The 144,179-nt window shown below is 38.9% G+C and overlaps 4 protein-coding genes across 9 annotated transcripts; 2 read left to right on the top strand and 2 right to left on the bottom strand.

The window, feature by feature from the left end:
* Positions 1–27,120: 27,120 nt before the first annotated feature.
* zgc:101858 (uncharacterized protein LOC449555 homolog) lies at positions 27,121–48,291 on the top strand. Its single transcript, XM_036526666.1, has 8 exons — positions 27,121–27,212; positions 37,129–37,299; positions 37,569–37,747; positions 38,007–38,100; positions 45,813–45,882; positions 47,443–47,479; positions 47,812–47,875; positions 48,132–48,291. Exons 1-8 carry the CDS (start codon positions 27,189–27,191, stop codon positions 48,288–48,290), a joined length of 798 nt encoding a protein of 265 aa, XP_036382559.1. The 5' UTR covers positions 27,121–27,188; the 3' UTR covers position 48,291.
* On the bottom strand, positions 48,284–55,295 carry ppil3 (peptidylprolyl isomerase (cyclophilin)-like 3). 3 transcript variants are annotated; one of them, XM_036526669.1, is made up of 7 exons: positions 55,231–55,295; positions 54,855–54,929; positions 54,662–54,755; positions 53,036–53,103; positions 52,749–52,867; positions 52,310–52,476; positions 48,284–48,299 (listed from the first exon to the last, which is right to left on the bottom strand). In XM_036526669.1, the coding sequence occupies exons 1-6, from the start codon at positions 55,231–55,233 to the stop codon at positions 52,350–52,352; spliced, it is 486 nt and encodes a 161-aa protein (XP_036382562.1). In that variant the 5' UTR covers positions 55,234–55,295; the 3' UTR covers positions 48,284–48,299; positions 52,310–52,349. The 3 variants fall into 3 exon arrangements, with proteins under 3 accessions (XP_036382562.1, XP_036382561.1, XP_036382560.1); XM_036526668.1 differs by lacking the exon at positions 48,284–48,299 and adding an exon at positions 50,817–51,708; XM_036526667.1 differs by lacking the exon at positions 48,284–48,299 and having other exon boundaries at positions 50,817–52,476.
* Positions 55,296–58,376: 3,081 nt separating this feature from the next.
* Positions 58,377–80,051, bottom strand: entr1 (endosome associated trafficking regulator 1). Of its 2 annotated transcripts, none has more exons than XM_036528008.1 (8): positions 79,942–80,051; positions 71,058–71,179; positions 70,323–70,727; positions 68,880–68,953; positions 68,433–68,544; positions 65,711–65,773; positions 63,174–63,313; positions 58,377–59,176 (listed from the first exon to the last, which is right to left on the bottom strand). In XM_036528008.1, exons 1-8 carry the CDS (start codon positions 79,985–79,987, stop codon positions 59,083–59,085), a joined length of 1,056 nt encoding a protein of 351 aa, XP_036383901.1. In that variant the 5' UTR covers positions 79,988–80,051; the 3' UTR covers positions 58,377–59,082. The 2 variants fall into 2 exon arrangements, with proteins under 2 accessions (XP_036383901.1, XP_036383902.1); XM_036528009.1 differs by having other exon boundaries at positions 70,323–70,724.
* A 3,511-nt stretch (positions 80,052–83,562) lies between these two features.
* On the top strand, positions 83,563–136,314 carry snapc4 (small nuclear RNA activating complex, polypeptide 4). 3 transcript variants are annotated; one of them, XM_036527729.1, is made up of 25 exons: positions 83,563–83,704; positions 84,498–84,652; positions 84,847–84,887; positions 88,797–88,902; positions 89,683–89,717; positions 98,225–98,365; positions 99,696–99,821; positions 102,905–102,983; positions 103,701–103,782; positions 104,095–104,196; positions 104,689–104,761; positions 105,816–105,980; positions 110,574–110,724; positions 112,183–112,289; positions 112,487–112,581; positions 121,074–121,168; positions 125,151–125,236; positions 125,363–125,818; positions 127,299–127,382; positions 128,179–128,362; positions 128,671–128,741; positions 129,192–129,248; positions 129,847–129,871; positions 132,890–134,523; positions 135,916–136,314. In XM_036527729.1, the coding sequence occupies exons 2-25, from the start codon at positions 84,508–84,510 to the stop codon at positions 135,985–135,987; spliced, it is 4,212 nt and encodes a 1,403-aa protein (XP_036383622.1). In that variant the 5' UTR covers positions 83,563–83,704; positions 84,498–84,507; the 3' UTR covers positions 135,988–136,314. The 3 variants fall into 3 exon arrangements, with proteins under 3 accessions (XP_036383622.1, XP_036383623.1, XP_036383621.1); XM_036527730.1 differs by having other exon boundaries at positions 98,222–98,365; positions 129,847–129,862; XM_036527728.1 differs by having other exon boundaries at positions 98,222–98,365.
* Positions 136,315–144,179: the final 7,865 nt, after the last annotated feature.

Below are 144,179 nucleotides of genomic sequence, written 5' to 3'. Positions count from 1 at the left end.
TATGTGGTAGAATGAGATTCCTGTAGTGGTCAAAACAGTGGAGTTCCTAGTCAGCTTTAGTCACAGGCTGAAGACCCACCTCTTCAGACTACATCTCAAAGCCACTAACTAGGTGTGACTTATTCTTGCCTTATGTGTAATCCTATATGTGGACATTTTACTACTAGGTATGGGGTAGCTTTCTGTTTGGAATGGTGTAGTCTTACGGTCTCATATATTGCCAATTTATTTGATGCACTTAGACCTTGTACCTTGCTGTGGAAAAGAGAATATGCTATATGATGACAATGTAACAGAGCCGGCCCTGACCAATTTGGTGCCCTAGGCAAGATTTTAGCTGGTGCCCCTTGCATCGCAGCCAATTCCACCACCATGGTTAATTGTGGTTTTAAACTATTCTTTATGGTCAGAACATGACAAACACTTGCCAAACAGCAAGACATTTCACAAATCTGAGGTAGAACATTCAAAACAATTATAATGATAAAATCTTTTTTCAACATCAAAATATGCATGAGTAAAATTAAGTAAAATCCTTTTTCAGTCTTTTTTCCTCAACAAAATAAATATCTTAATAGAAAAATTAAGTGCTGCACTGTGATACAGCACACATGTAAGATGGCTCAGACTGCAAAGTTTAAAAGTGTTTTAAAGGGTAATGTCAATAAATGAAACAATAAATAGACAGAGAAATCTTATTTCTGGTCAGCATGCCAAACCCTTTGTACAGACAGGTTGAAACAAGTGTTTTATCTGATAATGTAAACAAAACAAATAGACAAAAGAAAAATCTCAACTGTGGTCAGTATCTTCTGTACAAGTTTTAAACAAGCAAAGCCATTACCCTACAAGTTACGGGCAAGAAAGACAAATCTGTCTATAGTCTCAGGTTTTAAAGATGCCCTGTGACAGCTGATAAGCTTCTTGAATCCCTCATTTTCGACAGTGCTAATGGGAAGCATGTCTTTTGCGATGCAATATGCAATTGCATTTGTCACAAGGCACAGTGCTGGAAAATGCTGATACGATTGTTTGCTGCTAGGTAGTGGCACTGGGTACTGGCCTGGTGCTTGTCAAGGGTCTGCTAACAACACTCATTTGGGACTGTAATTTCTTACTTTCTGCATGTTCTAACGGGTGATAGTGTTTCAAATGACGAAACAGGTTTGTGGTGTTGCCTGTCTTTGATGGCACGTGCACGTTTGCAGTGCAGGCTGCTGTTTTTTGTCAGATTGTAAATAGCCAAAATATCTCAAAACTACTGAAGTTGAGTGACCTTTCTTGTCGACGATGTCCTTCAAGCTGGTCATGGGCACTGCTTTTTCTTCGGTGTCACCCATTTAGCTTATTTTGCTTGTTCCGCTCTAACTACAAGCCTGTCAGCCACTGTGTCTGTAAACAATACCACGTGCTGGCATGAATTTATACCTCTCACTGTGCAACCTAACTGCGCAATGCATACTTCTATTCCTACGACATGATTGTCAGTTCGTGATTCATTTCTGTGCCTGCTATATAAGAATTGAAATTAATTATATCGAACATTTGTTATATTTCTATCGAGGAAAATTATATCACGATAATTATTGTTATCGTTTTAATGCCCAGCCCTACTTACAACTATTAATTACAAAAGGGGATGGAAAAGGAAAAGCATTTTAATTGACTATTACAAGAAGGGCTAACATTGGCTAACTACACTAAAATGTCAATAAAAATGTATGCCTGGTTTCTTGAGGCAGACAGTGGATGGTTCGTGCAGCACACAAAGTAAAAAGTGTATTTCTCAAAATTATGTTGTAGGTTATTCCCCAAACACCTGAATAGTCTTTCCAACTTTCCCTAATGAATTTAAGGTGGGAGTAACTGACGTTAACTGTAGCTATTTATTAAATTAGCGAATGTTACTATTGTCCAAATGTTACTATCGCACTGTGCTCCAATGATAACTACTATGCAATAGATAAACTATTCAGTCATCACATTACCTCTGTCTGCTTCCCTTTTTTCCTCCTTTTCTGCTCTTCTTTTTCTTCCCTGGGCACCAGAGGGCTTTGGTCTTTTTGACATGATATTTTTTTAATTAGGCTACTGATGTTAATCATATCACGTTTCACGGCCAGTGTCACTGTAGTTAATAAACTGTATCTATTAATCTGCGCGAGCGCATATGCCCTCCAGCGCTCGCCAAGCAGAAACTGCCTCGGGCGTGGTGGCTGCTCTCTGTGCGAGAATGTTTTATGCGCTCACGCAAATGTTTTCTGTGCTCGCGACTTTTGACATAAATCTGACGCCATAAGCACCCCCAAAAGCCATGGCTCGTGATTCCATTCCCACGACCTCTTTCAAATGCACAGCTCAGGCACAACTTTTTTTTTCACACTGCCGTGGTAATATGCTGTCCATTGTGTTTTGTGATGGGTATCCATCTAAGTACAACAATGGGGGTATTTCAGTGGTGTGCCTAAATGATTTCCTTCCATAATTAGACTTAAGAATCAGTCATAAACATCTTGCCAATAATGACTGCCTTCAATTTGTATTTTTTGCATTGTGCCTATCAGCTGCTGGCCTTGAGACAGATATCACAGACTAAAAGAATGTCAATGCTCTGAATACACTCTTGGCTCAATGTCAAACAATGGATTTTTTCCCACATTTATGTAGCGGTAAAATTAGATTTAAGTGTAATAAGAAACTTTTCTCTATCTGCTTGTTGCAGGTGGAAGCTATGGTAGCCATGTTGGAGTCATGTGACCTCGTAGAACAGCTGGCTCTGAGGAATACCGGCCTAACAGATGACCTGCTGAACAGTCTTGTCGTTGCACTCAAAAATAGCCCTTCAAATGTGACAGTGATAAACCTGAACCTGAATAACATTGGACCTCCTGGGGCCCATATTCTACTCAATCTGATGAAGCTCAAACCACAGCTCAAGAGCCTTCTGTGAGTTGTCATATTCCTATTCAGTTCCATCATTTTGCAAGAAGCTACTTTAAATATGTCTTTATAACCTTTATTTCCATTTTTTAAAATTAGAAAGATTTCACATGCCCTGAATTATTATTATTATTAGTAGTAGTAGTAGTAGTAGTAGTAGCATTTTCTTTCTGTATTTAGTATAGTAGTATTTGTAATACATCTATAGAACTGGGTCTGAACAATGGTACTTGGGTGCTATAGGATAGATTGTCTTTCATGTAATGGAGAGCACCCTCTGCAAAATGTGCACTGTTCCTAGGAGGGTGTATGTCTTGGATGTGGATGTTGCTTGGAATCTATTTGATTTAGTCACAGTATTGGGATGGTGTTGGTACCACTTGTCTATTGCTTCAATATTGTATTCCTTACAGATCTTCCAGTGCAGATACTTTGCTATTTTGTTGTGTCTGCAAATATATTCTGTTTTTGCAAGTTCTGGACAGCCTGAGATAATATGGTCGATGGTTTCCTCAAATATACCACAGATACTGCAGACCGGATCTGTTCCATCTTTTATTATTCGATGGTAGTAGCATCTGGTGACAAGGCTCTGGTCTTGGGCAGCAATGATCAGTCCTTCTGTTTCTGCTTTCAGTCCAATTTTCAGTCCAGTTTTATCTAATAATAGGTCTTTTGCCTGTCCATGTCTGCTTCTTTTATTCTTTTTGGGTATTTCCCATGCATTGCTTTCTCTTCCCAGTTTTCTTGTAGCTGTTGCTGTCCAGGTAGCTTTGCTTACTTTCTGACTCCTCAGGCATAGTTGTTAGCTGCCTCATTGATGGTTAGTATAGTATCCAAGATACCAAATTCAATTTTGTACTTGGTAGCTTCTTTTTTACAGAATTTAACTTCTTCTTACTTCTTATGTTGTTTCACTATTTGGAGAGGCACATCATTGCAAGTTGATAGATATGTGTCCAAGCCAATGGTTGTAGTTTTATAAGTCAGCTCCAATTGGGTTAAGCCACGTCCTCCTTCTGATCTTGGTATTTAGAGTCTGTCTCTTTAATTGTGGTGTTGATGTCAAAGTTGATGTCACAGCTATTGGTGAGCCTTTCCATTTTAAAAGTGGCTTTAGCACACTTATCAAGCCCAAACTCCATTTTAATGTCATCACTGATGGTCTTTACAATGTTAAGTAGGTCATCATTTATGGCAAATGTCTTTAGGTCGTCCATATAAAAAGATGGTTTCATTTCCCATGATGCATTTCAAAACCATAGTCACTGTTGTTAAGTAAAGTGCTAAGGATAAAGATAAAGATAAAGGATAAAAGGATAAAGATTAAGAATAATGGTGACAATGAGTCTCCTTGGAAGATTCCACTTTTGATATTGATTAGTCTAGGTGGCATACATATTTTTTTGTTGATTTTTTCAATTGTCCATAAAACACAAAGAGTGCATCAAAAAGTCATCATTTGTTAGGATGGTAGAAGGCCATTGAATCTCCAGTTCTCTACAATATGACACCCATAGGTCACAGATTTCATAGGTCCCATTCCCTTTTTGCCCACAATAAGTCCACCAAGGATAAATGGCACAGGTCACATGATTTGGCAGCCATCTTGGACTAAATGTGCCATTTTCAAAAGAACACCATCCTTGACTCGCTTGACAAAAAGTCATTAAATTTGCTCCTTGTAAGAAGAGGAACCTATGTGCCAACTTTGCCTCCAGAACCTATTTAGGTACAAATTTGAAAGCAATCCATTTAAAACCATGGACTGTACAAGACTTTGAAAATACATATTTTTAAGCAAAATTTTATAGTGCCAAAAAACAGACTTACAAATCTGCTCATGAACCATGACATTGAAATTTCATACATGGGGCCTTTCAGGTATCCACTAAATTGCAAAGCAAAAGTTGCTATGTGAAAACACTAGAGCTACATGCCATTCAGTTTTCAAAGGTAGGTGTAAATGGATATAAATCCTACACCGTTGCTCAAAAAAATCTTTGCATTCATATATGACCCTATAGGATGTCTCTTCTGCATTAAAACTTTCTACAATGGTTACACGGTTTGGCTGAAGTGCTGGATTTTATGTCACATTTAGTGTGTTCTTCTTCTAATACAAAAAAATTGGGAAGACATGAAACTTCATAGCCCACCAATGAGTCCACCAAGGATGAATGGCACAGATTTGGGGGCCATGTTGAATAAGCTGTAAAACCCTTTATTATGCACCAGTTTAAATTGTCGGTGTCTCTCAACACAAGCTACACCTCTGGTATGACCTGTGTCTTCCCGGTACGCCATTAAACAATATCTGTGAGAGCAACTCATGAATGTTTAATGTACTTGAGATGAGATGCATTTGGACAAGTTTTTGAATAACATGCAAAAACTATGACACAAGAATATGAATGTTTGTTACCTATTTAATTATTTTAATGATGAACTGAATGATGCTCAAACCACCCCAAATATTTTACAGTGGATCTAGAATGTCTACAAACCATTTTCAAATTTCTTGTTTTTATTGAGACCTGACATGAAAACCCATTAAATCAGATTTCAACATCAAAGTAAAAAGAAAAGGCAACATACCTCTGAATGTTAATTTAAAATATAAAAACTAAAACACCCTAGTTGAATACGTTTACACTTACAGAGCCAGAATGGGCAAGTGAGAGGTTTTCTGGGATGAAATGTATACTGTGGACATGTGATTGACAAAAATGGCTTACAGAAGTCACAGAAGATTGATGCCATACATAGCATACCAAAGTCTGAAAATGTGTCTCAGCTAGGTCCTATATGGTCTTGTGAACTATTATCATTAATTTTTTCCAAACCCATCTACGGGGCTATACTCACTACTCTAGACAGGGGCACAATGGAATTTGCCCTGAAATTTGTCTGAAATTTGTGAGCATGCTTTTCAAGAGAGTACATTTTTGTGTTATAACTTTAGAATGCCCCATGTTTTTCCCCCATTTTACATTTTACCTAATTTGGAATGCCTAATTGTTTAGTACATGTTCTGCAGCTATAATCTCCACTGTCGGGGGGTGGGACTAACACGCTCTCCTCACACATACTCATGAGACTGTGCCATCTTACACTACCATCTGTGCTGACCAGTAGGGGATCACTATTTAGCTACAGAATAACCCCATGCCAACCTACCCTTCCCTGTACCCCTGGTGCAACAAGTCAGTTTGTGCTGTGGGCTCTCAGTCATTGTCAGCTGATGACACTGCTGGGATCAAACCCAGGCCGCAGTGCTCAACGATGTACAGCAGGTGCCTTTACCAGTTGACCTACTAAGGAGCCCAAGACTGATAACTTTTGATGAAGTGCTCATACACTTATCCCAGTATTACCCATCAGTACCCATCATGTGATGTACACCTTACGACATTGTCCCACAAGCTAAAAGAAGAATCTGAGAGACCTATTGCATTTGCCTCTATATAACTTACAAGCTGAACACAATTATGTTCAAAAGCAATTATGTTCAGACTGTGATGTCCAAGCCTTGCATGGGGAATCAAGAAACTCAACCTACCTCTATGGCCAAAAGTCTACTCTGGTGACCAATCACCAACTCTCATTGTCAATATTCAACCCAACCAAAGCAGCATGGCAACACTGATGGCTTTCTCAAACTGCTGCTATCTACAACACAGTATCCCAAGTCACCTGAACCACTGGAAGTGTTTCACAGCACTCTAGCTGAAAAGCTACCAGTGACAAACTTGCTTATTCAGAAAGAAACCAGAAACTACCTAACATTTTCCAAAGTGTGTGACATTACTGTGAAAGTGTGAGCTCATGTTGAGTCACTGTTTCCTGGTTTCTGAGCCAGACAACATGGTTATTCCTTCTAAAGTCCACAGCAGAGTCCAAGAGGCTTTACATGAAGGACACTTACGTACAGTGAAAATAAAGAGCCTTGCTCACAATTATGTCTGGTGGCCAGGCATAGTCAGATTGAGGACATGTCAAAGAGCAGCTCTTGATGCTAAAACATTGAGAGTGCACCACCACAAGCACTGCTACACCCATGGGAGTGGCCATCATCACCTTGGCAAAGAGTGTACATCGATTTTGCAGGAGCTTTCATGGACTCAATGTTCCTGATTTCAGTTGATGCACTCAAAATGCCCTGAAGTGGTATGTATCAACTCCATTACATCTGTGAAAACGATCTCTGTTCTGAGAACCCTGTTCACCTCAAATGGAATTGTAGATTAAAGCATCTCTGACAATGGGCTTCCCTTCACATGGGACAAATTCAGAAAATTTATGGAGTAAAATGACAAACATTTCACATGTGCACCCCATCATCCTAGCACAAACAGTTTGGCTGAGGAAATAGTTGGCAATTTCAAAAGGTCAATCAAGACTATGGACAAAGAGATCATATTGCTGTAGCACAAAATTGACTATTTCATTTTTGTCCACAGAAATCAGCAGATCAAACCTGATGTGTAGAAGGAGGTCCAGAACAAACAGTTCGAACAAGCAGTGACAAATGACAAACATACTAGAAGTTTCAGTGTAGGACAGGATGTTTTCACATGAGACTACAGAGCTGATAAGTGGCAACTAACCGAACAGCACCGCTAACGTACACTGTTGACATTGGAGAAAACACATCATGGCATCATGGTTCACCAGCTCAGTTAAAAAGGAAACCAATACTTACCTCAGACATGGAAGGAATTACTCCAGAAGTCTATTTATTGGATCCAAACAGAGCAGAGCAGTCTGTCATGAGCAACAACTTACCTGACTTACCTGTACAGGCAATTCCACCAAGTCCAAAAATTTTCAAGGATCCTGTGAGACAGAGAAATCTACCTGAGACTTCAGTCATAACAACAAAGAGTGGTCAAAAATTTTAAAAAGACTGAAAAAGTTGCACTGTTGGAATGTAAAAAAAAAAAAAAAAAGTTGTGACATTGTTATATGGGAAAATGTTGCATTGTCTTGCATTGTTATAGTGCCAGTGTTATGCTTGTGAGTTTCAATTATGAAAACATGAAGGTACTGGGGGTAGTTGTATGTATGTTTAGTCGTGTTAAGTGTGATTTACAGAAATTGTTTTTGTTCCACAGCATTAATCTGTTAGGGGAGAGTGTTATGTTTTCACTGTAGTTAAACGAACTACTTTATTATTACTTGCTCACAAACTGGTACCCCCTATGTTGTACCTAAGGATATTGATCCATTATTGAAATGAGTACCACTGACTACAACATGGCTCTGACATGGCAGTTTGCTTTATTTTGACAGTTACCTGCATGCCTTTAACATATAGGTCACATTGTTGGATAGAAGCAGATAATTCTGTAGAAGGTCATTAGCTGATGGAATTGCCCTGCGGTTTATTGCATACAAAAATGCATACAGTTTGGAATTACCCATTTTAAGGAGGAATCTACGGAGCCCCTTAGAGGATGTAATAAAAAAAATTCCCTCTAGTAAATCCCTCTAGTACCATCAATTTATCAACCTGTACCAACGGTTTAGTAATTCATGCCCTTGAGTAGGGGTGTGCAAAAATATCGTTTTTTCAATTAATCGTTATTTAAAATTCGTCCGATTCGATATCGATCTGTAAAATTTATGGATCGATCTTTTAGGCTAATATGCATTTTTTCCGGTTTTCTAGGTTAATTTCCGAAATGGTTAAACATAGCCAGAGAATTAAATAGACAATTATAAGTCCGCCCTCATTAGATGTCGCTCTCTCGTTTAACGACCTGCGAACGCATAGAGGAAAAACTGTTACAACATTTCTTTTTTAACTGTGATGCGACCTCTCAGTGTTCACCATGGCTAACCCTACGGACACACGGACGACACGGGAGAGAGACAAAGCGACCCGCTGCCATTTATTTTCAATGAGAGTTGGCGATTTACAGCGACAAGACACAAATGGCCTTTTGGCTTTGCAACTAGGTGGGGCTAAAATAGAGTAGACTCGAGGTCTCTATACTGAGCGATGCGACACAGCGAAGGCAGCATGATACGTGTTGCTGAAACGAATGATCCAACATTTTGGTTCCAGTCAAACATGGAGATGAAGCTTATCGTGGCATTGTCGGGTTTCCCCATACTCTACAATTTGTCTCTTGATACGCACAAATCGTGGAGATGCTTGGTATACATATTCATATACATTTGCACTGCAGTCACAGCTTTTTAGCTTAAACTTTAATACAGTGCACAACCACTATCTAGCTACCTAGCTAGCTAAACTGAACAGCAACACTTGCTCACGAATGCAATGTAATTTATTTTACCATTTTATCATATTAGGCTAGCAAGAAAACGTTCACAATTGCACAGTTGCTACTGGCGGTCAGCTACGTTTTGTCTGTCATTGTAGCTACCTTACACCAGCTTTCCCTGCGCTAACTATTGCAAACGCATTGCTGCTTCGTGTCATTTATATAAACAATGATACACATTGGTTTGATTTTTAAGGAACTATACCCATGTGTTCCTCAAATAAAAAGATTTTGGTATACAGCCATGCGTCGCTTAACGTCCACGATACGTTCTGTGAAGTAGGATGTTATGTGATTTGGATGTTGTGCGAACACCATACTATATAGTCAGCAAACCTATATGGAATAGGCACGAGACTGGATGCTGATGCTTACAAGTCGAAGCATACACTGTTATACAGTAAACGTTTTAATTGTAAATATGCAAAGTTCACATTAAAACAACGATAGAAAGTACAGTACAGTACATAGGCTACATACAACATTAGCTTAGGTGTTTATTATAACTATCAAGACATATGTATTATACGGTATAGCTTACTCTGTAGGCTACCATTGTATGCCTGGCAGCGCAATCGCTTTATTTTTGTGACACCTGAGATTCAATTCAATTCATTTTTATTTGTGTAGCGCTTTTTACAACACAAGTTGTCACAAAGCAGCTTTACATTGTTCCCAGGCCTGAGACCCCCTGAGAGCAAGCCTAAGGCAACAGTGGCAAGGAAAAACTCCTTATCAGGAAGAAACCTTGAGCAGGCTTCTGGCCGGCACTGGGCAGATAGAGTTAAAGACAAGTTATACAATGTACTTTAAGACATTTACGATTGATAGACAATAGTAGTTTAATAGAGCGATTATAAGAATGTCTCCTAGGATGTCCGGTTCTTGGAACGCAGTTGGCTTTGATGGGCAGGGCAGCAAGGTCTGGAAAACGGGATGAGACACTTGGGCTAGAGGACAGGAGCCCGGAGCAGGGATAGGAAGCAAACAGAAAACAGAGATTTGTGGATGATAAGAATGGCAGGAATGTAGAACAGAGAGGCAGAAGAGGAGGGGCAGTGAAAAAGGTGCCAGTGTGCAACAAGGAAAAAAACCCCGGCAGGCTAACATTATGGCAGCATACCTAGGGGACGGGAGGCAAGGGACCGGCATAGTCATGAGGGCGACCCTAAGACAGTCAACACCAGATAGACGTGTTGCGTGCGGGAAGCATTGCCTTCACTACATCCGGTTATGTTGGCTACGTCCCGTTCTGCGATTTGCATTTTTAAACTTTATTGTAACCTTATGCCGCTACGGACATATATGCCAACGGACATTGTCCGAATGGACGTTAAGCGGCGCATGACTGTACAAGCCTTTAGTGATTTTCACAATTTCCAGTGACTCTGAATTTGTAAATTTGTGTTCCCTTTAGAGCTTTTTAAACATCTCTCCAAATATGGAAAGCTGCTATAGTAGGCTATTTCATATCTCATTCCTATCAAATCGATATCGAATCGGATCAAATCGAATCCTTACCTTGTGAATCGGAATCGAATCGAATCAGGGCATCTGTGCCAATACCCAGCCCTACCCTTGAGTTACCAATCTATACCTATTATTTAGTTATTCATACCCTCACATTAACAGGAAATCTTGGTAAACTCAGTGCAAACTAGCTGGGAACATTGTTGCTAGCAACACAAATTCTTCCAGAGCCATAATTCTAATATTCACTATTTCAAATTAAGCAGAAGAACTTGTCTTAGACCAGCATTTTCAGTCAACTTCTGCCTCTCAACACAGTCCATTTAATTATAATAGCTAGCTAACTAGAATTAGAAAACTAGAACTAGTACTCAATTTGAAAAAGACTTGGGTTTTATAGTTGACCCAAGCTTAACAGGATCTAGGCAGTATGCTGTAGCAGTAAAAAAGGCCAACAGGATGCTGGGATATATAGCTGGGATATATAGCCAAAATTATTGATTATAAATCTAAGGAGGTTATACTGAAATTATAGAATGCTTTAGTCAGACCTAACTTGGAATATTGTGTGCAGTTCTGGGCACCGCACTACAAGAAAGATATTGAGGCTCTTGAAAAAATTCAAAGAAGGGCAACTAAATTTGTTCCTGGCATGAAATATAAAAGCTACGAGGAAAGACTAAAGTTTAGGGTGACTGGGGAAATCTGCGAAGCAACACAAAATTAATTGCATTATAAAATTTCTAAATGTTTGCAGCAGTCCTCACTTCCTTTGGTAAGGTGCACATATCAGAGAAGAAACTAGCATAAGTATGTTTAATTGTATGATATTATCCAAATATTTACAACTCACAGAACATACAAATCCATATATATCAGACATGGCTCTTTGTCATTAGTGCACTTATTTTGAAAGTTGTGGCAATGTTTAGATCAGGACGATTTCTACTTGTCATGTCCCAGAAAATATTTGGACATTTAACAGTTTCATGGTTGTCCCTTAGTTTTTTATGAAATCAAAATACACTATATGGCCAAAAGTATGTGGACACCTGACCATCACACCTATATGAGCTTATTGGACATCTCATTCCAAAACCATGGACATTAATATGTAAACCATGTCGTCAAACCATGTCTTTATGGATGTTGCTTTGTGCACGGGGCACAGTCATGCTGGAACAGGAAAGGGCCTTCCCCAAACTGTTGCCACAAAGTTGGAAGCATACAATTGTCTAAAATGTCTTTGTATGCTGTAGCATAAATGTTTCTCTTCACTGGAACTAAGGGGCCTAGCCCAAACCCTGAGAAACAGCCCCAGACCATTATCCCTCCTCCACCAAACTTTACAGTAGGCAATGTGCCTTCCAGAAGGTAGCGCTCTCCTGGCATCTGCCAAACCCAGATTCATCCATCAGACTGCCAGATAGTGAAGCGTGATTCATCACTCCAGAGAAAGCGTTTACACTGGTCCATTGGTGGCGTGCTTTGCACCACTCCAGCCGGGTCAGATCTAGCAGAGCAGAAATTTTGTGAACTGACTTGTGGCAAAGATGGCATCCTATGACAGTACCACGTTTAAAGTCACTGAGCTCTCCAGTACGACCCATTCTACTTCCAAGGTTTGTCTATGGAGATTACATGGCTATGTGCTTGATTTTATGCACCTGTTAACAATCAGTGTGGCTGAAACACCTGAAATCAATAATTAGGAGGGGTGTCCACATACTTTTGGCCATATAGTGTACATTGTGTTCCATTAAATGGACCCACATTTTTGGGGGAAATAGATATTCATCTAAAATAATTGTTGAGTTAATTTTAAGATGAAGAAAAGGTCCCCTATGGCTATGATGTGGTACTGTCACACGTGTTCTGGAAGATTGTTTTACATTATTGTCATATGAGAGGGAGAGGGAGTCAGGTGACATAACTGAGAAAGATTCTATACATTGGAATGATGAGGTAGCCACAGCAGAGAGGGCAGATGTATGATATACTGTTGAAGTTAAGGTGACTTAAAGGGAAGGTTCAGGCTGCAAGGGTTTTACAGAAAGGGGAATAATAAAGGACAGGACATAGTGATCGGAATGATGAAGTGGAGTGACCTTGTTTCTGGGGGTAGTGCAGCTACCGAGAAACATAAATTTGAGCTGGTTTCCTGCTGGTTTCCTGCTTTGTGAATGAAAGATGAGGGACAAATGACCAAAGAGGAGGCCAGAAGTTGGGGAGTTCTCAGGTTGGAAGTTGAAGTCTTCCAGAAGAGTAAGCAGGATCCTGTTTATAGCAAAGGAGCTGAACATGACATCCAGCTCATCCAGAAAGCATCTGAAAGGTGGACAGTAAAGGACAAGGATGGATAATGCAGTTGGACGGGTGACAGAAATAGCATGAAACTCAAAAGAGGAAACAGAGAGGTGGGGGAGGAGGAATACAACAAAGTTCCAAATAGACATGATGAGTAGACCCAAACCACCACCACATCAAGAAGGACAGGGTGTTTAGGGTGAATATGTACAGGAGAGGCCATGGGTGTGTCTCTGTGAGAGCCAAGAATTGGAGGCCAAGGAAGAAGGCATAGGTGGAGATGAAATCCAACTTTCTAATGGCCGAATGACAGTTCCAGAGGCTACCTGCAGTAGTGATGTGTGCAGTTGGGGATTGTTGTGGGTAGATGAGATTTGTAAGATCTCTGTATAGTAGGGAGTGATAGCAATGGTGATGGTTGGACGAACAAACTGGGATGATGGAAGTGTACATGATTAACTTGTCCCAATTGACCTGTCTCGATGGACTCTCGCAGATTCGTGTGTATCCGAGTGTTCATATGATCAGGCTGAGAGATGAGGCTGCCACTTCAGCAACTTAGTCATATAGGAAATGCCCAGTTAAATGAGCAGCTGAGGAACCTGCTGGGGGGGGGGGGGGGGGCTGAAACTACTTACTGATTAGTGTGGTTGTGACTATTATTCCATTGGGGTTTAAGAATATGTTATTACGAAATGATTTGAACTGATATATTTTATTTGTACTTCTTAACGAGCATAAGAGAACTATGTGCTTATGTTCAGTTGTTGTATTACTACAATTTCCATAATGCTTTGCTCCAGCGTGGGTACTGTGAAGATTGAGTAGACACAGAAAAACAAAGTTAGGCAAGCGACGTATATTTTATTTCATTTATTTTCTGTACACAACCAATGAATGTAACGTCCTTATTTCATCAGTAAAGATTAACAGTTGACACCCAGTCGAATTAAGGTCTCGTCAATTTTGAAGGCAGTTAATCTACAAGTACTTACAAGCACCATCAAACTAAGGCAAAGGCAAAAAACACTAACACTCATGTGATCACTACACAAAAATACTAGACTCTCTGCAGTGGAAAGCAACACACAGTTAAAACAACACGGTTTAACGCAAAAACAACACGCTCAAAGAGATGGTACTTAGCCTAGTCATGAAGAGACAATGAAGTTCATGCTATTCAAACTAGATACATACTAGATCTAGTTCATCCATACTTCAGCAATATACTTAGGACTAAATGCATGTTTCTGGCTTAATTTTCCAACTTTTAAGACCAAAATAATTGAAATGTACTTTCCAATTTTCAAATGTAGAAGGAGATTGGGGGTATGTAAAGCTTGTCCATCATGGCAAATGTGTCGCCAGTCTTCGCAAACTGATAATTAAAAAGGAATAGTTATAATTCACGAATGAAAACCTGAAAACTCAGTGGTCCAATTTCCCTGACAAAACTGGCTTAGTATGTTTCTGTGTAGTCACTGAAGCAGTTGCTTACTAGAATGTAACAATACATATAATTGATCAATTATGGTTGTTTCCTTTAATCCTCTGTGGCCTTTATATTCTGCTGTTTTAGATAAAGTTGGAGTCTTAAGCAATCTGCTCAGTGGTGGATCCATGCTGTGTGAATTACCCCAATGTAGCTGAAGTATTGTAGCATATATCAAATCATTGTGCTGACTGTGCATAGGCCTAGTTTAATGCAGAGGTAATTTCATGAAATTCCCATCTTTTGTGGCTTTTGCCAACATTGAACTGGAAACTTAAAGTATAACTGAATGAATGCTATTTTAGCTTAGTTTTTATTTTTTGTCTATTTTTATCATTTTTTATAATTTGTCTATATTTTCCCATCCCTTTTTGATTGTGTGGTAACTTCTCCTTTGAAAAAGGACCACTCGACAACTTAATGCCCAAAGATCAACTTTATCACGGACTGCAAATCCAATTTTTACATACAGGCGCTAACACTGCACCATGCGGGAATAGCGGAGTAGTACACACACACCTATGCCCCCTGAAACACCCTGGAACTAAAACCCCATGACCAGGGAATGAAAACAGCCTCTCCTTACAACCAGCTTCCCCTAGCGGGAGTGTGGCTTTTTTACCCTTACGTTAACAATGCTCACATTACAACAGATTGGTTGTATCTTTGTTGTTAAATCCCCTTCCACATTTAATGTACCTAAGATCTCCTGTAACATTCTTTTTTTCTAATATTTTTTTTAAAAAACACACACTCATACACTTTATGTATCTTCAGTAATTTATTTCTCAATGCAAGCCTTATTTTTTAATATGGGCTCACATTTGAAATATGCCATTTTCCTAAATTTGGAACTTTTTCATGTAATCATGTAGTCTTCTGTTTTATGCTCTGCTATAATGCGACTTCTTTGTGTTAATTAGGGGGTTTCTCTGTTTCCTGTCAAAATTAAAAATAAAAGGGGGGAGAAAACAAAATCATAGAAATATAAATGAACAGGTGAATACATGACTGGGTACCTATTAATTTTTTTTTCCATTTAAACTTGGTCTACATTAGGATGTTCTGAATGATAATGAATTCCATTATGTTAACCCCCTGTGTAGAGACAGCTGTCTAGCCAAGAAAAGCTTTACAATAGGGTACTTCCCAATTCTGTAGAGATTTCACCCTGTCTAGGTAGGCATTTAAAAATGATGTTGGCATTAAAAAATCTAACAAAATTATCAAAACTTAGTATCTTACATTTTTATGACATACCAATGGTGACATTGTATCACACAGTGGCTGAACATTTATAATGGAGGACTTGCATGAGAATGAGAATGAATGAAGTAACCCTTCTTTGTTGTGTCACATAGTAAACAGTTTCTAATCTGAGGATATTTTGGTTTTGGTTGTCTTCTTCAGCTTTTTAACATGCTCTTTAACTTTAGCTTTTTAACATTCTCTCCAAAGTTTGTTTGGAAATCAGCTGGGGGACATGGGAGTTTTTACACTGCTGAGTGGTTTGGCTGAGCTGCAAGATGAGACAATGGAACGGAAAACACTGAAACCATGGACTAGAGCTACACCACAACTCATTATGGAAATGCCCAGAGAAGCCACACCACCAGTGCACACCCCTGTCAGTCAGGGTTTTGTCCTCTTGGAGCTGGACCTTGGGGGAAATGGGATTGGTAGTGAAGGGCTAAGGGTGTTGTCATTGTATATGAGATGCCATTCTCACCTGCAGTACCTAGGCCTAGCCCAAACCAGTGGAGCTAATATTGCAGCATGGGCAGACCTATTTGACAGTCTGAAGACCAATGCTACACTCATCCACATCAACCTTGATGAATGCTGCTTGGGTGACCGAGGAGTGGAGCTGTTTGCAAAAATGCTAAGTGCTAATCAGTGCTTGAGCAAAGTAGATTTGGACTATAACAATATTGGGGAATGTGGAGGAAATGTAATCATCGAAGCCTTGCGCAGTAGAGCACACCCTGCCCTGAAGCATCTCAGCCTGGAAGGGAACTGTGTCAGCATGGATCTGATGACAAAAATACACCAGGAAATGAAACTCAAGTTACCTGCTCATCCTTAATTCAGATCTTTTTTTATTTCATTTTAATTTAATTTAATTTAATTTCTGTGGATGTCTTTGGATTCATTTGGATGTCTATTTGGACATCAAGCTTAGAAACCACTGTATGTTTGATTTTAAAAGTTTTGACTTAAAAGTTTTAAAGCTGATGCAAAAAACCCCAGATAAACTATATTATGTAGCATCACTACATCCATTTAAACATACACAAAGATGGAGTAAAGACAGCAAAATAAAAGCAAAAACAAACATAGATCAAAATGCAAATATGAAACCAAGATAAAAACGAGTAACAAAATTAATTACAGTTACAGAAATAAACATATTTTAACATTACATTAATCACAAATTACAAAAACATTACATTAAATTGAAGGCGAGTCTAAAAAGTGTGACTATGTATTTCTAATGTTTTCAGGCAGGGTGTTTCACAGTTCCACAGAAGGAGAGACTTCACCTGTCCCCAATACTAAGGATTACTTGTATGAATTTAACTGTATTAATTATTAAATGTTTTTGTAAATGGGATCCCTACTTGCCAATAAGAGATCTGCATCCATCAGCTTCATTTCAATTTTCTAGTAATCATCACTGTGTGAGTCTAAACACATATGTCTCATCAGAGATGTCACCTTTTTCGCCTATTTGCTGTGGCTGGGTGCAGGCTGGTTTCCATTGTCTTCTGTTGATTTTTAAAATAAATTACCTGGTTTGTGAAAGTTTTTACTCCTTCTGTCTTTTTTAATATGAAAAGCAACAACCAGCTTCCTCACAGATATCTGAGCAGAGAAGGTGTTATCCCTTTTCATTTTGAGCTGGGTAGATGGGATATTGTGAAGGAATCTTATCAACTCATCTGAGTGCTTGGCCTCGTTTCTAGGGGATTTAAAATTCAGTCTAATCTAATGCTGTGCTTTAAAGGTAATTGATTAAAAACAAAATAAAACCAAAATAATGAAATATATCCTGAAAGTTACATTCTCCCAGTGTAAAGTTGCCAAGACTGGACTAATGTGGTAGACCCCCTACTAGTTTTATTCATAATCCCAGCATCATACTTTTGTATAGAATGTGTATACAGCCATAATCTACAAGTGATGACCTAGACTCCTCTCTAAATCAAAGTGGGGAATACTGTACCTTAGAAAATCTAAAGTCTATCAATATTGACAACACAATATAGTTGTGAGATAATGTCTATTAAATTCCCAGAAGTAGCAAAAAATACATTTCACTGGGTAATCCCAGCACACCTTGGGTTTGCTTAAATTTCCCTTAATGCCCTCCTGGCAAGCAGAGCTGGCCCTTGGCGTGGGCGGTATAGGTGAATGCTAGGGTTGCCGTCCATCCATAGGGGTGCCCCAAATGAGGGCAAAAATTTTTAACTTTTACTATTTTTTACTAATACTATTTTAATACTGTTATTTCAAAGTATTTCAAAAAAGCCCACAACAACGTAACTACATAGCCTATTTTCTGAGTTGCCCGCAGCATCACAATGCCCCCCCCCCCCCCCGTTACACTTTACCTGATTGTGAGGGATGGGCAAGTTATCTGAACTAGTGAGTGACACTGACCGTGAAACATGATACAATTAACATCAGTAGCCTAATTCAAATATATATATATATCATGTCAAAAAGACCAAAGCCCTCTGGTGCCCAGGGAAGAAAAAGAAGAGCAGAAGAGGAGAAAAAACAGGAAGCAGACAGAGGTAATGTGATGAATGAATAGTGTGAATAGTTTATCTATTGCATAGTAGTTATCGTTGGAGTACAGTGTTACTAGCTTACTTTGGACGATAGTGACGTTCGCTAATTTAATAAATAGCTACAGTTAACGTCAGTTACTCCCACCTTAAATTCATTAGGGAAGGTTGGAAAGACTATTCAGGTGTTTGGGGAATAACCTAACAACATAATTTTGAGAAATACACATTTTCTTTTAAGTGTGCTGCACGAACCATCCACTGTCTGCCTCATGAAACAAAGCATAGGCTACATTTTTATTGACATCTTAGTCTAGTTGGCCAACGTTAGTCCTGCTTGTAATAGTCAATAAAAATGCTTTTCCTTTTCCATCCCCTTTTGTAATTAATAGTTGTAACGTAGGGCTGGACGATAAAATGTTAACAATAATTATCGCGATATAATTTTCCTCGATAGGAATATAATAAATGTTCGATATAATTAATTTCAATTCTTATATAGCAGGCACAGAAATGAATCACGAACTGCCAATCATGTCGCAGGAACAGAGGTATGCATTGCGCAGTTAGGTTGCACAGTGAGAGGTATAAATTCAGGCCAGCACGTGGTATTGTTTACAGACACAGTGGCTTACAGCGACACCGAAGAAAAAGCAGTGCCCATGACCAGCTCAAAGGACAAAGACATCGTCGACAAGCAAGGTCACTCAACTTCAGTAGTTTGGAGATATTTTGGCTATTTACAATCTGACAAAAAACAGCAACCTGCACTGCAAACTGTGCCAAAGACACTGGCCATCAAAGACAGGCAACACCACAAACCTGTTTTGTGATTTGAAACAATATCACCCGTTAGAACATGCAGAAAGTAAGAAATTACAATCCCAAACGAGTGTTGTTAGCGGACCCTCGACAAGCACCAGGCCAATACCCAGTGCGACTACCTAGCAGCAAACAATCAGCATTTTCCAGCACTGTGCCTTACAACAAAGAAGACTAAAAGACACAAAGGCATCACAAATGTAATTACATTACAAAAAGCTTATCAGCTGTCACAGGGCAGCTTTAAAACCTGAGACTGTAGACAGACTTGTCTTTCTTGCCCGTAACTTGTAGGGTAATGGCTTTGCTTGTTTAAAATTTGTACAGAAGATACTGACCACAGTTGAGATTTTTCTTTTGTCTATTTATTTTGTTTACATTATCAGCTAAAACACTTGTTTCAACCCATCTGTACAAAGGGTTTGGCATGCTGACCAGAATTAAGATTTCTCTGTCTATTTATTGTTTTATTTATTGACATTATCCTTTAAAACACTTTTAAACTTTGCAGTCTGAGCCATCTTACATGTGTGCTGTATCACAGTGCAGCACTTAATTTTTCTATTAAGATATTTATTTTGTTGAGGAAAAAAGACTGAAAAAGGATTTTACTTAATTTTACTCATGCATATTTTGATGTTGAAAAAAAGATTTTATCATTATAATTGTTTTGAATGTTCTACCTCAGATTTGTGAATGCTGTTTGGCAAGTGTTTGTCATGTTCTGACCATAAAGAATACAACCACAATTAACCATGGTGGTGGAATTGGCTGCAATGCAAAGGGCACCAGCTAAAATCTTGCCTAGGGCGCGAAATTGGTCAAGGCCAGCTCTGCTGGTAAGAGAAAAGTAAAATAGTGTTTCTGGTCAAGCATGGATTCTCTAATGTCCTCAGTATCTTTTGCATGTATGACTCCATAGTACCATTCATATTAACTGTAAATCAGTTAATAAGAATGGCAATAAATGCCAATCATATATGGAAATAAGTTTCAGTCATATAAAGCCTGTGTCACATTGTATTATGCAGGAAATCTGTTGAATGCTGAATGCTCTGGAGCTTTGGTAGTAATCAACAGCGAATATGTGAATATCTGAAAATACCACAAGAAAATCTGGACGTTTCTAAACTCGCAATGATTTCGAGTGCCAATGTAACATGTAAATGTAATTATTAATGGTCGCATACTGGGTACTACACTGTAAAAAAGCATGCATTACACAGTATGCAGTAGGTGGTTTTGAATACAGCCACTGCGATTTCTGCAGTGTACTTTTTGCGTCATGTCCTGCCTCCTGCATGCTCTACCCAGGTGCCGCCCCTCACCTAAACCAGACCGGAGTATTTCCAGTAGGTGAGAACGCGTCTGTCACGGACAGTCATGTTGGAATAGAAAAGGGCCTTCCCCAAACTTGCCACAAAGTTGGAAGCATAGCATTGTCCAAAATGTCTTGGTATGCTGAAGCATTAAGATTGGCCTTCACTGGAGAGAAGGGGCCTAGCCCAAACCCTGAAAAACAGTCCCATACCATTATCCCTCTTCCACCAAACTTCACAGTTGGCACAATGCAGTCAGGCAGGTAACGTTCTCCCGGCATCCGCCAAACCCAGACTCTCCCATCTGACCACCAAACAGAAAAGCGTGATTCGTCACTCCACAGAACACGTTTCCACTGCTCCACAGTCCAGTGTCAGTGTGCTTTACACCACTCCATCCGATGCTTGGCATTGGACTTGGTGATGTGAGGCTTGCATGCAGCTGCTCGGCGATGGAAACCCATTCCATAAAGCTCCCGCCGCACAGTTTTTGTGCTTACATTAATGCCAGTGGAAGTTCGGAACTCTTCAGCTATGGAATCAGCAGAGCGTTGACTTTTACGCACCATGCGCCTTAGCAGTCGTTGACCCCGCTCTGTGATTTTACGTGGTCTTCCGCTTCGTGGCTGAGTTGCTGTTGTTCCTAAATGCTTTCACTTTCTAATGATATCACTTACAGTTGACCATGGAATATCCAGCAGGGATGAAATTTCACAAACCATCTTATTGCAAAGGTGGCATCCTATCACAGCACCACGCTTGAAGTCACTGAGAACGACCCATTTTGTATCACAAATGTTTGCAAATGGAGACTGCATGGCTAGGTGCTTGATTTTATATACCTGTGGCAACAGGTCTGATTGAAACACCTGAATTCAATAATTAACAGGTGTGGCCAAATACTTTTCTCCATATATTGTACTGTATGTAGCTAGGAGAAGCACCGTCCCACCTGATGATGTCAGTTAATGTTCACTATGAATAAATTATGAATTCATGCACCCGTCTCAGCCATCCACTAATAAAATATGCTTATTGCTAAATGCTAATTTTACAGGCCAGACAAATCAAATGAGCATTTCCCTCTAACAGGATGTTATCTGTCACTACCCACTTGGCACTGCTCTTCTGCCTTTTGTCAAAAACATGAGAAATACAGAGAAATAGATTCATAAATAAATAAAAGAATGACTAAATAATGAATTAATAAAATCATCCAAATCAGCTTTTTTTAGTACATCAATGCTGATACAAATTCATTCATTTATCTGTTTATTGATTCTTGATTTATTTCCATATTTATTTCAATATTCATTTATTAATTACCCAAGCACATTGGGTCAGTCTCTATGTCTCTATGTCAGGCTATACTAAAAAACAATTTGTCTGTATTAGTATTAATTGTAGTCCACATTCAAACTTAGAGACGAATGTAGAAAGAGTCATACAGTACCACAAACATTCCTTCCTGTCACTCCCCCCCACACCCCTCCACCATAGATGGAACTCCTTAAATGAGTTCAGTTTTTTTATCATGGGGTGAGCTTACACCACTCAGTTTCATATCCAGGATGTCCCTCATCATAAAGGTATTTGAGCTGTAATTATATAACAATTTCCTCAAGCATCACTCCCTCAATAGCTTAAGTATTAACTAGCAAACCTTGCTAAAGGCCACTTTGCTAGCTAGCTAATGATTCCTATGTATCGATATCTAATTACCAGTTATGGTTTCCAAAAATTAAAATCTTAGAATCTCACTTGAAAGACTTCTGTGCTACTTCTACACCCATGTAGGTGGGTCTGGAAGTAGAAGTAGCATACAAATTTTTCATGTCAGGTAAAACAATAGTTATGATTGCTTTGCCAGCCTGCAAACCCCAGTATGTCAGGTAGCATGCAACTCCATAATGACTGTAATGAATAATGTTTCTGTTATCTCTTGAATGTAGTATTAACCCCCATTCAACAGTCCACTACTTTTAATGATTAAAATGACTGAAAGCAGATATTGACATTACTTCCTTGCCCCTACTAGCCCAGAAAATCATTTCATTATTTGTACAGAAAACACTATCGTGTTTTCTGGCCTCATGGCAATAACCACTCCACACTGTCGTTCACCCTCTCCATCCATAACCTTTATGTATCATCTGTAATTTTGATCACTGTCTTTACCTATAATGCCTGACAAAATCAATCTTTCCCTGCAGCTAACGTTAACAGACAGTAGCATTAACGTTAAACACCATGGCGAGTGATAGCATGCAATTGCATGATGGGCCATTGTATGTGTTGTGCTCATGGACCGGAGCAGTATCGGAGCAAGACAGATGGCCTAACTTTATGAAAACTTATCCTCACTCCTGAAATTGGTCTCCTTCACTCCCCACTTGCACTCTGTTCCACTCATATGTTTTAGTTCCAACAGGGCAAAAAAATGCATGTGACCAGGAAGTCTCTGCAAATTTGAAAGCCCCTTTTATTCAAACTCTTTTCATTCCCATTCTCAGGGGTAACTGCAGATGTGGACACTGTGTCTAATGTCGCAACAATATGAAGACCTTAGTGTTTAATCATCCAAAAACAGTTAAATAACATTCTATGAAGGATGTGGTTAAATGTCCATCTACACGTTATTTACATGATAATGTGTCCGTGTAATTTGGACTGTATTTAGCCTGAAACCCTAAAGCAATGCATCAGTGATTACATAAGTTCTGTAAGACAGAGAGGAACTACCCAGGTGTGGGTTTCTTAAAGAGTCAAAAAGCAATGGTGAACGTATTGGAGCATTCTGAGGTAATGTTCTGACATGCACCAGTTTGGCGTAGTTTGCAGTTCAGTGTCCCTCTGCCCCCCTGCAGCGAGGATGCCAATAAGGACTGGGAGTTATGGGGTTTCTTTTTTTAAAAGGGTGTGTGGTCACTAGGACTGTCCCGAATACCATTTTTGGGCTCCGGAGCTTCGGTAGTAATCAACAGCGTATTCGAAGCTTCGGCCGGGGGGTGCTGAGCATAATACGGGAGGGACTCAGCCAGACATTTCTCCGTTGTCGGCTGAGATGACTGTACATTCGGACAACATCCGTTCGCATATACTGTAACGACTCAGGTAAGGACTCAGTCGCAGACCACGGGAGCTTCAGGTTCCAAGCGGGTTTATTGAGAGCGCAAAAACACAGGCGAAACCAAAAACGGGCAGGGTCGATACCAGGAAGGCAGTCCGAGGGCAGAATCAGGGGCAGAGAACAGGAACAGGCAGGATCAGGAGCCAGGTAGTCAGGCGATCAGGCAACAGGACAAGGCGGCAGGTAGAAACGAAGTCGATATGCAGGCAGAGTCGAAAACGGTAATAAGCAGAATAGAAAACCGGCGGGGCCGAAACAGTCAAAGTTACACTGAAACGAACTGGCAAACAAAACAGGAACAAGCAGGGTAGAAATAGGGCTGGGCTGATGAGAGAACTGGAAACAGGTGTGTGGGCAGGCAGGTGGAACTGATCAGGAGGGTGGAGAGCGGGGCGGGGCTGGAACACAAGGAGAAACAAACAAAAGCACATGGACAGGGGAAAAAACAAAAACATCACAGCTAGGGAGGACTGACATACACGTCCATAGTCCCACAAGGTTATAATAAAGTTTAAAAACCCGATCGCAGAACGGGACGTAGCCGACGTAACCAGACGTAATGAAGGCAATGCTTCCCGCACGCAACACGTGTATCTCATGTCTCATGGAAATAAAGCGGATTTTTATAATGGTACAGTACATAGTATAGGCCTACAATATACTGTATATAGTATGATGTTCGCACAACGTCCAAATCACATAACGTCCTATTTCACAGAACGTATCGTGGACGTTAAGCGACGCATGGCTGTATTGTTATTTGTTAATAAAAAACATTTTCCAAAAGCTTTGATGTGTGTTATGCATGTTTGTAATCCCGAGGGGGTTGGCTGAACGAGGTCCTATCTATGCACTTTTTGTGACATAATAACAGCTTGTGACAATTTTTCTTATCATGGATAAATTATAGACCTACATAAATGCTCATAATAATATGCTCCGAATCCGAGACAACGCCTGACAAAGCGCTGTGAAACAGAAGCGCAGAAACAGCATACTAGCTCCAACAAATTTAAGATCTGAGATTTATATTTATAAGATTTGTATTTATTTATAATTTCTTTATTGTCATTTCTCAGTACTGGCATACACTGAAACGAAAATTTTCCTCTGCATTTAACCCATCCTAGTATGTATACACTCATCGCCGTCACTGCCTACGGAGCCCTGGTATTTAAAAATGGTCTCACACCCCACTGGAAGCAGAGAGAAGCATGGCATCGCTGCAGCTAACATCCTCCCAGGGTGACAAACTTAGCTAGGGGTTGGTCGAAACCATTATGCCCTCTGTTCGAGTCCCAAAGTAGGAACTAGGCGATCACCGTCTCTGCTGACAGAGCCGCGATATTTAAAATGGTCTCACGCCCCCCTGGAAGCAGAGAGAAGCATGGCATCGCTGCAGCTAGCATCCTTCCAGGGTGACAAACTTAGCTAGGGGTTGGTCGAAACAATTAGACGTTCACTGCTGTGAGTGAGAGGGATGTCAGGCGCCCAAGCTGAGATGGTATACATTTCCACATTTTAACTGTGCAATTAAAAAGTATAAATATAGTACAAGAATGTGCTGACAAAATGTATATTGCAGTTCGCCTTTATTGATAGCCTACATTTAGCAAAAAAAAAAAAAAAAAAACAAAAACAAATATCCGAATCCCAAAATTGAAAAAACGTAATACCTACCTAACGAACGAATATCTGAATAATCGAATATTCGGGTCCAGCCCTACTTCCATGTCTGTAAATTTTAGAAATGTTATTTTGCAATAATAGTGGTGTCAACATTAAAACAGCATAGTGTTTACAGGCATGTCCTGAGCAACTGCCAGTCCTACTGAGCCATGTCAAACACAGGGGGAGGGGGATGGCCCATAAGACAAACAGATCCAAAAGCTTTGGACACGTGCTCATGCACACACATGTGAATGTGCGCACACATATGCACACTTAGGGAGCCAACAATTAATTAACCCTTTTGCACATAAGTAAAATATTTCCAACTGCCTCCAGCGTGACTTAGTTCAGTTAGTGCACACCTGCTGTTCTACAATTCGGTTATGACTTCATAAGTTATTCAAGTGTTATAATTACAATTGCAATAATTCTGCTAGCAACCCAATTAGTTATGCTAACTAACAAGGCATGGTAGTTGGTTACTATCTGAACTAATATCATTTACTAAAACTGGTTTGGTACATATATCATTGCAGCAGACGTATACCCAAAACCTGGTATTGTGTATATACACACTGCTCTTTGTAGGGAATGTTTCATGGTACTCAGAAATATAGATAAATAAATGTGAACTGGCTTATTTTGAAGCAACGCTGCAAGAATAAGGGTTAATGGCTGCCACCAGAGACAATAATTGGAATGGAAAATGGCAAGGGATGAGCAGGCTGACCACTGGGGAGGTTACCTTTGCTGGGAGAGGGGAGAGACCGATATACCATGTGTGCCCTTGTTCCTGGTGCCTGCACACACACGCACAGCAAATAGTGACCACAGTAAATGGTGAGGTGCACTTTAGCACTACGAACACTGCATGTGCGTGAAGGAGGGGACCCAGATCCAGCAACCCACCTCGCAGACCAGCTGCTACACTCCCTGATAACTCTATGGAGGGAGGAAAAGGGAGGAGAATAATTAGAGCCCCAACCAGCTGGTTAAGGACTAAATACAAACTTCACATAGAAATACTGGGCAAAACATAGTAAAAACAATGGAATAAAGGAAGAAAAACACTGGGGCAGCCAGTACCATGCCCGAAGTCTGTCCACAGATAAAAATCACACACAACAGGTGGCCAAACACACCAATTCATGCCACTTGTATTTAAAACAAAAACCAGCAAGGCAAAAGCTAAGCTAAATCTATAGGAGGCAAAGCAGCAGTGACAAATCTTCCTAAAGAGGTAAAAACAATATTCATCATGGTTGTACATTCACATATCATGTGAATCATCTCACTTGTTACCATATCTGAATTTAGAAAGATATAACATTTGTGTTACTTGGGTCAGCGTTAAAAGCCAGCAACATTCTGTAGAGCATAAAGTTGATATCAGTTTAACTACTGTTACTAAAACTAGAGGGTCTTGGCATTCAGTTTGCCCCCCCCCCCTTTCATTGAGTGACTACGTATTGCTTTTTTGGACAATTATAATTTGGACGAGATTTTACATACACACTCATATATTGCAGAATTTTTGGAAATCATTTCTGCTTTAAAGGGTTTTGTATATTAACCTCTTATATTGTTTTAATATGTCTTTTAGTTGAAACCAACATATCGCTACTTTTAATTTGAAAAACAGGAACCGGAAGCTGTTAACTGGCGCTCCTTGACGGAGCCACTCAGCATCACAGGCCAATACTTACTTCCTCCTACGTCACTGAATATATTCGACTTGATTTGGCAAGTCTCTGACTCAGAAAAAAACGTAATAAACAAGACTGACTAATAAAAAAGCATTGTACAAAACGGACCTCTCCCTCTGGCCAATGAAAAGGCGGAAACTCATGGCAGACCCGCCCATTCTACATGCCACTGATCCAACTTTCATGCTGTCTGAATTCTTGCTAACTAAAAAGACGGGTAGTTCCTTTTAAATATCAAGTGATGGCGACCAACGACGCCTTTAAAGTAGGTAACTGTCTTGAGTTTTAAAATTACATTTACATTGATGTGTTTGCCTGCTGGTCACTGAGCGTTATGCTTTGTAAGCGCATTGCTATCTGGCTAATATGTAGCTTGCTAGCTTGTGAGATCGGTAGTGGAGTCGGCAAAACAGTACAGTCTGCCCAATTTAATGATCACACCCATCACTGCTATAATGGTCGTATTCAACAGCAATGAATAAAATCGCCCTGGTCATAGCAGGTTAACGTTTCTAATGGATGCTACCGCAGGCGGAGACAGTGTTTTAGACGGACACGGACCACGACGAGCTAATATATTTTATGAAATTACGTCAAATGCCATTTCGTTCTGCGGAATAAGGCTCCATTGAAATGTTAATGTTAGGTTAGAAAGATGCTGTACTTGTTTGACTGTAAAACGAAGCTGGTTGTCACAAACTAGATTGTAAACCTACCCTAATCCAATCATAACCTAAAAAGTAGTCTAACCTGTTACTCTTTGTGTTAATTTATAAATGTCATTCGCGTCCGATGCCGTTCGCCGATCCACTACTGATTAATATAGTTCTTACAGTTAGTTCCGTTCTTTCACAACGTAACTACAGACGTGGAGAAATTTGTTGGTACCCTTACAGCTCATTGAAACAATGCTTCATTCCTCCTGAAAAGTGCTTAAATTAAAAGCAATTGTCTCATGTATACCTGCATGCCTTTGGTATGTCAGCAAAGAAAGTGTGAAAAGAGACAAATTATTGCTTATTCTACAAAGGTATTCTAAAATGGCCTGGACTGATTTGTTGGTACCCCTAGAAAAGATTATAAATAATTGGATTATAGGGATACTTCAAACTATTTTCTTTAATTAGTATCACCGGTCTTCAATCTTGTAATCAGTCATACAGCCTATTTAAATGGAGAGAAGTAGTCACTCTGCTGTTTGATTGAACATGGACCAGAGAAAGCAAAGTAGAGAGTTGTCTGAGGAGATCAGAAAGAAAATAATAGACAAGCATGTTAAAGGTAAAGGCTATAAGGCCATCTCCAAGCAGCTTGATGTTCCTTTGACTACAATTGCAAATATTATTAAGAAGTTTAAGGTCCATGGGACTGTAGCCAACCTCCCTGGATGTGGTCGCAAGAGGAAAATTGACCCCAGATTGAACAGCAGGACAGTGCAAATAGTAGACAAAGATCCAAGGAAAACTTCCAAAGAGATACAAGCTGAACTCCAAGGTCAAGGTACATCAGCGTCTGATCTCACCACCCGTCTCTAAAGGTTGTGCAACAAATTATTAGGTTAAGGGTCCGATCATTTTTGTCCATGCCATTTTCATTTGCTTTATAAGTTAAAATATTCTGTTGAATCAAAAGCAAAGTCTGATTAAATATGGAATAAATGCTTGATGCAAATTACTTTTGTCAGTTTCAAGTTATTTCAGAGAAAATTGTGGGTTCTTTTTTTGTGGAAGGGTACCAACAAATTTGTCCAAGTCTGTATGTGGAACAGTTGGTTGAGTGTACTTCCCTGTCTAATCACAGGGTGGCTCCTCTCGTGGTGATATTGTGCTCTGTTCTAATACTCTTATTAGTGTTGAAGTCCAGTGATAAATCCAAATTAAGATTACATGACTATATTTCAGTTACAGTGCTATTTATGATTTATTTTTTGTACAGTCCATGTGTGACTTTTGCACCGAATCCTGCTAAAGTCCGCCCCAGTGTGTTTTTATACGGGAAAGAAAAGAAAACTCAGCCCTTTGTAGCTGTGAAGTGGGAATGTGTACGTGCCAGTATCTCTAGCTGCTGCAATATAAATGGTCATTGCCATTATATGTTGAGCAGGTACATTTAAATATTTTAATTGTCATTTACCTATTATGTTTCAGAAGTAAATGGAAGCAGTTTATTTAGTTATGTGACATCCAATGATGAGAATTGAGGTTTTCACAAAAATGCCTTTTTTTTTTTTTTTTTTTTCCCCCCAATGTTTAACAGCAGACAGTTGTAGCCTTCAACCATTGAGCAATAAATTTATTTATCTTTTGTTAATAACTACCATAATTCAGGGTCATTGGTGTTGGAAATATTTGGTGGAAGTAAGAAAGGAATGACAGTCTGGCATTGTTTTGGTTGCATTTTTAATTACAGTTGTATATTCAGTTTAATTCAAACTTCATGTCACATGCTCCAAGTACTAATGGAACTTTTTGTCATTTAGGTTTGTTTGTTAATCTTAAACAGGACAACAGAGTTTTGTCAAGTCTGAAACCTAAGGTCTGAGAGGGGACCATAGCAACTGAAGGAACTACACGAACTGGATGATACATTTATTCATTTGGCAGACACTTTTATCCAAAGCGACTTGCATAGGTTACAGTTCTTTACAATGTTATCCATTTATACAGCTGGATATTTACTGAGGCAACTGTGGGTTAAGTACCTTGCCCAAGGGTACAGCAGCAGTGTCCCAGTGGGGATCGAACCGGCAACCTTTCGGTTACGAGTCCTGCAGATAAACATAGTTTTGAAAGAACTGGAGGAACTGAACAAATCAGTGAACTGGGTCTTCAGTGAGACCAGGGGAATTGCATCTGGGTAATAGTGTGCAATGAATATTGATTGACAGTATGAATGATTTCATATTTTACAGAATTGAATTTACTACACAGGTCTACAAGGCTACGAGTTTAGGAATGGACAGCAAACATGTCACTGTCAGTACCATCAATCACTGTCTTGCTTTGTCACCTGTTTTGTTCAAGCATTATTTTCAGAGTACAGACACAGAATACAGAGAACATTTTTATTTTAATCTGTTATGGGGAGATTTCCACCAAATTTCTTAAAAGCACTTATCTCCATTTATGCTAAATAAGACCTATGTTGTTGTAGGCCTACTTTCATAGACAGCAGAATATAGGTATACTGCTCATAACTGTATCACTTAGAGATTTGTCAAATTTAACAATTATGTGTATTTTTACTTTTGATGTTAAAATATGCACTTTTTTGTTTGTGGCACATTTTGATACACTCTATGAACAATAGCACTAGGGCTGGGCCTGACTATTTGGATATTCGTTCGTTGGGTAGGTATTCGGTTTTCAATTTTTGGATTTGGATATTTGTTTTTTTTTTTGTTTTCCTAAATTCAAAAAAGGGTTACTTACGTGCAAAAGGGTTAATATCACTATTGGCGGTGCCGTCTGTCTTATCTCCCTAAATGTGCATATGTGTGCGCACATTCACATGTGTGTGCATGAGCACGTGTCCAAAGCTTTTGGATCTGTTTGTCTTATGGGCCATCCCCCTCCCCCTGTGTTTGACATGGCTCAGTAGGACTGGCAGTTGCTCAGGACATGCCTGTAAACACTATGCTGTTTTAATGTTGACACCACTATTATTGCAAAATAACATTTCTAAAATTTACAGACATGGAAGTAGGGCTGGACCCGAATATTCGATTATTCAGATATTCGTTCGTTAGGTAGGTATTACGTTTTTTCAATTTTGGGATTCGGATATTTGTTTTTGTTTTTTTTTTTTTTTTTTTGCTAAATGTAGGCTATCAATAAAGGCGAACTGCAATATACATTTTGTCAGCACATTCTTGTACTATATTTATACTTTTTAATTGCACAGTTAAAATGTGGAAATGTATACCATCTCAGCTTGGGCGCCTGACATCCCTCTCACTCACAGCAGTGAACGTCTAATTGTTTCGACCAACCCCTAGCTAAGTTTGTCACCCTGGAAGGATGCTAGCTGCAGCGATGCCATGCTTCTCTCTGCTTCCAGGGGGGCGTGAGACCATTTTAAATATCGCGGCTCTGTCAGCAGAGACGGTGATCGCCTAGTTCCTACTTTGGGACTCGAACAGAGGGCATAATGGTTTCGACCAACCCCTAGCTAAGTTTGTCACCCTGGGAGGATGTTAGCTGCAGCGATGCCATGCTTCTCTCTGCTTCCAGTGGGGTGTGAGACCATTTTTAAATACCAGGGCTCCGTAGGCAGTGACGGCGATGAGTGTATACATACTAGGATGGGTTAAATGCAGAGGAAAATTTTCGTTTCAGTGTATGCCAGTACTGAGAAATGACAATAAAGAAATTATAAATAAATATAAATCTCAAATCTTAAATTTGTTGAAGTTAGTATGCTGCTTCTGCGCTTCTGTTTCACAGCGCTTTGTCAGGCGTTGTCTCGGATTCGGAGCCCATTATTATGAGCATTTATGTAGGTCTATAATTTATCCATGATAAGAAAAATTGTCACAAGCTGTTATGTCACAAAAAGTGCATAGATAGGATAGCTCAGCATCCCCCCCGCCCCCGGCCAAAGCTTCTGTAAGGAAAAACAAGGCGCAATTCCGATCTTCGTGGAAAAGACTTCTTTATTTACAGGAACGGAAGGTGTCAGAAATACGTGAAAACGCACTCTGGGTTCAGCGGAGTCAATCTGAACCCAGAGCACTCGGTGAAAGCATTCTTTATACTGATACAGAGCTTTGATCAGGATCGACAATTGGCGTACAGGTGGTGAAATACAGGAGGTCTGGTAATTACATTATCCTCCCTAGCAAGAACAGTTGTCAATCACCCGCCATCACCGGTTTCTTTAGAAGTACCAGTTGCCGCAATGGCACAGCTGCGGCCAAAGTGACAATTGAAGTCTGTGAGCAGAACTGTGGTTACAATAAGGCCATCTAGACAAATGAATACAAGTATTTGCATACCTTAAGTGAGAGGATCTGTGCTATCTTATGCTGCATTGAGTGAGCTGGTTTAGGGATCTGGACCAAATTCTTACACTTCGAATATTCGCTGTTGATTACTACCGAAGCTTCAGAGCTCAAAAAATGGTATTCAGGACAGCCCTAAATAGCACTTAACGCGGCCTCAGACAGATGATAGACAGATAATTAGCATAAAGTATCCCCTCATTCTTGGTTCACTTCCTGAACAATAAATCTTTATTTGCTTGATTCTAAAATTTCAACAGAATTTTGGCATAAACTAGGGCTGCCCCTGACCAAAGATTTTCCTAGTCGACTAGTAGTTGTTAGTTCAAGCCATTAGTCGACTAGTCGTTGCACATTTATGACAGTAATTTAATTATTTAAATATATATTTTTTGGGGCATCAGAAAATGGCTTGAGTTCCAGAGCTGAGGAAGAATGTTAAAAGTAACATTGTTAATACTGTGCTACATTACAGAGAAATACAAAACTGTAATAATGAGCCTTTAAAATATAAATTTCACAAGTGCACGCATGAAGCCAGCTGCCTGTTAATGATAATGCTAACAGCAAAAGCAGTAATGATTCTGAATGTGTTGGAACAACCAGCAAGGAGACTGAACATTTTGTTGATTTATTTCAACATAGTATAACATAATACAATTTATGAACTTACAACACCAACACAAAAACTTAATGATAAATAAAAAACAGAACATGAAGTTAAACATGCAGTAAGCGAGGTAATTTAGCTTCCCCAGTCCCCACGAACACTTGGATAAGCCTAATAGCGCATATGACAATATATTTAATGTTTAGGCTATTAATTATTTAGCATAATGGAATAACCCTTTCACGCGTACCGTAACACCGGTGTGATTAGCCGTTTAGTGCCTATGCTAAAACCAGTGCAATTAGAACACTAGATTGGAAAAATTCTAGCTAATTTTAGCTTTGAGGAAACAGTGATTTAACGTTAAAAAATACAGCAAATGCTAACTGAAAACTATGAGAAGTTACAATCGTTACAATCGTCCCGACAATGACTCCTTCAAACTTCAGGATGTGTTAAAGTACTAATTAATCTGTCAAATGATCTGTCAAACGAGACGCAGGCGACCCAGACTCCACACGCCCAGTGCGCCGCACGTAACCGGCACTAACAAAGATCGTGAGTGATATGGAGGGGCTAGCAGAAATATGTTGTGCTACCACATCGGTAGAGGCCAAACTCTCCACTTTGATTAAAAGAATAGACGACATGGAGAAGCAAGTAGAATCTTTAGAGGAGGCCAGGAAAGAGTTGCAGGCTAATCCGCCGGCTACAAAAGCAGATATTGACTTGGTGTGGGATAAACTGGAGGATTTGGAGAATTGAAACAGATGTAACAATTTTCATTTTGTTTGAATCCCTGAGGGAAAGGAGGGCCAAGATATGATTAAGTTCTTGGATATGCTAATTCTGAATCTCATTGACACAGGGGATAGAAAGCTGGAGATAGAACATGTGCATAGAGCACTCGGCCAGCAGCCCAAATCAGGCAACAGACCCAGACCAATACAGGTGAGATTTTTGAGATTGACAGTGTAGCAAAGGGCGAGAGCAGTCACCCCACCTGGCCTTGAACCCAGGTCTACGGGGTGCCAACCCTGCAGCTTGGCCGCAACGTCAAAGAGCCAGGCTCGTTGGTATGGCAGTCAGAGCGTATACTCAACTGTAGTGACAGCACTCTGTCACAGGCAGACAGAGACTGTGCTGCGAGCGGCAAGGAATAAAGGCTGGCTGTGCTGGGAAAACAATAATGACTTTTCCAGATTTCTCCATAGCCACACAACTGAAATGGGATAAATTTAAGGAGTGCAAGAAACTACTGTATGAAAGGTGATTCTTCCTTTTTTTCACCCTTTCTCTTTTTTTCAAGTTTGTGATTTATCTACTTTTTGTTTAATTTTATCAGGTACCTGTTTTTGTTTATTTGCTATTCACTTAAGCCTATTTTAATTTCTTATTCTAACAACCCACTGGAGCATTATAGTTTACAGTGATCTATATAAAGACACCGGACAGGAATATTTGGTGGCAGTTGTGATGCGGGGAAAACCTCGTAGGTGAGTCATGAACTGTTGGATTTCCATGGAAAGGGCATTGCTTGACTGTTGTGTGTAAAGTTCAGGTTCAAGCACACTTTTTTCGTTTTGTTGTGATTTTCTGTCTTGTAGGGTCACATCAACACTGCAGTGTGGTTTGTATAATCATGGCTTGGGTCTCCTTTATCTTCATATGTCAAATGTATGTCATGCTTTAGAGTTGGTACAAATGCATCTCTCCATGTGGAATGTTAATGGGCTAGGGAACCCTATAAAGAGGAGGAAGGTTATGTCTAGCTTAAAGCAAAAGATGTATGATATAGTGTTGCTTCAAGAAGTACACCTTTCTCCAGAAGAATCTGACAAACTCTGCAGGGGATGGGTTGGTCATATATTTTATAGTTGTTGGCCTTAGTAAGAGTAGGGGAGTTGTAACATTGATGAGCAAGTATCTACAATTTAAATGTCTCAAACAAATCAAATATACCTTAGGCAGAATTGTGATTGTTTTAGTGGAAGTACAGGGGCAAAATCTAATTCTGGCTAATATTTATGCGCCTAATAGTGATGACCAGAGATTTTTTGCAGACCTTGAAGGGAAGTTACAAGCAGCAGGGAGCTATAGCATTGTTCTGGAGGGGAGATTGCAATTTGTTAATGGACCCAGTCTTTGATCACAGTGGTGCAACAGTATGTAGAACACCTAAAGGCACTCTGACACTACAGAGAGAGTGAAGGACTCTTGGGCTTATGGATATTTCGATACTCTTGAATCCATGTGGGAGGGATTATACTTTTTTTCATCCATGCATAAGATTTACTCTGGAATATATTTTTCCCCATATCTAATTCGCTCATTCACTTAGCCATTCAGTGTTCCATTGGGAACATTGTGGTATGAGATCATGCTTGGGTGTGTTTAGAACTCCTGCCTTGTAGTAAGGGGAGTAAAGTATATAGATGGCGTCTTAATTCATCCCTTTCACAGGATCTGATATTTAGGGAGATGTTAAAGACAGAAATCAATGAGTATGTAGAGACCAACTGGTCCTCTGTATCCTCTGCAGGAATGGCATGGGAGGCCCTTAAGGCTGTTCTTAGGGGCCGAATTATTCAATATGCATAACATATTAAGAAGCTTAAAGCACAAGAGCTCCTGGACTTAGAAAGTAAAGTTAAAAGTATGGAAACAAAGTTGAAGCACCAAATGTCAGATAATGGTCTGAGAGAGCTGTCTCAGTTAAAATATTGTTACAACACTATTATGTCCCAGAAGTTAGAATTTTCTCAGGGCAAGACAGACATACAGTATCTCATTATCTTGAAAGTGGATGACTCTTGAGAGGCATTTAAACCTTTTTACTGACATCACATCAGTGATTTTGGGAAAACGTGAGGCGTCTGCCCAATAATCATCCATAGATGGCATTCCTACCACCCCCATGATTATCTTAATGCCAACATATGACTTGATCTCATCTACAGTGGTGTTAATGCTGCATCCAGTCTGTTGACAACTGTAGAGATTTGTCTGTTCAGCAATAAGATGGAAGAGATCATCATCAAAAAATCTGGCAAAGTAGCTACATGGAGAAGACAACTCATCAGGTGCTCTGAATTCACTGGCAGCAGTTGTTGACTGGTGCTCAAACCTTTTCTTTTGCCAACTGTAAAAAAAAAAAAAAAACACAGGTAGTACACACACACAAAGTCATGAAATGAGTTAACTTGGTAATTTGTCAATATTTGTAACTACATTAATTTGATTCTTATGTTCTACATACCAAAATACCAACAAAATACAGTATGTACTTACCCTGACTGTGGTATGCTGTGTGTATATGACAAGGAGCTATTTGTCATATAAGCTATATTTGTCATATAAGCTATATTTTTCTTCATCAGCATATTTAGACAATAATCAGTTATAATCAGTTGTATGGGTTAACATGATTGTTTTATTGAAAATAAGTACGATTTATATGTATTTACTTACCTCATGGTCAGCATGTGCTCCACTGCTGGTAGCCATTTTGATTTCTGACCAGGCTGACTAAATGATGGCAGATAACCTGAACAGTCATGTGACCTAGATACTAATATCAGACGGTAGGCAAGCAAGCCACCTTTAATCATAGCCCACTACAGGCTAGCGAGCTACTTTTTAGCATACATGGATGGGCTAGATATACGGTAGGCTTGCTAGCTAGCTATTGTTTATCATACCCAACTGCAGGCTGGCTAGGTTCTTTTTTATCATACACGGAAACATGTCCCATTTGTGCTGTAGGTAAATGCGCATTAAGTTCGCATTGGTGTAACCAACGATCGCATCAGAACATCTGTAAAGCGAAGTGATACATAATAGTAAAATGTCCCAGTGCTGTTATACTCTATATCAGCACTCTTTGGAAAATTAATCATTTAGATTAATCGATAGAAAAAGTCGTTAGTGGCAGCCCTAGTGCACTTGTTTGTGAACTACGGTATTGGATTTATTAACAGTGTGAGGTGACCTGGGTGATCACCATACCAGGCAGTGACTGGGCAGGTTCTAGGATGTGAATTTATCCAGTGGCTGTTTAATCCCCCATTGTGTGACAAGACAAATCACAAACAGTGTGGTTTGGATAGCAAACAAAATATCCAAAACAAGACCAACACAATGGGGGTGAAGGGTGCCACTCAAAAGCACCCATCAGTCAAGTACCTTATGTACTGTCACACTAAACCCCAGCATTACAGCCCCCTGTTATTCCAACAACACTATCCCCAGCAACACCCGGGTCTGAACAGGAGGTCTCTCATCCAGTGCCAGTTCTTCTTAACTTGGCATGAGAACGTGACAGTATGGTATGGTGGCTGGCTAATGCTAGAACATGCTTGCAAAATGTGTCTTAAAATTATTACAACAAGTTAATGTTTAATATTTAAAGTTTAATATTCTTGATAAATTTTCCACATTTTTTATCCATTTCACTCTTGATGCTTGACTGTGGTTATATCAATGTAATTATTAACATAATTATGACCAGGGAATAGAGAAAGTTCTGAATGTGCTTTTTAACCTTGACTACATTATTATATATTTTAGGTTACCTCTCTGAAAGGAAAAGTAACACTCATCACTGGAGCCAGCTCGGGTATTGGTGCTGCTGCAAGTGTTATGTTTGCCAAACTAGGGGCTAAACTGGCCTTGAATGGACGTAATGTTGAAAATCTTAAGAAAATAGCAGAACAGTGCACAGATCTTGGTGCAGCTGAGGTAATTATTGTTTGTGTCTGAAATTCATGCTGCAACTCCTTGACACACCTGAGTGTGTTTTACATTTTTGATCATATCGTTAACACATAAACTCACAAACCTCATGGTGTGTTGGTGGCATGAAAAAAAAATTCTTCATTTAGATGTGATCATGATTTATGGTTACTTATATTTGTTTATAATGACAGACTACTGTGAAGTGCTGTGGAAACCTGCATAAAATATCCTTCCCTAATGAAAGTGAAAGTGCTGATCTGTCATTATTGCAGCCTCTGTTGGTGCCAGGAGACCTGTCTGATGAGGACACCGTGAAGAGAACTGTGGAACAAACTCTTTCTCACTTTGGGAGGCTTGATGTCCTCATAAACAGTGCTGGAATCCTGGCAATGGGCACAATTGAGTCAACAGACCTTGCACAGTATGATAAAATCATGAATGTTAATGTGAGGTGAGACCCCATAGGATGTTGAAAGTAGCATTCAGTCAAGGTTTCATTCTTAGAAACTGAGTCTGCTCTTGGAAGTCACGATCATAGCTTGTCTTCATTAGATTAAAGGATTGCATGGCTAGGTGGGGAATATTACTGTGTTGTTTATTAGTTAGACGTTTGGTAAAAATATACAGTCTTTGCGTGTACCATTTTTATTTTTAGGAAAGATATACATCAAATAGCATTCATAAATGTATTTCTGTATTTTGTCTTCTAGGTCAGTGTACTATCTGACTCACCTTTGTGTTCCTCATCTTATCAATACAAAGGGTTCCATTGTGAACGTATCCAGTGTTAATGGCCAAAGATCCGTGAGTATCACAGGATGTCATAAGCATAAAATACCTATGTACCATTGAGAGCTACGGCAGTTTGTGGAGGATTCATTATTACTTGATTTTTGCTATAATTACACTACACTCACCTTTATTACAGTGCACTCAGATTAAAAATTCTCTTTAGAACACTGCTAGGCTATGTTGAATATCTTTGGCTGTGGTAGATGTGAGCAGGTGAACAGAAAAAGTTGGTAGGAGTTGTAAGACAGATCATTTTGTTATAAATTTAATAATTCAGACATCAGCAAAATAATGTCTAGTAACATTATATCTTCCTCTCCTCTGTCACTCTAATCCCAGAATGACCTATATCACGTTGTAACATTATTGTGATTAAACAAAGAAAACATGTAGCATGTGCAGCCTCCAAGCTTAGCTTCAGCCTGGACAAGGAACAAGGAGTCAGAGACATCAGCAAACATTTATTATTATTATTTATGATGTTACAGTCTAACTGTTTGGTTGTGGGGGTTGACAAAAACAATAAAGTGGTCTATGGTTTCCTAAGGATGATAGCAACTCATAGAGCAAAAGTAAAATTGCGCTGCTCATACAATGGGATAGGGTACCAGCTCTCAGATGACACAAAATATCAAATATCAAATATATCAAATATCAAAATATTACAATGGTTTAAAATCCTTAACTGTCACCTGGTGCACTCAAAAAAATGAAACATTGAATTGACAAGGAATCAATCGTTTTGAGTCAAGAAGACAAAAATGCTAAAATTCTCTGCTTTCTCTAGTCCTCTATGACAGTAAACTGAATATCTTTGGGTTGTGGATTGTTGGTTGGGACAAAATAAGACACTTTAGGTTGCACCTTGGTGTATAAAATGTCAGAAAATGGTCAAAAGTTTCCCAAAGCCCAAAAGACTAATAGATTAATAGAAAAAAAATTGACAGACTAATCAATAATGAAAACAATCGTTAGTTGCAGCCCTACATATAATAAACCTTACTTTCAGTTGGCAACATTATGGTGCAGCATGATACAACACTAACAGTTGTACACTGCCTTGATGCAGCATAAAAATCCAACAAAACATCAGGCTTGCAGTTTTCAAATTTTTTGTAACAACAACACACTTGCTGCTGTCAACATTTATTTTAGCATAAATTATATAATAATTTAATGAAAATAGCATGATACTTCAAACAGTGCTATGTGTATAAAAATAACAAGATGAAGTAGTGCTGGGTGATTTTATCAAACTTTAGAGGTATAATTTTATATTATTTAATATATTGTATATATTAGACCAGCGTTTCTCAAACCTCTCCTGGAGTACCCCCTGCCCTGCATGTTTTACATCTCTCCCTGCTCCAACACAGCTGATTCAAATGATCCACTCGTTATGAACTCCTGAAGCTGCTTAATAACAAACTGATCATTTGAATCAGCTGTGTTGGAGCAGGGAGAGATCTAAAACCTGCAGGGCAGGGGGTACTCCAGGAGAGGTTTGAGAAACGCTGTATTAGACTTCCAAAAAAGTTTAAACAAACTGATCCCATGCAAATTATAACAAAGTAACAAGATAAGTTATTCAAGATTTGGTTTAATACAGGTAGAAACTAAACTATTAAAATTACCAACCAGGTATTCTTTGAAGAGCATGTTCGGGTCTTCATTCAGGTAGATACAAAGTGCCCTGGGGATGCACTCCCTCCTCTTTTCAACAGTTTCATTCTAAAGACATATAAAAATACAGAAATACTTTAGGACAGCACATACACACATACTACAACTCACATTTCTATAAACATGTGAAATGGATGACATCTCAACTGTAGAGATAGACATGTACACAATGACCAATTAATCATAACATGGATATTAATGGTTACCTTGTCAAACAAGGTTACCACCACTTTATAGATGTCCACATTGAGCAGGGAAGGGAAAGAAAAACCAGTAAAGCATCTTCCTTCTTTGTTTTAACATCTCTTTCACATCCAAAAACTGAACTTTTCAATCCTAGTTTTTCACAACACTCACTAATGGATAAACCTGAAAAAAGATGCCTCATGTTTTAGTGTGGATCAGGGAAATGTAGTTGTGCTGTATTTTGAGAAGCAAACTTTCTGTTGCTCATTCCAAATGTCAATACATCTGATCCCTAAACACAGCTACAGTCACTGATCTGTGTTTAAATTGTGAGGTCATTGCAAATAAAAAAAAAAGCAATTTGTTTGAAAGAAGCACAGGAATTGCTGTTCAGGCTTTGTGAGCAACAATCAAATCACAATTTTATACTCATTAGGGCGCATTCACAGATGTGATTGGTTTCTGACTGTTTACTAGTCCCTATACCTGTTAGAACAGACTAGTCAACATCAACTTATAATTCCATAATGTTTTCTACCAATAGCAAAACATGACTCTGCAATTGGGACCAAAATTATTGTAATTCTCCTCCCTGCAGGAGCCATCAACTAATGAAATTCATTACTTGCTTTTAAGAGAACTAGAGATCTAAAAATAAATAAGCTATTCAGAACGAGAGCAAGAGAATGAAGCTGTCATCTAATACTGTAAATGTTTCTAAAAAAAATACTGACAACCCGATTTGCAGTAATTAAGTAGAGTAATTAAGTAAATTTATAAAGATGTTAACAGATTAAGTATTGGTGCACTTTTTACAGGGTCCTTTAGAGCTACAATAGATACATTTCCTTTAAGCCTGCTTTTATATCTTTCCTTACCATGACTTCCATGCACTCAACCTCAACCAACCAAAAAAAAAAAAAAAAATTAAAATAAAAACTGTACTGATTGGTCTGGGGGGCACCCCAAAATATTTCATAGTCTACTGCTTTGAAATAGAAGATGAGTGCCATGCAGTGTCACAGCTAACCATGCCTCAGGTCCATAAATGGGTACCTTTCCCAGTGTTTATTTGTGTTGAATACAGACAGATGGCTTCAATTAGTTTATTCTACCTTCAAAGAAAATATGATATGAACAACTTTCTTTTTGGCTAAAGATACATTGACTTTTTCCATATAGAGCAAGTATAGTAAATATCACAGCAAGTCCGATACAGTGTATCATAGCCAGGCCCCTAAACACATTCTTTTGAACTGCAAATTATAAATTCACGACAAATTCAACTCAGCGATGTGGGAAACTTCACTTACTGGCTAAATGAACTGTAGATTTTTTTTGTTGTGGTCACTTAATTGCCCAACATTTATTTAGGCACTTGATTTCTGGTGAACTGTGGCAATACCTATTACCTATACCTATACCAATACCAACATTGCAGGACCACAATACATAGCTTCTCATTAGGCCTATGGCATTAACTGTCTGTGTCACACTTGAAAAATAAGCCTAAAGCCCCTTTAGCTAATCATTGTAAAATCATTGTAAAAAAACTGTGTGCTGCACCTTTAAGGAAATATAATCTAAAAACAAAACGGTTAGTTTACAGTATAACGTTGCAGCCAGTCATTTGCTCAAAAATGAATACAAAGTTGAGGAGCAGCCTTAAGTTCTCTCCTCACCTGCAAGGGGGGGGTGGTGCGAATTACTTTTGGAAATTCAGAGATGGAAAAAGAGGCACACTAAATTTCGTAATTTGTAGCATTACAATTACCTAAAACCCATGTCTGCTCTGTGATGCGGCACTCTTTTTTCCATTTATGTTAGCATATAGCTTACACAACTTTAGACTAATAGCGGTTCATTCAAGTTCATAAACACTCCAAACGTAACATATTGGTGGAATAGAAGACAACCCTAATTATAAGACGTGAGCAGAATGTGAGGTGGTAACATTACCTCAAGCCACATCCACTTACTGGAGCTTTATTTCAGTAAGTTACGTGTAACGTTACACTGACTATTTGTCCGCTAACCGAATAGCCCAAAATATTAGATTGTTTAAAACTACCAGTTTTTACTCGCATGCAAACACGTAGCATTTCCTGTACCTGCTTCACAATAAAAGCACATGTGTTTCATGGATTGGCGTGGCTTGTCGGGATAAAAGCAGACCCACCTGGGTCATGCAGCTAAGTTAGCTAGCTAACATGTCCAAGACCCACCTGCTCTCTAAAACTACACAAGCATGCCAAAAATACAAACATAGCTATTGTACTTTTGGGTAGCCTATAAAAAAATCACACATAGCCATCCAAATGGTGCTACCAGTACACATAATTTATTATTAATTATACATTTATTATAACAGGAAGGTAAGTTTTTGTTGTTCGCTATGTAATGTTAGGTCACCAGTTCACCTATCTCACTATGCTTATCACTATTACTTAGCTACAGCGTTATTAATCATCATAAGAGACAAGTTTTGGCAGTATAGCTATAGCAATGTCAACGAAACAGTGGAAAGCAATTTACAGGCACGCAGAAAAGAGTATGAGGCAGATGTTTGTATTCTTCCGGTTTTGCGCCAATCGCATGATAGAAAGATAGAAACGTCATCAACACGCCCACTCGCCTGCAGTGAATTCTCCGGAACGTGACCTGCTGTATTCACACATGGGCTCACTCCGACATGAGCCGGACTTTGTACTAGGGAGCTGGCAGAATGAAGTCCGTCACATGTTCGGTCCGACTGATTCGGACATTTTTGTTCTCACATACAGCTCCTCCGGGTAAGGGCCAGATACGTTTCGGCTTTCAGTGCATGTCTGAAAGGGGCTTCACTGAACTGAAAACATGTTGATGACTGATCTGACTTCACTGATTTGCCTGACCTGCATGCATTGCAATAAATCAGTGCTGACGTCAGCTTCAGCTCTGCAGTTCTATATTTACAACAAGACATGAAGTCATTAACAATATGAGTGTCTGAAGCAATAATTCTCAAGCTAGCAAATGTAACCTTCATCTATAATGTTAGCTACATGGCTATGTTACCTCCGAAACTAATTCTCCTTTGGTCATTGTCTTTTGTAAGGGGTAAAAATCTGAAAATCTGAGCTCGGTCCTCAGGGTGAGCAACCCACTAGCTCAGACTGTTGGACACTATCTGACAAACTGAGATATCCATGTTAAAATTGATTGATATAAGATGCCGCCTAAAAAGTCTATTTAAATAAAGAGTAGCTTATGCTTACAGGTAGAAATAACCAATCAGAATTAGCCACCACTTAAACATTATTTAAAACGAAGGGTAGCTCATCCTGTCGGGTACAAATAACCATTTAGTATGAAATGCCACCTACAGTACATATCAGTATTTAAACTAGTGGTAACTTATCCTTAAACATAGAAGTAACCTGTCATGTTATTTACAGTAGTCTACAATATTATCTATGATGCTGCCTAATATGTTACTCTTAGTTATAAGTAAAAAATAATGTTATAATAACTTGACCCACTTTGCTCCAACTGTGCTAACTCTAAGGGTAGCTGACATTTACTGGTGTGCCTCCTAGAAAGGGTGGTGCGGGGAATATTAACACATTTGCAACCAAAATCAAGTTAATTACAATGCTTACTCTCAGTATCTTCACAATGTATATGACCCTGGCCGTCTGGTAAGGAGACGATTATCCTCTGCATGACTCCTCATCCTTATCAGGCCATGAATCAACATTTTGCCATTTGAAAACGGACTTTCTGACACTACTCATGATTTAAGACAAACACAAACATCCTGGCACAGCCCTGCATATGTGGGAGGTAACCCCGCTGAGGCGCCTGGCACTTCAAAGAACAGTTTTAATGTGTATCACCCATAGTTTACTGGAGATTCTCAGGTCTTTGCCACACAGTGTCTGATGGGCTCCCATTGTCCAGTCAGATTGTGCGGCATATGGAGGCATGATTTTTCCACCAGTAACCAAGCCATGTGACCACATGGAGTAAACTTTTGAAGTGGCCCTATATAAGAGCGGCCAGAACAATGTCTGTGGTTCCCTCTTTGCTCCATTCCATGGCCTTACTTGTCAGCTGTCTCTGCTAGGGGACCCCTCCTTTCTCTTGGAGGGGGGATTCTTTCTCCCCAAAACAGATGCACAAACGTTTTTTTTTACTCAGCTGGCCCTACCAGGGGAAAACTCCTTGATCAGTGATGCATCCTGAACTCATATCGAGTTCTGGATGGCCGTGTTCTTTCCAATATACTCTGTTATGAATTCACAACAGGCTCTGGAAGCAAGTTCCTCGACAATAAAAGATGCAGCTTTGGAGACCGAAATGCCCCCAATGTGAAGTTGGAGGCTGTCAGTCATGACAGTTATCTCATTGAGTGCGAAGATGGCTGTGTCTGTTCATCATTCCCGTGTGTCAACTACATTTCTACATGGCAAGGACGCCATAAGACCTAGCTGTGGGTAATATGTAGTGCTTTCCCTAATGCATAAGCGCAACCCAACACAAATTTGGAGGCTGAAAACAGCTATTATGCATGCAAAGACAACCGGATCTCTTTGACAGCACCTCCTTGCCTGGCAAGGAAGCCAGAAGAAGTGGACCTCCAGTGACAGATATGGACGCTACGTTTGTTTCCCCAAAAACAGTCAGGTGACAGATCTCCCCCCTGTGTATCTCTCTGTCTCCTGTGACAAGTCCAGAAGCCTCTGGCAGAAAACCCATTAGGCCTACAACAAATCAGCTGCCATCCCCTCAGATCTAATGGATTAGCCCTTCTCAATAACTTGATGAGTATTATCGTTTAATAGTGGCATCATGAGTAGCTTAGCTGATGTCAACTTGTACGAGATATGTTTAGACACATCCGTGATTGATACAATTATAAATTTTGTTAGTTACCTTATGAGACTGATTAGATTAACTTACCAATAGTTAACTTGTACAGATAGACACGTCTAATTAATGTTTTGCCAGTGCAGATAAAAGTCCAGTTATCACTTCATGATCTCCTGTAGTTTGACTCAGCTTCTGAAATCCCAATCCAGTGCTTATATTACGCTCCCCGTTTTGTGCTGTTTTGTTCTGCTGTAACCTTTCTTATCCATTCATGAATTAATTTCTTGGTTGTCATTGTCTGTTTTTTTAGCTATTCTAGTTTTAGTTCATTTCATGTTTGTGTTTGTCTGTGTTGTGTTAATATACTTGTTTTATTAGTTACATTGTTGCCTCGTCTGTATTTTGTATCAACAAACCGGACTGTAACAGGCTTAAAAGACCTCATTTTTTAGTTTATATATTTGCTAGGGAATGTTTGGTATCCTTGTCAAATGACTGGTGCTTCTATAGAGATAGCAATGTTAATGACATAATTGGTGCCCTCTCTGAAGATAGGCACATCCCCTACAGCTGAGACAACAAAAACACACAGCACATCCGCACATTGTGTTAGCAGCCCATCCTGAGGGATAGCTCAGTTGGTAGAGGGGGATTCCATCTCACTGGATTGTCCAGTCATTGACGTTAGTGGCTGCTGCCTCCATTAGCCACTTTAACAGCTTTGTTTTCAGTTCAGTATGACTGCTAGTGTATGACAGAGGACAGTAACCAAAAATACAGTGTGTAGAATAGAAGGAGGGGAAGTGAGGCGTAAACATGCCTGAAGTGCATTCAGTTGGACGTGTCTTGTAACATATTTATGGGGCAGGCTAATAAGTTAAGACACCCTGTTAACATCCTCAATGAATATTAACTAAATTTTCACTATTTTCATTCAATTAATCAACAGGCTGTTGAACAGTCATGTGATGTTTGTCATCATAACTACCTTTGTGTTTCAGTTTCCTGGAGTCCTAGCCTACTGTATGTCAAAGTCGGCTATTGACCAGTTCACACGCTGCACAGCACTTGGTAAGAAAACCACTAACCTTGTCTGCTGACAGTTGGAGCATGAAACATGATATTGACATTATCACAGTATTCTTTTCATTTTAAGGTAAGTGAATGCAAATACAAGTCTAAAACATGTATATTGGAACCAGCCTTACCGTATATGTTCACAAAGCCTAAAAGATTACTGAAGCATTTTCCAGGAAGTCACTAAGGCATTTCTCTTGATTTATACATTTTATATATACATATAAAATATATATATACATTTTAAATGTGGAAGATGCATGCACATGATTGTATATGTCATAGCCATTTTCATGGGAACGCAAAAATAATGGAAGAAGAAAATGCTAATGGATGATTGTGTGAAAAAGAAAGCTGTTTTCCAAGGCTAAAAACAAGTGTGGGAACAGTAATTGCGCATGTATATTAATATGTAGGGAGCACGTGGCACTTATTTAGGCAAAAAAAAAAGCTATTGCAATAGCTAGATAGTAATAGCTGCTGTCACTGTAACAAGGAGAACACAGGCATAATGGAAGACTACTAAATATAGGGGAAAAGGTATTCTCTTCTTCCAGTTGTTTGTTTGAGAAGTCTAAAGGAAACATAATATAGATCTATCGTCTGTCTATTCAGGCAATCTTAGACCTGCTGGGAAAAATCAGAGATGAACCTAATGCCATTCATTCAAATGAGCTATTGTATTCCTGTAGTGCTAAAAGTCCTTGCCATATTGCAAGTGGCCTCAGGGTAATTTCAATGCACTGGGGCATGTGCTGCAGGAACCTCACAATAATCCTTCTCCAGTGAGCTATTCCTGATTCTGAATACCATGTTTCTGAGGAAGGCCAGTAAATCAAGTTTCCCAGCAGTGTTCTAGGTTATTGACTGTACCCATGTTCCCTTGCTTTCTGCCTCACACAGAGCATGTGTTCAAGAATGGCAAGCACACACTCATTGTACATGCTGGTTGGGTGTGCACCAGTGTTTTGACAAATTGTCCCAAGTCAGTTCACTACTGAAACAGGGATTTTTTTATTTTTGTGTAGATGAGAAAACAGGAGAATGGGGATGGCTGGATTTAATTTAGCCACCTGAATGGAGAGCACAGCAACTATTCCTTTCATTTGTATGTTGCACAACATGGTTTTAAACCAGTGAATATTCTGCAGTATTTATAGATAGAATGTTTATAACATTAAAATAAAGTTAAGTATTTGTTAAGTGATATTACATGATCATTATACTACTCCAGAGGAGAACCAAAATCTTGGGGTTATACTTTGTTTAGTGCCTCAAATCTTCATTCTGTTTCTCCCACACTGTATTGCATTTCTTGCCAAGTGATAGCCTATACAACTTAAACCTAGGGCCTGCCCTGCTTTTAGCAGATCACCTGCACCTGTGGTAAAGAAATGGTCTTGTCTCAAGGTTCACTATATGGAGTTGTTGCTTTTATCACTATTTCTTATAACTGCACTGTAATTTTAATGAAAGGAGCTCATTGTTTTATAAAATCGGGTTCAGTAAGTTACTCTCAAAGTTTGACATCACATAACATTACCTGTCTTTTAGAACTGGCATCGAAGCAAGTGAGGGTAAACTCAGTCTGGTAAGTGTAAATAATTTATAAAATATTTATTTTGTTACAATACAACATGTCTTAAGTTAGAGTGACAAACTTGACCTCTGTAATTTAAATAGTATGTAGTAAGTAGTAAATGGTAAATTAAATAGTTTTCAATGAATTCTCATGTAGAGTTATGAAAATACTGAAATGAATAAGTAAAATGTAAATGTACTGAAAATATATACATTTTGAGACAAAGCCAAAGATCCAGATGTTAAAAATGGGACATACAGTATAGTATAGTTCAGACACAGCACAAGAACAGAGGTGTTATGACAGAATGTGAAAGATGACAGGCTGTCATTCTCCCTCAGTCCTGGTGTGATCATAACAGAAGTGCACCGACGGGCAGGGCTGGATGAGGAACAGTATGCTAAGGTATTATGGCCTCAGTCAAGTTTCTTTTCACCCATCGACAATTTCTGCTGCCATGAAAACATCCCTGCAGAAATCCACAGTCCAGTATAGTGTCATTAAATCTTAACAACCAAACGCAGCTACTCTGACTGTGACCATGATGGCTCCGTAACTGTCTTCTTTTGATAAGAGTGTACAAGACAGAAAAATTTCTTTCTTTTTTTCCATGGAAAATACAAACAGCCATGTGGTAAGCCTGTTCTTCCTCTTGCTTCAGTTCCTGGAGAAGTGTAAGGAGACTCACGCCCTGGGCAGACCGGGAGATGTGGAGGAAGTGGCTCACGCCATCGCCTTCCTGGCATCAGATGCTGCTTCCTTCATTACTGGTGTCAATTTGCCTGTGGATGGAGGCCGCCATGCCATGTGTCCACGCTAACCAGTGCCACTGTATTACAGGAATAGTTGCTTTTTCAGCCAGTTTTGAAATTACTTTTAGGTGTCCCTAAAATTATTTAGAATATACTAAAGCCATTAAGAGTGTGTGGAAGTTTAAAAATTGCAGTGTTCATTTAAACATATGTGGTTCACAATTTGAAAGGCATTTTTTGCTGTAACTAATTCTTGTGCCCCATATGGCTTGATGACTTCTTTGCCTGTAAAGTGAAATAAAATTTCCCAGGGGACTAACAAAGTAGTAGAAATTAACAGTTCTGTCAAATTTTTTTTCTGTATGTGAAAGGCTGAAACAATCCAGCTAAACAGTATTCAACATTACAGAAGTTAACTTTAGCAACATATCAACATAATTGGGTCCTTTAGACTAACACAGAGTAGAATCCACCAGTACTGAACCACAATCCACATTTTAGTCATATGTTAATTAGCTAATGAATGACAGATGAGGCTGGATGATTGCTAAATACTCATTCACCTTCCTACCATAGGCTGAGACACTGTACACTGCCATCTTTTCCATCTCATGTTGATAAACCTTTTATGCAATGAAATACTTGATAATATTGAAGAGTGGTGTGTAAGATCATCAGAAGGAAACAAATACACCTAGCTAGTGGTGTGCAGTTCACGAATGAACATCTTTTTGGATGAATCATTTCAGTTTACTGTATATACTGGTTCACTGTTCAATAAGGTAAGTTCATTTGGCTCACCAGTTAGGCAATGTCTCCAGTATGTTTTGACCAACAACTACATTAGCTTACAGAAATCTACAACATCAAAAACCATGAGTGAAGGAACATCTACATTGTGGCAGGCTACTCTCCAGGCACCATACCCAGGAATAGTAGAGTCATTGAACATAAAAGCCCTCAACCAAAGAAAATCAGTACACAGAAGGCATAAACTAATTTGTTCACTGCCTACCGTTCATTTGTTTTTCTGGTTCTGTTCAATTCATGACAATACAGTCTGCTGCATTTCACTGATTTTCTATTATTTATTTCATTCTGTTCTAGTTTGTTGAGTTCTTTCAGTGAATCATATTCAGTGCATTTCCTTCTGTGACCACAGGGTGACACCATCTGTGGTGATACTGTGCTCTATTTTCACATTGCCACAAGTTATATTTTGTAAAATCTAATAATTAACCAAGCACATAAAACAGATTCCAATATTCTATTGCTGCCACATTTATACCTTGAACCATTTTGTTTATGGACCTGTATCTTTGTACTGAACTGAACAATAAGACTCAATTCAGTAAAAAGCCGAAATGCCCATCACTACAGGGCATCACTGCCGCTACCTTTTACAAGAAAGACAGGTCTAACAAGAGAAAAAGCTAAAGAAAATAATTTATTCTAGACCAGTTTTTCCCAAATCTCTCCTGGAGTACCCCTTGTCCTGCATGTTTTAGATCTCTCCCTACTCCAACACAGCTGATTTAAATGATCAGTTTGTTATTAAGCAGCTTCAGGAATTCATAAGTTGATCATTTGAATCAGCTGTGTTGGAGCAGGGAGAGATGTAAAACATGCAGGACAAGGGGTCCTCCAGGAGCGGTTTGAGAAACACTGTTCTAGACAACGAGGATCTGAGGTGGGACAGAGTCTAAATGACTTTAAAATAATAATACGGGCCAGGCTGGCACATATAGTATCTACAACAATCTATGACTCTGAAAAAGGGGTGTCCTAGACAGAATGGCCTGCTCCATACTTGATGTCGCACCACTTACATTTTCGGCACAAATATGAAACTAAAAGGGTTTTAAAAGTATACCCCCTTCTGCAATTAGTGAAGCCAATTTGGCATAGACGGCAATCAGCATTATTTTGCATACCTTTGGCAAACGACAGAAGACAAAAAAGCATTCCGTGCATCATTTTGTGTTTTCCGCTCATGTACGCTAATAGCAAAGGCATAGCCTAAATATACAGAATCCCCTTTTTAATGTTATTGGTAATTGTCACCTTGTGACCATGATTTGGACTTGAGAGAAAATACACGCTTCAATATTCTTCCCTTGAAGCAATATCGACATAATTAGAAGGTATAAAATAATAATATCCATAGTGTTACTCCCCAAAAGAGAAGAACACAAAGTTTGGATGCACTTATACTGCAATAAAAGGGATACTAAAAAAATTACAGCTAGTTAACTCTCGCTGAAAGACAGTCAGGTCCGTGTTCTGTCCATTGACATTGTCCATTTGGGCAACCGGAAACTGATGACTGTCCAGCTGTGTAACTACATTTCAAAGTAAGCCTTGAGCCCTGGAATGCCTTACAGCTGTAGAAAATTATTTTGATACACGGTTTTTAAAATAATTGCAAAGGAAGGAAATTGCTAATATTGTTTAATTTTTATAACAGTATTGACAGTAGTGACAGTTCCATTAATGTACAAATTAATGAAACACATTTAGAAAACTGACACATTTCCCAAAGTTTGTCACTGGAATGATGATTTGATTAATAAAGGTAATCAAGAAGGCTACAGTTTACTAACTGGCTGCATAACTGGGTATAACAGATGTTAAGTTGGAGATTGATTTCATAGAGGCTGGAGCTTGCTAATACCCTGTTTTGAGGCAATTAACCACTTCTATCCCTTTGTTTCACATTTCACATTTAAATTTTGTTGCTTATCAGTCGCCCTTATCCTAAGTGATGTACAGGAAGAGTACATTTAACACATGCGTTAAAGATCTCAGGCCCCACGCCGGCAATCCGGCATGCAGAGATTTTAGATCAGGCAATGAATTACTAGCGTATACAGGCTCTGATATTACCAGACCGGAACGCAATTCTATTAAAAACAATCACTGGCGTGGTGTTTATTTCGGAGTTTTAATCAATAGTAGCCTGTTCAGGCGACGTACTGGCACAAGAGGACTTTTCTTATCCAATCAGCAACTAGTTTCAACTTTCTGCGAGCCGGCGCCAGGAAGTATTAGCGGGGACTGTATCACTTGATTACTGCACTATAAGATGGAGCATGGAAGCGAAAATTGTGAAGATTGGCACAGACAGAAGCACAATAGAACGGGAGGTAAAATAAATAAATAAATAAATGACGATGGGCTTGGTTAGATAAAAATGGTAATGACGGACAAACGTTCAGCTCATGGTGCGAACCAGAGACCTGCTTTTGCACCGTGTGTTCAAAAAAGAAAGCCACAAGCGGAAAAAGGCATTATCCTGGCATGATACAGATCCCTCACACAAAGCAGATGTTCGGGTTCTTCGTTATACGTCAACGTTGCCGGGAGCTGTGGCCACTGTAGTTGCTGCCGCTTCATCCATCCAAGACCGCATGTGCAATCATAAAGTCCTCGTACATTTATAGTGGAACTTGACCTGTTTTCAAGATGGCGCCAGCGCTAGATGACCTGTGCAAAACATTATTACAGGACAGAACTGCAATCTCCAAATTTAGCGTGTCAAAGACACAGGCCAGCTATCTATCCACTCACGGCATTGCTTGTCATTTTAGGCAATGCAAGGAAACACTTTTAATTTGAGCACTGTAATACAAAATTGCATTAATAATTATGTTTTTTTTGTTTTGGGTTTACAACTTTGAATTTAAGCTGTTGTGGTAATGCTAAATGTACTTGCGTCCTATTTTGTTACCAGGGGCGCAGGAGAGATTTTTGAAGTAGTTTGTAGACCACATGCATATATGGGGTTTACTGCTCACAATACACACCGAAAGCCTCATCTTAGGTTTTTTCATAGCTTCATTCTTTGTCCCATTTTAACTACATTCCAAAGTGCAGCTTTCAGGTATTTCTTTTCCTGTGTTGCAAGACCACTGTTAGAATATTTACAAGGGTTGGTTTTTCCATATTACTGGAATAGGATCAGGTCACATAGCTTTGAAAGACATCACCATGGGCATAACATATTTCAAGGTAAAGCACAACATATAATTGTCATCCTTTATTATGTTTTCACTTGTTCTCTCAGTTTTCTTGTTCCCTGCCTTACCCAGTGTTTTCTCCTCCCAATACAAGCATTGGTCGCTCCTCTAGCCAGCAAATGGATTAGCATGGAGGGTGACATCCTTAATGTGGACATCATTCAAAGGGCGAAATGTCTTCTCATTTACCGGGAGCTTCTCCAGTTCATCAAGTGTCTCCAAGCCATCTATTATCCTAAAAGGCCATGCAATTCATTTAGCATACTTGAAACAATGCTCAGAAGTTTAAAAACTTTGCCAAACTGTAAACAGATTTTGCACAACTACCACCAAGGAATAGATCTGCTCATGTAAACAACAACTTGTGACTTTAGCTTGTCAATCATGTTAGCTGAAGCAACACTACACAGAAAGTGTTCAACTGTACACCTAATTTTCCATGATCAATTGGAATTGTACCCAAAAATATGCCAAATTAAAATATAAGTCATAAGTCAAAACACACACTTTCCAAACACTGTGTACTTCATGTCCAGGTGGGGCTGCTTTCCATAGGTGATGAAGAACTGGGATGCATTGGTGTTGGGGCCATTGTTTGCCATAGAAACAACACCTCGAACATTATGCTGTGGGAACACATGACATGACTCAACTGAAGCAATGACAACACTGACATTACAACAGAAACTCACAAAGTTAAATGACTACTTGTGGTTGCTGGTTAACTATTTCTAAAACCACATGAGTATCAAGGGAGGTATTTAACATCTTGTCTGTCCCAACTGAGTACTTGCCTTAAGATGTTCGTTGAATTCGTCCTCAAATTTTCTGCCCCAGATACTTGTTCCTCCTTTCCCTGTACCTAGGTGTTGAAAGAAGTATGTCCTGTTAGATACCAGAAGCCTTTCATGTCAATGTAAAGAGAGGCAACAGCAGACTACAAAGGGCTTTTGACACTTCTGTGACAAGCAAAATTTCTTCAGAAAGTCTCTTCAGAGATAAGATAAAAAAAAGATTTTAAAAAATGCAGGACTTATTTACACAAAAGGCATTAAGAATAAAAAAACTGGGTGCACTGCTTTGAATCACACTTCCTTCATTTGGGCTAATGCTTCCATACTGGTGACTGTAACTTGATCTCAATTTGACGTCAATAATTTTAAAAAGCAAACCTATTTTTTGTAAATGTAACTTTTGTACACTGAAAACATCTTTTGGAAAATACTTAGTATTGATCTGAGTTCTTGAGAACAGACAAAGGTCATTGCAACACCTGGTACACTTGAGTAAGTCCAAAGCAAAGATTGGAAAAAAATGGACTTGCTGTGATAGCCCGATTTGTTTCAAACTTCTAATTTTCAAGCGCACTGGGGTCATTAACTTATCTACAGACGATAAGACAGAAAAAGCCATGGGGAGTCTCTTGCATGTTGTTCTAATCACCTTCTATCTAGTATCTTATCTTCTATCTAATCGATCAAAACACACTGTGTTCTGCTGGGAGGGATTATCAGTCATAAATTTGTCACCTGGTTTTATTATGGACACTGGTTATACAGGCACACAAAGAATGTCAGAACAAAGCAAACTATTCATCTAAGGAAAAAAGGTTTGTAAACCTGTATTTTGAGCTTAGTGGAAACTTGTTTTTAACATCTATACATTAGCACATGTACAGAACATACACATATCTAACTTTACAGAACACATATCATTAACACAAAGTAAAATGGCCACTATGATTTCTGTTTAGTGGTTTTCAAACATTAGGGGTAATTTTGTAGATTTATACACGGGACCAGCACAACATACCCCTTACCGCACTTACATCACTGACACACAACTTGGTCAAAACAAAAAGTGTGAAACAAAACAAACACCAAACAGAAGAATAACAAAAATAACCACCTAATTAGCACTTCTTTAGATAACGCTAGTATCGTAAAGCAGGTTGTAAAAAGTATTCTTCTCTCAGTTTTCTGATTTTACCTTATGGCCTGACATTCTTTATTTGTGTGCCCATGTACCCAGTGAGCAGCAATAAAACCTTGACTGAGAATTCCTACAAGTCTAACAAAAGGCAGACGCAAATGGATTGGCTACACACGCAAACGCGTCATTAGCTTCAGGACGGAAGTTACTGCTTTTCAGTCAGTATCTTGGATCGGGACCCCGGTCGGCGCGCTTGAAATGAAATGAATCATCACACGAATTCGTGTAAATAACTGCAAACCAAATCATCTTCGAACTTCAGAAAGGGTACCATGTGTGCCAAGGGTACCAAAACAATCTTTTTACAACTATTGCTAATTTGTGCGGGAACATTGCATTTTATCCCAGCGTGAGATTCTCTCTTCACAGTCCCACACCCCAAAAATATTGAACGCAATTCAGAAAAAAATGACATTAACGGCCCTTACCTGTGGGGTCTCCAGTTTGTATCATGAAGCCTTTAATATTTCTGTGGAAAATACATCCGTTGTAGAACCCGCTGGCACACAAGGCGAGGAAATTCTATAAGACATCAACATTTGTTTTTCAAAGAACGATTACAACGATACCCCAAAAAACCAATTCTATGGTTATACACAAGGCTATATTTGTTACCCACACCTCACACGTCTTTGGAGCTTTTTCGCAGAAAAGCTCGATTTTCACATCGCCGAGGTCTGTATGCAGAGTCACCGCCTACAAAAACGAGAGATCTCAGGTTTGGTGAAATGAGCGAGCTACCTGTTCTTTAAACTTTCATATATTCCATATATCATTTAGATGTATATGCGATTCGAAGTCCGGGAGCTGGCGAGGCTAGTGGACTATTCTACACCCCCTTGAGCAAAAAATTTTGCAGGTTTCCTGTAGCTTGCAAACTAATGCGATTAGCTAGGTAGTCGAAGGCGCCATTTCTTAGTCCGAAACGTGATTCGCCGGAAATGGAATAAAAATACTAAATAAATTAGTAAATATCGTTTTCAATGTCCATTTTTACCATTCTGTATCGCACATTGGGCGACCACCGACGTCACCTCACCAGTGTCAAGCTAGCGATAAAAATGAATACTTCCGGGTTACGCGTTTTCGAAATACGGGGAAGTATTATGATCTTGCTTTCAATTAATTCCACTTTTATTATTTTACACCATTTTCATTATTTCATATTTCTTTTATATTTCTTATACTTGTTTTATATTTCTTGTACTTGTCTTATGCTCTTTATATGTTAGGATTATTTTATCATTATCAATTTATTACTATTATTGTCTTATTTATTTTTTTTAATCTTTTGAGGATTTTATTGTTTTACTGTTTGTTTTATTTCTTTATTTTTTTTCTTTGTAGATTGTGATTTTTATTGTTTCTCTTGTAAAGCACTTTGAGCTGCATTCCATGATATGAAAGGTGCTACATAAATAAAGTTTATTATTATCATCATCATCATCATCATCATTATTATTATTATTATTATTATTATTATTATTATTATTATTATTACTATTTAGAAATATAAACACCACTGAAGTAATAGAACAACAACAACAGAAAAACAATTGAAAAGGACAAGAAAACAGAACAGGTTTGAGGGATGAAAGGGAGTCAGTTATTGTTCAAGGCCTCCATCGTCTAAATAGCAGTCCCAACTGCAGTATCCAGGGTGGTCATCTGAAGAGTAAAACCCCCAAAGGACTCCCCACTTACCATTTCCCGGTAGCCAGCCCCACAGTCTTTGTAAAGCCTGCTACATTGTAGACGACTGCACCTGGAAATGGTGTAGGGCTTCCTGTAGGTCTCTTTGTGCTTCACTGAAAGAGTGTTCCACTTCACTACACCTGTTCAGTTCAGTGTCAAAACACAATTATGACAGAGCATGGTCAGTTGATGTTGACATAACACCAAATGCCTTTCCATGTCCACTCTGCGTATTACTGTCCGTGAACAGTAGGGGCAGTAGTAATGCCCTATAGCCCGGCATGGTTGTCTGCACCTTTGTAAAATTTTATCTGAAACTAAAAAAAAAAAACTCAAACTATTCTATAAAATAGAAAAAAATACATATTTACCTCTCAATGTGCACAAGTAAAAAGACTCTTCTTTAAAAAAAGACCTTTAGGTTGACATTCCTTTGAAATGTAAAGTGCGCTGCATTGTGCGTGCCAGTCCTAGCCCTGGAAATAAGTGAGTGAATTATCAAATGTGAAAACGACCTCCTGACACAACTTTTTAACGTTATGCAACGTGTTTTGCTAATTCCAGTGTTCTGCATCAGCGTCAGGTTAATAGGCCTACTATAGGCTAGCGGCGCTAACGTTGGCGAGATATCAATATTTCTCCCCAGAAGCAGACAGAAAAGTTTATTCAACGAAATGACATGAAAATTAATCATTTTAATTTTAATTTTAATAATGAACATATATTATAATGAACATATAAATCCATCGTGTTTATTCATCATTTCATGTGTAATTTCACCCCAAGCCCTATGCGTATCGGTAAAATTACCTGATTAACACAACGCGGCAGTACCTAATGTTGTAATTAAAAGACCTACTGCATACCACTTCTACATTTACTGGGAAGTGCACTTCCTGTTCGAGAGTGGAGCTCCACTCGCCCCATGGTCTGCAGCCAGACCCTTGTGTTTAAAAGGGAAATGTGGACGGGCTGACCTATGAAACTATATAGTTAAATGGATGACTACCAAACCCTACATGTCATATTAAAGGCAGTGGTTCTATGACTATGGCAGGGACAAATATATCTGGCGATGTAAAAATAAATGCATAAAAAACAGTAAAAAAAAAAAGTACAAAACCAAGAAATAGACATTCCTAGGGTATTATTTTACATTTTTACATTAACTAAAACAGAGGAGCAGCCCATGCCTCAATGTATTGTGTGTTGGAAAGTTTCAGGAAAACAATGTTTTAAAACCTGGAAACTGCATAACTTTAAAAAGCTGCTGGGCTTTTTTTCAGGGGGAAGTAAGGACTTACAGAGACAGATATCTGCTTTAAACTACAACACTAACAAAACAGGACCACAGGCTTGATTTGTTGTGGCTCACTGGATCGTACATATCAGATTGGGTTGCACTAATAAGAATTGGTGAAGGTTAGATGATCCCTTTAGGGACAATAAAATAAATAAAATAGACAAAAGCTCGCATGGGAGAGCATGACAATGTGCTGAATGCTATAGAGAACTAAATATAACAGGGGAACCATGCAATACTGATAAGCCTCAGACTGTTGGAGAATGTGTTTCTTGCCTTGTGCCACAAAGGTCATTTTGGTTCTTTTAGCACAGGACACCACTGATCAGCTCAGTACAATTTTGCTGTCAAATGACATTGCCAGATGATTTCATATTCCAAGCCATTCTCTCTTAAAATTGATGAAAGGACTGACTTTTTGGAAGATGGTCATCAGTATACATGTCATAGCGAGAGTGACAGCCAACTTCACAAGGACTTTGTTTTGCCAACCTTTAATGGATTGTGGAGCAGGGGAGCAGTTTTTTTTTCTACACTGGATTTGTGGACACTCAATAGCCATGTTTCTTTGATGCCAAAACTATAACAGGCAAAAATAGTGCATTACTAACAAGGCTCCAGGCTGTTTCCCTACATGCAGTCAGGACGCACTGCATCATTCATCGACAATGCCTTGTTTCAAAGAAAATGACAGAGCCTCGTAAACAGGTCTTTGACGATTTGTCTTGTCCTCTGAATGCGGTCAAGACTGGTTTAACTAACTAGCAGCACAGAGGAGATGCTAAATATCACTTGCCTCGTCTAGGCAGTCCCTTGCCACCTTTTGCTTGATGATCTTTGTATTCATCAATGCCCAGTGAACCTGAGTTTTCAAATGTGCCAATGAAAATTTTTCCCCCACATCTGTACCAACTTACCTTTGTGAATCTGGCTTCTCAGCCTTGACATTATTTAAAAGTTAACAGAAATCCTGTCTCAAGAGTTGAAGACAATCTTCAACTTATTCTCAGCCAATATTTCACTGTAAAGCCATCAATAAAGAAATCAAATTTAATTTTAATTTTCATGTTTTATTTCCACCTTTAATTGAAATATTACATTTATTTCTCAATTCCAATATTTTTAATCATCAGACATTGTTTTTTCAAAATGAAGCAAAAGACCTACAGAGACTGAAAACTGGGTTTAAAACTATGTCTCTCGCCCACCTTTTCACAGGGTCAGGAAATAATATCCCAGTAATATCCCAACAGTATCTCATTTTTGCCAATGGCCCTGGATTTACAGTTTTTAATTCCTGTAATTTTAAAATATGCTATGCTATATGTGGAGCACTTTGTGACAACGTCAATTGTAAATATGCATTGCATCAAATAAAAACTATGATTGCTTTGATTGATTGTAAATGACCACAATGTCCAATTATTGACATACAGAGGTCCTCAACTCTTCAATAGCAGGTAATCAAACAGTGTATACAATGTTATTGTACTTTGATTGCAAATGTAGAAAACAGTAAACAGACCACTACCCTTGACACAGAGTTTTGGTCATGCTGTGTGTTAATAAAAAGGCAAGAGACACAAAGAACATAAGTTAACTCTAGCTTAGAACTTAGTAATTAAACATCTTAATACAAAGAAGTGGATAGACAACTACTGTTTCATTCCAAATGGTTAAAACATTTATTCTCTCCTTTCTATTGGAAATCATAATTTCTATTTACAACCATTTGTAAGTGCCAACTGAACATGATGCTCATCCCACTGTGACAACCTCTGCATCCAAGAGGGAGCAAAGGACAAGCACCATTATCTGACTCCATTACCATACCATTAGATTTTGCTGAAATCACCGATGCTCAGTGTGCACCTCGGAGATCTTATCAATGGAAAACAGCATCTGAGAGATTAGACAGAGTGTCTCCGTTTCTGTCAACAATTGTCTGTGGAAGGAAATAACAAGCAGTTACCATAGTAACTCACCTCAAAGAGTGTTTTGATTTCCCAACTTTATAAAAGTAGAAGCATACATCACATATTTTAAACTGTTCTAATTATAAATTATAAAATTTCTGAATGATCAAATAATTTATTGCAGTCTTTTGCTGAAATACTGTATATTCAGGCTTGTTTGGTTGTTAATGTCCATCATATGACAGTTTTACAACCCAAAAGTCACTAACTGTGTGGGTAAAATGTCAATAAAATATAAGTCAGTCAATGGATGCCAAAAACAGCACTGAGGAATTTAGACTTTTTTTCCTTTTGGCTGTTCTAAGGAGCATTTGAAGAAATTTTGCAAGAAAAATCCACACACATTAAAATATGAAACAGAGAGTTAAATCCAAACATTTTTCTAAGTGGTTGCAAGCTAAACAGACATTTCCTCAATTTATATAACATATAACATATAACAGTGAATTCATAACAATTTAAGTCCTATACAGATTACAATAAAATAAATAGTTACAATAAAATACAAGGTTTTTCAAGATTTCTGTAGGTAACGCATCCTCAAGATATAAGCCAAAACACCCTCCAGTTTTCAAACAACTGTGCATTAAAGAAAGACAAGACAGTATACTGAATGCATTTAAGTGCCTTGACCATGCCCAAGCCTTATATATGGGTTGCCCCCTCATTCAGACATGGTGACCTTTGATTGGCTGGTCAGTTGGGAACAGTCTAGAAGTCAGTCAGTCAAATGTCAGATGATGACTGCAAGACTGAAGCCTGTAAGAAACCACATGCATGAAGTAAAACTTTACCTTCATTGTTCTTTACTAGATGTTCTACTAGATGTACTAGATTGTTCTTTACTCACCTTTCTTATTTAGAAGCTTACTTTATGATAAGTACACCACATTGTGATGAGGATGGGATGACTATGTATGAAAAAGCTTGAAATTAAATTTGCTGAGACAGAGAGATAGGACTGCCAAGAACAAAAAGGATGGCATAGTCCAGGAAGGATGATTATTTACACTTTGAGAAAAGTTTCTCAGGTCTTTGAAGCAAATATGCTTAAGAACAACATTAGACAAGAAGCAGTTTTCCCCAACAGTGGCAAGCAAAAAGAAATCTATTAAAGGATTCGCATATGCCACCAAAACCAAGTGAAATGTCCAAAAAAGTCATCACGTGCCCAGGACAAACTTTATAGAAAAAGTACAAGTTTCATGTAAGGAAAGTTATACAATAAGTAAGAACATGGCTAGCTTAACAAAACTGTGTACCTTGTGCAAGTTTGGAAAGTTTCAGTGATCACTTTGTGTGTGGTGTTAAAAGTGCAGACCTTAGAGAATATAGCTCACAAAAAGGAATTAAAATTAAAGTTTGTATTGAATATGGGATGGACTGAGTGATCTGTGATCAAATATACAACATTACCAAAGACATATAAAGAGAATGTAGTGAAGTGAAATGATTCAAAGCCCAGAGCTTCAACGCAACTATGCTATCAATGCCATGTACCAATGGAATGGGATATCAAAAATGTGGGAAATGTGGACACATTACCAGAGCCTTCCACTTCAATACAGATAGAATGACGTACAAGAAGCCTGCAAAACGGACCCAACATTTGCATGCTACAGAGACAAAAGTAGTTGAAAGATGTGACCACAACTGTTCTGGGTCCAGTCAAATATATGGTTGACACAAGTACAAATTCTGTAAAATGACATGAAAATCAGATCCTAAAAGTGTCAGGTCAAAGATCAGAGGTGGTGATACGGACATAGGCCCTGTTCACACCTGGCGTTAACATACGTCTTGGGTGATCCAATCACAAGTGGACAGCTCCAAATATGTCAGTTCACACCTGGCATTAGAATACATCTCCAAATGCGTCTCGAGTGACCACTTGTGATCGGATCTCACTTCCCCGCTCTATACGCAAATAAACACGTACATCATTTCCATTTGCAAATGTAAGTTTACGCATCATTTAAAGGTCTGTTTGAATGAATCTTGTTATGACTGTCACTATGAAATAATGCGTGTTGTATCTGTAAATGAAAACCTACTAGCAAGCTAGATTCCGTTCATCACTGAAATTAAATAGGACTACCCTTAACTCAGCGGCAGCTGATCTTTTGTTAAATTCTGTTTATTGTTCGAAAAAGCAGAAATGCTAGATTAGAACATTTTGAACTTCACCATATTTGTCTGGCACCTTGCGAGTATGGTTGAATTAAATAGGCTAAGCAAAATATTATGTTTCCAAAGTTTCTTACGTTATTCACTTCGATGAAAATGTTTCATAATGTAGTTTAATATCAAAGGGTGTTTTCTGGTTTGCTAGTATTGGGAAAACATTTATGAATTACTTTTCTAAAACCGAAGCGTGCTTGTTATGGAATAACGTCTTTGAAGAAAGAAATGCATGCATTACCTAAGGAGCGACCTGTTCAGAGTCAAGAGTCTACGTAACCTGATATTCATGATATCGTAAATCTCGTCATGACTCCACAATAGTCTACTAACATTTATTTGTAGAACTACAACACTTCACATATTACTCATAATACCATTTTACATGTAATATATTGCATTACACCTTTGGGGCTTGGAAGCATTTGATGTAGCTTGCAAACTCTAGTTGTTGTTGTTGCCTGTTGTCGCACTTTAATCCTTTCCACATAATCCACGTAACTTATTTTTCATGCTATGTACCGCGGGTGTTACGTTACGTGGTTAGTTATTTTTACATTAGCGTTATTAAGCTTCTCATAGTTTTCAGTCAGCATTTGCTATACTTTTAAATGTTAAATCACTGTTTCCTCAAAGCTAAAATTAGCTAGAATTTCCCCAGTCTCGTGTTCTAATCACACTGGTTTTAGCATACGCGTTAAACAGCTAATTGCACCGGTGTGACCGTACGCACGAAAGGATTTAATATGACACCATTGGCACGTGAATGAGTACAGGCTTCCGCTTATGCAGAGAACGTCAGTTGAGTAGGCGGTCCTTCAATGTGGCCCAGGACACATAGGCATACACACTGCTGAAAGAATGTGGCCATATGCGGCCCAGACCACCTCCGAATGTGGTCTGTGCGATCAGATCTCAATGTGTCTTGGGTACATTCAAACCTGTACTTACAGCTGTCCACTTGTGATTGGATCATCCAAGATGCATGTTAATGCCAGGTGTGAACAGGGCCATACTAGTAACTCACTGGAAACTATTTTTGAATATACAGGAGGTTTTTTATAAGACCTGGACAGTGTACATGATGTGGAATCTCAGAGTCAGACTTAATGTGACAGGTATTGAAGGTGCTTACGTGAGAGTTTAATGATCTCAGTCTGAGAATACAGCCCATTAGAAACACTCACACTCCACAGAGGATGGAGTTATGTGGAGTACAACTGAAAACACCAGTTTATAGGATGCAACTTTAAATTGTAAACTGTGAACTACAAATTAAATTTAAGAAGTTGTCAAAATCAGCTTGAGTTTTACGGGGGGGAAACTGTTGTACGTTTTTAAAAAAAGTATTTTGATGTCTGCATGTACATTGGGCATATCCAAGCCTGTTACATGGGATTTTTCCCTTGTGCAGACAAGATGCTTAACATTTTTTCCCAACTGACCAGCTAATCTAAGTCAGAAGAGTTAGATGCCACATGAGGGATGGCAAGGTTGATGCCTATAAGAAACTACATGTCAGAAAAAATAATTCTTCATTTCTCTTTAACAAGTATCTCTCCCATCATCTTTCTTACGTAAAGTCTTATACTTACATGCTGTTGATTACACAACACAGAGAACAGGGATTTTTACTGACATTAAGCAAAAATATCATCATCTACCCAAGTATGACCATATACAAAAAAAACTATGGATCTGATCAGGTGTCAGACAAAGAGTCTTTAGAACACATTTTCAGTATCAACATCAAACCTTCAATATAAATAGCCAGCGATGTCTCACCTGACAGAAGACTTTGCACTGTTGGCAACTCTGTTTAGATACTCTGAAGCAACCTGTGCATTTTGTTTCACTGCATTCAAAGTAGCTGTCTCTGCAGCACGAAGTCTCTCATTTTCACTTCTGCACTCTTCCAGCTGGTCCTGAAAGTCAATGTTGACCTCATTCAATTACTGAATAATCAGACAAGCAGTACAGCAAAGCAGATTTATTCACTTTTTGCACAGGTTTACTCACTTTTTCCCCAAATGGTCTCCAGTTCTGTCCCACACTTACCACCAGGAGGCAGTTGAATGTACAAAGCTTGTACACCACTCATATGCTTAGCTTGAAGGATGCCCCCCAGTCCTTACCATGTGTTTGAGAAATTTTGACCAGAAACACAGTGCACAACACATAAAGTGAATATAACTATTCATTACTGCATCATCTATCAGTATATCGACAGTAGACATACTGGTCTACTCCTAGTTCGCTGGAAACTGTATAAACCATATTTCTGGGCCCTCAGTTCCTGGTTCCATTGTCCATTCCCAGGCTGTAGTTTGCTGCACACCTTCTCTTACATGCTATACTTTTATGGCATTAACTACATATAATATAATGTACAGGTATATTCAGTAAAGAAACCTTTGACAAAGAAGTATGATTACAAGTTACTTTTATAAAGATTATATGATTGAAATGATACACTTGAAAACATCTCTCAAAATCAGGGCAAGTAATTCAAAATGACATACTGTAAATGCCTTTGCTAAAAATACATTGGGAAACTAACAATGTTTACCATATTTAACAGATTTAGACCACTTTTGTCAACTAGATTAGACGTAGGGTTTGGGAAATCTGAAAGTGATCTTGTTCATTGTTTTCACGCATTTCTAAATGAGTTGTGCATTATTGTGTGAAAGTGGTGATAAGAACACAGGCAGTGATCTACTGAATGGTAGAAAGGTGTCATATAGTCAGATAAGTCATCATTCATCCTGTTCTCAACAAGCAGACAAGTGCGTGCATGGTGTATGCCAAAAGAAACCTACAAGGTCTGCTTAATTTCCACGCTGAAAGGATCTAAAACCACACGATCATTGATAGTTTACACATTTTCTGCCTGGAATTACAATATCTTCCCACACAGAGCAAACACTAAGATTTCTGTGAATTACCAATTTGGTAATTCAGTAGGACATGTAACCCTATGTTCACACCGGGAGCGGCAAGACCGTCAAAGTGATTGGAAGTCATTCATTTTGTATGTGAGCCAGCATCTCTCGGGGGTGAGCAGTGGCATGACCGTTGGCGGCGTGTCTTGGGCGGGTGTGGGCGTCAGAATAAAGTTGAAGTCTGGGCAACTTTATGGTAATGAGATATGACGCGGTTCAGCAACAACCAATTGGAATAGAAGTGCTCCGCTCTAGAGAATTCTAGAGAACACAACCATGTAAACTTTTGTTCCCACCAAACATTAGTTCCCAAGCACAACAGAGGAGAGGTTGATAATTAATGTAGGCTGCACAGAAATTAATGTTAATGTTAATTAAAGACCAAGGCTAGTAAACGTGTCCTATAAACTGCATGTTGAAATTTGACTTCGCACTTAGCATCAATACAAAAGTCACACCACACAAAGGGCTTTTGATTAGTTTATTTCCTAAGTTTATTTTGTTACCAAACATGTAATTATAATTGTTCATAATATAATTGTTCTTTCCTTCATCGATCGATTTCTTACCTTCACATTCAAAAGATTGCATGAGGTTAACGTCTACCCTTCTTGTGGTCAGTCGGCACAAAGATACCGACTGACACGTTTGTTCGCTTTGCGGCCCCTTTAAATAATTCTTGCAAGACCAAGCATTCCAAATGAACTTGTAGCCACCTATTTCACCTACGTCAGAACGTCCACTTCTTCAACAGCGCTGTTGGCAGGGCAGCCAGAGTGAATCCTGACGCTCTCGCCGCTCCCGGTGTGAACGTACAGTAAGGCATTCTTTGCAAAGTGCCAGTTTTTGAAGCACGAATTTATTAACTCATTTGTACTTTACAATTAGGTTCCCTTACAGAAAGTTAGGGCCCATAACTCCAAAGTATTGGCTTTTCTGATACCAAATGCAACTTTATTGTGGGCCACATTTACCCTATGAGTTGCCCTTTAGTAATACCTCCCATAGCCTGTTACCTTGGAGCTTTTTTCTTTAAAATGTATTCAATATTTTAGCAACAGTGGTGCACTGCCACTTACTAAGGTTTTGGAGTTTGTTATGACCATGCCTTACATAGACAAGGATAAAAATGGCTGTGAAAGGCATAGCTAGGGTAACCTAAGTATGGGTTGTGGGTATGCAGAAAATTTCTCTATACCACTCTAATAACTCTATAAATGTATACATAATTATAATATTTTAATATAATTCTATAACACAAGCAATAAACATTGATCTTCCATTCTGATTTTCTACAATACAAATTTTGCAAATTTAGTTGGTCAATTACAAATTATCTCCATACTTAATACCCTCCAAAATATACTTCAAACATACCTGTAGCTGATGAGCCTCCTGTTTAAGTTTTGAAACAATGTTTTCAGCCTTAACTGCTCGCTTCTACAGAGGAATAAAAAGAAAGACAATGAAAGAACGGCATTATAAAGGGAACTTACAATGATGAGTTTGACAGAATTGTTCAAAGTGTTTATAAAAATACACAACACTGAGGAAGTACTCAATTATATGCTTATCGTCTGTGGCGTATTGTCTGCAACTGTCCCGATAGCAAACCTTATATAGATAAACCAGTTTAATTTCTTACATTTCCAGCCGATGCCACCATGGTGGCATGTATTCATTGACACTGCAGTTCTCTTCAAAGGATTTAAGGATTTTTTTACAGTTATAAGACACTTCTTCACAGTAACCAACAGTATTAACAGAGTTGTGTGCTCAAAATGGGTTTGATGCTTGCACTAGCTACACAAGTCTTGCCTATGAGTTTAAAAGCAAAACTCAGTCACAGCATGCGATTCACAAAATGAATTCACTTGGTTTTGGGAGACGTAAACTATTGGTGCAAACAATAGTGAAAGAATCCAGCCCAGTTGTTTTCTTGCATTATCTTCATGATCTTTCGTATCTCTGTGCATGCTATCTAATGCCTGCAATGCACCAACACTTGAGTTTCTTTCTATCCATTTATTAATTTTGCAGTTTAGCAAATGTGTATTTGTGTCTTTTAGATATGTTTGTTTCTTCATCTAAACTACAAGGGCCATGTGACAGTAGTCTGTGTTAGGGCTGGGTGGTATAAATAGTATAGAAAGTACACCAGTATGAATTTGCCCTACGGTATGGATTTTGACTATACAGTGCTAACCGGTAAAGCCCTCACAGATCTAGGTGTAACTTAATCGGAAAGACACGATAGTAAGCTTTATCTACACACACAAATCTTTGCTGACCTGACAGAGATTAATCTTTTCTGAAACATTAAAATATTGTTGTTCGGGACACCGTGAGTCCAGTAGCTGTATAGCCTACGGCAGTGTTTCTCAACCCTCTCCTGGAGTACTCCCTGCCCTGCATGTTTTAAGATCTCTCCCTGCTCCAACACAGCTGATTCAAATGATCAGTTTGTTATTAAGCATCTTCAGGAGTTCATAACGAGTGGATCATTTGAATCAGCTGTGCTGGAGGAGGGAGAGATCTAAAACATGCAGGGCAGGGGGTACTCCATGAGAGGGTTGAGAAACACTGGCCTACGGGACACCGTGAGTTTGCGCTACTGTCAGACGCGCACCCATTCTGTCTTGCTCACACACACAAAGCAGTAGCCTAACCTCACAAAATGTAGCCTACATACAACGACGTGACAAATCCCTTCAAAACCCCTATGCCCACTATAATGGCTACCCACTAAAAGTCTATCTGCATGTTATTTTCTTTTAATAATAACATGTTATTCTCTCAGTGCTATCAGTGGATTATATTGTATAATGAAGACGGATAGGAGGGAAATTAGGGGAAATTAGTGTGCGCATGCAGGTGAACACGGCGTTTGGGCTCACGATTCTAACCTGCTGGAATACACTTTCCTTGTGGATTATTCTCAGTCGGAAGACATGGGTGGTTGCAAAAGGATTGCTTTTTTCTCATTCGTCGGAGTGGTGAGATTGCAGGTTGCTCCTTTTTGAACTGCCGCTTCTCGCTCCTTCTTCGTCACAAACTTTGACTTTGATTGCAGTCTTTAACTTTATTCGCATTTGAACTATTTCTATTGCTTGCTGGGCATTAAGACTCTCGCAGTTTGGAGGTTTTGGGGTATTTTGTCACATTTATAAATGTATATTTTGGTGTTAATCTAACGTCGGCTTGTGTGTAGACTAAAGTTGAATGTGCGTGCGTCCGCCGAGACGTAATTAATTGATTAGCCTACTTCAATACACCGTGGGGCTATATTATCGTCTCCAATTGTTTCGATAGGCTAATATAAAACCGACATCCAAGTAGATTGTATGCCTATACAAATCAGCTACCTGTTAGAGCAATTCCTAAGTCCCGTAACACCCCCCCTCCCCTCGCCTTTTTTTCCCCCTTCGGATCTACACTGATCTCATACATGGCCTCTCTGGAATCCAATTCAGGAAATCCGCCGTAGCGACGGAGAACTTTAATCCCTGAGTCACTTTTTATTTTCACTTTGTGCATCTTGATTTTATTGTATTTCATGGAAAAGTGTTTTTGCAGAGATGGAAGTTACTTGAGAAAAGGTTTTGTATTTTTTTCTATTTATTATTGCAGCTTTGCACAATAAACGTTTTTAAAATACCTCTGTACTATGTGAAATATGTCCTAGTAATACAGTTAAGAGTACAGTAATAGCTGCCATGCAGTTGCCATACCAGTGCTTTACCCCTTCAGAAGCATTTATATTGAAATTTTAAGAAAAACAAATATACCTTGATATATAACGTTACCGTCCGTGCTTCAAATTATACCATGATATAAATTTTAGGCCATACCACCCAGCCCTAGTCTGTGTGTTTACAGATGCCAATTAGCAGTCAGTTTTCACACTGACAGCACTTCCTGAGGAAAACCCTTTACCATATCATTCCCATTGATCCAAATTTTAATGCCGCTGCAGTGCAATGGTGCCACTACCACGAGAAACACTGATTAAACTGGTGAGTCTGTATGTGAGACCAGCCTTCGTGTCTGTAGCCGCACAAAGAAGCACTTGTATGAAGTGAGAGGGAGGAGTGCTTACCGTCATCAGCTGTAGGTTCTGCTCCACAGACTGCACCATAGTCTCCAATGTCTGCACCTCTTTTACCTCCTGCATGCTTCGCTTGTGCAACTCTTCTTTCAGATGTCTGATCCTGTTGGACATAAACATCCTTGATCGCTTTAATTACAAATATAGTACTCTCAGCATACATTTAGCTTCATTTAATATTTTACACATCTATACCTATGTGGTACAAGACACAGATTTCTTGTGAATGCAGGAATTGGTTGTTATTGATGGCTGATTATTAGTCCAGGGACATAAACACTTCTCCAGACATTCCTTATCCATGTAACATTCCCGCCAGATGGCCATATATAGTAATCACACATTCCATTCACGCTCCAGTAACACCAGCATTTTTGTGGCTCAGGAGTTTCCACAATGTGATAACAATACGCAAACCTATGCAATTTTTTTACTTATCTTTGATCATCACTCTCAGACTTCTTCAGAAGCTCAATAATGTGATTCCTGAGCTGTGCATTTTCTTCTATGAGCTGAAAATATGGGAAAAAAAAGTAACTATTCCAGTTACAGGTAGGTCCCACTTTAGGATATGGTTTCAGACATGCATAAAAACCCTGCTATTAATCATTTGCAGTACAAAGTCTGCTTAGATGTATGACTAGAAGGGCTACGAAATGAGATTGTAAGCAGGGTAGCGGCAAAGTTGCTGCAAAAATACAACATGTGCCCCTATCCTGAATCTTTATGCTGTATTTTATATGAGTATGTATGTGTACACATGTACATTACCTGCTTTATTGCTACTTCATTACTATAATTTTCAGCTTTCTGGCTGGAACAATTAACAATGGACTGATGCAGTCTTGGTTAGAATTAAACTCATAAAGAACCAATTTGTGATCATTGCAGCTAGATATCATCCAATCTACGCACACTAAAATATCAATAGGCTAACATTACATGAGGTCAGACTAGCAAACTACTGTAAACTACCAAGCTGCTGGTTATCAAGAAAATATGATTCTAACTAGCTAACATAATTTACTCATAATGTGTGTGTCTACTCATAGTAGTAATTAGAGTACACAGGCTTAAGAAAAGTCTCACAATTTATACTAGCCAGCTAGTAAATATTTATGGTAGCTACTGACACTTCACCAGGTCTGATAGCTACCTCATATTAGCATTGGTTGCATTCAGAGCCGACCGAACATTTGTCAGGATGTTTCTAGCCAAACAATATGTTAAAACCATCCATTCACCCAAAGGCTGTACACCTACGTGCACCTATGAGTAATTAAGCTATAATTACTCACACTCTGACAAATGCATCCCTACATTTAACATGCTTTTAACATCCAATATAAAAATATTATTGGAGCAAAACACTGTGGTGCCATTACCTTTGTAAGACACTTGCTGTTATTAATTGGGTTAACTATTCCCATACTGTAAAGCTGGTGGTCTCAGCTTTTTTCATAATCATATTTTATGCCAAGGGGTCAGGGTTAATAAACACTTTGTAAGGAAATGAGAGTTTTTAGGTGCAGGGTAAGAACATGTTTAGGTCAGACATCTTCTACACACTTTCAACAAAATGGCGTGCAGGACATTTGTTACAGACTAGAAGTTTGCTTAAATGCTTTTTAACTGAAAATCACCAGACTATCCTTATGCCTATTTGGATTTCATATTCTATTATTGAGCTCTAAATTATCACAAACCTAATACTTCATATCTGCTTCCCTTATTTTTTGAAGTCTGAATGATTACAGTTCTGTCTGTTACAATGTCCACTTCGAAAAGAGGCTCCAATGTAATGGAAAGAATAAGGTCACTCATATTTTTGGTGTTTTTTTTTTCTGTAGAAGACTTAAAATGGACAGCAAAATCTATTACCTTTCGTTGGTCCCTGCTCTCATTTTTAAAGCTGCATTGGGTGGTCTGGTACAATACGTCTGTGCTTGAGGTCTCCCAGTCTTCATCATTGCTCCTTGCATTTCTCTTGGGCTGACAGACTTTCTCTCTATCCAGCTGCCACAAAGCACCTGTTAACTTCTCTTCCTTAGTGGATACAGATGATAGATTAGTGAGTTCACTGTTGTCCAATGTCCCATATAATTCAAACTCATGTGCTTTCTCTACGGCTGAGGGCTGATAGCTCCCACTCCATTTCTCTTCTGTGTCATTGTCCAGGGATTGGGGGAATAGTGCAGGATCCATTATAAATGGCTTCTGGAAGTCAAGGTCAAAGCTCATAGGAGAGGAGCAGTCCTCTGCCACAAATGTACTATCACAAGTCTTCTGAAAGGAAAATAGACAGCATCTTATTTACAACTGTAATTGACATAATTACTTTTTATTCTATAGAGGTGTGCAGTTCAGGGCACACAGCACATATTGAGGACACAGCCAATTAACCTTTCAGTACTGTACACCATTAGTTTTTACTGTTTAGTTGTGTCAGTAAAATGAACAAATCATATATACCAGAAACTTGCACAGGAAATTACTTCTTATTGTACTGATGCCATGTATTCAAGTGCTCTTCATCTTTGTGCATACAAGCTATGACTTGAAAATATTACAATAACAGAGACATCTGTATGATATGTGCAATGCTACATTCAGAACCTTCAGTGTGACGTAGCTCTTTTCCCCTTCTCCATCGTTATGAGGGATGGAGGACTGGTTCTTGCTTCGCATGAATTCCTTGAAGGAAAAAGGATTCAGCTCATCCACATCTTGATGCTTCCCTGAATCAAGCAGACCAGTGATCATCAGCTATGCTAGACCTGCAATTCACATGCTGATTACATTCCAGACTGCTTTAATACAGTCCATGGTCACTCTGCTACAACATATATACTTTTACTACATATAACATATCTACAACATATAACATTTTTAGTCAAAGTGTGTAAAGCCAGATAAAAATGCATGTTGCACTTGTTACAATTACCAACACCAGTTTTTTTTCTGCTGCCTGTTTTATGTGATAATCTTGGCAAGTAATTTTGGGAGCTGCGCCGTGGTGGCAGTGTAGCATAGTGGTGAAAGAGCAGGACTCGTAACCAAAAAAAAAAGGTTGCCGGTTCGATCCCCGCTGGGACACTGCTGCTGTACCCTTGGGCAAGGTACTTAACCCGCAGTTGCCTCAGTAAATATCCGGCTGTATAAATGGATAACATTGTAAAGAACTATAACCTATGCAAGTCGCTTTGGATAAAAGCGTCTGCCAAATGAATAAATGTAAATGTAAATGTCGTTAAAAAGTTATTAGACTCTGTCGGGCAGGAAATCATCCAAAGTGTGGGATCATTTCCAGCGTGTAAAGGATGACCCCAAGAAGGTGAAATGCAAACTCTGCATGCAAAGATTCGCCTACCGTTTGTCGACCTCAAACATGATTTATCATCTGAAACATGTAGGGGAGAGCCGGTACGAAAGTAACACGCCGATTTTCTCCGAGCACAAGTCTGATATGCTTGACTGCATCAGCATTTACAGCATGCAACACTTACCAGAACCCCAAAAATCGCGTGGATACATCATACTTTCGCGATATACCCGATTATACCCGAGAAGCTGTTTTCGATCACGGAAAGTAAATTCACTCAAGCGGTATTTTTTTTAATGACAAGTTATGTCTATTGTTTCATGTGTCATAGTCATGACCATTTGACAGATTAATTCGTACTTTAACACATCCTGAAGTTTTCCATGTCAGAGATTCTCAGTTTAGAAGCAAGTCAGGTTTAACTGTCAGAAGTCATTGTTGGGAAGATTGTAACTTCACATAGTTTTCAGTTATCATTTGCTATATTTTTAACGTTAAATCACCGTTTATTAGCTAGAATTTATCCAGTCTATTGTTCTAATCGCACAGGTTTTAGCATAGGCGCTAAATAGCTAATCACACCGATGTTACGGTACGCGCGAAAGGGTTATTCCATTATGCTAATTAATGGCCTAATTAACATTAACGAATTGCAAAGTTAAGGCTATATGCAGCTAAATAAATATATTGTCATATGCACTATTAGGCTTATCCAAGTGTTCGTGGGGACCGAGGAAGCTAAGTTGCCTCGCTTACTGCATGTTTAACTTCATGTTCTGTTTTTTATTTATCCTTTGTTTTATAAGTTATTGTGTTGGTGTTACAAGTTCATAAGTTGTATTATGTTATACTGTGTTGAAATAAATCAACAAAATGTTCCGACACATTCAGAATCATTACCGCTTTTGCCGTTAGCATTGTCATTAACAGGCGGATAACTTTGTGCGTGCGCTTGTAAAATTTATATTTTAAAGGCTCATTATTACGGTTTTGTATTTCTCTGTAGCACGATGTTAACAATCTTACTTATAACATTCTTCCTCAGCCCCCAACCATTTTGTTTTGCCCCCCAAAATATATATACATAATTAAATTAATGTTATAAATGTGTGAAGACTACTGGCTGGAACTAACAACTACTAATCGACTAGGAAAATCTTTGGTCGTGGCCTGCCCTAATATTAACCAAAGACAAATTATGAAGACTCGACACTGGGGCTGGAGACTTGCTTTTGTTTTCTGTTTCATGTTTGTATTTCATTGTGTTTGATCTCAGTATCATATGAACAGCGTTATATGAACAAACACTGAAATACTGACTCAGTAGCAGCTATCATCCACCACCAGAATAAGTACAAGGTCATGTCAAACTGAGTTCTGTGCTCTGGGTAATTGTGGGTGAAAATAAAAAACGTGATCGATAATTTTTTTTTTTTTTTTTTGGGGGGGGGGGGGGGGGGGGGGGGTTTATAGAGAAAGGTAAAAGAGCGTGTTTTGCCATATATTTGACTTTTGATATCAAAAAGCACTATTGAGAAATAATTTATGCATTTTCATGACATTCTGGACTTTGCCCTGAGTCATTAGTCAAATAGTCAAATCATTACATCGATTTTTGGTATATAAACTTTGGTGTAGTATTTTCAAATATACAATGTCAAATAGCAAAAAACAGATGTAGCATTTTCATTGTGTTCATTTCAGAACACACTGGTAAAACAAAGTAGTAGGTACTAATTTCCCCCAAATGTACACGAGCTAAAAGCCATGCAAGTTGAATGTGCACATTGCTCTCCTTGTGGTAAGAAAAAGTCACTATGTTGTTGAAGTGTTAAAAGCCTACTCACACCACCCATTAAATGCCTATATGAATATGGATATTAAAAAAAAACAACATTCCCAACCCTGGCCTATATACATTAATTAACCCCCTCTGAGAAGAGAAATTCTGCATTTTTTCCAAGTTAAGTATAAAATAAGAAAAATGAGGATGTTCTAAAAGCCCAAACTAAAGTTCTTTGAATAGATAGCAAAATAGCTGTACAAAATCAAGAACAAAACATCTGGTACCTACCAATTCTGTATTTTTGATAGATGGTTAAGGTTGCAATTGTATTTATTCAAAGGACTGGTGATGGCTGCTTTGGTTAGGTTTAAGAACTACACAGTGCTCAACAAACTGATTTTTGAAATCTTCAGTTTTGAAAGGTGTGGAGATTTATCTCTAAAAAGCGAGTGAACTGAAATGTTCAGGGAAAAGTCAGGCATTTGAGGAATTTTTTTAGCCAAAGAATCCTAAAAGTAAAGACAAAAGTGCAAGGGAGATAGTCAGCCACAATTCCATTGCTGATACAAGACAATGCCAATAATTAAAATGAGTCATACAAAATAGCTACACTGTTTTACAGAGATCAAGTGTTGTCAGGACTTTATCACTGAGTGCAAAGCGACACAGAGATTAGGAAGAGAAGTTCAATGTATCAGACATGTCCTCCACAGATGTACTTCTGGCATATGTTCTGCAAATGCCCAGCTGGAAGCAGGTCACTTGCTTATATTTTAAAGTATCTCACTAAATTTTGAAAGCTTGCCTTTCAAGATGTACATGGACTAAATATTGAGTCTTGTCTGTGTCATTAAGTGACAGGGACTGGGAGGAGAATATGAGCAGCTCCTTTATTATGAGCTGATCAGATGGCAAGGTAACTTTGCAAGGAGGGTCTTACACTTCATATTACAAAAAAAAGGTGCAGTATATTTACTAAAGAAGGTAAGCCAGCAAAAGAAATATTGAATGCAATCAAGTTTAACTGATTTTGCTGTACTATTGGTTGCATTCTCAACTGCAAGCTTTAGCATGGTCAGGGAATGAGCAACAAATGAGGGGAACAAGTGTGTGGTTAAGAGTGTAGCACTAAGCAACAACACTTTAGAGACTGTGGTGAATCTAAATGTTCTATTATCAACATAAATTATAAACTTGCAGATGGAGAGGTATGCTTGTGTGCCCATGCCACAGATGCCCTACTGATGACATAAAAACCTTTGTATTCATATTTATTTTATACATTTTTTATTCAGCTACACTGTTAGCCAAGTAGCTAAATTAATTTAAGTGTTTTACTGGATGGTGCATGCTACAATACAGTTACAATTAATAATGATCAATTAACCAGCCACTACACAGCACCTGTCTGTTTTCCATATTTATTTATCAATTTGTTTTAAGATGCACAGCTAAATATGTAGTTGCATCTAGTACCAGGCATAAAGATAAAAAAGTGTTAACTAAGGGTCGACCGCTTATCTGGTCGTTAGATAATCAAAAATTTGCAACTATCGGCCTCAATTATCTGTCATCGTTATATTTTTTATCAGAATTCCCGATTTAAAAGAAAAAAACTTTTAAAAGCAATGCGTGTACTATCCCGACGCATCTCCTGTCAGAAAAATAATGCTATTCGCTAACATTCTTTCCACAAAATTCCCTCATTGGCTGAGACAGGCAACGTTATCTGACCTTGAAAATCAAATGTTTTCAACTGCTGGAAGCAAGGATGGAAGGTAAGTATCCAGTGAAATGGTCGTTGTGCTCAAACCATGCCGTTAACCAAATTGCGCTAGGCTAATTGGACCTTTTTGAATCAGTGTAAGTATTCTACGCTTAAGCTAAACAAAAAAAAAAAAAAAAAAAAACAAGCTTGGAATATAATGTAATTAAGGACTTGTAATAAGGACTAATTGGTGTACTTATGCTATAAATTGCAACAGTTTGACACTGCACATTTAACAAATAGTAATGTATATTTATTCTTTCAAATGATACATTCAAACAAATTTACCCTAAAGCAAAGCCCTTCTGAATTACAGTCGTCATTTCCGCAACCGTTCACGAAATTAAACTTCAGCTCGCTTGCGGTTGCACTGTATGTCGGAACCTCGCGGCAAAGCTAAAAAATACCCGTTTGCCGCTTTGATGTTTCTTCATTTGGCCTCATCATCATGGAAGTCGAGTTATTAAAATAAAAAAATTGCAGCGCACAGTCTGCACTTGACAGTATTTTCGCTAACTTTATCACAGTTCTTCCACACGGTACCCTACTTTTGTATGAGCTGTCCATTTTTCACATAAATGACTTATGAGCAAATGGGCTCCTAGAATCTCCCCGCAGCTTCAGAAAAAGCGTGGACGCACAGGCTAGTTTTAAGATTTGATCTTTCATACTTTATGATGAAAATGCAGCCGAAATGATATATCAATTCGCTTTATTTCTTACATAATGATTTCCATCGTTCATCCGATAACTGAATGCTTTTGAAATAGAGACAGGCATCTGTTGCATAGTCAAAATAAGATAACCATAGAGAAATTTACCCACAACGTCAATATTACATTGCACATTTTAGTTATTGCAATTTTTAGATTATTTTCATCTTCGAGAAATAATTTTCATATGATTTTTTTGCTCTTTATTTAACTTTTATAGTGGTGATGTATGCCTGAAAACATGACTAAGAAGAGGGTTTGTAATTAAGTCCATGTTGTCACAGCCTATTTCTTTTCACTTTGATGGTCACTACTGCCCTCACCTTAGTTGCTGTTGACCTTGGGGTTACAACTGACCCAGACCTCTCTCTTCAACACCATACAAGAAAAAAAAAAAAAAAACTTTCAAAAGTGGCATTTTTCTGGTATGAATTATTGCCAAAATTAGACCTTTCTTTCCTTGAGATGCAGAAAAGCTAATCCACACATTTATTACAGAATGCTGTTGCAAGAATCTTGATGAGAACAAAAAGAGTGACCATATTACACCTGTTATAGCATCGCATAGAACAGCTTACTTAATTATGTTATGGACAATCCTAACTCTTAAGTCTAGACTGAACACTTATTACAGTAGTTCTTGCAGTCACATTTGGTGCTGAGGACAGTAGCCAGTGGCTACAGAAAATTTCTGCCGTCTTTCTGCCATAGTTTATTCCTACTGAGGCTACCTAATGTTCCACTGCCACATAACTTGCACCCTTGCACACTGCACCCAGATTCCCAGGTCTTCCCTTTCTCACCTCTACATTCTCTCTCTCTTCTGTCTCTCCTCCCATATGAGCAACAAGTGCTTCTGTGGGACCACCACCTGCTGTATTAACTGGCCATAACAAACACAATGCCTGAACCAGGAAGGATGGTCCCAACTTATACCCTCCCTGAGGCCCCATGACCTGCCCATTTCTTTTTCCCCCAAAAATATGGGTCCATTTCATAGAAAGCAATGTATTTTCATTTCATCGGAAACTAAGAGAAAACCATGAAATTTGTCACGTGTCCAATAGTCTTTTGGGACAGTATCAGCAGAAACCTTCCTGATCTAAAACAGTGCCACAACTTTCAAGTCTGCATGAAAGTCTGTTAAGTCTGCTGAGCACTTCAGATTTGATGTGTATGGGTGTCTATGTACGTATGTAGTTGTAAATCTTTGGAAAAAAAACCATCTGTTTAGACAACAGATTTCTGCTAATTTCTCCCCTAATTTATGCACTTTTTAAGGAATCTCACAATGTAATTACATCATTCTTACATTTCCCAGAGCCAGATTAAGCCTATTGCTGGTCTTTATAATCCTGAATGGAGAATTTATGTCTGAATCTGGGTATGTTTTTGTGAGTGGTAAGCACTTGTGTGAGATAACCGTACAGCTAAAGTATCACAGCATGGATCAACTCAGTGTGCTAAAAATCCTTAGCATCGCAGAGGCTGAGTTTAATTAACAGAATTAATTGCATGAATTTCCCGTTTTGTGGCTTTTGCCAACATTAAATTTCAATGTATAAGTAGGATTTTTGTTTATGAATGAATTCTACACTGAGACATATCTCTTACCGCCGATTTGGTTTTGTATTGCATTATTATGTTAGAATTGCCCCCACAGCTCCTATGGACTATGGCCACCAGTATGGTGTCAGATTTATGTCAAAAGTCGCAAGCGCATAAAACATGTTCGCGCACAAAGCAACCACCAATTTCTGCTTACGCGCTCGCGTGGGTTAACTCTGCTCTTGAAGTTGAGTTCTGCTCTTACCTGAGTTTTCACAATTTGGGGGCGGAAACCAAGGGAGGCACTGGCCCTCTTATGATTGGTCACTTTCAACGCAATCACACCCACACGACCTCCTTGCACCTTGATTGACAGCTTCCGTTTGGCAGACAGTGTTTGGCCACAGACTTTTAATTTTACATTTATTCATTAAGCAGACACTTTTATCCAAAGTGACATACAAAAGTGCAAATAGTGGGCAAACAACAGGCACAAGGGAAAGATGTGTACAGGTCATACAATGCAGATAGTGCTGAAGCTGAGCGCAAGGTCAGTGTAGTGAGACAGAACTAATTTGATCTGAGGCTACATATATCAAATACAGTCACTGGGTCAATAAAGTGCTGCTATACTAGCTAGGGAAAACGTGCTACAAATACAACGTAAGAGATAGTGCTACAAGTAGGCTACGAGCCAAGAATCTTAAATTTACAAGGTCAAACGGCAAGGGTGCCAGTCCAGGTAGAGTCTGAAGAGGTGCGTCTTCAGCCCATGTCTGAAATTTCAAACACCTGAGTCCTGACAACAAGTTCAGAGTTTAAGATACAGTGGACCGAACATTGGCGGCGAAAACTGAAAATTTATATGTAAGTGATACTTAGATGGCTTCATCTCACAACCCAGCAGTTTACTTACTTAGCTATGCTAATTAACGTTAGCTATGCTTCCCCTATCATTCAGCCGATTGCATGCAATAGACCAGCGTTTCCCAAACCTCTCCTGGAGGACCCCTTGTCCTGCATGTTTTAGATCTCTCCCTGCTTCAACATAGCTGATTTAAATGACCAGTTTGTATTAAGCAGCTTCAGGAGTTCATAACGAGTTGATCCTTTGAATCAGCTGTGTTGGAGCAGGCCATCTATCAGTATCACTTACATGTAAATCTTAAGGTGTCACCGCCATTGTTCCGTCCACTGTGTCTTCAACTCCGACCTTGTTGTCAGGACTCAATTGTTTGAAATAAAAAGCCTGTGGCTAAACTGTCAACCTGCTGTTCAGTTAACGGAAGCTGTCAATCAAGGTTCAAGGAGGACGTGTGGGTGTGATTGCGTTGAAAGTGACCAATCATAAGAGGGCCAGTGCCTCCCTTGGTTTCCGCCCCCAAATTGTGAAAACCCAGGTCGATTCGCGCGAGCAGAACTCAATTTCGAGAGCAGAGTTAACGTGCGTGAGCGTGTATGCCCTCCAGCGCTCGCCAAGCAGAAATTCTCTCGCGTGTGGTGGCTTTGTGCGCGAGCATGTTTTCTACACTCGCGACTTTTGACATAAATCTGACGCCATACACCTGCCTGTGGACCTCTTATCTGACATTCATAGCACGTTAACGGAGGGTTTAGCCCGAAACGTCCGTTCAACAAACATTTTACATAAGTTACGGTGTGCAGACTATTTCTTTCTATTGGTATCATTCTTCCCCATAAACATTAACCTGTACAGTATAAATAGAAATAAAGAACTACATCTTCACAGAAAAAAACACGTTCGGAGTACAAAAGTAAGTCTCAACCATACCTAAAAAATTCTAGGGGGAAAAAAGCAAATTACAGAATATCAAGCCGAGACACATGCGAGGAGTGCACTGGGCTGCACTGCTTTGAATCATTTGCTCAGCTTGTGTGTAGTGTCTAGTGAAAGTCCCAACAAAGTGTCCGTGGGGTTTGTCTACAATATTTTTATTACTATATAAACTACACGTTATCCCTCACTTTCTCCGTCTTAATTTATTTACTCATCGAAGTCCTGCAGGCCTATTTCTTTTCTAATACTGATGCGCATATGTCACTCTTTTCTATCGGTTTCCTTCAGTATTCGACTTTTTCGTGAGCTACTTTAGCTAATTACATAACGTGGAGACAACCTCAACTTACTTTCCGCGTTTGCAAACAGAGAAAACATGTGCATGCAAAGACACAAACATTTTGACCATAACCTTACAACAGGCATAATTTCCTAACTTTTCGTGTCCATGCGGATGTGAACCGGACGTAAAACGTGGCTAGTGATGTTTATACGCCCAACTACCAGATCGCCGCCACGCTTCACCAAGATCCACAACTTTAACAATTCTTAAGAGCGGACTTACCATCTTCATTTATGAGTATTTTCCCGGAACTTGTTTGTTTCGACATGATATGACTTTTCAACTCTTGTAGCTGACCACTGCTCAACCGGTCGACCTATTGAGCTCCAAACTAAAAATGGTGAACGTATAGTACACACCCGGAAGTAGCGTGCCCCTAGTGGCTGACCTCAGATGAACGTTCACATTTACAATTTTGATATATTCGGATTGCAAGTGCCAACAAAGTAGTTATAGGTTGGAGGGCCAGTTATTGTACGTTCAGTCCATTTGTTTTTCGTTTCTGGAAGCACAGGGCACAGGGCAGATAGAATTACAGAGAATACTTAGAGTTTTATAATGTACTTAAGACATTGAATTAGATAAAATTACACAACAGAGTAATTGTAAAATGTAATCCTGGAATGTCTGGTTTGTGGCACACAGTTTGCTTAATAGGCAGGGCAGCGAGGTAGCTGGAATCTGGAGCCGGGACAGGAAACAAAAAGAAAACAGTGATTAGAGGAAGTTAATTGTAGGAATAATAAAAAAAAATAATGAAGGTTGGGGGGAGGGGGGGCATGTGTGTAATAAGGAAAAAATCATCATTTCATTTAATGAGTCAATTGGTCCGATGTGTACTCGGCGTGGTAGACTTTCAGCCAAGAAGTACAAAGCCATTGTCGGTGGCCTGGTGTCCCATATCATGGAAACATCGTTTCCTCAAGTTGTGCCCAAATTCCAAGATGATGCCCCTTACACACTGCTAATGTAACGGGTCAGGCAAGGACTGTCGCAGACCAAAAGAGCTCCAGGTTCCAGGCGGGTTTATTAATGACGACAGGCAAGTTGCAAAACGAAAGCAGGCAGGGTCAAAAACCGGAAGGCAGTCCGCGGACAAAAACGGGGTCGGTAACAGGAGCAGGCAGGGTCAGGAACCAGGCAGGCAAAATGATCAGGCAACAGGACAAGGCAGCAGGCAGAAAAAGACAAAGGGCAGGCAGAGTCAAAACACAGAGAAATCGGAAATCCAGGAAAAAAAACTGCAAGGAACAAAACAGGTACAACGAACTGGCAAACAAGACAGGAACAAGCAGGGTAGAAATAGGGCTGGGCTGATGAGGAGATGGGATGCAGGTGGGCAGGCAGGCAGGTGAAGGTAATGGGGCAATCAGGTGGGCGGGGACCAGGTGCGGAGTGGGGCGGGGCTGGAACACAAGGAAAACAAAAAGCACATGGACAGGGAAAAACAAAAACACCACAGCTAGGGGGGCGGAGTCCTGACAGCTAAACTGATCCTAGAGGGATTTCATGAGTACTAGAATAAGGTCTGACACCTTCCATGGTCTCTCCAGTCAATTGATCTAAACATCATTGCATTTTATGGGAAATTCTGGAATGTAGAGTGCAGAGTAGATTTCCTCTTCCTTCATCTCTCAGAGAATGGGCGTATGTAATTCATATCTTTATTCAAAGGTGCTTAGGTAAATCAATGCAAGTCTGAATTTTAACCCTGTCCTCTGGATCAATCTGCCATAATGAATTTTCTGCCATTTGAATTTTTCGAAAAACATACTTTTGCAAACTAGTCCTAGATCGTTGATCCTATCACCACCAAATTTGGTACGTATCATCTACAGAGGGTTCTGACCAAAAATTATTCAAAGAATTTTGCTAGGGCAAACGATGTGGCTGCTGTCATCCAATGAAATTCCACGGTGAAGACACCAAAACAGGAAGTGAGCCATATCTCAGCAGTGCTTTGTTGGAGTGATGCCAAACTTGGTACACTTTGTTGGTATTAGGAATACTGGATATGCACCAGGTTTCATGAAATTTGGCCACTTGGGGGGTGCTATACCATTAAAAAAACATTTAAATTCCCATTACTCTGGCATGAAAGCAGATATTTCAACTACATTTCTTGTGCTTCATCAAAGTTAAGGATCCTAACTGGGAATTTATGAAACCTCCGCTTCAGCCATTTTGTGTTTCATCCATCTTTGATTTTGTCAAAAACACATTTAACCATCTCCTCCTAGAGTTATGGCACAATGAGGTTTTGTGTATTAACTCTTTGGACCATTGTCTTTAGGAGTTGTTAAAGGACAGCTGCCAGGTTGAACAATATGGCCGCAGTGTACCCACAAATTCGCCGTGAAGGCACCATAAAGGAAGAGTGGCCATATCTCTGCAATGCTTTTGTTCATTGGCATAAAACTCGGTACACATGCTTACCATGAGGCCTGGGTGGCACACACCAAGTTTAGTGAAGCTTGGCCACTTTGGGGTGCCATACTGAAAAACAGGTTTAAACACCCATGTGTCCATGTGCTTAGATTTTAATGACATTTTGTTCCAATGGACATCACAAAGCACAGACCACACAAAGAAAAGCAAATATTGCAACCAATTTTTGTAGATCATTAAATCATTACATGTCAGGTCCTAACTGGGAAATGAACACATAGTTCAATGTCCAAATGGCATGGCTGCTAAGATGCAATCAGTTTGTAGCACATAAAAGAGGCACATCTCCTGCACCTTTTGACCTACTGTCACAACTAATACACTAAATAGTGTTGAAGAAACACTTGGACTTTCCATATTGACCTGAATGTAAGACAGGGTTTTTTTCTACTTCAGAAATTACATCTGAAAAGTGGAATTGTCTTACATGGGAAGACTAGACTTTTTAAAGTCATTATACATTAATAACAGCAGATGTTCTGAGATTGTATGTATGTATCTGAGATTGTTCAGTGGTATTAGAACCCCAGTAGACTAGTTTTTTATTTTTATTTAAAACAATGTGTCTGTTCACCCTGTGATGGACTGGTGTCTTGTTCAGGGGTTGTGCTGATTAGTTGTCTACCTGGTAGCCCTGTGGTGCTTGGCTCAGGGGGACAATTTCTTTTGCATGCCAGCCAATGCTCAAAACACCCCAGATAAGAATCAAAATCTCCTTTTACAGGTGGAAATTCTGGTGCATATCCAATAGCTGTCATTTTGCCTATTCATTTCTTCAATTCCTGCACTTCACATACTTATCAGTGTCCCTTTTTCTGTCCGAAAAGTCGGAAGCCATAAGTATTTCTGTTGCTTATTGTCGCTGCCTTAATGGAGCTCAACGATACCAGCCAAAGCGCAACATCGCATCACATCAAATTCAACCTGGTCGCCTAGTTATGATGTATGGCAAGCCGTTCCCTGTTTGGAGAATGATGAAATAATTTTCATGATTAGGTTACATGACATACGATGAAATAATTTTCTCTTTGAATGTCCATATTTTCTCTTTGAGTGTATCACATTGTTTCCTGTAATACTGTAGGCCTATGTAACGAGTAAAATAACACAGGCGTAATATAAACAGTTTATTTTACATCTAAAGAGAACAAATCTAATATCTAATATCTCCTCTAATATTTCATGAATCTTTCTTCTTGAATACAAGCAGTTTTTGACCAGTCAAGGTCGACTCCGCATGAACGGTTGTTATTTTAATTGGCCGTAGTTCGGGCGAGTAGTTATTCGAACCTCCGGGATAGATGGCGCCAGAGAACCCAATGGGACTGATGTAGTTGTTGAAGACCCTCGCTGTCAGTTGTAGGCTCTTTGTTCATTTTTAGGCGTGAGTCCGTGAAAGCTGGCGGTAGATAAGACGGTTCTGCTGTGCTCTTCTAGCTAGCTAGAAAGTAGTAGCAGCGTTATTGTCAATTCCGGATGTTCAGGTCTATCAATGCACGAAGAAGAGCCTCATTGCCATAACGCAGAATAACAGCAGGTGATACTCGTTAGCTAAGTGCATTAACTTCGTCCATACAAGTGCCTAGCTAAGCTAGTATCATATTGAACACACGGTTGAAATTGGACAGCTAATAAGATGGTTTATAACAATGTGAAAGCTGGCTAGCCAGTTGTAGCTGTATTCATAAAGAGAAAATAGAAAACTAAATTTCTGACAACTATTTTGTGTCCGATCGCCTTTAACGTAGCAATCTAACGTTAACTAGCTAGCTAATATGGTGAAAGCATTTGGCAATGTAGGTATGACTAATATGTAAGAGTGTTGACTGACTTGCCTGCTTTGCTTGTTGTATGTTGCCGTGTGTTATTTTTAATGTGCATAATCTTTGAATAGTTAATTTACTAGGGAGATCGCCGATCTTTTTCCAGAATCTTTCAGTTGGCTAACGTTAGCCACCTTGCCAAACCAGTAAGATAGCTATGTCGATAAGGTTATCTTCAACACGTTACCATAACCAACAACAACATAGTTATATCCACTGTAATGGCATCTGAGCATGATTGCATTGAATTTGGATAGGCCATTGCTAAACGGCAGTTTAGCAATAACATGCTAGCAGTCGGTAGCAAGTCAGATCATGGACTTTGTATGTCAAGACTTGGCGGTTTTGAAGCATGCTGTTCGGTTAACTAGCTTTTTCAACATTATTCCACTATTTTACTAACTCGGACTAACATGAGTAGAATAAGCACCACTGTCGTGGTGGATGCTCATTTATTTTGTTGTTTTTTTACAGAGTGCAGTACGTTAATTACTAGTTTATCAACAGATGCTTTATTATGGAGTCCAGAGAGTTTATGACACAGCGGGACCGGATTAAACAGCAGATCGAGGCGCTTGAGCGATGTCTCGACACTGATGGTACCGCGAACAGCATTGACATGATGCTGTCTTCATCTTCATCAGAGTCCGAGGAGTCATACGGTGCGTAATATGCCTACCTTTAGTTCTTCACACATTAAACTTTTAGTGAAACTTTTTTTGTTTAATGAATTTGAAATTGGTAGCTTAAACAAAGAGCAGTGAAGGCAGCTGGCGTTAGCTATGTGGTATGATTGACGTTTATTAACGTTATCTTGCAAGCCAAATTAGTGAATATTTCTTATTGATGTTTACAGATGAGGGGGCAGAAGACGGTGAGCAGCGTTACCTAGGCATGGTGAGTGTGATCTGTGGGTAGCCACGTTTATAATTTGATTACAATTCAGTAAAGTGTTTGAACAATTGGACATGAAAACAGTTTTTCCCACTAAATTGTCCGTTGTCGAACCGGTGTCTTAATTATTTTGAATTCATTTTTTATTGTCGAAATTTCAGATTTGAAATTTATTTGAGGTGTTTACCATTTTTAATGACAACAAGACTTTCTTAATGTAGCGTTCACGCTCAGGAGGTGTAATTAGTGTGGTTACCCCCCAGTGCCAGGGCAAGCGCACTACTGTTCTGGTGTGGCTTACTATTAGTGTGGTGTGCTGTATACGCATAAATTATACAACAAAATATAGGAGAACCTGTCCAGATTCTCACAATGTCTTCGGTTCCGCCATGAGATGGATGGCTTTTGAATTATGAGTCTATGGCCCCGTTCACACCTGGTATTAACATGCGTCTTTGGTGATCCGATCACAAGTGGACAGCGCTAAGTATAGGTGTGAACGCACCAAGATCCGATCTTTTAGACCACATTTGGAGGTGGTCTGGGCCGCATATGGCCACATTCTTTTAGCAGTGTGAACGCAAACGCGTCCTGGGCTTTAGGGCTTAGGTTTGAGGTAACAGCGATTTAATGTTAAAAATATAGCAAATGCTAACGGAAAACTATGAGAAGCTTAATAACGCTAATGAAAACATAACGAACCCTGTGCGCTACATAGCATGAAAAAATGTTACGAGCGAAAAGGTTTTAAAGTGCGACAACAGGCAACAACAACTGGAGTTCGCAAGCTACGTTAAATGCTTCCAAGCCCCAAAGGTGTAATGCAATATATTACATGGAAATTCCACTTCCGCGTTTCAAAAACATGTTTGTTTTTTTAACAGCTGCACCTCTGTCAATTCTGGCTCTACAGGCATAAATTATACATCAAAAAGGAGGGGAACCTGTGAAAATTCTCACAATGTCTTCAGTTCAGGCCTGTGATGATGGTTTAAAAAAAATCTCTAATTCTCCCCCTTTCAAAACTATAGGTGAGAACAGCGGTAGTATTTCACTTTCTGCATTTGAATTTTTTTTTCTCTTCTCACAGCCGTATTTCCTTGAATTCTGGCTCTAGAAGCATAGATTATACATCAAAATGTAGTGAAAATCGTGCCAATTCTCACAATGTCTTCATCTAAGCGCTGTGATGATTTTTGAGTTATGAGCCTAATTGGTCAATTTATGAGCCTCATTAGAGTTCAGCTGCCTTTCTAAGTCACTTAACCACACTGCTTTCGCTCAGGCTGCGGAGCTGCAGCAGACACAGAGGGAAGGGGGATGGGGCATAAGACAAACGGATACAAAAGCTTTGGACACGTGCTCACACACATACACACAAATGTGCGTGCATATATGCACACTTAGAGAGATAAGAAGGCAGACAGCAACTCCAGTCACATAAGTTATAAAATATTTCCAACTGCCCCCCAGCATGACTTATTTCAGCTCGTGCACACCTGCTGTTCTAGAATTTGGTTATGACTTCATAATAAGGTATTCTGGTGTTGTAATTTCAATTACAGGAATTTTGCTAGTAGCCTAATTAGTTATACTAGATAACAAGGCATGGATGTTGGTTATCTGAATTAATATTCTTTATTAAAACTGGTTTAGTACATATATCATTGCAGTAGAGGTATACCCAAACCTGGTATTATGTATGTACACACTGTAGGAAATTTGGGTTGTATTTACTCAGAAATGTAGATCCATAAATGTGAGCTGTTTTATTTTGAAATAGAATTTTAAGAATGCATAATATGATATGATATAAATTGCCTATAGTGAACTTTCGTATCTTTTATTGTCGAGATGAATAACCTTGCTTTATCCATGGATGCATCAGTACAATCGTGCTGGAAACATGGAAAAACAAAATACCATGGTATTTCATGTATTGAAATATTCAATCACACCCAGAAACACAAGATTTCAGTATTTTAAGATTCTCATAGTTTCCACTGCCACATTTGTTACATTTTCTAACTTTAGATCAGTGTCTTCAAAACTAACATTAGCTAGAATTTTTCTTATTTGAGAGTCAGAACTGTTGTGCTCCTTAATGTGCAACTTATGTTAATCTGCACTGAAAAATAATCATATTGCAGTTGTGGAACGTTTTTGTGAAAAAGTGGTGGGTTCAGAACGAATGTTGATTTGTTGCATCACTTGCCATTCTAATCTACTGTTCTAATCACACCAGTTTGACTATGTGCTGTAGGGACCACTCTAGAATGATCACACTCATTTAACCATGCGTGCAAAAGGGTTAATGAAATTGGAGCCCAGATTAACCTTCTGCAAGACAGCAAAAAAGACGGTCCACTTTACTCTGTCGCTCACCTTTTGGGCATGTAGAGGGGCGGAGTGTCTCTTCTTACCCAGGTGGTTTAAAATATTCGGGACATGTTGCAAATCATTTGAGACATCTACATCTGATGAGTCCAAACTGGTCAAGTTAAATAATACGTGGAAGCATATGTGGAGTTTCCAGTCTGAGGCAAATGATTTGGTAACTGCCTACGGGTAAATGAAGCAAATGCCAACAAGTGTCTTAATAGGGTGCCATCACGAGATGCCAGACTGATGTCAGTGCACCTTGGCATAAATTCTATAGGTGTCTGGAACTCCACTGGAGCAGTGCAACACCATTCTTCCATGTGAAATTAAAATAGAGTAAGATGATCTGCCTGAAGGATTTTTAGAAGCAGGTAAATAGAAGTCCTTTTCATGTCTCAGGCATGGTGCCTTCTTCGGGCATGTTATTGATTGCAGGCATGGGACATATTGTATGAGACATACCTCAGGCTAGAAATTTTTATGTAATTTCAGAGGATATCTGTCTAGGCTGGGTGCTTTCCCAGGGGCATTGATTGAATGGCCTCTTAAATGCTTTCCAGAATTAATGGAGCATTCAAGACAATTTTATTGCTCTGATACAGTAGGAAGGGAGATCCCATCCAAATGTGAAGTCAGTCATCAGCTGATCCAGCGCACTCAGAAGTGTAGAGAGATTTATAAAAATCTCCAAAAGTACTGTTAACCATTACAGGATCATAGGTAGTAGTACCAGGAGATGTTTATTTTGTATTGCCTTTATAAGTCATTCTGGTCATTCTGTTCTGTTGTTAACTGATCATCAAGTACAAGTCTTAATACTTTTGTTTAGTAATGAAGTAATGATCCAGTGATAAAATAGAGCATACTCTCTCCTCCAGTTGACTGTCAGTACGAGCTAATCAATCTGATTTCATCTAGAATAAGTGCTATGTTTGTGAGCTTGCTGTATCTTTCTGCTTACTTGCCTCACATGTTTGGGCTGATGTTAGTTGATTTGGCTTTTATTGTCTTTTCTGGAACGGTTTTGATTCAAAAGAGAATTTTTGACATTCTCAGTCTTACATACTTGCATTGAGTCTGAAATCTTTTTGAAAATGCTAAATTGAGAAAAAGTATGAAATGGCTTCATTTGGAGGGGAGCAAAATTTCAGTCAACCATCTCACTCTGGGTCCCAACAGTTACTTTTGTTTTGAATACACAACAAAAATATACGTCAGTATGATTTGTGCTAACCTACGGTATAGTTGTAGTTCTCCAGATACTAGCTTCAACAATAGAAAACAACTGCTGCTGAATAATTACAGTGACTAACCACTTCTGTTTGGAATGCTATAAACCACTTATGTCATTCATAAAACAAGATTTCATGTATGTAATATTAAATGTACCTTATACAGCATCTTTAACAGTTGAACATGGCCAAATCTTGTGTTTGGTATGGAAGATACACTTCAATTTCAGTACTCCATATGTATTACAGTAAGCACATCAAAGTGCTTAAAAAGTGATATACTAATCCTCCACCTCAGGAACAGCTTGTGGCGAAGCGCTACCAGATCCAGCAAGAGATTGAGGAGATAGAGGGCGCTCTTGACCAAGACATGTCCTGTGTGAAAATGGAAATTCTGTCACAAGGTAATCTCAGAGCTCTCTGTATGATACAGACTGGACAGTCACTAGCCACACCTTTAAGAACATTTGGAACTATATATAGACATGATTGTGGGAGAGACAGTATTGCATTTCATTTGGTTATTTGTGTTCTGTATGATTTGTGGTAAAGATTTGTTTTGCATCTTTTCACATTTTATTAGTCTGTCTACGTAGAACATGAATGAAACATTCAGAAGCACTGCATAAGGCAGCTATAGTATCATTAAATTTTTTATAAGGTTTGACTTTTGTTAAGAGTTCTGTTATGGGATCTTACTTCTGTTATGACTGGCACAGGTATAAAATTTGAAATTGTGTCATTATGTTGGGTACATCTGCCAGAAGAACATGGCTGACTCAGACTTCTCATTCACATACATTCGTAATGATTTCATGGTTCTTCAATAGAAGACTTCACAGCACAGTACTTAATTCTGCGTACTGATGCAGCGTATTACATATTTAAATTGACTGCTTTGTGGCATGTTCCACAACAGCTGACTATGTGTTATTGGTCAAAGAATAATATTGTTCCAGTCCAGAGTTATTTTCAATTGCCTTTACTTGTGTCTGTTGAAGTTTCTTTTGCCTTGTCAAACAGCAAATACTTATTCGACATTCAAAAAAGCTTTTCATAAATTGATACATTGAAAATGTAGCAATGTGGTAATTGCAAAGTTTCATTAATGTTTCCTCCTGAGCTTCCAATACCTGTATGTATAACTGTGCTTAACCAGTGTAATTATCGTTTTTCTAAAACAGATGATGAAAATGACACAGGAAGTGCTGTGGAAAATGTGAGTATCAGTTTGTTCTTTGATATCAATGTGCAGCTGACAACTGCCATCGTTGAGATCCTTTTAGAATAGGCAAATTTACAGATATTGCACTGTACCAAAAATTTACACAAGGGATTTATTCCTGGCACAAACCGGACATAATGTAATGTAATAATATTCAATAAATAAGTCATTAATAATGCAATACTTGTATCCCTTGGTTGACTCAGCTCCTGTCATCAAAGCTCTTTCACTCCTCTGTTTTCCTGGTGTTAGAATAGATTCATCACCATGGGTGTGCTTGTTTCAGTGCTGTGGCACTCCCTTGTTATGTGCCTGTGAATTGCTCAGATGAAGTCAGTATGGCACAAGCATAGAGGGTGTGCAAATGCATAAAGCATTTATGTTGGTGACCTCAGATAATGCCCCAACATTGTATAGAACCTTGTGTGTACGTGCTAGAAGCCATTTTCCTGTTAGAAGATGCACGTTCTGTATATGTGCAAGCCACTTCATCCAGTACTGTTATTGAGGTACCATGTTAATGCACTAGCTAAATGTAGTTACTACATTTTTTAGTACACGGGGGAACACAGAAGATTGTCAAAGAGGTGGGCTTGTATGGTGGAAGTGGTATGGAAGTGGTTTGGCAAATCCGATCAAGTTGAAATTTAAATGCATCTTTGAGAAGTTACACCTACCCACCAACATCTGATCTTGCCCAACATTCAGTCGGGGGGGATTTATTTTAACACTAGGTGTAAAGGGGGCCAAATCGTTCTGGGGTATATGATTCTTATGAGCGCACTGTAAATGTACTGCACTGCACTGTAAATGAGCGCAAATTCACTTGCTTTTTGAAAATAATGTTTTATTTTCATTATGAACAGCCAGATGTTTGCAGTCTTGCCTTTTATGGGAAGCTTTAAAGCTGATGGTGTCGCTTCACCTTTACGATTGTTCTTGAATCACTGTATTACAACCAAATGGCCATCTGTTGCAGCTGTAAGTGTCTGTCCTGGGCTAAATGTTCATCAAAGTCTGTAGATTATTGAATGCAGATAAGGAGGGTAGAAACGAAAGAAATAAACAGTGCGGTTTTGGCCAGTTAGTGCGTTGCTGTCAGTCCCTCCAATCACTGTCTCCTGTTTTGTTTGTGCAGATACAGAATTCATAGAAATCCAAGTTTTATTTCACTCTGCTGTGGAGGGCATGGCTTGAGCCTGTGGGTGGGTTCACAAATGAATTGTCTCCACTCATCCTAAATGAGCTCAACCTCATTGTAAGCTTGCTTTCTTTGTAACTTGTAGTGTTACTGTTAGCTTTGTCATTGGAGGGTAGAATAATCGTCTCGATAGAACCACCTGAAATTCGTTACCAAAACACTACACATACTTGGATGTAAGTTGCTACATAAAGTTATGTGTTGTTACTTTGTAGATAGTAACTGGTTGTGTAACAACACAACAACATGCCTAGATTAAACCATAAAATCTCTATTTAAAATTATATGTAGACTTAGAGTAGACATATTCGAAGTCTGGGAAATGCACTTTAGTATTAATTGCATCATAAGATTCCTACATGTTTACCATTGTCCACAAAAATGAAACACACTTTACTTATTAGAAGAGTTGTCTCCACAGTTGCATTATTAATTATTTGTACTATTTAAGTAGCAAGGGTGACCTTACAGTGGAAGCTGTAGGGGCAGCCTCGGTCATATGAAGACTTGGTCAGACAAACACAAGGAAGTCTGTCTGCAGGAGTCCATTGAGGGAGAACATCAGGGAGAACAGCAAAACACCATGTGTATCCCAATTCCTGTGACAGCTGCAGAACATGCACTCACTGTTGCTTTCCTCCTCAGTCTTGCAACATCAACAACCTTGCCTACTTCTCAATGACCCCTGCCAACAACCTACCTGTTGGTGAAGGCCTGTGGAACTGTCAGTCTGCAGTTTCCCAGACAATGCCACAACCTTGGCAGCCCTTTCTGCTGCATACCCATCCTCCTATACTCCCTGACCTTCTGACCAGGTTGGTGGCACTGAGCTTCTCATATCTTAGTCCTGGAAATTCTACGTTCTCCCTCTTTCCCATCTCTCTATCTCCTCTTTCAGGCTGCTGCTGTTATTAACCCCTCCAGAATGTGTACAGATCACCATGCCCCCTGGGAGACTTCCTTGAGGAACTGGATGTTCTCTTTAGTTCCTTCCCAGAGGATGGCACCCCCTGATCCTACTCAGAGACTTCAACATTCATTTTTCCTACTGCTCCACTCCTCAACCTAATGCAGTGGCCTCCGACACACAAGGCAGGGAAACAGCAGGATGTGGGGGACGATGACCAGGGACTGCTCCGCTTCAGATCTGAAAGTCACTGATCATTACACTACAAAGCTCTCTGACCATTACTTTGTCTCCTTTTCTCTAACTCCTCCTCCATGACCCAGCCCTGTGCCTACCTTTGTCACTTTTTGCCATAGCATGCGCAATCTCTCACCCTCAGCTTCCTCTTCTGCATTTCTCGCCTCTCTCCCATACTTTGATTCGGTAAACTTTTTACTGATTCTCCCACCCTTCTCTCCTGTCATCTTCCCTTGATTCTCTCTGTCTGCTTACTTCAAGGCCTGACCCACTTCGCCGTGTCCTTGGCTAACGGATTCACTCTGTGAGATTAGGGCAGTTTCATGCCACAGAATGGAAGTGGTGAAAATCCAGCTCCGCCACCAATCTGCTGAACTATCAAGCACTCCTCTCTGCCCTCTCTGCAAGTGTGACTTCTCCTAGGGCTTCCTTTTTTGATTAAGATTCAAAACTCACTTTCTAACCCATGCAGATGTTGCGGTCACGTTTGTCTAGGGGTTTAATTTTGGTTACAACGTAAGGCAGCTGGCCTGGAATGGTGAAACTGGAAGGAAAACTGAAACTTACCTTCACCAGGTCGCTTCATAAGTTCATCGAAGAGCTCCGCATCTTTTTATTTTCGAGTTTAGTTTATATAAGAGAGTTTTCTAAAAGCATGACAGTATCGCACACAGTAACAAAAAAAAAACAGCCTGGACGAAAGAAATGGGGGGTTGTTAGTTTTATCTGACAGGCACGCAGGTCTCAGGTGCATTCCAACACACCCCGTTTCCCTCCATTTTGGCTTTTTAATAATTGGCCGACCGGCGCCCAATCAGGAGACAAGGCATCGTCCCAATTTCCCATATCAGCCACCACACGTAGAGTACAGCCCCCATTCTACTAAATGAGGCATTAGGAGTTCTTATGCCCCGCTCACTAACACGTGGGCATAACACAGACTGTTTTCTACCTTCTCTTCCCTCCTCAGTCCTCTACCCCCCCCCCGATCTCTGCGGATGACTTCACAGATCATTTCAACCAAAAAAATTATAAACACTCAAAACTCCTTCCAGTCCCCACAGCCCTCATCTCTTACCTCTTCCTCTTTGTCCTCCCTCCCACTCATCAGCCCTCCAACTTTCAGATGTTGATGTCACTCATCTTCTTACATCACATAGACCTGTATGTGCCTGGATTCTGGATCCCATTCCCTCACCTCTCCTGCAGACCATCACTCCCAGCCTTCTAATATTCATCTCCGATCTAATGAATTTGTCACTCTTCACAGGCTGTGTGCCTGCGGCCTTCAAGGATGCACAAGTCACAATCCTGCTGAAGAAAAGGACTCTGGATCCAGTTGCTGTCCAGAGCTATCGTCTGGTCCCCTCTCCTTCCCTTTCTGTCTAAAACACTTGAACGAGCTGTGGTTATCCTCCTTTCTCTCCTGGAACAACATTCTTGACCCTTTTCAGTCTGGCTTCAGGGCTGGTCATTCCACAGATATTGGCTTATTGTCCCTTACTGAGGTTCTTCAACCACCCAGAGCATCCTCCTACTCCTTGGTCTTGATTCTTCTGGACCTTTCTGCAGCTTTTGCTATAGTGGATCACACTCTATCTCTTTCTACCCTGGCTAAATTGGGGATCACTGACACTGCTCTTCATTGGGTTTAGTCCTACCACTCTAGAAGCTCTTTCCCCACAGCTGTCTACATATGTCCCTCAAGGCTCTGTACTCGGCCTCCTCCTCTTCTCGCTTTACGTGCAGTCTCCTCCCATGGCTCTTCACACCACTGGCGACACGCAATTTCCTGTCTTTTCCACCATCTTACGCACAAGACTGTGCGCATCTCAGCTTGCCTGAAGGATATTTCACAGATCTGCCTGTACTTCACTATTTATTCCACGCATCTCCTAGTTCAGGCTCTGGTCCTCTCACACCTGGACTACTGTAACGCTGTCTTGGCTTGTCTTCCACCAAGATCACTACGAGGGTAAGGACAGCAGGATAACTAGCCATCTTCTAACACAGACTGAACACCCAGCTCTTCAGGCTGCATCTTGGTTTTACCTCAATCCCCGCCCTCTAACACCTGCTCCTTGTAGTACTTGCTGTTCATTTTATGTGTAGTGTTGTGATGTGTTTTGGGTTCTGTGATCTAGCGACTGATGTATGGTAATATACTTGGCTTCCTTTGTCCAGTCAGGTTACACAGTTTAACTTGGGGCAGGGCTTCAATAGTGTTATGCTTACCCTCACTCATCTGGGAGTGTTGTTAGCATGGTCTGACACTGTTGCTCATTAACCTTGAATGGATACACTTATATTATGTTGTGCTGGATGTTGCTCTGGATAGGAGCGTCTGCAAAGAGAATGTCATCTAATGTAACTTAGAAACCCCTTTCCAGTACCTTATGTGGTATTTTATCTTAAAATACCAAAACTCAAAATGAATTAATTTAAGGTGGCATTGGTTTCTGGTAGAAAATATTTTTAAGAAAAATTTAAAAACTGGTTAGCCCCAGACTAGTTCATCGGGTCCAGGAAAACAGCTGGTTCCTTCACACCTAACTTTAGCTAGCTACTTAATGCAATTTGATGTGGGTTTTTATGTTGACCATTGTATTTGCCACTTTACTAATTGTATAGACTTTCATAAAACTCAGTGTGTGCAAGTTCCTTTTCCTGAGTCCAGACAGTGTCTTTTCCCCTTCACCCATTAACAGGTTAATATGAAGTAATTCTCCATACTTAGATCTGAATGAACGGCCCAGCAAGTTTGTTTATTCAGAGTGATGAGTGGAATACCAGCATTTTCCAAGTGAAAAGTGAACAGTATCTCCATGTTGATTGGCTGTTCGATGAAATTAGATGAAGTAAAATTGCTGCCAACTTTCTGCCGAGTTTCTGGTTAGTTACAGGGGGTGCTTCATGATGCAACCAATGTACAGCTTTGTTGTAAGTTGCACATACACTGCTTCATGTAACATCATCCTTAACAATATCAGCATGTAGTAATATTCTGAGGAGTATAGATAGAATGTTGATCAGTAGGGTTTTTATATTTGTGCAGATGTGAAAGCATACCTTAAATTTATTGTAGATGTTAATGATACATTGTAATTTATATTGCAGCTCAGTTTAATTAGCCAGCTGTACTTATGGACTTCATAAGAATTTCATAAAATTCAAAGGGCATCATAAGTATTTTTCTCCTAGAAAGAATATACATTTGTAATTACTGTGCAAAGTTATAAGTCAAGAATGCCCTAAGAAGCAGAAGATTAAACATCGTTAAGGGAACTTGTTGAACTTTATCATGAAAATGCACGTAATTTCAGACATTTTCATTTTGGTGCATAATTTACAAGAATTTATCTTATAACAAAGATGCGTTATAGAGCAAGTGAGACAATGTTTAAAGGAGTGTTTAAAGAAAGGAATGTTTAAAAGTTCAATTATATTTAAAACTTCTATAATCTAAAAAAGCTTTTAAAGCCTGCTTTTATTTGTCCTTAGGATTTTAATTGTCCATTTGTCCATTTGAATTGATGGTAAAGATGGTTCTTGTTCATTTCCATGGAAAATTTTTCATTATTAATTTTGTGACCCTCAGTACAGATGATATTAAGGTGTCAAACCAAAGACTGTGACCTTTGATCTTTAAACGGCTATAGTAAGGCCTTTAGAACTTCTGTGGCTGAATCGACGACACGAAATTTACAGCTCCCTATGTAAATATTGAAGTCTAAGGTGAAGTCGAAGGTGCAGAATCTGATGCAGCCGTCACAATTTGAAACCCCAACGAGTATGTCCTATTTAAATCCTGACCTTTAGACCTAGCCATGTGCTCATCTGGAGAGAGATTTTGATTTTGCTGAAACACTTTTGTTTGAGGTGGTCCATTAGGTAACTCAGCTCTCCAAATTGATCCTGGTTTTCCTCTGTGGCAGGAATTACAACATGCATAGCTGCCAGCAGAGCCTTAAGACAGTCATGTGCCATGAATGACCTGGGCCATGAACTGTGAAGTGACTTTGTACCCTAGTAGTGGTGGATAGTAAGAAGACTATTGAATCTCATGTAAATGAATAACCCCAGAAATCTGCAAAAACTCATCAGAGGTCACCTCATTCCATGCTCTATGAGTGTTTGCTTTCAACAGGGGGTTCAACACAAGCACCACCCCAGACGGTTTGTAAAGCGGCAGATCTTCCCAGCTACAGCCTGGGTTAAGAAGAGCATGAAAAATCTATTTTGTGCACCAAAACCGCTTGGCCTTGCACATGCTGCCTTAGTTTTTTATTGTTATAGTCAATGCCTAAGGCAGAGGTCTTCAACGTTTTTCAGGCCAAGGACCCCTTGGCTGATAGGGGGTCCCTCCACCATGTCTCTATTACATATAAAATTGTGTCGCTTATTAAACCTGTTGGATTTTGGTGAAATTGATGCACTTGCAAGCTAACTAATAAACTGTTACACAAAGAACTTCAGTCTGGACCGTTGTTGCAGGAGAGGCAGAACATGTTTATGATGATCTTCAGTACAGCAAGGCTTCGCAGAGTTTCAGATGTTACACGCACGAAGTTTCACACTTAGAGTCTTACGCCTTACACACTCATCAGTCTCTCACGGTCCGGTCCGTCTCAGCTGCGGGGGAACTCTGCTCACAAAGAACATCTTATAGCATCCTAAATAGTGGGAAACTGATGACATAAACTGTGCAGAATATTTGATTATAACTGACCTATAACTGAATTGTTTCTGTTGTTGGGCAATTGTTGCGGTCATGGCTAAGGTGACCCGTTCAATTGGTAAATTAACAGCTAGCTAACTAGAGACGTTGTCACATTGCATTGTGCAATTTAGTCAGCTAGCTAACTTGACATTGCAAACAAAGCCTTAGCTACTTCGCAGCCTGCCAGCCACATTTTCTGCTCATACCAGCTCCGTGAAAATCCCTGGTTATATGACCCCCCCCGTAGATACATGATGTTTAAATTTGGTCTGGGTGGTCCGAATTCTTTAGTTGCCAATTTATCCCAATTACTACGACGACTGAATGGTATTTCTCTGAGTTGAGGTAACATTAGCCATGTTGACCTTAAATGTGACAAGATTGCTGGCTGCACCAGGGTAAGTGTGACGAAAGCATGTTAGTGTAAGCCCACCCAGAACCTCTACAGATTTCATTGAAGTGCCTGCAGTTCGAAAAAAAAAAAAAATGCCTTAACATGAGAGTCTGTCAGAGCCATAGCGATCTGGGCGTTTTTCAACCAGACTGAAATCAGACAAAAGGGGCGGTACTCCATGGAACACGACTTGACGCTGATTGGACTATGATATTCAGAGGCAGGACAAACTGGTTAGAACAGTCACAGCTAGCGTAACACTGGTAGAGTGTGATAGAAAAATTCCCTCCTTTTCCCCCTTTGGTGGTGCGTCGCCCGACCGCCCTAAGAAACAAACGGCCCCTGACAGGTTGTATTTATGTTATTTGTGTATTTTCAGACATATTTTAATTTGTGTAAGAAAAAAGTTAATTTGGCAGACCCCTGCAGTAACTCTGAGGACCCCCTAGGGGTTGCGGACCCCCTGTTGAAGATGTCTGGCCTAAGGGATGGCTGGGTGTGAACAGGAGAGGTTTGAGTGCCTATGTATCCATGTTGATATAGGAAGGGTAGGAGAGTCAGAGAGACATGTATACTTTCTTGCTGTCTTGGGACCTGTACACATGGCTAACCATACCCAAAATAATAAGAGTTATGTTGGTATTAATGTGAGCATTAGCCACATAAGAAAGCAAAACATATATTACAATATCAAATACACACGGTCTATTACTACACCTACTTACCCTGCTTACCCTAGCAGTAGCTAAAATATCTTGCCACGTATCAAATCACTGCACAGGCCAAGTTTAATGTAGAGGTAATTTCATGAATTTCAAGAATGTACAACATGTATAAAATATAACAAAGATGTTAGGATGGCACTCTTATGTGAAGCTGAGTGCATTACTTGGAACAAATGTGACAGACTGTGAATGGTGAATGTAGTAATGTCAACCAGCCAAGAGAAGTGTTCCCCAGTTAATCCAAGGGTTTTCCAGACAGCAATGTCGTATTGATCTCCAGCACAGAACTCATGCTCTTTTGAATCCCCTTCTAGCAGAATGGAGAGGATAGCGATGAGGAGTTTGGTCTGCCAGAGAATGCAGAGACCTGCCTGCAGCTAAACTTGGTCTACCAGGAGGTGCTGCAAGAGAAGCTGACAGAGCTGGAACATCTGCTGGTTGAGAACCAGGAGCAACAGGTCAGTAGGTGTGGGTCACAGGAACATGTTGGACAGTTGGTGCAAAGGAGTGCAATGTGCAATGTCAGGCCAACCCAAGGCTGTGAAAAAAATTGCATTATTAATACTTGAAAATAACTCAGGCTGTTGCGGTACCTAAACGACCATGCAGCCAGCAGTCGTGGACGCTGACTATGGTGAAGATCAAATAACTCTCATAACCATTATTTTCAGGTTTTTTAAAAACATAAAAAAAACTTTTCCTTGTTTATCAAATAAATAAACTTAATAATCGATTACATTATAATTGCATTGCATCAGAATTGCATAAGAACACCACAAGACATGAGAGGATACATTCATCTCTCAGTGCTATACGCTGTGAAATGCAGTTCACAATACAAAATTCCAGAACGAGAACTAATGCTAAGAAAACAAAAATGTAACTTAATCAAACAAGTTTTCTTTTCCTGTTCTTTCCTTTTTTAGATGTCAAAGCTCTGTCTGTGCCAATATTTATGACACCCCACAGGTTAAGTCCCATATTGCTGTCATTAAACAGATCTGTAATTATCTGAAGACACAGAAGGTTTTATTGATGGTGATTCTGGATTTGCTAGCTAGCAATGAACAAGCTGGCAAAGAAACTGGCTTTTGAGACATCTTTGTTTGTTTCATAGACTATTAACGTTACACAGTAGACTTTAGTTGCTGGCCAACTTTTTGAAAGAGTAAACATTTCCATTTTCATTAACATAACTTAGCTGTTAGTGAAGTGGAAGGGGTGAGTAACTATCTGCGTTTGTGAATATTTTTACAGTTGGAATGCAAATGTGGCCAATAGGAACAATGGATTGGAACTAATTGATTTACAAAGTACTTTTTGTCATGGAGACTAATGGACAGAATGAGTAAAGCAAGTAAAATATCACCGACATGATTTTTTTACAAAGAAATATGACTTTTAATGTTTAATGTAAGCTTACTGCCATTTGGACTTAGATGCCCAATGATGTGGTTAGTTTGTATCTTGCCCAGTACATGAAATAATATATCTATGCAAAGAATAAAAAAATAATCACTGATGTTTTGTTTTTTTATGTGCTTTTATCAAATCATATTGTTAACCATTTTCTTTTTCTTGTGAGACTGCATTGAATGTATGTTTCGAAATTGTACAATACTAACTTGATGTATTGTTGCATTTTAGTTTTTGTTTGTTGAAACTGAATTTTTTTTCCTTGGATTGTGAGCACATTGGCTTGTATAATGACAGCACAGCTGTGCCTTGAGTCCTGGAACCTACCCTGAACATATCACTGTGTCATAATGTCCTGATATCACCCTACAGAAAGAGCTCATGACACAGGTTTGTGGCCCAGACACCCCGCAGGCCAGCTCCTCTGGATTACCTCCACTGAAAGTGTTCCTGGGAAATTTCATGAAGCCCTATTTCAAAGACAGGGTCACTGGACTGGTAAGAATAAAGTGACATATACAGTGCCAGTAAGAACATAAGAACATATCATGACGAGAACAGGCCATTCGGCCCAACTAAGCTTGCCATTACAATTAAAGAGTATCCAAAATTGCATCAAGCCTGGACTTGAACACAGCAAGGGTCTCTGCCTCAACTGTATGACCTGGCAACCTATTCCATGTATTGATAACTCTTTGTGTAAAATAATACTTCCTTATATCAGTGCAGAACTTATTAGTTCTTAGTTTCCATTTATGTCCCCTTGTTCTACAGACAACTCACCCTAAAAAAATGTATTGCAGTTAACCTTTCTAGTCCTTTTATAAATTTAAAAACCTCTGTTAAATCACCCCTGAGTCTCCTCTCGCTAAGTCTAAATAGGTTAAGTAACTTGAGTCTTTCCTTGTAGCTTTTATATTTCATGCCAGCAACCAATTAAGTTGCCCTTCTTTGAACTTCATCAAGAGTCTCAGTATCTTTCTTATAGTGCAGTGCCCAGAACTGCTCACAGTATTCCAAGTGACGTCTGACTAAAGCATTGCATAATTTCAGTATAACCTCCTTGGATTTATAATCAATACTTTTGGCTATATATTCCAGCATCCTGTTGGCCTTTTTTTTACTGCTACTGCACACTGCCTAGATCCTGTTAAGCTTGAGTCAACTATTACTCCCAAGTCTTTTTCAAATTGAGCACATTCTAGTTTTTCCCCCCATCAAATAGTCTTGTCTAAGGTTCTTATTTGCCACATGGAAGACATTTAGCTAAATTGAATGTCATCTACCAGGTATCTGCCCACTTTTGGATGCTGTTTAGGACTTCCTGTATTACCTTAGTTGATTCTATACTGTTGGCTAGACCCCCTAGTTTTGTATCATCTGCAAATTTTGCTATTTTACTACTAACCTCTGCATCAAGATCATTTATGTATATAAGGAATAGCAAAGGCCCCAACACTGATCCCTGCGGGACTCCACTTCATACAGGACCTTGCTGTGATACAATTCCTCACACAGTTACAGTCTGCTTTCTACTAGACAACTGGCAGTAAACAATTGCCTCAGTAAAAATTGCCTCAGTAAAAATATCCAGCTGTATAAATGGATAACATTGTAAAGAACTGTAACCTATATAAGTCGCTTTGGATAAAAGCGTCTGCTAAATGAATAAATGTAAATGTAAATGTAGACAACAAACTTCGGACCCACTCAGTGATAGCTCCAGTAATTCCTGCGGATTTAATTTTCACTATAAGCCTCTCATTTGGTACTTTGTCAAGTGCCTTTTGAAAGTCCAAACAGATAATATCATAAGCTTGTTTTGAGTCTAAACACTCTGTAGCTTTTTCAGAAAAGTCCAGGAGGTTTGTTAAGCATGATCTCCCTCTGCAAAAACCATGCTGGCTATCATTTAAGATACTATTCTGTTCAAGGAATAATTCCAAATTGTCCCTAATGATGGATTCCAGTAATTTACACGTGATACAAGTTAAGCTGACAGGCCTGTAATTTGCTGGATCCGTTTGGTCTCCTTTCTTGTAGATGGGTACTACACTGCCATGTTTCCAGTCATCTGGGATTTCTCCTGTTTTAAGAGATTGCTTAAAAATAACTGTCAGAGGCTTGTAAACCACTTCCGCTAGTTCCCTGAGAACTCTTGGATATATTCCATCAGGGCCTGCTGCCTTATTAAGTTTTTGAAGTTTATCTAGTACTTCTGCATCATTTAAATCAATTTCCTTCATAAAACTCTGAGAACTGAATGCACCTGAAGGCATATGTGAAAACGCATTACTAGTGAAACTCTCTACAAAGTAACTGTTTAGTGTATTAGCAATAGCTTTGTTATCATAAACCATAACTCCATACTTATTTATTTATACCTCTTATCTCATCCTTAACTATCCTAAGAACCTACAGCAAACTGCTTGTAGAGAAAGATCTGGTTGTGGCAAAATGAATAAATGATTTCCTGGCTCACAAGTAGCTCATCTTAAGACACACCTTGAACATAAGCTATACAGCCCAAGTTCAATCCCAGCTGTGTCATCAGCTGAAGATGATTAGGAGCCTGCAGCAGCAGAACTGATTGGCATTGTTCTGCCAGAAAGAGGTACATTATAGGTATGGTTAGAGGGGTTGGTAGTCCTCAGGTGCTTACAAGTTCCTCACATGACCTCAGTGGAGTAGCACCTGGCCTCCAGTTGGTGCCCACTTCACTGTAGTGCGCTTGGAGACATGAAGTGTGAAAAATTTCAAAGAAAATGAGTCAATACAATGAATAATTAAACTTGTTTTATTGTTTTGGTTATTTGAAGAAAGAGGTGACTGTACATCTTTGTTTATTAACACAACTCAGTCCTTTGATACCTAAATTAAGTGGTTGTTTAAGGTTTGTTTTGAACAGCGTTTTCATAAAGCGCATGAAAAAAGTGGAGAAAATACACTGCTTTACCATGTAATCCTTTTAATGCCTGCTTATATCACTGTGAATATTTCAGTTTCTGTCTTTAAGAAAACTAAAGAACAGGTCTATAACAGCTAAAACATTACCAAGTGGTATTCTTATTAAAAACGTTTCCCACAAGCAGGCATAAAAAAGTCACCAAACTCTGATAAAATATCAACAGCATCTTACTGCAAATTTTAAAAGCCTTCACTTTTCTTAAAGAAAGCCTTGATTCTCTTTTCTTGCATAAAACATCAGACTTCATTCTGCAGTCTATTTTTTTCCACAGTGGACACCAAAGAATCTTTACATCAGTGAACAGAATATTATTAGGGACCACAGGTTCAATATTGTGTTGGCCTTCTTTGTTAGGTTACTAAACACAATAAAAATATTAAATTGCTCTTTGTTGTCAATTAACTTGTGTTTTCATGTGTTGAGGTTTCAAAACAATGGATGTGTAGCTAACTAGCGAATTTTTAACAAGATAGTTACCTAGCAAAGTGAGTGTTAGGAACATGGAGCCAGCAGTAGAATCTTGTATTTCTCCTTTCAAGCGTCTGCTGGGCAGGCTGCTTAACTTTTTTCAGTTCAGTTTAGAAGTTATGCTGTATTTTGCCTCTATTCCCAGGGTCCTCCAGCCAATCCAGAAACAAGGGAAAAGATGAATAAGGGGACAAGAACATATGATGAAATGAAAATAAAAAGATGTAAGTAAAAACTCATTTGTTTTTGTAATAGGGGTCAGCCATGCTTCTGGAAGAAGGACTTGTGTCTCAGACAGTTATGTGATGATAATGTGTTTGAGAAGGGAAATTATCTTTGAAGATTGAGATGAGCTTGACAGTCTGTGAGAACAAGTACAGTGCCATGCAAAAGTTTGGGCACCCCTGGTCAAAATTTCTGTTACTGTGAATAGCTAAGCGAGTAAAAGATGACCAGATTTCCAAAAGACAAAGTTAAAGATGACACATTTCTTTAATATTTTAAGCAAGATTACTTTTTATTTCCATCTTTTACAATTTCAAAATAGTCAGTATTTATAAAGCTTTGAAATTTGCATCACCTGACCTTTCCTAGCAATGATTGTTAACAAGCCATAGCCCTAACAAGCTAATTAAGGTCTGAGACTTTGGTAAAAGTTATCTAAGAGCTCAAATCTCTTGGGGTGCCCAAACATTTGGTTGGTGCTCCTTTCCTTTTTTTTCCACTCTAAAATTGTACAAAACAAAAATAATACACTAATCTTGCTTAAAATGTTTAAAAGAATGTTTCATCTTTAACTTAATGCCTTTTGGAGATCAGTTCATCTTCTACTCACTTAACTATTCACAGTAAGAGAAATTTTGACCAGGGGTGCCCAGACTTTTGCATGGCACTGTATGTTTTGTGGAATGGTATTACCCTCATGTTTCTGTGTGTGTCAGGGGCAGGATGGCAGAAGACACTTCTGTTTAGCTCTGTAATCAGTGACTCCATGAAGCGCCAGTTGCAGCCCAAGCTATCCAAGTAAGTTTGAGATTATCAAGAGGTTTTTTAAATCCAGAAGGACATACATGGAAATGTGTACATCAAGCCATGAAACATAATTTAATGAACTGGTTTGTGTACATAATATAGATTACATCAAATATCATTTTGATGCCAATCTTCACTTTGTGTTATGGTGTATCTGTAGTTGTTAAAAAGCTTCTGTTTTCATCTCTACAAAGGTTGTATAGAACAAGCTTGTATCACAACAATTGATAAAATATGTGTTTGTTAACCAAAACTGACAGCTGAATTTGAACAGACTCTCTTGTGCCTCTTTTGGCATTGTAGGGTGGAGTACCTGAATGAAAAAATGATCAAGGGTGATGATGTGGAGAAGCAAATTCTACAAAAACAAATTAATCAAATAGAGAGAGAAATCGAGGACATCAGGTAACTGTGCCAACTAAAAGACTTTGTTTTGTGGAATAATTAAATAAATAATTTAGTGTGCATAGGGCATAGATATTATGACTGAATATAGCCATAGCCATAGAGATTGTTTTAACATCAGAAACAGGATGCTCTCTACAGTCCAATTCCAGTGGGTGTTCAGAGGAAAGGGAATCAGCTTATGGTTTTTACTTTCCATCTCCAAGCCTGATATCCTGATACTGGTTTTAAAATGCCTAACTGCTATATTTATTGTTACTGTAATTGAAGATATAAGTCCCTGAGATGGAAAAGGATTGTTATGCAAATAATGATGATGATTGTGTTTCTGACATTTTAAGAGCCATTGTCTGCAAATTTCTGTTGTCTTGATATGTTTCTTTCATTTTTGGTTTTGTGACTCTCCACAGGCCTTGTTGTTCTCACCTGTTTCTACTACTTTACGGTATCAAACATTTATTATTCATGGTCATTATCCTTTTAACTTGGCAGCTCAATGACTGAAGAGCAGTTGATGGGTAGTCGCCGTGCTTACCATGACTGGGAAAAAATTTCAAATATTGATGTAAGTCTCTGTATAAAGTGGTCCTTGAATTCCCCAATGGATCCAGTTTGGAATTTGTAGTAGCTTGTAACAGAACTTAATATGCGTTCTGCTTTCCAGTGGTGTTTATGTCTCATGATTTTTGAACAGGGAACTAGGGTTTTAAATTCTGGCATGAGCCAGGCTGATGGAAAAATGCTCTTTATTTCCTTGCTTTTTGTATTTTTATCTTTGGCTAGTTTTTAGTTTGACAACTAGTTTTTTTGCTAGTTTATTTAGCTAGTTCAGTGTTTCTCAGCCCTCTCCTGGAGGACCCCCTGCCATGCATGTTTTAGATCTTTCCCTGCTCTAGCACAGCTGATTCAAATGATCAACTCATTATGAACTCCTGAAGCTGCTTAATAACAAACTGATCATTTAAATCAGCTGTTTTGGAGCAGGGAGAGATCTAAAACATGCAGGACAAGGGGTCCTCCAGGAGAGGGTTGAGAAACACTGAGCTAGTTTATTTTGACATCTCTGGGAGGATACAGTTGTTCCTCCTCTCAGATAGTTTTAATAAAAAACATGAGTTTATGACATAGTATTTGCTATAGTTAACTGTTGTTGGCAAATTGTTTTAAGGGAGCAGTTTACTCGCCTTTGAGTCAGTAGTTTTCAATAGTTAAACAAGAATGGAAATTGAACTCTTAATTGTGATATTCTTGGTTTTAAAAGACATTTTAGTGAATGAATGAATGAATTACTTCCTCTCATAAAGCTGAACAACCTCTAGTATGACCTGGAGTGGCCCACACTGCTATGTATGCCTAAGGAGTGCCATTTTCATCATTGTTTGGCATTCGTTAGAACAATGCAGTGAGACAAGACATGCCAATGAAATCCTGTTTAAGTTGTATAAGAAGGAAATGCATTTACCTCTTATAATAGAAGTAATATCACTAATATCCACTCGCTGTCCATAATGGCCCAGAAAAAGGAGGCTTGCTGAAATAAATCCCTCCTCTGGCAGCACCCGTATGTAAACTTTCAGAATAATGCATCCCAAAGTTAAGCACTTTTGTCTTCTCTGCAGTTTGAGGGCACACGTAGTGCTGAGGATATCAAGAGGTTTTGGGAGAACTACCTGCATCCCTCTATCAACAAGTCCTCCTGGAAAGAGGATGAAATTGAAAAGCTCAAGGGCATTGTGGAGAAACATAACCACTGCAACTGGGATCAAATAGCAGAGGAACTGGGGGTAAGGGCTGAAGAAAAAGTAACCTGTGCTGTGCATGTCTGTTGCTGTAGCTTTCTATGGAGCACTGAGTTAATGGAGTTCATTTTTGCAGGAAGATCAACCAAACTACTCTGACATGAATTGCAATCCATGGCCCTGTGCTACACCAGCTGTACATTTGTTAACGTTTGTAAAATGTATTTATCACCTACTTGTTACATAAAACTCAAGACATAGGAATTAGTAGGGGACAGCAGCATTTCCTCCAGAGTAATGTTGTATTAAACTATGTAGACATAGTTTACTGGCTGTGTTGGTATCGGCATCATCAGTAATCTTCAGACTTGTGCAGTTTTAGTACAAACCCAGAAGTACAAGAAGTACAATGTGTTTACATGTTCCAAAAGTCCTACAGTAATGCAGATAAGATCAGAGTACTCCACAGAGCTTAATCACATGAAAATAATCAAAGTAATGTGTTCATATGAAGTATGCCTAATTCAGAGTACTGTCAAAGGACAAAATTTGCACTTCATGCACTAACTTGGTTGAAAATTCCCATTTGAGTCCATTTTCTCCCTTGAAAGACTCATTATTTTGTTTTGACAAACGTGTAGTAATGCTTGCATTGCCATTGAAATTATTACTACATACATTTAATGTAATTACAGATTATCTTTTTGATCTGTTTCAGTTTGTTTAGCATGTTTAGCTAGCCAGCAAGCTTTCTAGGTGGTAGTGACTGCTGACTGGCTTACTGTCTTTATGGGTTAGACTGCAGGGCACCACAAAACATGAGTATGTAACGTTATGTTCTGTAAAATAAGTCAGTCAGTACAGTCATTTGTGCCATTATTAGCTGGAATGGCTGATGGTTTTTATTTGCCTCTCAAAAATATGTGTATTCAGCTGTTTTCTTAGGAAAGGCCTTGGCTTAAAGAACAAGACAGGTGCCCCGTGTTACTGCTGTTTAACTCTGTGAAATGTGTCTGTGTTAATTTAAATATCAATTCAAGCGGACAGCTGGCAAATATGTTTTTGGTTTTGCTGAATTTTGCAGTACTTTCAGCTAGTACAGGATTGCATTGCTTTTTCTTTTTGTGTCAATACCTGAAATGTTTTTGAATGATTTACAATGATTTTACATGATTAAAATTTCCCATTGACTAGCATGGATATAACATTCAGTGCAGCTGATGTCACAATGGCCCTGCAACAATGGTGACAGATGTGGACCATCCCTCAAAAGCTTGTAATACTAGCTGTTATCATAAGAGGCTTTTTAAGGGCAACCTAAATGGTCCTTAAACATGCTTTTCTTGTTATTATTAATCTTACATAATATAATAAATATTGTAGGGATGCATGATATCGGCACGGCATCGGTATCAGCCGATAAAAACTTAAGTTAATTATCAGCATTGGCAGATATGAGCATTTCTGCCGATGTGCCTGGCCGATAAGGTGACGCATTAACTATGCGCACGCGGTGACGCTAAATGTTTATTATGAGTGCCAGCAACTAGGTATGTCAAAATACCAGAAATTTAGTAGCCAATACCAATACCAATGAAATTCCACGATTCTCGATACCCAATTCGATACCACGGTAAAAAACAAAAACAAAACAATAAATCCCATGTACTTCAACATACACTCCTTTATTAAAACATTTGAACATTACAAAAAACAACAGTGGCATGTAGCCTTCAGGTAAGAAATAAAAAGAAACAACTATTAACATTACAAAAAAGAACAGTGGCATGTAGCAAGTATTTAAAACAAACAATACTGTGCTTAATTACAAACAATCAACTTTTTATGATGGCACAGCATTTCAATTGCAGTACCTGGCCAAGACATTAAAAATATATATGGAAATAATAAGTAAGCCCATATATAATAAAAAATAACAAATATTAACAATACAAAAAAGAAAAGTGGCATGATATTTTCTGTGCCTCTGAAAAGCTTCTGATATGGTTGGCTGTGTATGTGATTGCTGACTTTGCTGGTCGACATCCTCCTCTGGCTGATACTGTGAAAGGAAAATTATGAGATTTCAGTTATCAGGTGTAGCTCAATGACTGTAAGAAAACAGCAGAGGCTGCACACACAATGTACTAAGACACACACAACCTCTGTATACTCAGAGTGCAAGCAGTAGTTAAATATTTCCGGCCTAATGGTCTGTTACCATATCAGTAAATTTAATTTAAAACGCTAACGTTATATTTTGATGACGGATGACACAGACTGAACAGTATGGATGGTAGCCTACTATTACAAGCTGTGGTTACATTACGTTGGCCTAAACACAGTAGCCTTTAGCGTTTAGCCATTGCAAACGTCGTATGGACGACTTGATACCGAAGCATTGGTACCTACGGTACTGTAGAAAAACAAGTACCGTCATGTTTTCAGAATTTTGGCATCAACTTGGTACTGAAGTATTGGTTCTCGTGACATCCCTACTAGCAACAAGCTTCAGCATGTCATCTGTATCGAAGTATCTGAAACAGATAACAGAATTAATATTTGCAATGGTTGTAAAGCACCAGTGATGCGAGGAGGGGTAAAATATATAGCTAAGTTTCTCACTCTGGGAGGATTCTAGCTATGTGCTACTGAGCTTTTCTCTGCTTCTGGAGGGGCGTGAGACCATTTTTAAATAACGCGGCTCCGTGAGGAGAGAATGTGATTTGAAATAAAACAAGACAGCCCGCGATCGCCAAGCTCGTGCTTTGGTACTCGAACAGAGTTCCTAATGGTTTCGACTGACCCCTAGCTAAGTTTCTCAAGCTGGGAGCATGCTAGCTGTGTGCTGCTACACTTTTCTCTGCTTCTGGAGGGTGCGTGAAAAAATTTTTAAATAATGCGGATTCGGAAGCAGAGATGACAATGGGAAATAAAACAAGACAACCCGTGATCGCCTAGTTCCTGCTTTGGGACGTGAACAGAGGGCATAATTTTTGTGTTTGTACACCTACACGACACTGGACAGCGACTGTAACTTGTGTCTCTGCTCATTCAAAATAAGCATCGCGGCTCCATAAGAAGAGAATGCAACGGAAAATAAGACAGACCGTTTTAAAATTACGCAGCATATTGGTATCGGCATCGGCAATTGACCAAAATGAGTTTGAAAATATCGTCAAAAATCCAATTTTGTGCATCCCTAAAATATTGACATCAAAACGACAATGTATAGGTTGGGTATAGGAAACTTAATTCTGAACCAGCTTTCAATGCAAGGTGGTGGAATTCAACATCAAACCTCCGTCATTTCATCACAGTATCTGCTAAGATTTTGCACATCAACTCTCACCATGACCAGGAACAAATTTCAGTCATGGTTGTGAAAATCTGCAGTAGGTCTCATGAATAAGACAAAATATAAATGTTAGCATATTCCTAACAGAAGAATGTTCAAAATTCAAATTCTCCAACCATCTTGCTGGGCCACAGGACCCCTCCCTATACACACGGCCACTCACAGCACCAGCACCACCTCCAGGCCCTGATTGCCTAGCCCACACCACCACTTTTTCCCAGGGAGCCCACAATTAACCCCCCTCCCTGAGTATTCTCCAATATACTCAGGCAATGCAGCAAGGACCAACTGGTCACCTCCATGAAGTCTTTGGTTACTATATGTAACCATGCAACATACTATATGCAACATTAGTTGCTACATAAAATGAACCGACATCATTAAAAATCAGATGAATCAGATTCATCCAAGCTCACCTAATTAGGAGTTATTTTGTGCTAACTTCTCATCATGCAGGCATGAGGTCTGTGTCCATGAGTGTTTTCTTTTTAGTCTTGTCTTGTAAAAGCTCAGCAAACAAGAGTTTCTTTGCCTGTGGGGTCAAATGCTGCCTTACACTTCTCTTTCTACCCTGATTTTTACCCTGTAGCTCATGCCTACCTGGGTGCTCAGTTTGGTCCTGGGGAACTAGGGAACCTTTATTTGTAGTTTCCCAGAGGCAATCCCAACAGAGCCTTAATGGCCTTTGGCCCATTCATAATAGTCTTTGGAATCAAGGCCTTGTTTTTTTTTTTGTCCTTCTTGGTAAGGCTCGTTGGAACCTTCAGGTTTGTTTACTAGGTTTGATTGCTTGCTATCCCCCCATAATCAAGTATTTAAGAATTGTGTTCCTGGTGAAGAGTGTGAGTTGCAGCGCTCATTTGTATGACTTTAACTCTACAATAGTTGTTTCTTAAAATAATTGAGTAACAATTGTTTCTCTACACATCTCTGTATGTATTTTCCAACGCTGATTGTAAAATTTGTTGTATATTTAAGAAATGTTGAATAAAAATGCATATAGAATTACATTCCTCTATGTTGGAATGGGCCGAGCTTCGGTACACTCTGGATACACCACTGTCTTATACAGTGTTCATGACTGAAAGTTAGATTAATTTAATATACTGTCTGATGCAATTACCTTCAGATAGGAATTTTGGAATGGGTGTGGCATTTTAACCTTGTTTGTAAAACTAAAGATAACTTCTGTGGTCATGTGGTTTCAAGTATGTGTTGTATAAGAAAAAAATCTTTGAAATGGTGGTCTTCATGGCTTGCACTCTTTTCTCTCATTTCAGACCAACAGGACTGCCTTCATGTGCCTCCAGACACACCAACGCTATATCCACAAGGGCTTCAAGAAGAAGGCTTGGACCAAGGAGGAGGACCAGGTCCTGAAAGAGTTGGTGGAGAAGATGCGCGTTGGCAATTTTATCCCATATACTCAGAGTAAGAAACATGTACTCTAAGGTGATGGGGAAGGAAAGTGAGATGACAGTTTCCTCATTTTTACACATGCAGGCGATATCACTAAAAAATCACTGTATTTTCTGTCATATTTATTATCAAATACTGTAGGGTGTTTATACCAGATCAATTAATTAATATTACAGATATCAATTTGTTGGCTGTAAGAAATTGGATAAGAAATTAACACAAATGTCACAACAACTATTTGTAACAGATACAGGATCAGCTTTCCTACCTCCACTCATTGAGAATAAAAGATTAAAGGCATAATGTGCCTGCATATTACAGCAGCAGTTTCACAAATCTTGTTGTCGTCAGAGTTCTTGTTAAATAAATGGTAGTTAATGGAAATAAAATAAGGTTCATTGTTTACTGGTCATTTTTAGCTGTCTCTGTGGTTAACTAGCTACAGTTAGTAATTGCTTTTAGTATTAACCTAGTGAGCTAGTACACTGAAGCAAGTACTGCCATGTGATTAATAGATGGCTAGCTTTCCAAAAACATTAAATATATTTTAATAGCAATAGTAATAATAATAATGCTTCTAATAATAATGAGTGTTAAATGTTAAAAATGACTTTCCATTTCATGCAGGGCTTTTCTTTTGTGCTTCTTTTGTCAGTGTAGATGTCCTTTTAAATCTATATTGCTGCTGCTTATTGGTGCCTTGAATTGGGTTCATGCTGAATGCATTAATGACTCCTCTCCTGAGTTTTGTAATTCTGTTGTAAAACTGTAAAAAAGGTATGCACTTGTTCCACAACGCTCGTTTACCATAAGGACTATGGTATGGTATGGTATAAGGACTATGGTATTAAATTACTGAACATAAGTCACAAGTGTAACACATGCAAGATGTAGCTCTCTGTGAATATTATTGCCATCATCAAATTTATGAAAGTCAAAGACAATTTGCTTGCAGTCTTCAGAGAACTCTCTGACCTTAACCACAATAATTCACTGAATCATATTTTATGTGTTTTAACTCTTTATGCTCAAAGAAAATGGCAATGCCTCAGATACCCTTATTGAATAAAAAGCATAATCATGGTATAGAATTGTTTTTTGTTTTAGAGTTTTTTATTGTGAATAAATGTGACCCTCATATTTTCTTAAATAAAATTTTAAATAAAACATTAATTTACTCATTGTGATGCTATTAAGATTAAGTCATAACATTTAATACTTGAACAGTTGTGTTTTGTGTTCCTACCAATTTAGGGTTGTGAATAAATACTGAAGGGAATGTGCACAATTTGAATAGATACAAGTACATTAAAAGAATACATTATTAGTTTTAGCATTTATAAAGGTTACTTTCCCTGGATAAGGTGTGAACTCCTTATGCTACCAAACCACTAATGTTTGGGCTATGTTTGTGTTGGCATGGTGATTTTACAGTTCATAATTGAAAATTTGTCATGCTTTCCCCTACAGTCTCATATTTCATCGAGGGCCGAGAGGCAGCCCAGCTGATATATCGCTGGACACAAGTTCTTGACCCAAGCCTCAGGAAAGGCCATTGGACTAAAGAGGAGGATGAGGTGAGGATAGGTTTTTTTGTTTTGTAAGCATACATATAAATAAGCACACATTTGTCTAATTTTATTTGATTGTTTTTTTTCTCTTACTGTAATGTCTTTTATCGATAGGAGGTTATAGAAAGAGAGTGAAGTGACCTTTTCTGGGTGAATTCCTGTTAACATGGATCTAATGTGTGTTTGATGTTGGTTAACTGTAGATGTTGCTGAAAGCAGTGGCAAAATATGGTGTCCGTGACTGGTGGAAAATACGAAATGAGGTCCCTGGCAGGAACGATGGACAGTGCAGGGACAGGTAAGACAAGATCCGGTGTTTGTGGGAGTACTCAACTCTAGGCTAGTCCTAGCGTAGTCGAACGTTGAAATTGCTGAATAAAGCGAATTTTCTATAGGGCCGGCAAATTTGAAAATTTATTGGGTCACAGGTGAAACATTGGTTTGACTCTGTACTTTGTGAATGAAAACTTTAACTGCACTTTCACTTGGTTTGCAAAGGTTTTGATCAGGTTGTGAAGTTTGAATTTAAAGGTCTTCTCACAGTTTAGCCAGTTACACTTGGGAATTATTAGATGGCTAGGTTGAAAAGGTCTGATTGGGCTTTTCGCCAGGATACTGTTGAACCCCCTGCTATTTGCAAGGAGTGTCATGGGATCTTTTAATGACTATAGAAGGTCAGGGCCTCGGTTTAATGTCTCATCTGGTTAGTGGCGCTCTTTCATACGACACAGTGTCCCCATCATTGCCCTGGGGCATTGTTTTCCTATTAGATCCAGAGGGAAAACTGCACCCTATATGGCCACCAACACCATTTCCAGCAGCAACCTTGCTTTGAATGATCTACCCCGATTACATTGTTCCATTAATAAACCCTTATGTACCTCAGTAGGTTCTCAGATGGTTAGATAAGTTTTTTTTCCCTCTGTGCCCAAAACCCACCTGAAGAGTGACATCACCTTCAATGTGCAGGCTACTAAGCTATGGAACTCTTTGCCAGAGAACATCTGCGCTGCACAGACCAGTTCTACTTTTATAACACTTTGAAATCCCAGTCTTTTTAGACTTGATTTGAACCCTTTTATTAGGGGCCAAGCACCGAAGGTTATTGTTAGAATTTTTCACCATTATTATACTTTCCGCAATGGGAGTCTATGGCAGCCCACAAAACCCCTTGGTGGATTTTTATAAAATTTCACCCATTGATAGAGGACAGTCCAAAGTATCCAGGCATCACATTTGGGGTCAATCCATCCATCTCTGTAGAGCCACCAACAGGCCAAATTTCAAGGTACATTTTTGCTTATAACTTTTGAACTGTTTGTCCTAGGGTTGTGATCTTTTGTCCCCTGAATCCTTGGATCATGGCGATTTGAATGCATCCATTGCCATTAAGGTCCGCCATATTGGTTTTTCCACAATTTTGAATTTTTCAAAAAACCTACTTTTGCGAACTAGTCCTAGACCGTTGATACGTACCAAATTGGATGGTGATAGGATCATCTACAGAGGGGTCTGACCAAAAATTATTCAAATAATTTTACTCGGGCAAACAATATGGCCGCTGTCGTCCAATGAAATTCCACGGTGAAGACACCAAAACAGGAAGTGAGCCATATCTCAGCAGTGCTTTGTTGGAGTGATGCCAAACTTGGTACACTTTGTTGGTATTAGTAATACTGGGTATGCACCAACTTTCATGGAATTTGGCCACTTGGGGGCGCTATACCATTTAAACAAAAACATTTCAATCCCCATTACTCCTGCACAAAAGCAGATATTTCAACTACATTTCTTGTGCTTCATCAAAGTTAAGGATCCTAACTGGGAATTTATGAAACCTCCGCGTCAGCCATTTTGTGTTTCATCCATCTTTGATTTTGTCAAAAACACATTTAACCATCTCCTCCTAGAGTTATGGCACAATGAGGTTTTGTGTATTAACTCTTTGGACCATTGTCTTTAAGAGTTGTTAAAGGATATTTGCCAGGTTGAACAATATGGCCGCAGTGTACCCACAAATTCGCCGTGAAGGCACCATAAAGGAAGAGCCATATCTGCAATGCTTTTGTTCTTTGGCATAAAAGTCGGTACACATGCTTACATACTTATCATTACATGTCAGGTCCTAACTGGGAAATGAACACACAGTTCAATGTCCAAATGGCATGGCTGCTAAGATACAATCAGTTTGTAGCACTTAAAATCTCCTGCACCTTTTGACCTACTGGCACAACTAATACACTAAATAGTGTTGAAGAAACACTTGAACTTTCCATATTGACCTGAATGTAGGATGGGGGGGGGGGTTCTACTTCAGAAATTACATCTGAAGAGTGGAGTTGTCTTACATTGGAAGACTAGACTTTTTAATGTCGTGGCGCCATTTATCTGAGATTGTTCAGTGGCATGAGAAATCCCAGTAGATGAGTGTATTTTTTATTTCTATTTAAAAACTTATTCATTTGAAAATGTGATTACATTTTAATAGTTAAATGTGGGAATTTTATCTAAAATATGTAGAAGATATGTCACCGTGCCTTGTTTTATTCAGTGTGTTTTCTTAAATTGATATCAAATGAAATGATTTCTTTAAAAAATAAGATTTGATCTTCAAAAAGTCTTACCAAATAAAGGTGTTGAAAAATGGGGGTTCCTTTCTAATCAGGGACATGTTATATTCAGCTAATATGGTACGTTCTTTGAAAAAATCCAAAATCGTGGGGAAAAATGGCAAATACCCAAAAATTGCACTCCTCCAACAGCGTTGGCACTTCTCATTGCAATGTCCCAAGAAGGCACACTGCATTTTATGGCACTGCTTATGTTTAAATTTGACAATTATGTAGTGGGGCGCAGTACGGTGGTGCAAATGGGTTGCACTACTGCCTAACAATATGGACGTTTCAAGTACGGGGTGCGTCTGCATTCAGTTTGTACCTTGTCCCTGTGTTCATGTGGGTTTCCTCTGGGTATTCTGCTTTTCTAACACAGTCCAAACACATTCAGGTAATGTCAATTGAACATGCTATATTGCCTGTAGGTGTGAGTGTAAGGGTGGGTGTCTGTTCACCCTGTGATGGGCTGGTGTCTTGTTCAGGGGTTCTTCTCATTGGTTGTCTACCTGGTGGCCCTGAGGTGCTTGGCCCCTTCATTGCTGCGTGGAGCTATATATATTTTGTGTTTTGTTTCTTCTTATTTAGTTTTTTTTTTTTTTTTTTTTTTTTAAATCTGCATGTAGTGGCTCATGTGCTCATGTTGATTGCAGGCTGACCACAGTGAGTTTCTTAGATGATGTCAGAGGATGTGCACTAATCCTTCAATCAGTGCTTGCATCACTGTAGTGCACTGTGGGACTTGTAGTATGCAAAATAGCCATTAGCAGCACGTGAGTGTATCAGACGATTGTATTCATCTTGCTTCAGTGCTCCTGATTCAGTGGAGAGGTTTTTGCAATTAGATTAACCTAATGTATAATTGGTGATTCCAAAGCAGGGTTGCAGAAACTGTAAAAAGACAAAACAATAATCTGTCCTCCCATGGAAATTTAAGTTGTGTTGAATGTCAAACAAATAAGATGCCATTCATACTTCTGCTTCATGTTCTTACGGTAAAATTATGGCTGGAGAAACAGATCCCAGTAATTATGAGCAACTTCTGCCTCAAGCATTGATGAAGGTTTTGTATGAAAACTTTCCTTTCATGAATGATTATTCCAGCATTATTCTTATTTGAATACTATTCAAAATTCAAATGCACCCAGCTTAAGTCTATCTGGATCTACACATTTTGATGAAGGTGTTAAAAATAGGCAAATAAGAAGACATAAGATGGATGGATTTTTGTTACTTATAACAATATACTTATAACTGGGAGGACTACTGTGTTTCTGAGTAAAACGACCTAGGTAGGTGTGATGGTGTACTCTAAGAAATTTTTACAGATATCCAGTGTAAGCTTTAGATGCACTCCCTCTCTAGGAGACAAGCTATACATAGCTATCTTCTGGCTTCCAAAAAAAATTGTTGGTTTCACCACACAATGAGTGGTAATTTTTGTCACTGAAATCAATGTGGCAATACAGTAAGATCAAAGACTTTCTCTGATACCTTATCTAATAGAACCTGTAATAAGACTTTCATAAATTGCAGCACTACATATGTGGTTTATCGGACAGAGTGTGTCTGTGGGTGTTTTTACATCAGCACAACCAAGAGGAAGCTAAAGTAACGTGTCACTGAGAGTAAGTATTTGTTCTGAATTAAGTATCCCATGGCCAAACACAACTATGATGGTAAACATGGTAGTGCTGACTAGAGCTGACTGGCAGTGCTATATATGTGTTGCAAAGGCAGCCTACTGGATCTACTGTTTAAAGGCAACCAGTTTCCCTGGTTTACAACCCCAAATCAGAAAAAGTTGGGACGGTATGTTAAATTATAATTAAAACTGAAAACAGTGATTTGGAAATTATCCTTGACCTGTACTACATTGAAAACAATACAACAGCACATTATTTGATTTTTTTACCTCGTGAAGTTTATTGTTTTTTCAAAATAAACACTTATTTCAATTTTGATTCTTGCAACATATTTCAGAAAAAGTTGGGACAATAAAGCATTTACCACTTTGTAATGTTGCCATTCCTTTTCACAACACTTAAAAGACGTTTAGGGACTGAAGACACCAAGTGATGAAGAGTTTCAGGTGTAATTTTGTCCCATTCTTCCTGCAAACAAGTCTTAAGGTGTGCAACAGTACGGGGTCTTCATTGTTGCATTTTGCATTTCAAAATGTGCCACACATTCTCTGTTGGGGACAGGCCGGGACTGCAGGCAGGCCAGTCCAGCACTCGCACCCTCCTCTGTAGCCATGCCTTTGTAATGTGTGCAGAATGTGGTTTTGCATTGTCCTGTTGAAATGTGCATGGGTGTCCCTGGAAAAGATGTCATCTTGAAGGCAGCATATGTTGCTCCAAAATCTCTATGTACTTTTCAGCATTAATAGTGCCATCACAGAAGTGTAAGTTACCTTTGCCAAGTGCACTGACATAACCCATACCATGGCAGACTCTGGCTTTTGGACTTGTTGCTGGTAACAGTCTGGATGGTCCTTTTCTTCTTTGGTCCGGAGCACATGGCGTCCATTTCATCCAAAAAAGACCTGAAATACTGATTCATCTGACCACAATACACGTTTCCACTGTGTGATGCTCCATCCCAGATGCCTCCAAGCCTAGAGTAGTCAACAGCACTTCTGGACACGGTTAACCTAAGGTTTCCTTTTGGCACAGTAAAGTTTTAACTGGCATTTGTGGATGTAACTACATATTGTAGTGCTTGACAAAGGTTTGGCAAAGTAACCCTGAGCCCATGTGGTTACAGTGCTGGCCAAAAGTATTGGCACCCCTGCAATTCTGTCAGATAATGCTCAATTTCTCCCAGAAAATGATTGCAATTACAAATGTTTTGGTAGTAATATCTTCATTTATTTTGCTTGCAATAAAAAAACACAAAAGAGAAAGAAAAAAAAAGTCAAATCAAGTATCAATTTACACAAAACTCCAAAAATGGGCCGGACAAAAGTATTGGCACCCTTTGAAAAATCATGTGATGCTTCTCTAATTTGTGTAATTAACAGCACCTGTTACTTACCTGTGACACATAACAGGTGGTGGCAATCACTAAATCACACTTGCAGCCAGTTAAAATGGATTAAAGTTGACTCAACCTCTGTCCTGTGTCCTTGTGTGTACCACATTGAGTATGGAGAAAAGAAAGAAGACCAAAGAACTGTCTGAGGACTTGAGAAGCAAAATTGTGAGGAAGCATGGGCAATCTCAAGGCTACAAGTCCATCTCCAAAGACCTGAATGTTCCTGTGTCTACCGTGCGCAGTGTCATCAATAGGTTTAAAGCCCATGGCACTGTGGCTAACCTCCCTAGATGTGGACGGAAAAGAAAAATTGACGAGAGATTTCAACGAAAGATTGTGCGGATGGTGGATAAAGAACCTCGACTAACATCCAGACAAGTTCAAGCTGTCCTGCAGTCCGAGGGTACAACAGTGTCAACCCGTACTATCCGTCGGTGTCTGAATGAAAAGGGACTCTATGGTAGGATACCCAGGAAGACTCCACTTCTGACCCAGAGACATAAAAAAGCCAGGCTGGAGTTTGCTAAAACTTACCTGAGAAAGCCAAAAACATTTTGGAAGAATGTTCTCTGGTCAGATGAGACAAAAGTAGAGCTTTTTGGGAAAAGGCATCAACATAGAGTTTACAGGAAAAAAAACGAGGCCTTCAAAGAAAAGAACACGGTCCCCACAGTCAAACATGGCGGAGGTTCCCTGATGTTTTGGGGTTGCTTTGCTGCCTCTGGCACTGGACTGCTTGACCGTGTGCATGGCATTATGAAGTCTGAAGACTACCAACAAATTTTGCAGCGTAATGTAGGGCCCAGTGTGAGAAAGCTGGGTCTCCCTCAGAGGTCATGGGTCTTCCAGCAGGACAATGACCCAAAGCACACTTCAAAAAGCACTAGAAAATGGTTTGAGGGAAAGCACTGGAGACTTCTAAAGTGGCCAGCAATGAGTCCAGACCTGAATCCCATAGAACACTTGTGGAGAGATCTGAAAATGGCAGTTTGGAGAAGGCACCCTTCAAATCTCAGGGAGCTGGAGCAGTTTGCCAAAGAAGAATGGTCTAAAATTCCAGCAGAGCATTGTAAGAAACTCATTGATGGATACCGGAAGCGGTTGTTTGCAGTTATTTTGTCCAAAGGTTGTGCTACCAAGTATTAGGCTGAGGGTGCCAATACTTTTGTCCGGTCCATTTTTGGAGTTTTGTGTAAAATGATAATTGATTTAATTTTTTTTTCATTGTCTTTTGTGTTTTTTCATTGCAAGCAAAATAAATGAAGATATTACTACCAAAACATTTGTAATTGCAATCATTTTCTGGGAGAAATTGAGCATTATCTGACAGAATTGCAGGGGTGCCAATACTTTTGGCCAGCACTGTATATCACGTATAGATGAATGACAGTTTTTGATGGAGTGCCATCTGGGGGATTGGAGATGACAGTTATTCAGCTTAGGCTTGCGCCCTTGCCCTTACGCACTGAAATTCCTCCAGATTCCTTGAATCTTTTAATTACGTTATGCACCGTAGAGGGTGAAATATCCAAATCCCTTCCTATCTTTCTTTGAGGAACATTGTTTTTAAACATTTCAATAATTTTCTCACACGTTTGTTGGCAAACTGTAATCATGATGAAGATGGGCCAACGATTGCCAATCACCTGTTGACATCACCTGTTTCAAATCACATCATTATTTAATTATTTTACCTCATTACTAGCCCTAAATTGCTCCCGTCCCAACTTTTTTTGGAATGTGTTGCAGGTATGAATGGCACGAATGGATGTATATTTACAAATGAAATGAAGTTGACCAGACAAAACATGAAATATCTTGTGTTCATATTGTCTGCAATGAAATACAAGTCAAAGTAAATTTAGAAATCACTGCTTTCTTTTTATTTGCATTTTCCATACCATACCAACTTTTTCTGAGTTGGGTTTGTAGATGAAGATTTGTATTTTTCTTTTAATAGATACTGGTATCCAGGTACTCTCAACACTTGTCTTTCTGGATCTGCTGTTACTTTTACGGAAACACACAGTAGTTTAGTTGAGATCTTTAGAATATGGCATTATTTGCAGTATTGCACGTTTTTCTTCTCACCGGAGGTTGTATTGCCTATATCTGTAATGGCCTAATCATGCTGACTTATGTTAGTTCAAGGTATTTTTTGTATTGTCATTCAGGGATCTTTGATCCCTTTTCTATTTCTGAAGGGATCTATACTGTATTCAGGAGCCTGTTCGGGATATAATAACCAGATTACCATGTACACAGGAATATAAAGTGGTTGGTCGGTCTGGTCTGTTGGTTGGTCGGTCTGGTCTGTTGGTTGTCTTTCATTGTACACGTGAACAACTGATTCAGAAAATGACCATAACCATGATGAGGACCATGACCCTGAGAGCATATAAATATATTCACTGCCGTGCGTGGATCTCTCTCAGAAGCACCTCCTTTCTTCTGCTGTGAATGTAACTTGGTGAATCTGCTCCTCTCTCATGCTGAAAACCGCAAAGGGGAAAATGGCCCCCACCACACCCACAGCCATTAATTTTGTGCAAGACAACCCATTTCACCATAAAATGTCCAAAATTTTATGGAGCTGTAATTCATTACAATATTCCCATATCAGACCAGTAAACTGCCCACAGCAAACTCCAAAGTGTTTGATACACACTTGCGTCTAAGGCTTGTTTTTCTATTAACAATGTTTTCAAAAACTAATTAGTCCAAAGACAAAAACTGTTAATGTTCTATAGTATTTGTTTTTTCTCATGCATATTTATTTTCTTAAATATGTACAGAATTATTGTGAAGCCCCTTTGGGTTCAGAGACTTCTTTCACTTCTTTCACTTGGTATCTGTTTTAATATTCATATTAGTATGATTATTAGTAGTATTATTATTGTTACGATGGTGGTGGTGGTTATAATGACAGTGATGATGATGATTATTATTATTAAGGTGTGTAATATTTAACTGAAATATCTGAGCATTTGTACCAATGACCATGACTGTTGTTTTACTTTTTACATTGATTGAAATGAGTGTATAAATGAACTGTGTTGTAATGCCTGTTGCATAAAATAAAAAGCATAAAATAAAAACAAATTATTGGCAGAGACGAAAACAAGTTCTGGTGTTGCAGATACTTGGACTGCCTGAGTGGGGATGTGAAAAAAGGTCGCTGGAGCCGGGAGGAGGAGGCCATGTTGATAAATCTGGTCGAGAAGTATGGAGCAGGTAGGCATAAATGCACTTGGTTATTTACAGGCAAGCTGTAATGATTAATGTTACTGAATTATTTACTTAAGATAGCGGCTGTACAATTGTCTCTACACTCACCCCAATGGGACAAACGGTTTGACTTTTGATGAGGTATGAGTGATGGATGTAGAACTTGAGAGCATTAATCTCATATTGGGTTCAAACTGTGGTTCAAATGTTAACAACGTTTGTGAGCCCTACACCTTTGAGATATGCTGATTGTCTATAGATTGGGAGGGGGGATTATGTGAACAGGAGAGAGAGCTACCCTAGTTTTTTTTTTTTTTTTTTTCCAAAGCTTTATAATTGTAGGCCTACGTCAACGGATGAGTAGCCTATTAATGTTTCCACTGTCTGTATCGGTAGTTTGTTTTATTTTCATGTATGTATATTTTTATTTCCCATATTTATTTTCAAGTAAATGATACCTACTCAATAATAGAAGTGTGTAGCCTGTATACAATGAAATAACATCTAAATGTTATTTAGCGTAACAATTAGACTGCCTTGAAAACTTATAGACAGTTTGGCAGCTAAACAGAATATCTGAGAACCAGCTCTCATGCTCTCAATAGTCTCTCCTCCTCTGAAATTGTCAGATTCTCCACTGTAGGGATAGTGTGTGTGTAGTGTTTGTCTCTTCCTCTCGCGTGCTCTCTTTCTCAATTTCCTACTGTGGCTAATAGCAGTTAAAGCACTGTTACGGTTCCAGTGATTTCATCAGCATGCCATTGTCACGTGACTAGGACACTGACACTGATAAAAATATAAACCCTTGTCAGGTGACTTTTTCTTTTCTAACAGTCAGACGGCTATTGCAGAGTGTGTGTGGGAATGTAAATACAAAATGTAGTTCAAACAAAAGGCATTTTTAAATAGAATGGAACTAGTTCAAACCTATCATTCCCCCATTTTGTATTCAGGGGAGGAGACATCCTCCCCACCACTGCTCAGGCTCTAACCATGTTACCATTTTCAATAGAATTATTCAAGTTGGAGTAGGTGACATCATACGACACATTATTGATCAGAATACGTACTTATGATACATACAAAGAACTAAAACAAAGGTGACAATATTTAGTCCACAGATACCCTGAGATATTACCACCCAAAGCCACCCCCAAGGGGTGCTACTCCCAGCAAGTTCAGTACCTTTGAGCCATTGGGCCACACTTGTCACCTTTCTAGCTGCACTATGGTAGTGCTTATCAGAGCATAGGGAGGCATCAGCAGCTTCCCGAGTAGAGATGAGAGCGTGCTTAATTTTTGGACCAGTTTCTTTGACTAACTTCTCAATTCTGTCAGAAGCTGCCATAAGCGCTCTCTCAAAGGAGTTATTGGGGTCCAACATCCAACTATTGAGTGCTGGAATGGAATTGTTAGCGGTGATATCCGGAGCGACTAGAATAGAGCCGATAGTGATAGAAGTACCCGTTGGGTTAATGTGTAGGGATTTGCTCTCAGATATTGCAGGATGGGTGGGAGCCACTGGGTTAACAGTAAACACAATTTCAATGGCACTAGAAACTAGGGGTGGGCAACATTTTTTTCCAGATGGCCATACTTACTTTGATAAAGTAAGCCGAGGGCCACACATTGGACGATTGAAATGAAACATGAAACGCATAGTGCTGTTATATTAAATGACATGAATTTGATGTACATGACAGATTACAGTAGCCTATTTGCCAGCCTACTCAAAGGCCTGACATTTTTTACAGCTTTATGTCAATCTGGTGTACTCTGCGGTTACAATAAAAAGATTTACTTTCATAAAACAATCCAAACGGATGCCCTTTTTGACAATTCAGCAGTCAACTCTTCATCAATGACTTCCACAGGCCAAGTAACTGTACAACGGGACAATCACATTTTCAAACTGACTTTTCTTGTCAGGGCACAGTATGCTCGCCGCCTCTACCATACAGTCTTTTAAAAACTCACCATCTGAAAATGGCTTGCTGTGTTTTGTGATTTTGTGTGACAGCATGTAGCTAACTTTTGTTGCCGATTCTTGGACTGTAGACTGCTTTGTAAAAATATTCTGCCTGGCTATTAAGTTGGAAGACAATTTTCCAAACACTTGGGTAACCTTTGTAACATAGTGCTGATCAATATTTGGATGAATTCTGTGAAAATGGAACAGTTTTTAGGCCAGATAATATGATTTACTTTGACAATTAAACGAGAGTGTCTGATTGATAGACCTACTAGGCTGGGCAGAGTTTATCCTTCGGAGGACAATTCGACTTTAGGTTCATTGTACAATTTAGGGCATGCGCCAGGCTTCTCTGGAGGACTGCATTTAGTACGTGTCTCACCACTTTGCTCATATATGGCCTTCAGAGTGGGACGACCATCTTCCTCCAGTCCTGCAGCAGTTTTATTGCAATTAATATTCTCATGAATTTTAATTCCCTCTCCCCAGCCCATTCCTGTATCCACCCACACTCTTGGATCCTTCCAAATCAATACCATTCAAAACATACAACAGGGGTCTTCTATCAATTTAACAGGGTTCCTTATACCCCAAAAATGACAGTCAGTTATCCTCCAGCTCCAGCTGCATCGCATGGAGCCCCATCTGGTACGATTGACAGTTGCGAGTCCATCCCGGGTCCAGCTGCTTGGTGCACATTCTCGTACTGCGGATCCATGTGTCTGCCTGGAGACACACAAGAGAAATGGCTCCCAGGACCCAGAAGGATAGACGGGGGTTATTGTGCCCCATGTTGGGTCTCACCCTTGTATTTCCTTAGTCTAGTGATATGGATCCACACTGGAATTCCAGTCACTCAGACAGCTGACAGGGTTGTGAGTAAAACTGTATGTGGTCTGGACCAGCTGGGATTGAAGGTTTTCTTTTGGTATGTTTTTACCAGGACTTGGTCTCCTGGTTCAACTGTACAGGTTTTCTCTTTGTCCCCCGCCTGGTCAGGTTTGGTTCTGTGGTCCTGTGAAATACTCTGTGATAGGAGATAGCAATATTCAACCAAACGGTCACCCATAACATGCAGTTCACCACCACCAATACACAGATCACCAGGGGTCCTCAATGGAACTGGTTATACAACTCAGTATACAATTCACAATTAACATTACACCACACTGAAAGACTCAAATGGATAGTAGAGGTTTTTTTTATACATTATTGTGATCTACTCATTTGTGTTGTGATCTAATCTCATATCTAAGAAGGGATCATTTCTGTATTTTTTCTTAATGAACAGGAAATTGAGGGTGAGTCTAGAATTGAGAATGTAAAGAAATCCATGAGGAGGTTTTCAGTCCTTGACCAAATCATGAAAATATTGTCTGTGTACTGGGAGTAATAATTAATGTATTTACTATAGGGTCTACTGCCATAAATATAGTTGTTCTCAAATGTTACCATAAATAGGCAACTGTACAAACAAGCAGATGGACTTCCTGTTGCCGAACCATGGATTTGTGATTTTTTTTTCTTTTTTTGAGCATCTTCTGATTCTTGTTTTTTTTTTTTTTTTTTTTTTGTGGTTACACAGTGATGTGGTTAGAGCACTGTGGTACACAAACCATTTTAGCTTTTATTTTGCTTATCATTGTTGAATGGATAAATGTTATTGATTGATTTATTAATACAGATAAACAATTTTGAGCTCCAATCTAGCTGCTTAGCTAATGTTAACAAAGTGAATTAGGTTGTATGGTTTGGGTCTCTTACATGTTGGTTTGTTAACCTGGCTAGCAACTACTACATAGTTGGCTGGCTGGCACTATCTAAGCATTTCCTTTCTAATGTAACAGAATCTGACCTGTGAAAGGCATAAATGCACAAATATGGGATAACACAACTCACAGGAAACTGATGTTCTTATGTTTTGAAAAAACATTCAGGTAATTATATCTTCCTTGCCAATCATCTATGAACAAGCATTAATATTTGCCTTACTGTTATTCATACCCTGATTGGTAGGCCGATGGTCCAAGATTGCCTCTGAGATACCAAACCGTATTGACAGCCAGTGCTTGCAGAAATGGAAATCTATGACACGATATAGGGTAAGTGCTGACACAACAAAAATGGAACTTTTCATAAATCGAAAATATTTCAGTAGCTTTTCTCTATCGTTACATCTGTCATTAAATTCTGAAATGAATTTGTTGTCCTTTTCTCTTTTTTGACAGTGTAAGAAAAGTAAATGTCATAAAAGTGAACCTCTGAAAAAGAGGGAAAGGAAGAGGAAGAAAGTTGAGAGGAGGATAAAACGACAGAGGAAGGAAGAAGACATGATGACTAGTTCAGAGGAGGAAGACATTGTTTTTATGGATAGTGAGGAGGAGCTAGCAGAGGGTGAGTCAGATCTGGAACAGATCTGCAGAGAGGAGTACATTCTGCCCAGAATTGACGAGTGGATTCCCAAAAAGTCTGACTTGCTCCCATGCTTGGACCAGCGGGTTCTCCAAACTGTGCAGACCAAATTGTCAAACCAGATTACATCCCAGGGCAAGGTCACACGAGGACGTGCATGTTCAGTAAACAGCTTAGTCCCACCACGCTTTCCTGCTGGAGTGCGCAACACCATCGTAGACCAGTTTGGTGGCCTTGTGACCAGCAACATGGGAATGCAGCCGGCACAGAAGGTACCATTTTCCATATTCACTATACAACACTTCCAGAATGAAATACAGTAACGTACAGCACCTCAGCACAAAGCATAATTACAACAATTATAAATTATTATTGGAAAAAATGCCATTGACTGTAAGAATATGATTCATATGGTATTCACTGGAAACACATCTGAGCACTAGAGCCTGACTGATATCAGAAATTTGAGCCTAGTACACATCTAGGCATGCAGGTCGTCCAGGTTCCTTCGTCGTCCTGGGATGCGTCTTGGCTTTACCAGGGGGAACGTGGGACTTAGCTCCACAGATCACGCGTCCAGGTATCGTCGTTGTCCTGGGGTTGCGTCTCTGGTTGGCCAGGAGATGCGTCGTTGACTAATGCAGGGGTAAAGAAGAGAACTGGTCGTCTTCTCGTCCCAAAGTTTAAGATAGCTGCGCTTTGCGTGCAGCCTCCAATGCAATATCGGGTCCTTGCAAGTATATTATCTCTTAGTTTAGAGCTTGAGAGTCTGATGATTGGAACCTTGATCAGGGGTTCTGACACAACGGTATTGCTCTAAACTAAACTGTTAAACTGTAGCTACAGCCTCCCCTTATTGCTAACAGCGTGGTGCTGTCAGCAAGAGAGAACGAAGTACAGTTTGTTCATGGTTTTTTCTAGCGGCCAGATGTTGCGTGTTTCCAGCGCATATAGTATTGGTTGAAAGTCCCTAAAATTTACAGTGAGGGGTGGCGCTTTCGACGTCATCAGTGATGTAGGCGAGGAGTTCCCCGTCCATATTTGTAGTTCGCGACGGTGGTCCCAACAATGTAATAGTAATAATACTGTAATACTGATATTTGGCCAAGTCTCTAGATTACTGACGGATTTGCCTATATTGCCATTTGATAAGCTCCATTAAAATTTGGTGGAAAAAACATGAACAAATATGAAAATGTAACTAAATGTAAATATAAAATTCAAATGTATTAAATTTGCGATGTTTCATATTTAATTTAAAATTTGCAGTGAAAAACAGGTGTTTTTCCCTTCATATTTGGTGTGGCATCCCAGGGTCCCCTTTTGCTCATCATCCCAGACTACTTTTAGTGAATTTTATAAGAGCTGGTAACTGGACACCAGACATCAAAAAACACCATAATGTTAGCACCGATGAATGTACGTTTTCAGTTACAAAACAGTGGTAACATTTAGACTGAATGATTAAATTGCATTTTAATTACAAGTGAACAGAAACTGTGACAAACAACTCTGCATTTTCATTTACTCATTATGAAGTGATGATTGTCAATTGTTAGCATGCCAAAACCTTTCACTCTGCATGGTCAAAGCTGTAGGTCTTGCAGAAGGTCTTGAATGTCCCCTCATGTACTTTTGTAGGTAATGTCTAACAACCTTAAACTTAAATGTCGCAGTGCACCATGACTTACAGCAACAGTCAGAGAGAACTCATTTATGAAGGTTATATTATAGTATTTTTTTTCTTAATAGGATCGCCACAATGAAAAAGACGTGATCAAAGTATCTCTCTGTGAGGTGAGAAATCTTCTGCGCCGGAACCAAGGCATGAACCCTGTAAGTACCTTATTTCAACTCCATGAATGTATAAGCGGCAGAAAAAATTTTAAGGTTGTAAAAATGTAATTGTAATGTTAAGATTTAGGCACTAGGGTAATGTTGTCCTACTTTTTCGTTTTAGTTGGTACCTTGTCATACTAGATAATCTGTAAATTTCCTATAACAGCTTGGGAGGCAGAGAACAAAGCATTGGAATGGGCCAGTTTAGGTAAAATAGGCATGGGTATTCTTCTCAGCATCCGGCAGAGTTAAAAATGACCTTATTTTAGAACTTTTGATTTATAGTTATACATTTTACATTAGTTTAGTTAGTGTTTAGTTTACATTTCATTTAGTTTTATGCATTTACAGCATGAATGACATGCTTTGACAGTCAAAATATGTTGGTTCAGTAAGTAAATACTTATTTCATTACGGTAGTAAAATAAAAGGGCAAGAAGAAAGAACAATAAACCTGTATTTCTGTATATATGTACAGTGGATATAAAAAGTCTACACACCCTTATGAAATTGCAGGTTTTTGAAATGTAAAGACAGAAATGACAACAATGTAAATGTCAGACTTTCCATTTCATAAGTGTGTGTAGACTTTTTACATCCACTGTGTAATGTATGTTGATGTATCCATTTCCAATTCTACAATTTTGTTTTTGCCTTAAAAAGATAACTGTACTTACAACCACTTTTGATGAGAATTTGTAAATTCAAGTACACCTTCTGTTTAGAGCAGAAAGGGCATTACATCATGGGGGGTGTGTCTGTCCTGTACTGACTCCAGCTATGATCTCTCCAGAGGCACAGGATAAGGAGAGAGAGCCAAAGGAGGAGTAGCACAAATGGTAAAGGAGATGGGCCAGTGCAAGACAGGAGACCTGAGTGCAGTGCCATGCTCAACAATGAGCTCCTGCTTGCCATCACTCCGTGGGTGGGTAACCTGCTGGTGACCATGGCTTCCCGCCAAAGTAAACACTGTCAAGGTAGGCTTGTACATTGATATGCGAAACATGTTTACTTAGCAGATGCCTTCATTGATCTATTTCCTTATCACAGATGGCCCAGTACACCCACTTGTGTTTCCTGTTTGTATGTGTAATGTGGGTTGTGTCATCAGAGGCAGTTGAAAGTACATCAGTTTGGATGCAGCTGTACTTGTGATGGGCTGATTGAAGCCCATTACAAATTTGTACCATTTTTACTATTCTTCTCCCAAGCCTGTAACATATATTTGGTGAGAAGTCATAACCAAAGTTGATGTAATTTTTTTTTTTTTTTTTTTTTTTGATAGCGGATGTAGTGAGAGAGACAGCTGAGAGTTTGGGACTCACAAGCACTCCTGTCTTTTCCCTGTTTCTAAAAGTGAGTAGCATGCCCTGTTGTTAACCTTCTAATGCTTGTGTAAACGGTCCTTATTCTTGCTTAACATCTGCAGTGCAGACACCTGATGGTTAAGAGTTGGACAGAACTTACTTTAAAAATCTATGGTTTCAGCATAAATGTGCGTAATTGTTTGTCAAATTTTCAATACGAAATCCAGATAAACTGACCTCTGAAAATGAGCATTCTCATCTTAGCAATTAATTTTTCCTCTGAGCATATTATATTTTTCAGCAGATGAAAGGATTGAATTGTTTCACATCAAATTAGTTGAAAATGTTAGACATAATGACAGAGTAGTATGTTTCCCTGATTCCCGGCTTTTGCCAGTTTTTGACTTTGACTTAAAATAGTTTTTGGGTGGGAATTACTGCTTAAATCTGCACTAGTCAGATGAAAGAAACTATAATTGCATCTTGTCTTCTAAAACAGATTCTCTCTATTGATGCAGAGGGTTGCAAGAAGGTTATTGAAGGACAAAACATGAAGGTGAGTTTAAATAACTCAGGACAATTTAATGCATTAATCTCAGCATTCCTTGATGCTGGCCTTTTACATTGATGAAGTCTATATATAAACATTTAATATACAGGGGTGCCAGTAGTGAGTGGATTACCTGAAGTAAATAAAGTTTTCTTGTACTATGGGCTAGAGTATAAAATCTGCATGAAAGATGGCACAATGGTTGAAATCTGACAGGGTTTTTCTTTTGATTTATAAACCTTTTAATCATGTTTACAATTTGAGTTTTTTTTTAATTATGACAAAAACATTGTTTTGCACATTTTATACCTCAGGAATAAACAAGGAATCTTGTTCAGTCATTATTTTTATTCAAATTTCATTCAAAATATTGTTGTAGTATCTGACAGTGAACCCAGTATTGTGTATTGAACCGAACCATGTGCTGAGTGTGTCATTACACTGAGTGCTGAGTGTCTATACACCCCTAGTTGCAGTGTCTTAACATGATATAGAAACGTTAAGAAAAATAGCATTTTAAAGATAGTCCTGTTTGGATGTGAGCAGGGCAGAAGTCATGACACACTTTATCACAATTTATTAAACAAAATTTTCCCTGTTTCAGGAGTCCGGCATTTCTGGTAAACAAGGTAATTAATCATTTCACATGATTTTTTTTGTGTGTTACTATTGTCCGTTCCATTACTGCTTTTTGTGTTGAGTTTTCTATTACTACACGTGATGATATCATTTTTCATCACAGATGAATAGGGCATTCAGTTTTTCTCCACCATGTGATCTATGGGAATCTATGGGAATTTAAACATGTATTTCAATCGTTATCCTCCAGGTGTTACTGTATACATAAGGCATTCAAATATCATTGCATTTTAACAAATCAATTTAAAAGTCATTTGACTAATTCTGCAATTAGTTGTTAATTGTTACCTCCTTAAGTTTGGCCTAGGGGGTGGAGGAAAGGAAAAGAGTCATGAAAGGAGTATTCAAGAAACTCCACAACAAAGAGATAATCTTTGAGTGAAAGAGTGCAACAGTATCCACTGTCATTCATAATTTGACACCGTTCTTGCATGCAAATATTTCCCATAGTTTCCCACTTATCTCTCATTTGGCAAATATTGTAAGATTTGAAGGGAAGTGTTAAATCCCATCTGTCATTTTTATAGCCAAAAACCCTCAGTGTGATTTATAGAGAGCATTAGTTGCTTTGCTTCTCTTCTTGGAAGGTTTCATGTCAGTCCTCTTCAAGTTTACCTTGTTGTTTGTTATGTCACAGTAACCATTTAGAATCACAGAACAGCACTCACCACTAAGGTTGCCTGAAAGGCTCTGTCTGGAATTAAAGACTACATATTTGGTTAACAATGTCTATTATTACTATGAACAGTCCGCAGCATGAACCAATGGACTACGAAAACTGCAGGGGTATGGAGGGCAGTGACTTTATCAGCTTAACACAGGCTTACATGATTCTGGTTCAAAGAGCCTGTGATAGATTCAATATGATAAACACTGCATAGCAGGGAACATTTATTAAGATTTGCTAAGACAGCTACTATGTACAACAGCAAAAATGATCTTATTTCAGACTTTCCAAATTAGTGTTTCTTTTTCAATGTACCACTAATATTCAAGTATTGGTGTTCAAAGAACTCCTTGCTCGTCAAACTCATTGCAAAATGAAATGGACATTACAACCATAGACTGAAATATACATCGTTTAGCAGAATTGCCAGCCATTTGTCAGATATGTCTGTATCATGCTGTCTTTCTGGCGATACTTTATTTAATACTAGGGTAATTAAACAATGAATTACTTGCCTATGAAGGCGATGGTGGACATATTAATGGAAAGTTTCAGACCTACTTGTTGATGTGGTGGATGAAGGTTCATCTTAGCAGAAACTTCCCTCTTGAAAAGGTGAATAAGATTTATCTGTATCTGCTGCTGATACTAGTTGAAGGTTATCTTTATTTTGTTATTCTGGCATCAGCATAGGTTACATAATTTCTCCAGAGGTGACTTTTTGTAGTCCAGAGTAGTGCTAAAATATCAATTTCCGCTATTAGAAGATTTTTTTTGCAGCATTAATACTTCATCCATTTTCTGATTAAGAAGTTTACCCACATACTCCATGAAAATACCCAGTAAGATCAGGCTTGTTACTCTCAACACTGGAGTTGCTGACTCCACCATTTTGTTGTAAGTGCGAGTAATCTTCTCTTGAGAGGCTCGTAGAAATGGTAGCTGTGTCAGCAGATAGGGGTAAATCCATGTTATGATGTTAATGTAATCTCCATTTTGTTTTGTTTTCTGAAAAAAATAGAAGTAAATGTTACAAACACCATCAGACTTCCCAGTTCCAAATGTCAAATGCAATGAAATGAAAAACAATATTTCATCAATAGTAGTTTATTATTGGACACCTCCAAACTGAATGCATTCAGGTGCTGTGTTTTGTCACATGTCACATGCTTTTGCACACAGGTTTATCTCTAAATTAACTCAATGGTAGTGCTCAAAGAATACACCACACAAACTCATGTCACAGTTGGAAACCAAACCTCTTATGTTGAAACCAAATCTGCTTACAAGTGTTTAACAAAGAAAATAGCTCAATTTCACCACTAGGTGGCAAGCTAAGACCATATATAATAGAGCCGTGTATAGAGAGAGTTTGGACAACTCCAACATAGGGCGCCATTTTGTAACCTCAAGTCCGAAGGTTCTACAGTGCGTTCCTATGTACTAACATGCTATGTCAAAGTAAAACGCAGTTTTCGCCACTAACAGGCTCATAAATGTTATTATAAGTGTCGTACAAGAAGGACAGGGTCCCGAAAAAAATACTCCCGTGCCTGTGTACCCCAATAACTGCAAAGAAACCGTAGAACAACTATTGGTAGTAAGTTGTAGAAGCAGTTATTGTTTACTTATCTCTTCTTCCGTTCCCTCAAGTTCATTGCAAGGGATTAAAGTCACTCAAAATCACGAAAGATAATAATAATAATAATAGGGCTGTCAACATTAACGTGTTAACGCTCGATCGCGATTAATCTGGAAACTTTAATGCGTTAATGTTTTAACGCAAATTAATCATATCATCAAGTTTGACCACAACATCCTTCCGTAATTCCAGCGCGGATCTTTACCTGGCTGAATTACTGAAAGCCGTGGCAAACGCAGATGTGCTGAAAGGCAAATTTCGTTTTAACCCTTTCGCATGTTTGTTATGGTGTAACATTATTATTATTATGTAGCGCACGTGTTACTTTATATGGTTCGTTATGTTTTCATTTGGGTTATTAAGTTTCTCATAGATTTCAGTTAGTATTTGCTATATTTTTAGAGTTAAATCGCTCTTTCCTCAAAGTTAAAATTAGCTAGAATTTCTCCAATCTAGCGTTCTAATCGCACCAGTTTTAGCATATGCGCTAAACGGCTAATCACACCAGTGTGACCGTACGCACGAAAGGGTTAAAAAGAGATAGAAAAATAGATGAAAAATAGAATGAACCCTCCTTTTTGTATTTATTAGCATTTTCCATACTGTCCCAACTTTTTTGTAATTGGGGTTGTAATTCAAAAAAACATCAGTCTGCTTTATGTTGATTTATGTGTTGATAATGTGTTTTTGATTGGTTAGTTCCTGCAGTCACTCCATCACTCAAGACGAAACCTTGTCAGGTTACATCCCATAATCGCACAGTGGCACAACTGCTGTATGAGAAGCGGAGGCAAGTGTACAAGAAGAAAAAAGGGGATCAAAAGAAGACTCCGCTCTTCATGCCATATTTGATGATTCCACAGTCCGTGGTGTTCACACAGCCACTACTGCAGGAGACTCAACCCCCATTAACTTCCGCTGATAACAAATCTTCTGTTGCCAACAGTGAGGAGAAAGCTGGAGCACAGCAGTCACAGAAGCGCATTCGGAAACCCACAGAGAAGGCCTTGGCCCTCAAGGCTGATTCTAAAGTTAAAGCATCTGAGAAATCACGTAACCACAAGAAGGCCTGTTTAAAGAACATCTGTCCCAAGGTTAGGACAGATGGCGACTCCTCTCAAGTGTCCCTCACCCCCCCATTTATCAATTGGATTGTGACCCCAAATGGCATATTGCCAGTGAATGGCATAGGGATTCAAATCCCAGTGGTTACCCAACCCCCTGCTGTGGGCACCAAAGAGGTCTTTTCAAACATGTCTTGTTTGCCAAGTACAAATTCTTTCATCAGCCAGCAAAGCTCTCTTACATTCCCTGTAAAAGCTGATCCAGGAGCAGAGCCACCCTCAAAGCTGCTAAAGGTCTCCCCCAGTCCCTCTATTAAAGCTGCCTCCCCTGTCTCTTCAGGAGTCTCAGTAATGGAGGAAAGAGCAGTGTTAAAACCTGCTCCCTCCACTTACACATCCACAAACACTCCTGAAGGTGGAGTTATTTACACAGTGCCTAATACCACTGGACTTATCCACAGCACCTCATCATCAAGATTAGTCAGTTTGTCACAGCCTAACACTTCATGTTCTCAAATTACCCTGCACACCCTCACTCCAAGAGCCACCAGCACTATATTGTCTGTACCTATTTCAGTGAATACTGTTCCTTCTATTCCTGTTCCACCACATACTGTTTCTCAAAAGGACACACATGTTAATCCTGCACTCCCTCATTCACAACACCTGCCCACACTCCCAGTTTTTCAACCACACACCCCAGGGATATCTGGGAACTGTCCTGTAAGCCCCCCTGCTCCAGGTGTATCCCCATCCCAACAAAGAGTTGTACACATACTGCAGCCCAGGCATCCTCCTTTAACGCTTTCCTCAAAGCATGGCATGCAACCTAAACCCGAGCCTATCAGTTTTGACCCCAGCCTAATGTTCCTGGAAGATGTCTCTCAACTAAATGACTGGATGAAAGGGGCGATGGTGCTCCCTCAGCTGGACATGACCCTCCCATACCTGCCACCCTTTGTCAGCAGTCTCACAACCCTTGCCACTCTCCTTAAGTGCAAAATGGACATGAGAAAGTGTGCCTTGCCACTGGTAACTACCAATGGGGAAAGTGACGGGGAAGAGCCTCCAGAGAACGCTATCCGCCAGCTGGTTGCAGAGCGTTTGAGCAGTAACCCAGCTTACGTGCTCCTGAAGGCTCGATTTCTTTCCTGCTTCACCTTGCCTGCCTTCCTGGCTACCATTCCTCCATGTAGAAAAGCCAAGCCACCAACATTCATCACTTCAGAGGATAGCAAGCATGAGGAAGACACTCAGCCAGGAAAATATGTGAGCATTTTTTCTCAACCTATGTCAGAAAATTGTATATCAGTCATAAAAATATGACTGATTTCATGTGTGATATTTATAATGATGACAATGACTGATACTGAAAATTATTGTGTATATTATTATATTAGGGGAACCATACAGGTATTTTAATGCAATAGTCTAATGCATTGGCTCTCAAAAGTTTTGCGTGCCACCCGCCCAAATACCAATTCTTGTGAAAATATAAATACATATACTTGCTTATTAGTACTAAAAACTGTATCCACAACGATTAACGTTATCAAATTATTTCACTTAAAAAGCATCTGTAGAATTGTTCCTGTATTTACCCTAGCTGGATGAATGCTGTGGCAAGGGTAGGTCTGGCTCATATCAGGTTTGACATTGAGCCAGTGTCACTGTCTGATTTGCTTGACTTGCCTGAGTTGTGGTGCTTCAGTGGCCACAAGTAACCATGGTACAAGCTTTGCTTTTTCCAAGTGAGAATATAACTTGCTAGGTAGCTGTTTAGCTAGCTGGCTAGCTGCTTAGGCATAGTACCCACATTAACTAGCTGACAGCAAATTAATTTACTGACATTTAGCTATTGGCAGTGATATGCTGACACATGTCACTAACGATTTTATAGGTTTCGTTGTGAATATTGCACATTTCTGTTTAACTGCTGCATTGTACCCATCATTAATAGATTCAACAGATCATTAATAGATAACCATAAATATTATGTTAGGTTGTAGAGCTCTCCACAAGTATTGGGACCATTTCTGTGTGTTCTTTGCATTGTGGTGGCAGAACCAATGATTACCATTTGTTTTAGGCTGCATGTAATTAATTGACATAGGTGGCACAGGCCACACAGCCTGCATTGTTCATGCACATGCTTTCATCCGTGAATAGCTTGTTCTGACAAGGTGCCATCATCTTAAACAAAAAAGCAAATATTATAGAACTTTTCACAGCCCCCCAAGCATCCAAGGACTCTGGCAATAGCTCTCCAACTACTGTCATTAGTGAATTTCAGGGCATACCCCAAATAAACCATCTATTGTCTAGCTAACGCTAGCTAGAAAACCCAGTCCAACCTCCTGCTTGGCAAAACAGTGCATAATGTTTCTGCATGTTTCTGAAATTTTTTTTATCATCAGTGAACATCACAGGACACAGTTGGCTAGCTAAGTGGTTGTTTTTAACTGCAGCCTTGGTCTTGATGAAACTTATATGAGTAGGTGGTCAGGTATTATTGGAGGAAAGAATTTGATTTACCCATAACATGTCACCTCTGTCTTCATTTGTACATTCCTGGCTGCCAGTTCCAAATTAATCATTTCATGTGCACAGCTTTATCCATTAACTGAAACACGCTCATCTGGATGTTTGTGTTGTCGCTAGGGTGGCTTGCTACGCATAGACGGTGAGGGAGCAGTGGCTGCTGAGTTCAGCGGAATTTCCACGCGGCACTGAAGCTGCTATCCCAACAACCAAGAAGCTCAACTGTATAACTCATATTTTTTGGTTCATTTTAAATAGTGTATGATACTTTGTTTTGTTACTTAAAATAATACTATTAATACTATTAATAGTATTAATAGTAAGTCAGGGAGGGGGGACCAGTGTTGCTGACTTTAATTGTGCCAAAACATCTCTCATTTTTGCTTTGTAATGATTCCCCCTTTGTTATTTGTAACTAGTATTTGAGATCATATCACATTTGACGTAATATAGCTAGAACCGAATCTTAATTATTTTTTGTCATATTATTAGAACTTTCTGTGAAACATTCAAAGTCTGAACCAGTCCAATCTATATGAGAATATATGTGGTTTGTCATGAAATTCCACTCTGAAAATTTAAGTTAATTTATGTTTTACAGTTTGCTAAAACATCTCCCACATTGAAAATACTGAATATACTTAATTTTGTATCATTTATATATTATTGAGATGACTACATTTATTCATGTTAAAGAAATGTGAAAGTATTGTTTGAATAAAAATTTAGAATAGAGAAGTTTGAAGTTTTCTGTTTTTTTTTTTATTATTATTTTTGTGGTGACATTTCATCAGTTTTTGACTTTTTGAGTAAGTTTTTTTTTCTGTTGCCCTAGTTTCATAATTATGGCTTTACTGTGATGTGCTCTGTTAAGACATGACATATTGTAAATTGTCATACCTGAGGATATGTCAGGGGCTAGGTATTTATTACAGGTTGGAAACCCATAAAATTACCCATGAACCACAATGAGAAAGGGGAATCAGTTGGAATGTTACAATTTTGTGTCACATTGTACATTAAGTGCAATTACATAAAGCATAACTTTAAGCATTGCATAACTACAATACATATTCATAATTTAATATGCATTATACTACACTTTATCACATCAAGATGTGTGATGTATAAATATATCACATTCAGTTCCACTAACAAATGACATTGAGACATATTTGACTAAGTCGTGTGTATCATGTAACATGTGATATGATCATGTGTGTTATGACTACAGCGCTGAAGTTTTTTCTTGCATGTGCTTCAATCCTCCGACACAAAGGCTTGAAGCAGCCTTTTTTCGAGCCAGTTATCAAGTTGCACATCCCCAGTCATCACATTTGAGGAATTAATTATGTCTAATTAAGCACAAATTACAGCAATGTTTAGATTCATGCTCTCACACATTTAATTCAGTCTAACTGTTTAGAACCAGAGACAATGCAGATGTGTGTGAAACTTTGCAGGGTCGTTTTAGTTAAGTCATTTTGCCTTCACCACAAAAATAACTTAAAAAAAAGGCAAATATATGTGAATTAAAAAATAAACAGATGGAGTCTGAATGAGTTGGAAATGGTGAATCTCTTACACAGTTCAAACTGAAAGGCTGAGTTTTGTGATTAAACCTGAGGAATGAAAACTTGTCTGAAATGAAAGCATGAAAACATCTTTCTGCATTTTAGTCATTTAGACCGATTTATCCCAGAATTCACTGACATTACACTTCTTATTTTCTTTACTTTCCCTTTTCTTACCTTTTCCCTTTTTATTTGCTTAGTCTTAGTCAAAACCTCAAATATAATCCAACAGGAGGGTTTCCACAAGTAGCCCACACACCACTTTAACAGAAGTTAAAAGTAGGTGTGGACATCTTTAAGGTTTCTTATGTGGATTCTCACATCACAACTTACAAACCACATTATGTCAAACAGACTCTTGCCATGCCACAGCAATTAATGAGACCTGTTTCTCCAGTCCTTTGTCCTTCAACAGTGTCTTGAGCTCTGTCAACACCAGGCTGTCTGACATTACATTCACTCTGGGTAAGAGTATCTGCTGGATGTCAAAAAATGTAACTGTAATGTTAAATGTACTCATCTTGTACATTGCTCTGGATGGGTCTGCTAAGCAGCCAAATGTGAACCTTTCCCATGTCTGTTGGTTTGTCCATGACTGAAAATATACCATCAGACTGGTCAGTTCTTTTAACTTGTGTTTGGCCCAGTCAGCTGTTCATGGAGGATAATTCTTTCAAAGGTGATTGACTGTTGAAATTGCCCTACGCGTTTGTCAAAAAATTAATCCAATATGGGATTATCCACTTGATAAATCTGCAACACTGTTTTTTGTTATATTTTTTGTTCAAGATTTCATAAAATCGCAGTTTTTTGGTGTTCATTGAAGAGCGGTGAGTTTCAAATTTCTCTTTCTCTTTTCTCCTGGCCTTCCTTAAATTCTGATTAAGTTCTCTCTGAATATTCCTCATTTCCACAATGTCCACAATGTTAAAATGGAAATATAGTGTTTGTTAACAGAATCAAACCAACCACTCATGTGGCTTTGGTGGCTGGACAGTGTGGGTTCAAGAGGAGGGACCTTCTTTGATTAGGGAGTTCTTCCTCAGGCCATGTTGAGGTTTATTCATTTGTTTTTGTTAGTCCGTTTCCCCTCACATGCAATACTCACTGACCGCCAAAATATAGGAAACACTTGAACTCATTGAAGCCAAATATGAACTTGATACCATCATAAATAAGAAAACCCAATTCCTTGTACAGAGACTCAGGCATCACAATTTTGAACAAAATGACAAATCTGGACAGCATCTGGCAAATCAACTAAAAAGACAACAACAAAAAAATCATACCAGTCATTAAAAACTCTGGAGGGAATACCATGTCAACTCCAAATGACTTCTCAGCAACTTTCCAATCCTTCTATAATAACCTTTACAAATCCAACTGTACATGTGATCCATCTGCAAATTCAAATCTTTTTTGACAATATCAAACTCCCAGGCTAAATAAAAATCAAGTAATAAATCTAGATTGACCACTTTCATCAGATGACTTTAAAAAAGCACTGTTTTCAATGCCAAATAATAAAGCACCTGGAGCCAATGGTTTCCCAACAGAATTTTATAACCATTTCTGGCCAACAATATCATTATTCATTAAAATGACCACTGAAATTAGAAATTCCTCTGTCATTCCACCTCATATGAATACAGCACTTATATCACTCCTCCCAGGGCCGGCCCGCGCCATAGGCAGTATAGGCAAATGCTAAGGGCGCCGACCATCCAGGGGGCGCCAAAAACGGGAGAGAAAAAAAAATTACTCTTGGTATTAGTTGGTATTATATATCTTAATAGGAAGATAATGAGCCAAAAATATCTAACTGCATAGCAAACCCTATTAAATATGAATAAAAATAATAATAAAAATGATGATCACACTTTACTTTCCTGAGATGCTCCCCCTTCCCCCCGGACTAATTAGGCTCTACCTGCTGGCGGAGGGGGGAGGGGGGCACGCATTGACGTGACCCCAAAAGCAAGCTCGACAACAAGACAACGACGACAGGACAACAACAACATGTCAAAACGTCCCAAACTGTCTGATGCCCAGGGGAGGAAAAAAAGAAAAGAAGAGGAGGAAAAAAGAGAGAAAGACAGAAGTAATGTTGCAATAAAGGTGATGTCATGACATTATTTGTACGTAGGAGAACAACGACACGTTGTTAACCAAACATGGTTTGCTAATCAATAAATAGCTAGCGTGAACTGTTTTAACTTCAGTTAGGCTAATGGCATGTTACGAAGGACCAAAGCTGTTATGAAAAATGGCACTCCCACCCAGCTTCCAAATATGTAAATATTATAGGGTCAGCAAGAGTTAAAATTAAAATAAAACTTGTTTACATTTTTATTGAAAACTGGTTAGCTCACGTTTTCTTAGCTTGCAATATTAGCCTTAATCAAAAAGCTAACGTGTTATTCCTTTTCCTATAGTTTTAAGCCTGCACAGTGCACATCATTCCTGTTATAGCATACCTTAGCATTCCTACATTCTATATTATAGTGCAGTTTACTACTTCTTTGCATTCTGCTAATCAGCATTTCCTTGTAATGACAAAAATTGAATCTTATATCATTTGCATATCAGAAAAGTATTAAACATGTACAGCGTAGTCATCATGCACATATCCGTTAGATTTTTAATTTGTCATATTTCAGTTTATTCTTAAAATCATATTATGTATCATATCATATTTATTATTAGATTGGTGTAATATATTCCTCTTCTCTCTTCAGATGCGCTGTTAAGGTTTCTCAGTCCCACCCCTGCAAATCTTGGGTCATCTACAGCATCAGCCAGCCGGACATTGATGGCACAGAACTTGCAAAGGAAATGCAGAATTTTCCACCATTGCCATCAAAGAATGTGACAAACATGGAACTCTTGACCTTCCTGCATGAGAAGAAGCTGGCAGAAATTTACCCCAACATGTGGGTTGCTCTGAGAATCTTTGCCACTCTTCCTGTCACAGTGGCTACTGCAGAAAGAAGCTTCTCAAAGCTTAAACTGATAAAAACCTACTTGAGAGCTACAATGATGTAGGAACGTCTAAGTGGACTTGCCATCATTAGTATAAATCATGTGGTCTCAAGTAAGCTATCATACGATGATGTTATAGATGACTTTGCTGTAAGAAAGAGCAGGAGAGTTAAGCTGCAGCAGCAGGTGATATGAGGTTGAGTAGGTGGTTGTGTAGTTTTGATGCAGTACCAAAAAGCACCAGTAGATGTCTTTATAAGAGCCCCCTTTCTCCCCTTTTATTGATATTCTTGTAATTTTTTTTTTTTTTTGGCAATACTGGGTTTTTTTAACATCTTATTGTGTGCAGTGCCTTATTTATATTGTATTTATAATTTATTTTATGCCACTGGTTTACACTTTTTTTATTTTGTGGCTATTTAAATCTTATACTTTATTTAAGCTATTCATATTGTATTTCAAAAATTCATTTCATATTTTTATTGTATTTCTTTCTAATTTGTTCCAAGTGTTTTGATTTTGCAATCGCAAATAAAAGAATGTCGAAGACAAAGCTATTCAGTTTCTTGTGAGTATGTACACCAGCAGTCGAATTTACTCCGATGCAAGGGGGGCGCCACCTAAATTTTCGCCTAGGGCGCCAAATTGGTTTGGGCCGGGCCTGACTCCTCCTTAAATCTAATAAAGACCCAACTCTCTTCTCAAGCTATTGCCCATTAGCTCTCATTAACACAGATATTAAAATCATCAGTAAGGCACTGGCCATGAGATTAGAAACAGTCATCCCTATCCCTAGTCATCTGTAATACACCCTGATCAGACAGGCTTCATTGAAGGCAGGCATTCATCAAGTAACATGCGTCGCCTATTCAATCTAATCAGTATAGCCAAAAAGAAAAAAAACCAATACAATTATCTTGTCAGTAGACGCCGAAAAAGCATTTGACCGGGTTAATTGGACATTTTCATTCTCCACATTAGAAAGATTTGGTTTTGGGGAGTCATTTATTCAATGGATCAAAATTTTGTACAACTCACCCACAGCATCAGTAATCACAAATGGTATAATTTACTATTACTATATACACAAATCCTCTAACATCACTTCCAGCTATTTTCAATCTGATTGGGATATTTTCCCCCATCTCAAAATATTCAATCAACTGGTCAAAATCCATTATCCTATCAGTTAACCAGGACCAGTGGAATGCTGTGACCCCCAATCTCTCACTGCATCTCTATAGGTAACATTCAATATCTCGGCACTGATATTTCTTCAAACCTTTCAGAGTTGTTTGAACTGAACTTCATGCCAATTCTTAAAACCACTGGAAATCATTTAAACTGTTGGAATAACTTACCACTCTCACTTGCTGGCCACATAGCTGCAGTGAAAATGTCAATCCTACCAAGAATCTTTTTTCAATGACTCCCGTGTTTCCAACATTCAATTTGTTCTCTACTCTAAACTCAATAATCACAAAATTTTACTGAAAAAATAAACAACCGAGAATTAAACTTTCAGTACTTCAGGAAAGCAAGCTGCTTGGTGCCTTAAATGCCCCAAAGTTTTTTCATTACTTCTTAGCTCATCAGTTACAGTACATAATGAAATTAGACATGGAACAAAATCCTTGGCTTCAAACTGAACAGTCAGTATGTGAAGAACTCTCCATTAAAGACCTACCATTCTTGTCCCAATTAATCAAAAAACATAATTGCTATAAGATCATCACCATTTGGTCCAATCCAAGATGGCAGCATGTCTATCTCTGTCTCTGTCTCTGTCTGTTTCTTAGAGTTTTTAAGTACTAAAGTAGTTTTATATACATAAATTGGCGTTCTTGATACATTTTTCACCCGGCTGTAGTAAAACCTTTTAAAGCTAATTTATTGAATAATACTGAAGTTTTCAGTGCTGATCATTTTACTTTGTTGAAAATGACTGAAGAAAACCTGTTTGTGGACATGACGTTTGTGAACAGTGTACTGTTGATACAGTACACTAGATCTCTGGATCCAGAGATCCATCTCTGGATCTCTGGATCTCACTGACTGGATCTCTGCCGCTGCTGCGCCTTTCTATTCTGGACGTGGTTGTGAGTAATTTCAGCGCTCCCCATTAGTTTGGAAGGATCTGCAATTCACTGAGCCTCGCACCCGAAACAGAAAAATTTAGACACGCTCGCTCAGGGAGCATTGTCTACCCCGTCTTTTCCCTCATCCCTTCCCCACTGTCAGAGCTCTTAAAGCCCGAACAATTTGAACTGCAGTGCCTTTGAAAATACTCTGGGTTTTGTTCTGTTTTTTAACATCATGGGACTGCGGGGAAATTAATTTTCTTCTGTATTCAAGACTGAAAATGTCCTCCCCCCCGAGGCTAGATGTTTTCTATGACGATACCCTATCTATCTCGCTCGCTCTAAAGGGTACAGTACCGGCGCGTGTATCTGTGCCTTTGAATGCTACAAACTTGCGCTGCCTTCAAAGCCTATTAATTTTAAATGACTCTTTCACAATTACTTTGGACTCTCTTCTTGATTTTTTGGACTCCAAAATAAATCCAAAAAATGATATCCCATGCAAAGCCGCAAAGCATAGACTTCTGATAATACTTTTATTAATGATGTTGGGGAATGTTCAGCCTAACCCTGGTCCTGACATGCACTGTATTCAAACTCCTATGGATTTTAAATCTAGGTCAGGCTTGGGCATTAATCACCTTAATGTTAGGAGTTTGATCTCGAAGTTGGATTTGGTGAGAATTTGGGTGAAATCGACTGACGCAGATGTTGTTGTATTATCTGAAACCTGGCTAACTAAATCTGTCCTTGATAAGGAAGTTTGCATTGACGGCTATAATGTGTATCGAATTGATCGCCCAAGAAAAGGTGGTGGTGTTGCTATTTACATCAAATGCAAATTTCATGTTAACTTAATTCGTTCTGACTCCTTGACCAAACAATTTGAGATCCTCGCCCTAAATCTTGAAGTTTCTAAAGGGCATTTTATTACTGTGGTTGGGTGTTACAGGCCCCCATCTGCATCAAATGACTCTCTATCTTCACTGTTTAATTTTTTGTCTCAGTTGCACTACAATGACATTGTTATAGTTGGGGATCTAAACTGGGACTGGTTGATGTCTGTGTCAGATGCTTTTAAAAGACAATGTGATTCTATGAATCTGACACAAATAATTAATTCACCTACTAGGCCTAACCCCAAATGTCCCAAGAAATCTTCTCTTATTGATTTAATTTTAACAAATGTTCGTTTTAAATATTCTGCTTTTGGTGTTTTTCCCAATGATGTAAGTGATCACTGTGTTACAGCAGCTATCGGAGATGTTAAGGTCCCTAAGTGTAAACCTCGTTTTGTGCAAAGAAGGAATATGAAGGTATTTGTCGAGCGGGGCTTTTGGCATGATTTATGTTATTTTTTATTTATGTTATATTTTGATTGGCACAGAATTGCCCTTATTGATGAAGTTGAATCAGCCTCAAATTTTTTCCAAGACAGCTTTTTAAAAATTTTGAATAAGCATGCTCCCATTCGCAAGTATAGAATTAAGGGGCGGGACAACCCCTGGTTCACAACGCAGCTGTCGAGTATGCTCCATGAACGTAACACAGCCTGGGCAAAGGAAAGGAAGTCTGGTGCTCAGGCTGATTGGCTTATCTTTAGACAGTTAAGAAATAAATGTATGTCTCTTATTAGGAAGGCCAAGTCTGAGTTTTATCTGTAACTACAGAAAACTTTAACAGTCCACAAAGATTCTGGAAAACTATTAAATCTTTGTCAGCCTGTGGTAACTCTAATAATATACCA

The sequence above is a fragment of the Megalops cyprinoides genome, chromosome 4 (assembly GCF_013368585.1).
Source record: "Megalops cyprinoides isolate fMegCyp1 chromosome 4, fMegCyp1.pri, whole genome shotgun sequence".
Classification (NCBI taxonomy): Eukaryota; Metazoa; Chordata; class Actinopteri; order Elopiformes; family Megalopidae; genus Megalops; species Megalops cyprinoides.
The sequence above is the reverse complement of the archived record's forward strand: the minus strand, read 5'-3'. Positions and strand labels throughout refer to the sequence as shown.

What these genes read in the sequence shown, in the direction of transcription:
- zgc:101858 (XM_036526666.1), top strand. Translation starts at nt 27,189, where the DNA reads ATGGCGACCAACGACGCCTTTAAA. An exon ending in CGACCAACGACGCCTTTAAA is followed by an intron (nt 27,213 to 37,128) that starts GTAGGTAACTGT and finishes TATATATTTTAG; the next exon opens with GTTACCTCTCTGAAAGGAAA. An exon ending in CACACGCTGCACAGCACTTG is followed by an intron (nt 45,883 to 47,442) that starts GTAAGAAAACCA and finishes CCTGTCTTTTAG; the next exon opens with AACTGGCATCGAAGCAAGTG.
- entr1 (XM_036528008.1), bottom strand. Translation starts at nt 79,987, where the DNA reads ATGTCGAAACAAACAAGTTCCGGGAAAATACTCATAAATGAAGATG. An exon ending in AGAGCAGGGACCAACGAAAG is followed by an intron (nt 68,954 to 70,322) that starts GTAATAGATTTT and finishes CCATATTTTCAG; the next exon opens with CTCATAGAAGAAAATGCACA. An exon ending in AGGAGGCTCATCAGCTACAG is followed by an intron (nt 63,314 to 65,710) that starts GTATGTTTGAAG and finishes ATTGACTTTCAG; the next exon opens with GACCAGCTGGAAGAGTGCAG.
- ppil3 (XM_036526669.1), bottom strand. An exon ending in ACAAACTGGAGACCCCACAG is followed by an intron (nt 53,104 to 54,661) that starts GTAAGGGCCGTT and finishes TTCAACACCTAG; the next exon opens with GTACAGGGAAAGGAGGAACA. An exon ending in AATTCAACGAACATCTTAAG is followed by an intron (nt 52,868 to 53,035) that starts GCAAGTACTCAG and finishes GTGTTCCCACAG; the next exon opens with CATAATGTTCGAGGTGTTGT.
- snapc4 (XM_036527728.1), top strand. Translation starts at nt 84,508, where the DNA reads ATGGAGTCCAGAGAGTTTATGACACAGCGGGACCGGATTAAACAGCAG. An exon ending in GGTCGAGAAGTATGGAGCAG is followed by an intron (nt 121,169 to 125,150) that starts GTAGGCATAAAT and finishes CCTGATTGGTAG; the next exon opens with GCCGATGGTCCAAGATTGCC. An exon ending in GAATGCAGCCGGCACAGAAG is followed by an intron (nt 125,819 to 127,298) that starts GTACCATTTTCC and finishes TTTTCTTAATAG; the next exon opens with GATCGCCACAATGAAAAAGA.